Source organism: Theobroma cacao, chromosome 4 (genome assembly GCF_053813885.1).
Source record: "Theobroma cacao isolate CCN51 chromosome 4, ASM5381388v1, whole genome shotgun sequence".
NCBI classification, from domain to species: domain Eukaryota; kingdom Viridiplantae; phylum Streptophyta; class Magnoliopsida; order Malvales; family Malvaceae; genus Theobroma; species Theobroma cacao.
The window spans coordinates 1,446,480-1,555,111 of NC_142642.1; the positions used below are offsets into that span (position 1 = coordinate 1,446,480).

The window sequence follows — 108,632 nt, forward strand, 5'->3', positions numbered from 1 at the left end:
TCAAGGCTTTATCTTCTTTTAACCTGGGATTTCTCCTCTTTTGGCTCTGGAGATTGTATGTCAATCAAATTCTCAAAAACACTGACCTGAAATCAATATTAGGAGTTTCCAAAGATATGGGATTCCATGGTATTCAAGCAAAATGCTCAAGGCATGCTGGAAAAACTTTTCTAAATTAAAGAAATGTAAGGAATATTTGTGATGAACCCCAAAGAAGCTAAACGATAGAAAGAGTTTTTCTTGGTTTTCCAAACTTATCTAGCTGGTTCTTAGTCATTGAGGTTTAAATTACTTGTTTGGAAGTTACCTAATTCCTCCTCATTTGCCACCCTAAACCGAATGTCATAATTGGTGTAAGAGTCCTATCATTTGGGACAAGAAAGCATATCATTTTTCTTTGTACTGTGGAAAAGAGAATGCTTTCAATGAAATGATCAAGATATACACATATGTAAAAGACTTCTATTAAATTTAATCGAACTTTAAATTTATTAATTAATCTTGACTTTGGGCAAATTCAACTATACGTTTAACTAATAAGTATGATTAATAGTAAGGCGTAAATCTTTATAACCATTTTAACTAGTAGTAGCACAAGGTTTTGGCTATAATCAAAGTTCTAATGGTTCAATGAATCAACTTTATCCACATGGGAGTTCATGGGGTTGTTAGGTATTAGTAGTACCCTTCCCCTTTGCCATTTTGCCATCAAATTTTCCTGTCCATTTCCCTTGAGCCCATGACCCTACAAACAAATTATACAAAAAAAAAAAAAAAAGTTTCAATTTTAAGGACCCAACAGAGGAAAAGCATCCCTCTATTCTGTCTCTCTCTCTTGAGTACTTAATAGCCACTACAAAGAACAAAATCCTCTCTTTTTCTTTCTCTCTGAAAAAGTTTTATCTTCTGGAGAAAAGAATAACTGAAAGCAAAAAAAAAAAAAAGGGAATGTCTATATGCATCAATTCCAACTCCTCCTGACCAAACCAACAAAAAGAAAAAAAACTGAAAGCAGAGCAAAAACAGAGCAAAGCAGAGGGAACAACAGAGAGAGAAAAGAAAAGGCAGAGATGGGAGGAGTGACGTCTTCAATGGCGGCAAAGTTTGCTTTTTTCCCACCAAACCCACCGTCATACAAGCTTGTAACTGATGAATTAACTGGCCTTTTGCTTCTAAGTCCTTTTCCTCATAGAGAAAACGTTGAGGTTCTTAGGCTTCCAACTCGGCGTGGCACGGAGATTGTAGCTATTTACATCAGGCATCCTATGGCTACTTCCACTTTGCTTTACTCTCATGGAAACGCTGCCGATCTGGGTCAGATGTATGAGCTTTTCATTGAATTGAGCATCCACTTGAGGGTCAATCTTATGGGGTACACTCTGTTTTCAGCTGCTTTTTTTTCTTATTCTTTTGTGTAAAAAAGTTTGGAACTTTTCTTTATTATTTGGTGGGTGTTTGGTGATTTTGGCATCTGGGTTTTCGGAATTCTGTGGCTTTTTGCTGTTCTCTTAATGATTTTGTTGGTTCTTGGCATCTGGGTTTTTGGTTTTTGTGTTTGTGTAGCAACATTTAGTTTTTTAGTTAATTGCATTTACAAGAGTTGGAGATTTCTATGCAAACCTCTTGAGTGGGTGGAATTACTGGAAATAGATACATGGCTGGTGTTATGCAAGTTTTATTGGCCCCTTTTAGCAGTGTGATTTAATTGGAAAGGAATTAAAAGATGTGTTTCCGGGAAGATGTTGCTAGATAGTGATCATGGAAATCAATTTATGGTGTTAAGCGTGGGCAAATTGATTTTTCCTTTGCCAGGTTTAGGTGAGAATTGTATGAATAATTGGCTTATTTAGCAGTTAGTCTCATCTTGTTGATACCTGATAGTTACTACCATTACATTGTTGGTTTAACCTGATAAACTGTTCTGTGACTGAAGCACTAGCTAGCTATTAACATTTTCATGTTTTTATTTAGCAGTAGCAAATTTTATTGTCTAGTACCAGTACTTATCACCATGCCAAAGAGAAAATGATGGAGTTGTTTGTGCATTTCTCTTGGAATTATGATTGCCGTCTTGGAAAGACTTTCTTTTTTTCCATTCAAGAAAATTTAGTTTAGCAACTCATTAGGGAAAAATTGAAGTTGACTGTTTTCTTATAGATTTTCTGTGATTTTGTGCAGCTATGACTATTCTGGGTATGGGCAATCATCTGGAAAGGTATATAACAAACTTAAATTGTTTTAAAAAGAGGGGAAAAAAGTTGTCTTTCTGTAAAAGATATGATTATAATTGTGGAGCTGATATGATCATCTAAAGCCCATATCTTTCTTGTATTACAGCCAAGTGAGCAGAATACATATGCAGATATTGAAGCCGCATATAAATGTCTTGAAGAAAGCTATGGTACAAAACAGGAAGATATCATCCTCTATGGCCAATCTGTTGGTAGTGGCCCCACTTTGGATCTAGCAGCTCGGCTGCCTCAGTTAAGGGCTGTTGTTCTGCACAGTCCCATACTTTCTGGCTTAAGAGTCATGTATCCTGTAAAGCGTACATATTGGTTTGACATTTATAAGGTAACATAATATTTTATTAGTTTGCTTGTCCAATTTTATCTGCTATTAGGATTTATTTATATTAATGTTTGAAATATAATGTGATTTTTTTTTGTGGGTTGTTTGTATGCAGAATATTGATAAAATTCCACTTGTCAATTGTCCTGTTCTTATCATTCATGTAAGTATCTATAACCCTCATCCTCCACTTTAAGATTTCATGGGTTATGGATTTCATGAATCTGCCACATGCACATTTATCCCTTTAGGTTGTAGATATTTGAACCATTATATTGTTTATATGATTTTTATCTTTTGCCATTGAATTCTTCACAACAATGATGGCATTTAATGAACTCTTTTTTTTTTTTTCCTTTTCTTTTTTGAAGTCTAGAGTTTAACTCTTAACTCTGATTCGGTTGAAAGTGAAAACCCCAATATTGAGTGATGAGATAGTTATGCACTACTTGACCTTTTCTTCATCATATGATATACTCTGAAGTTTGAATTTTGTGCTTCTTACTTCTCCTACATTTTCATTTGATCTCTTGTGATAACTTGTTTGTTCCAAATAAAAATTTCTCGAATCTAATAAACTGTTGTCCACCATGAAAACACTCCCCTCCCACCCCCCCCCCCCCCCCCCCCCCCCTTCCCAAAAAGAACACTTATTGATTGGACAATGATCAGAGCTTTAGCCAGCAATTCTAAACATAAATTTTGGGGTATCAATTGAATTACACCAAGCTGTCCTTCAATGTTACTTCACATATCTTCGTACCTTATGACCGATTTTACCATTGATGTTTCTTGCTTAGGAGTTTCTTTTAAGGTCCAATTCTTTCATCAAGTCTGACGAACCTAGATCTGCATTGGACTTTGGCCCATGCAAATGTCTGAAGTAGAAACAAAAAGATAGCTGTCATGGCAGTGGGTAAATAATTACTAGTTTTGGAGGATTGCCAGTCCTGGCAAAGTAAATTAAATGCAGTCCTTGCTATTTAGATTTCTTGCATCTATAACACCCTTTTATCTTCTCAAATGTATTTTTGCTAGAGGAGCGTGATTGAACCATTGTTTATATATGATTTGCTTAGTATTTCAATATTAGTTTATTCTTGAGATAGTTGATGAACACCTTTGGGTAACAACAAAGGTCCTACTGCTTCTGTTTTGATACCTAGAAAGAAAAGATAATATCTCTGCGAATTTACTTAGCTTTTATGAGGACTAAAATCAACTTAGCAACTGCCAGAGCTGATTTTGGAAGGTGCTGAGAGGGATTTGAGGGTGAAGGATGTATGTGGGGAAGATTGTTGAGAAGAAATTTGAAGGGTGGCTTGAAGTGAAAAGAAGTGACCGATATGGACCCCATTGATGGCTAAACCAGATTAGTATGCGTGATTTTTAGTTTTGAAAATCATGCCATATGTTGACATTGCTGAACTTTTCTGTATGTCTCTGCCATATATGGTTTGGCTTGTTTGGTTTCTTCTTTTTAAATTATAGTATCATGGATAATTCCATTGGGTAGTGCAACATCTGCAGTTTTTGAAATTTAGTTTTCTTAGCTTCTATTGCTTAGTCAGAAGTAATCTTCTGTAGACTGTATAGCTTTTGTTTAATGAAGGTAAGTTTGGTTTTCCTCATCCTTGTATTTAATCTAATGCATAAGTTGGGATTATGACCAAATTGTTCAAGTTGCTAATTTCCTCAAATATAGTTTCTGCTTTCATAGTGCAAAAAAATTGACAATGCCCTTTTAACAAAAGTTTTGAGGGATGGGCAGATGGAAGGAACTCAAATAGTAATAGTTGAAGAGAAATAACTGATATAGAAGAATTTTCAAAAAAAAAAAAAAACTGATACAGAAAAGTATCTAGTTTTTCCTTAAAGGGCTTTGATGTGTAAATATTTTAAGGTTCATTGTTTCTGTCTTAATTTACTGATCAGTAAATGATAACTGTCTAGAAGATTGTTTGCAATTTACCCCAAAAAAGGTAGGTGAAAATGATTTCCTATAACCGCCAATTATAGCTTTTAAGACTTCATCTTTTATATCATTGTGTAGGGAACTTCAGATGAAGTTGTCGATTGCTCTCATGGTAAGCAACTCTGGGAACTGTGCAAAGAGAAGTATGAACCACTGTGGCTTAAAGGAGGGAACCACTGTGATCTAGAGCACTACCCTGAGTATATCAGACATCTCAAGAAATTCATATCAACCGTTGAGAAATCTCCTTCACAAAGGTACAGTTCTAGGAGAAGCACAGACCAGTTTGAACAGTCCCGGAAAAGTACTGATGTATTTGAGGTTTCAAGGAAGAGTACTGATCGAAGAGAGAAACCAAGGAAGAGCACTGACAGGCCTGAGAAGTTGAAAAACCAGTCTAATAATATGGATAAGCTAGAAAAACTAAGAATCTCTTTTGATCAATTGGAAAGGTCTAGGAGGAGCGTGGATTGCCATGAGAAGTCCCGGAAAAGCATCGACCACCAGTTGGAAAGAGCAAGGAAAAGTGTTGATCGGTTGGATAGAATACGAACTGGTTAATACTTTCATGTAGAAAAAGAAAAAAATTGCATCCAAGTGTTTGGTGTTGTGAGGAATTAATTCTGGTTTTCTTCTTTTATATTTATTATTATGGTGCTTGGGCTGTGTAGTTGGCTTGTCTTATATCTTTTCCATCATACTGTGGCATGAAAAATGGGTTTGGTGTTATACTCCGACTCTGAATTTGGCTATGACCCTGACCCTTTTTACGAGTGTTGTTTCATCCATCTTGTAAACACAAGCTAGTTTTCCACCGTCCTGGCATTTTTATATGCCCAAACGATACCACTGGAAAGCAGTTTGCTGCAAAGCTGAAAAGGTTAGGCTGAAACTGAAATGTCTTAATAACTTCCTGGCATGTTTGGCGGACAGTAATTTCTTCGGGGGATGGAAACATGGAATGAAGCAGAAAACTCTGAAACAGGCTAGCTAAATGGTAAACTACGATTTGTCCACTCCCAGGTAGACAATTTTACAGAGAGCAGATTACCAAGCAGGGCAGCACCTGTCAAGTTCACATGCCTGGCAACTAGCAAGCACTCTAATAGACGAAGAACGAGGAAGGCTTTGCTGAATGTAGCTGCAGCCTGCAGACGTGCTCGTTTTGCTTAACAAACTGGTTAAACCGATAAATTTGTGACGTGTAAAGTTCATTGTAATCTTTAACCATGACCCTATTTTATGCAGTTCCTTGGGCAAAATCTGCGTAAAAGTTTCACCAAGTGAATGAAGAAAAAGACTAGTCAAAAGTTCAATTCCTGCCAAGATGAGAAAGGATAAATGAAAGCTGCAATGAGGATCCAGTTTTTAGGTTCACTAGCATGCATGTTGTGCACTTGTTTATGTTGAGACACTTAAACGAGTGGCTTCCCATTTGGATGCAATTTAATGCTGGGATGCATGGGAGAAGGCTGTAAGAAAAACCAAATCAAATTTGACCAAGAAGGTTGATGACATTTTTCACGAGCAAAATGTTATTCAACTTTTTTCATAGTATACTATATTTCATTGAGGTATTTCAACACCCTCTGATTATTTGCAGGCTACATGGCCGTGATCATATTTATCAATCTTAAGAGAACAACCAGTGGAAAAAAAAAAAGACTTTTGAACCTTCATTTAAAAAAGTGCCAAAAGGCCTTCTGGTAACTTGGAAGCTTCTTACTCATGCTGCATTTCAGGCCTGCAACCCATTTTGTTGCCATTGCCCGACAATTCGCTTGAATTACCTGTCCAAAGTACTTGCTCAAGTCTTCTCTTTTATGCCTGCTGACTGAAAAGCAACTGAAGAAAGCTACTTCTGTGAACTGAAATGTAAGTTAGTCTTATCCATGGATAAGTCAATGGTAACGAGCAGAGTCCTCTAATAGGGACAACCTTGGTTTCTTCTCACTGTATTCAACTATGGCTGATGGTGGAAGATGACCAATGCAGATCTCGTGCACTGTTGCAAATAAAGGAAACAACTCTAGCCATCCACGGTGGCTTAAAACTTCATAGACCTCTCTTGCCGTGGATACACCCTAAATATAACAGAAGAATATCATATAACAGATTAATTCAGAAGCAACAAACTAGGTGTATTCAAAAGCATCTTTTAGTACTGCTAAAGAATGGCAACTGTTTCTATCTGTTGGATTCCCAGGATAGAAATGACTATTATTCTTCATCATAAGGGTAATAACTCTTATTCTAGTGAAAGGTCAGCCAACCTTTCCGTTTTTCTTTTACCAAGAATTAATTTAAAAATTTAAACCGATCTGAAATTCCTCATGGAAAATCGCTTTTCCATCTAGGAAGCAGGAAGTCTATTAGTGTCTTTCCAATTTGGTACATGCTTTAAGATCTTGTTAAGCTGTTGTTTTTATGTATTCCAGCTAATAGTAAATATGTTAGTGCTTTAGATTTTAGCTATGCAGTTTGTATACTCATCAGAATCTTTTTTTCCCATTATTTTCAAGACCATACTTTCCTTGTTTAAGATCTACCTGTAATTTCTGGCCCTGCAACATCTCAGCTTCAAGCTCATCAAAAGATCTGTAGATGAGAAACAGTATGGTCACAATTTTCTTTATATCCTGGTAAAGCTTGTGGACCAAATAGTTAAGGCTAACCTTTTTCCTCCATTTTTAGCAAATGCCTCGGCAACTTTTCTGTTTCTTCCCCCCACTGCCACAAATGACAAAGTTTTAGTATCGAAAGAGATAAATTTTCTCAAGTAGGTTTGAAGAGATCTGCTTTCTTACAGCATGTTGTGATGACATCAGCAACTCCACAGCTTTCAAAGAAGGTACTATCCCTAACAGATGAAAATAACAGCTTGGAGAAAGCTCTCATCTCTCTCAGACCAATTCTCATTATTGCAGCCTAATAGTTTGCATAACAGTGAGAAACCAGACAGCCAAAAATAGGTAAAACCTATGTTAAAAGACCATGCGCACTCACCTTTGTGTTATTTCCCATGTCAAGTCCATCCACAAAACCTGTAACACTAGGAAGTGGGATTGCTGTTAGCTCAATAGCTATATAGAAAAATGAAAACAAGATATTACCGCACTACATACCAGCTGCTATGGCCACAACATTCTTCAAAGTCCCACATAGCTCAACACCTTCCACGTCCTGAACCTGTTTGTTCATGAACACAAAAGCCACAAGCATGGGTTACATTCTTTTATGCTCTCAGCCTATTCAATGATTCGTCGTATCGATTTATCTGACTGTTAAGATTTGCAGTTATCTAGAGTTGCAACAGTAAACAAATCCATAAATTTGATGCTAATTGAAAGAAAAAGCACAATAATGGTACTCACAGGAGTGACCATGAAATAAGGTGTGCTGAATAATTGAACCCATTGTTCTGCAATCTCTCTGTTGTCTCTGTACCCAACTGTTGCTTCACTGAACTTCTCGACAGCAATCTGCAGACTCAACCAATTACTTTTGGGAAAAAAAATCGCAAAATGACATTGCATGTGAATTTCTCAAGTAAAATCAGCTGATTACCTCATTTGCGATATTTGCCCCCATCAAAACAGAACAGTTGATGCCAAGCTGCTCAGAAATAAGAGTGGAGATCATGCAAGGGCCTTCCATCTTGACCTCCATCCCTTTAATGAGGGAAATAGCCTCCACATCTCCACTCACTTTACCAACAAGCCTCTTGCATATACCCTCCATAAATTGATGGGGGGTCACAAAAACCAACATATTTGCATCTTTAACTGCACAATTTCCATTATGACCGTGAACAAATTGAACATCTATCCCTTAATACAAGCACAAAAAAATCTAATTTAACTGAAAAATTATAAGAAACCTGAAGAAAACAGGAAAAAAAAACTACCTGCATTGTCGAGGTCTGGATCTGCAATGACATTTTTACCTAGCTTAATACCAGGGAGATATTTAGCATTCTCCTGTGAAAGAAAACAAGTCACGGTTAGAAAATGAGAAATTTACAAGCTCACAAACAAATTGCAAATGAACGTCTGCAAGTGCTCACATTAGTTCGGTTAATGACATCTGTGAGCTTCTCACCACTTGGCAATGTCTCCTCAAATACCCACATCCTCACTTCATCTGAATTTTGATTAGAAGAAATTGAATTTCAATTCCACAATGAGTTTGTACAGCTCCAACAAATCTAAAGTCTTAAAACTTCCAATTAGTATTATCAATCTCAATACTCTTAAACATAATTTAGTAAAATTTTGATCATTCAACCATATGAATTTCACATATTTAACATCTTTGGTGATCCTGTCCTTGGTTTTAAATCAACCACAAGTTACCATGCAAGCAAAAAATGACACAGAAATATGATTGCATGCAACAAAAAACCGAAGAAAAAAAAAGTGATGGGCACATACCATGAAAAGAGTTGAGCTTGAGAGTGTTAGAAGCAATGAGCTTAGCAGCAACACTACCCCAATTGCCACTTCCGACCACTGTGATCCTTGATTTAAAACCAGCTTGACCATCATTACCAACATTGTTCCCAGTGTTGGTGTCATGGGGTGTTGCAGTTTCACCCTCCTGTGGGACTGGGACTTGTTCAAAGGCAGGAGCCATGGAAACAGGTAAAGAAATGGAACGAAATGGAGAGAAATGAGAGGAGGCAAAGATGAGTGGCAACGAGGAAAAGAAGGAATAAGGAGAGGAAGAGAAGTTAGAGAAGAGAGAAGAAGGAGAATAATATAAGGGGAAAGGAAAGCGCATGGGGGCGGAGATGACAGACACGTTTTCGTGAGAAACTATGAGGGAGTGTTATCTTTTATGTTTTCATTCGTTGAGTCTGGCGATCTACTCTATGTTTCTTTTCTTACTTATTAGCTCTGTTCGGTTTCTCTAAAAAAACCCAAGCCTGTTCTTTTCCTATTTCTGTCATTCTATGACACATTTAGTTGTCTAAACCTATTAACTAAGGTTAGACATAGAGAGCCAGAGAACCAGGATCATAGTTCATGTGTCAGAAGTGATCTAATTGTGCAATGTTCTCGTACGTATTCAATTTTCATCATATCAATGAAAAACATTTATCTATCATGTAGGAAAAATCACTTACTTACAAATCTAAACTCGTCTTATGACAGATAATCTACTAAATTATCAAGAAACTTACTTGGGTCAATACAGAAATGTTGATCTCGGATGCCAGGCCCACTTTCAGTGGCTCAAAATATTTGAGCCAAACTGGGTTGGCTGGTCCTAGGCCTAGGCCACTTTTGCACATGGTTCGTACTTTCGGCATACCTTACTTGCTGCAACTTTGCATACGGGGACATTTCACAACCAACTTGATTTTGGGACAAAAAAGGGTGGGGAGAATGGTCAAATTAGTCACATTATTATCCAAGAAGATCCAAGGGAAATGCTGTGATTATTATGCCTGGCATTTAACAATGAAAAGTAAGGTTAGACAAAATCTGTGGATATTGCCTTTTGTAACATGGCTCCAGGGCTTTTCTTTTTTTTTTCCATGCATGCCACCTTTTCCTAGTGTTGTTAGGATCGGGATTAGGGACATTTGATTTCAATTTTAAGCACTTTATTTGCATAATCTATAGTGGAAACATAAAGAAATAGATATCCACTTTCGGCAGCTGACGGCCAGGCTGAATCAAAGGTCTTGAGATGAAAAAAAAAAGTTTATGAAGATTCTTTTTATGTAGAATCTGAATTGTTTTATGAATTGTAAATTGTTTATTAACTTAAATTGTGTAAAAAAAATTAATAATATTTCTTATTGCAATGAGATACGAGTACTTTTGAAAAAAACCCGATTTTGTTGTAAATAGTAAATCATATTAAAGGTAATAATCAATTTTTTAATTAAATATTTTTAAATTAAATACTGCAATGTATTTTTATGGTAATTATCTTCTATGAGAATGTTGTGATAATAAAATATTTCCAGCTTTGTTCACAGAAAGAAAATGTAAAGATTCCCACAATATTAAACTATATGCCTGGGGCTCAAGTATTTGATATTAACAAAACTGTAGATAAAGAGAGGAATTCAAGATGTAACCTAGAAATTCTGGCTAGTTTTGTGCGACAATGTTCCTTCTTCTACCAAAAGGAGAAAAAAAAAAAAAAAAAGCAAAGACTGGTATGCTCCAATCTTTATATAAAAGCTATCAAACAACTAGCTGATCATACACTTGAAGTAAATTCCCTGTCCGCACAAAATGGAGGGCGATGCCTCATTTAGGGATCAAACTTGTTGTGTACAGGCCGTCTCCTGCGAGGAAGAGAATAATCCTCGGTCCACAACTGAGACTGAGGCACTGGCTCTTGCCCATTCACCTGCTTCCCATTCATTTCCTGATGCTGGTCCTTTAATCCCATCATTCCTGCAACTGCAACCAAAAACCAGTGAGCACTAAGTAAGCCGCAATGGCTCATGTGATTCTCAATTCCCATACAGAAAACAACCTGAAATACCTGGCCTGGCAGCTGATATTTGGTATTGACCAAGCAAGAAGAGGCAAATTAACAGCTTGAGCACCACGCCTGCCTTCATATCAATGCTTCTCCATGCTCCTTCCCACTATCCCCAGCTAATTTGAACACTTTTGTTGTTTTCAAACTGACATGAACTCCCAGGCCTCTATTTATATTACCCATATGTCATCTGGATAAAGTTCTAAAGACTAGAAAAGGGTCCACAGAAAGAAGAAAAGTTCTATAGGAAAGTGAAGAGACATGCGGCATGGGTGAATCTGGCTACCATGGAAAGTTTGAAGAAGGATATTATTGGTTTCCGTGCAGGACATGTTGGGGGCCTGGGGCGGGTTTCTTTTTGTTCTTTCTAAGACCCATTTTTCCAAAAAGAAATAAAGCAGTGCCGCTGCCACCACGTGGTCCATACTCTGGAAATAAACCCTGCCGTATTTACACCTATCTACATTGTGAGACTGGAGAGGCAAAGCTAATCAGGCGATTCTGTTAGCAGCTACCCAATGAACCTGAAGCTTCGTCCGTTCATGATTTCATGGTTGGATTGATAACTATCAACGTGGAAGAAAGCACACATGTGAACGGATGAATGGATTGCTTGACTGGCAACTACGGGGAATATCATACTGAATTCTTTTGGCCGCAATGGAACGGCAAAGTATTTCCCTGATATGAACAGATTTTGCCCGTGGCTCGAAGTCTGTATTGACTAGACGAATAGAAATTTTAATCTCATAATTCATTTTTTTTTCAATTATTTAAACATGTAGATTGGCCATTCCTGAACCTTGTTTTCCTTTTTTTTTTTTTTTCCTTTTTGACAATGAACCTTGATTCCTACAACAAATGCAGAATTATCACCTTAAGCGCTACTACGATACAGGAAATCAAAGGCAGAAAACTCCATCAGATATAACAGTTATAACAAGTCAAATTTCAAATGCAGGGTTCACCAAAAAGCAGAACCTCTTTTGACTTGTGAGGTCATTTCTGAAGAACATATGCTTATTTTATTCATGCTAGAAAACGAATGATTGGAGAACCAACAGCATCTTATCAACCCAAACTTGAAGCAATAAAAAGCAAAAGGGATATTTGGGGAGGGTGAAAAGTTAGTGAATCCAACAAAATTGGTATAATGAGGATTCTTATTCTCTTAATCTGATCTCAATAACCATTGGTATAGAATTTGTGTAACATTCAGAAATGGTACAATCCTTTCCTTTCAGTCATCTCCAAGAGGGTTAAAAGACTTCTTAGAGAAATGAATACTCTCTTTAGATTGAAATGTATGCAATTAAAGAACCAGGGCATGTTCCTATCCTACAAAACAAATATAGGATTCTTTCCAGAATCATTAGAAATGATATGCCTAGCAGAAACTGGTTGGGATTGCTATGACCAAATTTCAAGGAGCTCTGTCAAAGGGCTTTGTGTCATTGTAACAGATATCCCACACGGCCTCCATGGCATCCTTTGCAGCTGCTTCGGAGCAGTAAGGGTTAGCAGTCACTGATTTCATAACTCTTCTTCTCACGCAGTCCTTTAAAACCAAAACTTAAATTACTTAGAGATAGAGAATATAGACGAGAAACTATATCAGAAAAACCATAGCTATGCTGCTGTTTGATAAAGTAAAAAAATTTAATGCTGAATTTACTGTAAAAATCGTTCGGTGTTGTACTGAAAATTAAACACTAAATAGATGTCTTGTTGATTTTTTCTTCTCAAGTATTTTACATTAATAAACGTTAAAATGGAAAATAAATAATTCCAAAGGAAAGAATATATGGTCAATGCAATTAAATGACAAATTTTCAGTTAAATAAGAATGAAAAGTGGTTTTTAAATTGAGTTATCCAACACATTGGAGAAAATTAAACCATTGAAATTTTTCATTTTCAATAGTTTATCAAACACAACCTAAGTTTAAGTAAATGATAAACAGCATATCTTTAAGACAATGTTAAAAAGAACACGTAAGGTAAAATACACAAATAAATGAGTTTTGTATAAAAAAGGAAAATCCTTGGTAAGATAAGCTCTGTTTTCCTCACAAACTTCTTTATTAGCTCTACAAATGCAGCATTGTAACAAGCTGGAACCAAGGGTGGTAAATGGGAAGAACTAGTTATTAAGGGCTGGTCCAACAACAAACAATGAATTGAGAAGTAGAGGATTAGCTCTTTTTAGGGGACTCAACTACTTAATGTTTTCTTTGACTTCAACTTCATAGCACAACTCCTACTTGAGAATTTGGTTTATAGGATGCTAACCCTCTACAAGATAACCAGACTTTGGCGATAAAACCAACTGATATAAACAACCTAGAGATAACCCTAAAATAATTTTAAGGAATTACATAAGTAAAATAGAAAAAAAATAACTAATAACTAACTTCAAGAGAAACAGGTCACTTGACTACCATCTTGCTGCCAACCGTACACTTAATTCAAATTTAAAATACCACTTAAGACAGACTTTAAATCTAAAATATCTAATGAAATGAAATAAGGGGGAAAATAACTCACTTGTTCATGGCCCCTTATCTTCATATAACCTCGCAGCAATTCCCGTTTGTAGTGGCAATCACCGCTTAGATGGCCAGCACGAATCTGTAATTATAGAAGAAAACATTACAACCTCTACTTACCAAATGTACCAAGAGAGACCACGTCTAAGGAGAGCCAAATGCAAAACATTAAACTATGTTAATTGCCCAGTTTGACACATACCTCACTACAGGCATGATGAGCACAGTTAGCCCAGTCCAAATTTGCAGCACGGCAATCATCATACGCATGAATAAGCTCGTGTATAACTACTTGATTGACCTCATCTTGCATGTTGATATGGTTGCTACACACCATTATCTAGAAACACGTACACATAAAAAATAGTGAATAGAAAAGGATTAACTATAATGAGCTGTTGCATCAACTTCAGAATCCTAGGAAATGATTTAACAAGAAAAACAAAGCTTCATAACAGCTTGTCAGCATATAAAAAGGCATTATAACTTAAACTCGTTATGTACAGTAATTCACTCTCAAACAGTCAAATTAGCATATTCAATAACCTACACTAGTCGGCCTAATTTTTCAAAGCACTATTTGTAAAGTTAAGACAAAAGGCAAAAAGATTTTTTACTCCTTCACCACGAACATAGCCTCCACTAATCTGGTTGTTGCAATGAACGGCCTTGATGAAATTATCCCCAAACGTGCACCCAGCTTTCTCCAAATGCTCCTTCAAAAATTTCACCATTGGAGCTATTCAAAATATATAAATAAAAAAATTAATAAATGGCCTATTCAATCATAGATAACCCTGTTTGGTGCTAAGTAATGCAGGGAAAAAAAGGAAGGAGAAAAATTACAAGAAAGAAAATTGGAAACTGAATCCAGAAAATCATTTATAAAAAAATCTTCAATTCTTGGTCATAAATCTCAGAAATGGAATTGATTAAAAACAGAACCCAAAACCCAGAAAACCTTAAACCCTGAACCCTGAATACTTGAATCTAAAAGCAACAAAATTTGACAATTCTAACATGCCTTTCCATAGAATTACCATTAATTCTGAACTGCTCATTAGCCAAAACCCCAAAAGAACTAAGAAAATGTCCTAAAACCCTAAACCCTGAACACTCCAATCCAGCAAGTAAAGCAACAAAATTGAACATCTCCCATATGCTTTTCCTATGAATTACCACCAATAATTCGAAATGGGTATTAGCCAAAACCTTTGAAAAAAACAAAAGCACTAAAACCTTATTAAATCCATGAAAATTATACATTTAACAAAAAAAAGAAAAGAAATTTGAAACTTTACTCCGGAAACTTCTTTGGATCATGTCTCGGCATTCATCAACGGTGCGTCCTTCTAATCCAGGTTTCGGGGCGGGTTCCTCTGCCATTTTTCTCTATTGGGTTTTTGGGCAGAGGATTGAGCAGCTCTCTAGCTGGCGGGTTTGGGTTTTCTCTTTTCAAGGGTTATTTACCATATTTTGTTTATCTTTTTAAGAAAAAAAAATTCTTTTTTTTTTCTATAAAAGCCAAGATCTTTTTTTTTTTTAATTTTTAGGGTTTTATGATGTAAATATAAAATATTAATAATTATATAGAATAACAAGAATAAGACACCATTAATTAATTCATCAAAAATCTAATATGTATATGTTTATATTTATTAAAATTATAATATTACACAGCATGCTTAACACATTTATTAAACAGAATTAAATTTTATATACATAATATGATTTAAAATTTGTTTAACTAATTAATACGATTAAATTAAAATATAATTTCATTATATAAATTTAAAATTAATAATTATAAAAACAACTAAAACAAAACAATAATATTTATCGAGTATGTGAAAGAACTTCAAATAAATCATTAAAGAATTTATTTTGATGTTAAACGAGTAACAAGTAGACACATTAATATCATTAATTAAATGCATAATAAATAGATAATGGATTATACAAATACACAATAACATGATTAACTAAATAAATTAAGTGAGTTTGATCCGTTTAAAATGAAATTGTAAAGTCTGATAATAAATTAGTAGGTTAATTATTGTTAGTTTTATTAGGAAAAAAAATTGATGATATTGACGAATTTGTTAAACATAAGCAATATGATTGCTTAATTTATTTAATTTAATTGTTGCAATTTAATGTCTTAAATAAGTATAAAGTATCATGAAGATGCCACCAATTTACCATTAATTGAGTTTTTTATTTTCTTAATAATCTGATTAATGTCATATGTTTCACATGTTTATTGGGATTTGGGGCAAAAAAAATATGAAGTCCATATGTCAATTATTCCATTTTAATATTCTTAATTGGAGCAATCATTTATAATTTTAAAAAATTATTGATTATATAGTATCTGATTATATTATTTTTGTTTATTTGTGAAAAATTATTAAAAGGTTTATATTTAATGCACTATCTGTGTATTAATAAATCAAATATTTTCATCTCATTAATAAATAAATTTAAAAGTTAAAACTCTTCAAAAATAGATATCGATAATTTTAAAAATATTTTGTTTTTGAACAATTTTGAACTTTTTTCTTTATATATTCATAAAATGACATTTCATAATTAAGTAATAATATATAAATATTATATACCGGCAATATATCAAGTATAAATTCATGATACTCTCGAGACAAAAACATGTAAGGTTGTCAACGGGTAGTATGCCCATTAATTTTGAAGTACTAGAATCCTACAACTATGCAAATATTTTTGAAAATTATTACTCTAATCTAAACCTTAATTCATACCCACTGATAATTACCTAACTTGTTTAAAAACTTAAGTAATATAAAAAAATTATTAAAATGCTCAGTCTTGTTCCTCCCTGTCTTGTATTGCTGGTTAATGTCCCTCATTATAGTCATAGCTTGATCTATTGCAGCTCTTAATTTCTTTGATGAAATTTGAAGCACACTGTCAGTTGAAGTATCCAGTTTCATTCTATCCTTTGCTGCTTTTGAATTGGTAGGGACAAGGCCCTTTACGGTAGACTAACAAGATGAAACTTTTGAACACCTAGGTCAAGTCAAGGAACTGAGCCAGGGATTTAAGCACTCATGACCAGAAAAAGAAGGAGTTGGTAGGAAGCGAGTTCAGCACCGACAAGAACTAACAACGACTTAGAAAAGGAAGACAAGAAGAAAGAGCAGCTAGGGGAAGAAAAGAAAAAAAGAAGTAGGACCGAAGGAGCGGTTGCGATTAAGGGAAAGGGAAAGGGGAGAAGAGAAAAACAAAAGAAGGAAAGGCTAGGGTCTACATATTAATATATTAATATTATTAAATAAATAAATAAAATCAAGATAATTAAGTTCGGGTGGCATGTATTCAAAGGATGGTGCCCAAATTTGATATGAGTAGTGAAATCACTACCCGTACTCATTTCAAACCCGCTTATAAAATACCTTGATCCTATATAACCGAATCAGGTATTTTATAACAAAATACTCATTGTCATCTATAAAAATATGTATGTTTGTATATATAAGATTAATATTTGAAGTATGGATATCGTATAGTTTTTATACCGTTAAGTAGGCCACCAAATCTTGATACTTTATTAATGAGGTAAAATGTGAATATTATTTTGAAGGAAGTAGAAGGTTGATATTAAAACTTGATGTTGTTATTATTATTATTTCCTTCAAAATAATATCCATTTTTTACCTCATTAATCAAGTATCAAGATTTGGTGACCTATGTAATGCATCAAATATTAATCCATATATATATATAGAGAGAGAGAAAAGATAGTTACATCCCTATTTTTTTCCAATTACCTTTTTATTTGTCAACTTTCTAACAAAAAGAAGCGGAAGGGTTGCCTGAGAAAGACAAACTCATGTTAAGGCCAGGTGTTTAAACGTGTATATGATTACATTTATTAAAAGTGTAATATTCGCTTAACACATTTATTAAACAAAATTAAATTTTATAGATTTAAAACTCATCTAATCGATTAATACCATTAAATTAAAACATAACTCTATTATGTAAATTTTAAAACCAATAATCATAAAATCAACTAAAACAAAGCAATAATATTTATTGAGTGTGTGAAAAATCTCCAGATAAATCATTTACCAGTTAGAAATTTGTTAATTATATAATTTCTGATTGCACTATTCTCTTTTGTTTACGAGAAATTATCAATTTGATACATTATCCGTATATCAATAAATCAAATATTACTATCTCATTAATAAATAAATTTAAAAATTAAAAATTTTTAAAAATAAATATGATTAATTTTAAAAATATTTTGTTTTAGAAAAATTTTGAACTTTTATCTTTATATTCATAAAATGGCATTTCGTAATTAAGTAATAATACATAAATACTATACTATAAATCCGAGATGACAACCTGTGTGTGTATATATATAGAGAAGAAAACTACATCCCCTTTGTATGAGTCTAATTTTTGCAAATTACCTCTTTATTTGTCAACTTTCTAACAAAAGAGCGCAAAAGAAGGGGAAGGGTTGCCCTAAAAAGGCAAAGCCATGTTGTGGCGAGGTGTTGAAGATTGATTTTCTCCCACAAATAAACCATCAAACTCGGTCAACCAAATTGTGTGCAAGGGTTCTCTGAAACTGTGTATATATACCTTCTGCCTCTGGCTTTTCTCAAATCATTCATCAGCATTGCAGTGTTTTTCTCTATACATCTTTAGAGAAACTACTGCATTCCTTTTGAATCACCTTCTAACGAAACAAAGAGAAGACATGGCACGTCAACTGATTGTTCTCGCCCTTGTGTTCGTGGCTGTTGCTGGGGCATTCGCCGCCGATCAGTCACCTGCGTCATCCCCATCATCTGCTCCCAAGGCTTCACCTTCAAAGTCGTCATCTTCTACACCTGCTGCTTCTCCCAAGTCGTCATCCTCCTCCCCATCTCCTTCCCCCAAGAAGTCTAGCAGCCCCGCCGCATCACCAAAATCCGCTCACGCCCCCGCCCAAGCCCCCAACACTCCTGCTGCTTCCCCCAAGAGCTCCACCCCAAGCCAGAGCCCCAGCGAGGACCCTTCCGCTGAGGCCCCCGAGCTCGCATCCCCTCCTGCCCCAACCGACGAGGCCCCTGCTTCTGGCCCTTCTGCTGACGGCCCTACAGCTGATGGCACTCCCGCACCAGCACCAGGCAACTCTGGTGCCGCTGCTCTCAAAGCCACTGGCATCCTTGGTGTTGCAGCTCTTGCCGGGTTCTTCTTCTGAGCTTGACATGGCACATGCACGGAGGGTTTTGAGGATGCTTTTCTAATTTTGTATGTTATCAAGTAAAACAGTTTTATTTGTTTGTGAAATCAGTTCTTAGAGTCCTCAGATGAAGGCTCTGATTCTTAATATATTTTGTTTGTGAACTATATAGTATTTGGAAAAAAAATTTTATTTTAATTTTATATTAAATTATAAGATTATATACCTTCTTCGCACCCATCTAATTTATAAACCAACCTAAATAATTATAATAAACAACTTAATGTCCATTAAAATTACACGTGAATCTATCTCTTTAATTATTTAGGTAAAATTATTTCATTAAAGTTCCGTTCGTTAATCGGAAAATAGCTTCTTAATCAAATATATATTTTGTGGAAAGCATTTTCTTGAAAACATAATTTTTGTGTTATTTAGATTAAATTTTGAAGAAAAAAATCATTGTTTGGCAATTAATAAAAAAACTATAAACCTTTCGTAAGATTTATTATTTAAAAACTATCAACATTTTCATTAACTTCAACATTTTTTGTACAAGATTTTCTAATATATATATATTAGGATTGATAGTGTAATTAGTAGGAAATTTGTACTTTAATTAGAGTAAAGTGTAACTAGTTAGTTCAAGTTAGTTTGTTAGGAATTATTTTTACCAAGTATGTTTACTGTTTTTAACAGATTGTGTTCAACTTGGACAAATTTCCCCTCATTCTGTTAGTTTGGTAATTGTTCATCGGCACCTTTAAATGCTAATGGGTTTCAGTCACAAATGATGGAAAATAACAGTTCATAAGTTCTCCCAAATTGAATCTTTGCATTTAATTATTCCACAATTTTCAGAGCAAGAGGTAAGTCTCAATGGTTGAAATCTCATTCTTGATTAATCGAATCTTTTTATTTTTAAAACCGATTATGACTGATTTTTTATTTTTCAAATTTCTCGACTATTCGTTAAATTCAAAACTTATCGAAAATCCACAATCGTTGCTCTTTTTTCATCACTCCAATTATCATGGATCAATGATTATTAATGTGGACAAAATGCGATAACTTGATTGTGGCTTGACTTCTTGAATCCATCTCATCACCAAAATTGTATCAACGGCATTTTTCATAAGCGCAAAAGGAATTTCCAGAAGTAAAAGCTTTTAGAACAAGCATGGTTGCTCCAAAGAACTCTAAAACAATGGGCAAACAATCAACAGCGTTAATAGGGGGAAATAATTGAGGAACATAGATAATAAAGTGGAACAAAAGCTGATGGGAAGAAGCTTCCAACATAAGAGCCATGGAAAGCCAAATGGACATCCCATTTTGAATGTAGAAACACAAGATTCTGGCTTGTGGAGTAGTTGTGTTTGTTGAAGGGGCTGCCCTAGCCCTTCCATTACCGTTTGTTGGATATGTTCCTTCTTACCTATTATTTAAACAGGGAAAACGAACAGCAGCAGGGCAAGGGGCAGCAAGCTTTTGCGTTTGTCGAGTGAATTCTTTCCTTGGTTCCTACGCCTAAATAATGTTGGAATGCAGGCCATTCAGCAACTACAGTGAAGAAGAGTACCGCATGCAGATTCAACAGAAAACACTGTTCTAATGACTGTGTTCTTAGGATATTTTCCAGAGTCTAATGGGGGAACTTGATACGGAGGCAGGGGCGGAGGGTAATGTGGCCCCCCCAAATTTTAAATTTTTTTATTATATATATATATATATATTAACGATCCATCTAAAATTTTTAAAAGTTTTTATTTATTATATATTTTTTAATGATCCGTTTCAAAATTTATGGAATTATTTATTTATTATATATTTTTAATGATTTCCTCAAAATAAATTTTTATTTTAATATTAGTAAAAATAATAAAATCAACTCATAAACCGTACTTAATTTTATCATAATTTAAGTTTTTTTACACCTTTATCTCCCTCTTTCTTTTTCTCTTTTGTTTTTTTATTTTTACTTTAATCTTTTTCCTATAACTCATCATTAAAATACATTTTATTTTTCAAAAAATATTTATGAGCTTTTGAACTTTGATAAGGAATAATGGGGACCACTCACCATCATTATGTGAAATTAAGAGAAAGTAAAGTTTTTTTTTTATTTATATTATTTAACTATTTATATATTTAACTATTGTATAAAATCTTGTATATCATGTTTAACTATTTATATTTTATACACTATAGTTTTATATTTAATATTTTAAATTTAAATAAAATAAAAAATATTAAATATTAGTTACACATTGATTGAGGTATGATCTTAGGTTTCTTTATATTAGTGGTCTGATGTGCTTGTCTTTCTTTTTGTTGGACATTTTTGTTCTCTTTGAACAGCTATTATAAGTTTTCAAATGGTTTAGGAGTCTTTAGTCAATTAAAGGTTTAATAAAAACACTTTTCAAAGAAAAAATTTTTTAATTTGATTAAAGCATGACTAAATTCTAAATAATTCTTTTACACTTAAACAATCAAATTCAATAGTTCAAATAATAAAAAAGAATAATATGAATCAAAACATCCTCGACTCAATTTTGAAAAAATATATGTTTTTCAAGTAAAATCCGATATTTATAAAACTATTATAAGTCTTTTTTTTTATTTTTTTTAATTTATATGTTATATAAAAATATTATATATTATGAATCTCTTAATTATTTCTTAAGTTCAACATATTAATTTTAAAAATTTTTAATTCTTATACTTTTTTCGTCTTTAGGCCCCCAATAAAAATTAACTAGTTCCGGAAGGGCGTTACCCTTTTTCTTAATGCAATTGCTCACCCAATTGCACTATCCAAACCACCATGTTTTATTGTTCTTTATCCTTGTATCCTGTAACAAAACCACTTTAAACTTACTACAAATTACTGCAATCCTAGTGTAATTGAGAATTTGATTATCCATGTATAGAAATGTGAATTAACACCTTATTGACTCTAAACCAAATTAAGTTTTCTTGAAAAATTATATATATGATAACTCTCTTTAAATTCCCTCATTTTCTCCCTGAGTTTTCCTGAGAAAAAAAATGGAAGAATCAAACTGACCAACATTAATACAGAAAATTATGAGCTTTCACCGTTTCAACAAAAATAAAATAAAATAAACTAAAAGAAAGCTTCAACCAGTTTCAGCAACTCTCACGTGCTTTAAGCAGAAAACATGCAGAAAATTATCAAAATAAACAATGAAATTCAAAATTGTAAACATCATTAACAAAAAATATGAAAAAACTAAAATATTCTTTTTTTTTTCTCATATAATGCGATCAGTGCACTCCCATTCGCCGGTTGACCACCCCATGGCAAGTGCTCCCTATGAGAGGGAAGCACCAAATCGGTGCTCCTTTCCTTGTGCAGCACTAGATCGGTGCTCCTTCCCTTGGGGACCATTGACTGGTGCTCCCTTCTCTTAAAGAGCCACCAGATCAGTGCTCCCTCCTTGGCTTAAATTTTTTTTTTGGTAAAAATATAAAAAATATAATTTATATAATAATAATTTTTAAAATTAATATAAAATAAAATTATCTTTTCAATATTATCACATCATCAAACTGAACGTATATGTTTAGTGAAAGATTTTAAGACAGATTGTCCATTTTCAAAATTGATGAACTTGTATAAAATTTCTTTTAAAACTTAAAGAAGTCTAGGTAGTTTACCCTATACCCTATATACTATGATCAGGATGAAACATAATTCACATAAAACACGAAATGTGCCTAAAATTCTCAAATGACAAGACAGAAGAAGGAAACCACAAAATTAAAATTATGCAAGTGCAATCAGATATATGAAATAAAGGAAAAAACCTGACAGAGATCATACATTTAACACACACCTTCCAAATAAAGCAGCACGTTGTGGTTGTTCCTACAATTAAACTCAGTAAGCGGACCACTCCATCTTCTATTAACTTTAACACAAACCTTCTATATGATTCTTCAGCTGTGGCTGTTTTTATAACAGAAGCTCAGGAAAGAGACCCCTCCATATCAAGTCAATGCTGCCATCCATTGAATGGATGCACAAGCAACAATACCAGAAGACAGGATGATAACTATTACCTAAAAGCTCTCTTTTGTAGGTACAAACTACCATTTTATCAAATCCAAAAAGACATAAAAAGCAACTTGTATTAAGCTTTCATTCTTCTATAGCGATAAAAGATTGTTCTCATGCAATAAAAAATTGGAAACAAGGTTGAACATGTAGCTACTTTCCAATGCAACAAAAATTCATCTACACAGCAAAAGAGGAAAGGCCTTGGTGTAAAAAATGAAAAAAAAAAAAAAAAAAGAGAAAAAATTTAGAAAGATCATACTCACACCCTTTTGATAATATTGGGTGTAAAGTAGACAAGTAAAAACCAAACCACAATATTTCCAACCATTTTTATCTTAAATGAAAATGGGCAACCCCATCACCCTGACCACAAGCTTATTGCTATTTTTCTCTTTTCTCTCTCTCATTCATAAGCCTTTTCCCAATCATCCACTACTTCCAAAGGCTCTGGTTCATTAAAATCCCCACCAGGTAGCCCAGCTGAATTTGACTTGGCAGTATTTGAATCTATACCTGAATTGGATAGAACTCCAGCAGGTTTTGAAAGATCTTCAGTTTGAACTGTTCTAGAAGATGAGCTTACACCTGTTTCAGAATCAAGAACACTCCAGCGGTTAATTGAAGCAGCAATTGGAGTTTCTTTCCCTTTCCAGACAGAGCCCAAATCAGAAGTGCCACCAAAAGATTCTTCATCACCCCAAGAATCTTCCCTCCAACCAAGCTCCTCCACTACAGCCTTCTTCCACGGATTCCCTTTTAAAGCTGAATTTTGCCCTGCTCCTCCCCATGCATTATTAGCAGTTGATGCTACTGATGCTCCAGCATTTTGAACAAAGATAACAACCCCATAATAAACTGAGCCATGATCCAACCTCCTCATTGCAGTTGCAGCTCGAGCAGGATCACTAAATACAGCCAATGCATTCTTGTCATTCAACCAAACAAGTTCACACTCCCCACCAAACCTCAATACCAATGCACTTATATCTGCTTCTCGGGGCAAATCTAGGAAAGAAACAACAAGCCTCGGATCCATGTCTACCAGAGGATCAAAAACTGGTGGATGTAGTGCCCCAATACTGGTTGCCCCCTTAACCCCAAGGATACGAGGTGGTGGTTTGGATTTGGGAGTAACATGAACCACAACAAAACGCTTGGGCTCCCAACCAGCAGCACTAACAGAAAGCTTCCATCTTTCTGCTATTATCCTGACCGCGTCTCTCTTATCCTTCAGCATTGGACAGAAAACATGAACCTTCAGACCTGTTGCTGTTCCTCTGTTCTTGCCAAGTACCAAGAATTTGCATCTCTCTTCTATAGCTAGAACCCACTTTGCATCACGCCTATATAGGTCAGAAAGTAACTCAGATGTAACTGAATTCTCACCAAAATGAAGGGCATCCAAATTGGGGGGAGTAATGTTGAATGCATCTTCAAGAACCCGTTTACGCTCCAACTTAGCACATTCATCATCACACATAAGCTTCCTTTGTCCTAGAGGAATCTTCTTGCCAGTTGAATCCACTGGTTGAAGGGCTACTGGCAATTTTTGGATAATAGAAGCTTCATAAACTGTATCAGCATTGAAACTGCTAGTAAAGCCCCCAGCATCGCAAGGAACAGTGGCAGTTATCCGACTACAAGAACACGCGATAGTGACTCGAAAATCACACCTAACATCAGGACATGGAGCAGAGGGATGACAAGGTGCAGTACATGTGTGCCTGCAGTCTCTCCGAGGGGCACCACATGTCTGCCCACAAGAAATCCTGATACCTGGTTCAGATCCAGAAGAGATATCACATGGCGCTGGGTGACAAGTTCTCCCACAGGCATGCAATCCACACTGCCGGGTCTTGCCGCAGAGCTTGTTGCATCTAATATCTTTTGATCCACAAGGAATGTTCCGAAGAACAACATGTCCTCCAATGCACTTCTTTGCCACAGGCACGGAACAAGGTGGACAATCACCAAAGTGGCAGCTGTGAGAAGATGAATGACCACAAGCTTGTGGAACTGAGCATGGGAGTTGACATGAAGGAGGAGGTGTACCACAAGGCAATGGAGGAGGAATTGAAGTTCTTCCACAAGCACATGTCAAATCAGTGAAAATTGTTTCAAAGCATGGAGGGCAGTGGCCACTATGACAAAGAGATTCACAAGAATGCTGCCCACACCTTAGCTTTTTCCCACATGCCATTTGGCAAAAGTGTGGATCCCAATCACCAGAGGGAAGATTATTCGAGTTTGAAAGAAGACAGCATCGCTCACTACATCGGTGTCTACCACAATTCTTCTTACGCCCGCAAGGCTTGTCACATGTAAATCTCTCATTCTCAAGTGTTGTTTTGTAGCATTCCACCCTCCGAGAAGTTGCTCCACATTGGCATTTTTGAGTGACAACAACTGAACAAGATGGACAATCCCCAGAATGACATACTTGGTCACATTGGTGCACTTCACAGGGAAGGAACTTTTCACATACCTCTGAACAAGTTGGAATTGGGTCCAAACAACTTTGCCTTTGCTCTTGCAAGCTTGTTTTCCCACAGTAACAAGACTTAATCTTGTTTGGCATTAACTCACAATCCCCACAATGACCAGGATGACAAATCTCAGCACAGTTATGATTGCCACATCTAAGCTTATTTCCACAAGTTGAACTACACGAAAAAATACCATCTTCTGTTTTCACTTCTCCCTTCACAGCCATGTCTCCACATATGACAGCTTCAACTTTTTTCCTGCAGAAGCAGGGGGCATTAATCGGAACCTGGCATGGATCACAAGGTCCCACATGGCATATCAGCTCACACCGATGACGCCCACACTCAAGAAGCTTATCACAGCACTGTCCACAAGTAAGAACCGACTGTCTATCAAAGCATCTGGTTGTAATAACTTTCTTCCCACAAGGACACAACCGTGGTGGAGAAAACGCCTTACAAGGAGGGCATGGACCAGGGTGACACTGCAAAACACAAACATGAGGACAAAGCTCATCCTTCATCACCCCAGCACCAAGTCCCAGCACCTTCTCAAGTGGCTTCCCACAAGGCTCCCCACAAGAATGAGGTGTCAAGTACAAATCAGAAGGCGGGTCTGTCCTCTTCCCACAGAAGCAAATATATCGAATCTCCTTAGACGATATCAACTGCACAAATTGGCAACCCGGACAACGCCAATTAATTCCCTGATTCTTCTCCGCCACTAAATCAACAGAAGTGGGTGCCCTAGCCCACTTCTTAATACAATTAAGGTGAAAAATGGAGTAGCAACTCGAGCACGACCATATGGGGGCAGACCTCCGTACTGTATCATAACAAATCATACACTCAACCGTACTCCTGATAAGCTTGTCTTGAATTTCTTGCACAAGCTGTGGCAAATTTGGATCAATCTCCTTTACCACCACATGATTCTCACTCCTTTCCTTTTCCTTATCTCTCCTATGATTTGTGGACCGACCAATTTGTCTATTCCTATTATCATTTCGAGTTGAGGTGTGGTTAACAATTGGAGTTGAATTAGAGGCGCCTGGTGAACTGCTTACTACAGTGGTGGTTGTAGATGAAGATCCTCTAGGAACCCATTCTTGACGAGTGCTTTGGGAAGGGTTTCTTGGTCTATTTCGACCTTGAAAGCTCATGGTTTCAGAGTTTGACATCAACAAACTTTGTCAATCCGATTGAATTGTTTTTGATAAATGAGAAGATCCAAACACTAGCTTTAGCTTTGATTCCTCCTCCTAAAACTGCAATACCACCAATCAAATAACATTTATCAGAAATCATAGCAATACGTTTGTTCCCAATAACAGAGACAAACAAGAATGAAGACTACAAATTGATTTTCAATTAACAGAGATACATTGGTGACTTAATTAAAAAATCTAAAAAACAGAGAGCCCAAATCCATGAATTATGAAAAGAAAGCGGTAGAGAAGAGTAGGGGTGTGCAAATGATTGATTCTATGCTAAAATTCCAAAAGCAAAAAAAACCGAAAAGAAAGCAGTAAGGATACGTACAAGATAGTTTAAAGCAGTATAAAACTGCCTTTCAGCCAATGCCTGTATGCAAAATTTACTGCATAAAAGTAAAAAACAGAATTAGCTGAAGTTTTATTGACTTCTTCACAAGAAAAATAAATAAATAAAAACCAGAGTTTTTGAGTGAAAAAACAACACAATCATCCACTTAAGACAAATGTAATTCTATTTGATCAAAAAAGAAGTAGGACAACAAGACACAAATCACATAAGAAGCACTGGCAGTCCTATTTAAGAAATTATCTCGCAGAAAAGAGATGAAATAAGTATACAACCAACATTCAAATTATCATCTTTTCCTTATGTTTTCTCACCTATCTTGTTTTATTTCTTTCTTCTCTTTTGCCTACTTTCTTTTCAACTATTAGTCATTGTCAGTCCCTAAGGAGCAGAATATTCCAAATAACAACCAGAGTTCTACAGAACAAACTCAGTCTTTTCAATCCACGTCACTAAGTACAATAATACTACTATAAGTCATGGGCACCCAGCTCAAAAAGTGGAATTCACTCTTAGGTACAGTTTGAAGACAATCAGTCTGTCTATGCCTTCTAAGAAGTAAAAATTCTTTTCACAAACGAAGAACAAGTTCATAATCTCAGCAGATAAATAGTAAATCTAGTAACTTGCGTAAACCTATTACTTCTTTTCTAACATATAAATTCTTTCAATTTGCATTGTCACTGTCTACCTTTAAAAAGCTAGAGGATTATAACAGCAATTTGCATAAGTGACTCTTCTGGAACAAATTCAACAGCTTTAGTAGCACACTACATACCAAATTTGATAAATTCTAGAACTTTAGTCATAAATCTACAATGAATGGTGGCACATGCATGTATATGAACTTTTGATATCTTGACGTTGATTACATGTCCAGGCAGAAAAAACCCCGGCTTATGGTTGTGAATTAGCCCATCCTTGTTATACATGTAGCACAGTTCCTTCCAATTATCACCTAGTTTACCAAACTACCTAGGAGGTTAAGTAAAACCGAAGGGTGAAAAGTACGTGCATTCACGGGAATAACAGAGTGAGGATATAGAAAGTTTAACTTTCAATATCCAACATTTCAACAAAAACTAGACTTGGAAGCGATAGCTAAAATTAACTCAACATGCAGGCAGCAGAAGGGTCAAAATCATAAAATCAATCACAAGGATCTTCTTTCAATACGCAGAATGTCAGCTTGCAAATCCAAAAACAAAACAGTAGATTTATACTTGGCAATAAAACAGATTAACAGAAAGAAAGTAAAGAAGAAAACATGAAGCAGTAGATTTATACTTGTTTTTGATCCATTTGCTTATGTTCTTAACAATGAATTTATACTCTTTTTTTGTTGTAAATTCAAGTTGAGGTTTGACAAAGGTTAGACATTAAATTGGTTTAGATTAGATCCATGGCAGCACAATTTTGAAAGCTTTGAAATTATGCACATAAGTAAATATGAAAAGTTTGGCTTAGAACCACCATTAATTCCATATTGAAACAAATAGAGTAAGAGCAATGATCGTGAAATTACATCATTGCTAACAAATTTCGGGAAAATGTTTCCATCCCAATACCAGAAGAAATTAAAAGGAACTGATAATTAAGATAATAGTCTTCAGATAACAATTAATGAAAGGGAAAAATTGTGCAGTGGTTCCTTTTTTGTTTGTTCTCCTAATCCATCACCTCTAGATTGATAAACTCCTAGAAATTTAGTGACGCTTGATTCCTTGAAAGGCTTAATTTGACATTATAATCGGTTGAAGAACTATGATTCGAACATTTGTGAGAGAGAAACTCAAAAAACCAAATCCAAAGAGAGAGTGAATGACAACAAAACACAGAGAGAAAGAGATAGAGAGAGAATCTGGGTCTTTCTTACCTCAATTCGTGGCTGTCGGATGAATAAAATGAAGGATGGGCGGCTGGGCGGGGAGCGGCGATTGTGCTTGAGCCGGTGGGCCGCCGGAAAGGGGGAAAGCAAAGGGGAATAGGGATTTAGGGTAAACTTGTTCGTTCTGGTCGGGAGTCGGGACAGTTTGTCTCCAGGGTGATATCTTTGGACGCGTTGAATCCTTTTATAACATAAAAGACACCTCACAATTTCTGAAAATGACGTAAATACTTAAATAGTCCCAATCTCTCTTGTAAATTTCACTTCTCATTTTTCCAAATTCGACATTAATCCTTCCAAATTGAATTTTACATTTTAACCCCTAAGGTGCCTCTTTATAGAAAACTATAAATATTATGTAAATCTAAAAATCATTTAATTTAATATAAAATAATTTTATTTTTTTATATTAATAAAATTTAAAGGTTAACTAATATAAATGTATTGTAGCATCATCTCCAGCACAGAAACCAGTTAGCAACTGAAAATTTTTAAAATTTATTTGTAATTATTGTAGTTTTAAAAGCAATCACAATTTGAGATTTTCACTATCCAAAATTTTAAAAATTTATTTGTAATTATTATAGTCTTAAAAACAATCACAATTTGAGATTTTCACTATCCAAATATGTAAAAATATGTTCATTAAATTCTAATCCAATACATCTCATTACTCCATAAAAAATTACACAATGTGATAAATCTAATTTTTATATAATAATTTATAAAAATTGTATCTATGTACTTTACAAAATATATCGATATTACAAATTTTCTATTATTTATGTTGATATATGAACATTATTCATACCGATATGATACTTAACTGAACTGACTTTGACAAATTCTTGCCATTGTGATATTGAATTTGATGTCATGGCATTATCCCCCCACCACCCCATCATCCCAACCTTTTTCTTGTTTTTCATCTCTGTTCTTTTTCCCTGCCCATCCCAACAAACCCCACCCATGACTCCGACCTAACCAATCACCTCACTCATGCCAGCCCGCACGACTTAACCGTCAAGGATCTTATAACTCAAATCTCATCTCTCTCAACTTGGGAGAAGAGCAACCATGGTGCACCTCCCAAAGTTGACTGCTGGCATGACAGCTATAACAGCCCTCTCCACCCCAACCCTAAACTCAAATTTTGGAAATTTTGAAGAAAAAATTGGTAATGTGTGAAGTCAATACCTGTTACTTACCTTGAATGAATTCCTCCTTTGGCTGACTGGGGCATAAATTAGTTCAATTGTTGTAAATTTAGGTTTCCCTCTGTTCTGGGAAAGTTTTGTTCTGTGATTTAATACAGATTTAACCAGAAAAAAAAAAAAAAAAACAACTGCCGCTGAAACAGTTGTGACTGTGATGCCCCATTAAGCCTGATATTTTCCACATCCATGCAATTTTGTGGCCACAACACGCTGCTAAGCACATGAATGCCATTCACACAGAAATTGTGGTGGGATTGTTGAAACCAGGAATCGTGACTGCTACCCCACGTCATGGAAAGGGAGACTGGAGCCAATAATACAGTAACAAGAAAACCACAATAAAAAATGGCTAGAAAACGAGTATCTACAACACATCATTATAGCAGCTCCTCGCTCACTACAGATCATAACAAACCAAAAAGAAAAAACAAACAACAATAAAACAAAGTAACCACAAACTGCAATATGGCGCTCTAATTCTTTTGATTCAAAAAGAAAGATATAAATCCAATCCACATACCCTTTTGTACAAGCCTTTCAGTGAACGCAACGCAACCAAGAATAAAGTAATTTGCTATTTCAACTTTTGTTCTCAGCCTATAAATAGCAAAGCAACCATAACTATCGAAAAGGAACCAAATACAACATCCGAAAGTGAGAGAAAGATGAATTAGCACCACAACAGAATGAAGCTCATGTATGTCCAACACAACAAACAATGCTAGGCACCTATGAAATAACTTACAACCTATAATTACTCCAACCCTTCTTCTTACAAACAACTGTACCACCTATCTTGTCTGAATGACTACAATGGTCAAGCAATTTTCAGTGCAACCTATAATAAATATCAGTAATAGGAAAATGAAACTGGGTCACTTGTGTCATAGCGGCGTGACCTAAGGCGACCAATGCTATCCAATGTTGCCCCAAAAACCCTTCGACCGTATTCATAATTCGTACCACTAAAATGTGATCCATACTCATTAGAGTGGTGAGATACACCAGGGAGAGGCGGCACTGGATGAAAATCAAGCTTTTTAGCAATCATAAAACTTAATGGGCCAATCAAGTGACACTTTCTGACAAAAAGCAAGAAGATAATAGTGGAAACAAAGAAGAGAAGACATCTCACCTTGGGAGTAATGTGAAGGATTATCTGGAATCCTACAAGGGGTTGATAACCTCATTGGCTGCTGAGAGATTTCCATGTGGTTAAGTGCTCCAGAGTAATGCCTCGACTTGTGGGATGAATTGGATGCAGCCATGGCTGCATTCGGAGGATTCTGCGAAGCCTTGTCTTGCCCAGAAATCTGTTAAGGAATTCAGTCAATATTACATGCCTATACAAGCCCAGAACTAAAAGATTATGACTCTATGGTAAAGGTATATCATTCCATTTATCCAGCTGCCAATTTGTATAACCAAATTTGACATGTAATTATACAAAACAAGGCTAGCAGAGCCAAAATTCTATTTAGAAATTCTATTCAGAATTCAGTCAATAATAGATGATAAACAGCCATTCTTATAGACTCACAGCAAATTTCAAGGTTCGATTGTAGAGAGTAACAAGGCCAGAAAAAAGCCTCACAGCATACTCAGCAACCTCCTCGGTTTCGTATTCAGCAAAGGCAAAACCTTTAGGCTTATCAGTTTCCTTGTCTCGAGGAATGTACAAATCCACTACTCTCCCTGCTTGAATAAGAATATCGTACAGAACTCTGTCGCTAACCCTCTCATCCAAATTACCTTCGCTCCCAAAAATAAAATAACAATAATAAGAAAATTTTCATATTTTAAATAAATCCCAATTCGAACTTTGAAAAGATCCAATTCTTTTGATAAATAAATAGCATATAAAATTGATCTTAAAAAGCCAAAGAACTGACCTATGTAGACGCTGCAGCCAGAATTCCCCGCCATTGTTGTTGGAAAACCCTAATCGGAAAAGCAACGACCTGCGATGAGATATCCTTTCTTTCTCTCTGAAAAGTATAAATAGAGAAATACCAGAGCCACTTTGAGTGAAAAAGGAAAGCAATGTTGAATTGTATTAGGACTCACAGTTCCTATATTATAATGGATTTGACCAATACCCATTATGCTGACATGTTTGGTTTGGCTAGAATTCTTTATTTCAATGAAAAACCAAAACCAAAGAGAGAGTGAATGACAACAAAACACAGAGAGAAAGAGAGAGAGAATCTGAGTCTTTCTTACCTCAATTAGTGGCTGTCGGATGAATAAAATGAAGGATAGGCGGCTGGCCGGGGAGCGGCAATTGTGGGCGAGCCGGTGAGCTGCCGGAAAGGGGGAGAGCAAAGGGTATTAGGGATTTAGGGTAAAGTTGTTCGTTCTGGTCGGGAGTCGGGACCGTTTTTGTCTCCAGGATGATCACAAAGATCCAAACCTGAGAGCTTAAGGTTAATGAAATAATGTAAAAAATATGATATAATAATAATAATAATAACAATAATAATAATAATAATTTAGACTTTTTTATAATAATATGAGCCAATAGCTGTGGCACTCTAGATTTTATATAATAATTAATCATTTTCATTTTTTCTTTTAGACTTTTCTTTAAAAAAAAAATTGCTTCTTTATTTTTCTCACTACTTTTTATGAATTGCACATGGGAATAATTTAACATGTAAATATAATTTTTTATAATAAATTTTAAATTTTTAGTAAATTAATCAATCAATAAATAATAATATAAATTTAGTCAACAATTAAATTTTCATACAATTTCTTTGTAATAGTGGACTAGAACATGAAGAGATAGTTTTGCTGCACATGTGTTGCACATAGATAATTTAGTACGTGCCAATTATAATAATGAAAATAATAAATTATAAATTTTGATTTGATTAATCTCCTATTAGTTTACATTTAAAAGTATAGGAACATGAAAAATATATCCAAGTAAAAAAAAAATGTATTTCATGAAAAACAATACAATTAAGGTTCCGTTTGTTTTTCTGAAAAATACTGATTTTTATTTGAAAAGTTAATTTTTTTGTTGTATGAATGATTTTGTGAAAAATATTTTTTTATTATTCAGTTATTTTTGGAAAATTTACATTCTTATCGAAATCGTAAATTGGCATAACTTTAAAAATATTTTCATTGAAATATTCTATTAGTTTATTATTAATAGCAATATTTGTTATTAAAGTATTATTTTAATAGTAATATTTATTATAAAAATATTGAAAAATAATTATTATAAATAATAAATAGTAATACTTATTATTAAAACTTAAAAATATTTATATTATTAAAATCATAAAAATTATCTATTATAGATAGTAAAAATAGTAATATAATAATATTATTTATTATAAAAATATTTTTCTAATTTGTTAATATAAAACTTTTCAAATTAAAATTAATTTAAATAATTATTTTATTAATATAATAATATTTCAAGTAGACTCGTGTCGTGTACCACCAAAAAATATGCCCAATGCCTGCAAAATTTATCACGCGCTGACTAATTCTGCCATGGATTTCACCAAAAAAAGACCTTTTCTAATACCCCAAAGTTCTGCCATTAAGCTGTCTGTTGCATCGATGTTAGCCACAAATCCACTAATCCATTCCCCTTCACTATTGCGTGTGAGTCCACCTGTAGAGGCACGTTTTGAGCTCGACTTAACAGCCCCATCCTTGAGAATGAAACAACCCATCTCAGGTGGTTGCCATTTAACCCATCGCACCCCTCAAGTACTGAGCCTTTTGTTGTGGAAAGCATTACTGGCTTCCTTGGCCAGCTTTTTTGCTCCACTCGAAACTCGACTTGGAGAGTCTATTACTGGCTGGAAGATGTTCTTATTTCGATTCTTCCAAGTGAACCATAAGGTGAAGGAAAATTGAATACACAACAGCATATTATCAACCCAAGCATTCTTACTAGCACAATTGAGTATTAACCATTCGTACCTAACACAGGCCAACAGCTCCAAACTTGTAGTGCAAAGTGGCAATCCCTGAAAAGATGAAGAGTTGACTCATTACCACCCATACAGCGCGAATAGGAGGCTCGGTTAATCATTCGTTGCTTCATTCTATTTTCATTAGTATTAAGTTTGTCTTTGAGTAGCAGCCACGTAAAGAAACAGACCCTTTCGGTACATGCTAATTTTCAAATTCAGCTATGTTTAGACTTAGTCAAAATAAGCCTAACACATTAAGTCGGTTTATTTTTTTATTGAAAATGAAGTGAGTTGGATTTAAAAATTCAGGTTTATTAATAGGTTAGTCTATTTGATCAATAGGTTGTCTTGGGTTCGGACAGACCAGGCCTACGAGCCAAAAAATATATAAATAAATAATTTTAGTTAATTTAATAATATTATATATTTAGTTATATATAATTAATAATTTAATTATCAATGATATTGTTTATTTTATATATTCAATGTCTTTAATGTTTACTTGTTAAATTAATAATTTTAGTTAAAATTGAAACTCATTATTTCTTTTTTTTTTATAACAATGAATATTAGATGATAAATTGATAATAATTCAAACTTTTAGACATTATTACTATTCAAATAAGATTCAAATGTTCTATTTGAGAATGAGAATTGAAGAGTACATAAATAAATCTTGAAGTTTCTATTTATTTAGTTATATATTTATATTTATGGTATTATAGTTTTTGTTAAAGATTGAAATTTTATTTATATTTGATGTAATTTATTTGTTTGTAACATGTTTTTATTATTCAATTTATGGATTAAATCATGAAACAATTTTATTGATATGAATTTATTTTTTAATTGGAGGAACGACATTCGAATTTTACTTTTTAGATAAAAGATCATATATCAACTAATAAGTCAAATGCTCAAGTACTTATTGATAAAGAGTTTGTTAGTTAAAATTATAAAAATGAATTTTATTTTAAAAAGAAGTGAACTAACCCAACCTGATTCGTGAACATTCTTTTTAGATAATGAATTACATGCTCAAATTATCAATTACTTGAAACAAGATAATTAATGGACAAATAATAACTTCCCACTAACAAGAATGATGCTATCCCACTACGAGCCATCCGTGGCCAAATGCCATGATATAAGACATTTCTGTCTGCCGGGTGAATCCCTGTAATTCTCTCAAATCTTTTCCCTGGTATTTTCCACTTGAGAAGCTTTCTCTCCATTGAAATGAACTGCAAGGCATAATTGGCTACATGAAGGCAATCTGCATATGAGCGAGACAACTCAAAATGTCTTGACCATGCATTGATTGTGAACCTAGTGGCCTACTTCATACTTAATATTCTTTTCATCAAGGAACATAAAAGCTTAACAACCACAATATATTGAGTTTCTAGCAGAAAGAAAAACAAATACGAACATTTACAAACCAAAACATGCCAAAAGGGAACAGGGCTCATACATAGAAAAAAAAAAGGGAACAACATTGTAAATTATAACATAAATGGATGAAGATTGAAAACAGAACTATTTTGTCATACTGACTTATTAGCTGGCAATCTCATGGCAAAGGTAACTTGGATGAACAAATCCATATGCTACAAGTAAACATCACAGATAAAGCAGCTCTTAATAAAAAATATACCTTGGGCAACACTATACATTGTGATCGACTTTTGGCAGTGTCAAAACTGTGAGATGCAGCAGCAGCAACTGAACCTGAAAACCCAGCTGCAAGACTAACAGCTAAAGGGGAGAGTGGACCAATTTCTTCGTCACACCTGAGGAAGAATTCCAAATTTTAGCCATAGAAGCTAACATCTAGAAGTTAAAATCTTATCAATAGTTTGGGCAATATCTGAAATTCATTGCAGATAATTTCACATAATGCCATATAATGATATATAACAATATTCTATCTCAATTCTTTGTTTCATGTTAATTTATACAGCCATGGAAAAGTGGTTCGGTCAAACAGTAAATTTTCTGAGCCAATATATGACAAGGAAAACCATGTCACAAAAACTTTTGACAGCATAACTGATCATGGAAACCTGAGATTAGAGGCTTCAAACTTAACCATATATTACTTGGGAAAACTAGGACTAGCTCTAAACTAAATTACAAAAGGCCAAATACCTAGATGATCTTAAATATTAAGTTTGAATGCCCTCCATTTCAAAAAATGGAATATGGTATTTCATTCCCTGGAAAGTAATGAAATTATTAACTTTCAAAAAAAAAAAAAAAAAGATTGACAGTCCAATTCAAAAATCATGATTTTACAACCTAGACCTATCTTTTTATCATGTGGCTCTCTTCCAGTATACAGACCACACTTGGGTGGAAAACTAACCGGGATATCCATATATTACTGATTAAAGTGCCTCAAGCAGTATAAGAATAAAGAAACAAATTTTTTTATCTTTATTAACTATACAGACACTTTTGAGGCAAAATCGTAGATGCATTAACAACTAAAGCATATCCTAAATGACACAGCCAATGGTTAGAACTTGGTTCTTTCACTTGGAAGTTTCAGTTCAAAACTTGGTGAAAGGGGTGGTGCTGATGTAAAAGAAGAGGACTACTGCCAATGACTAACCCAAAGATTCAATGGGCTTCTACAAGTACCAAAGATGTATCAACTAAACCACAATCCAAAGAATACTAAACAAGGCAAAGAAAGCTAAGACGTTTTAGTCTTTTCCGTCTTGAACTTTGTTGACAGAACAGACATAAATAAGAGAGAAACGCAGATTTATCCTTCATAACCAATAAGATAACAAATATTAACAAAGCCAAGTTTGTGAAAGAAATGCTAGCATATGTGAATGTACACATCGTGCTAAAACTTGATCATTACTATTAACCCGGTTTAAAATTGAGATAATAGTTTACAACATATCAACATTGTATCCAAAGAGAAAAAGGAATAGATGTCCACCAGCTAACCTAACTACTAACAAGCCAATTAGTCTTGTGCTTCAAGAAAATTTAACTGAACCAGAAAAAGGTGGATCTCTTTATATTTGTCAATTGTGAACCCAAGACCTATTCTTTTCCAAAATATTCCCACTATAAATAACTTCATTTGCAAGCAAAATGGTACACAAATAGTTCTCAGATACTTGAAAGATTTGAATTTTAAGAAACGGAAAGCACAAATAAAACTGGCATCTACACTAATTTGCACACACATGCAAATTAGTATCATATCAGTGATAAACCAACACTTTTGTATCAGAAGGTGCCCAGAAAGAAAATCTATACCATGACATAGAAAAAAATGCAACATTATGTTTTCTTAATTGTTTAATAATTTCCCTTAGAGAACACCTGTGGCCATTTGGAAACATTTTTTTTGTTTTTCCTTCCTAATTTCTTTTCTTTTTTTTTTTTTTTGGATAAGTTTCCTCTTCTAATTTCTTTCCCTTACAAGCACCAGATGTTCAGATTATTACCATTAACACAGTAAAAGTATATTAAATCTTGGTTTGAAGTCCCTAAGGATACAATAACAAACTTGAACTAAAAAATTAGATGATTGCTTTGCCATGTTTGGTTCAGCATCCTTCTCTCTATTCTCCTTCACATGAAGAATGAAATATAATGAGAACAACCCTAGCTCACCATAAAATCAACTAAAACATTCAACAGGAAAACATTATGCATCATATGACATGGTGGGAATTAAAAAAAAATTAAAAGAACACCTGGGTAGGGGATCCATCCCAACTGCCTTCCAGTCTAGCATTGCTCGATGTAAAAATTGCCAAGTGGAGAAGAATATGCCACCAAATATAGAGTCTCGAGCAACTCCAGAACGAAGGCCTCTCCATAATGCACCCCATCCTTCCAAAGAAATGATTTGGGATGGCCTCCGAACATCATAAACTGGTGGTGGCTTCCCAGACCCAGTCATCATCCAGGGGTAATCTTGTATGGCACCAACCATATTAGGATGTTTGCTGTTTAAGATGGACAACATTCCTACCGAATGGTTCAATGTTCTCATCTCTGGTGTATATCCACATAGTAATCGGGCAATTGCTGGCACAACAGATTTATTTTCTGTTACTGGAGTCGATCTTGAAAAGCGAGAAGCAGAGGTCACTTGCGCGCGAAGTTTAATAAGTTCAAAAGGCGAGCTTGTTAGCGACTCCACAGCACCAGCTGCCATTCCTGCCATAAGGGCCTCAGAGACATACACATAATTGTCTTCTCGACCATCTGCGAAACAGCCATATCACCACATGATGCACTAAATGTTGTGGATGCTATGGAAGGAAAACTTATTTCAATTATTCTATTACATTATGCCATTTACATGAACATTTCAAATTATGAGGAGAAGTTGGGAAAGGAGAGTTTGTTGATTATGAGCAGCTACTACTAACATCAGGAAATGAGATCACTGAGACATAATTATAACTCTTAGGTTTTTGCATAGAATCCGAAGATTTTTTAATATAATTAACAAGAAAAGGTAGAACATCCACAGATTTTAGTTTTAATTAGAATGCAGCTACTCAATTGAATCTCTTTCTTAAATAAAACAAAGAGCTGCTATTGACAGATTAGTTTTGTGAAATTTTACTATACAACTATACCTCTAAAACATCTATACCCATTTGACTATACATGCTTACATACAATAAACAAATTAGACAATAAAACAGAAAAATTAGCACTATCCATGCCAGAGGCACAGTTAGACTGATAGAACATGGAGAAGGGTGGGTTTGTATTTGATGGCAATAAAGTGACTCAAACAAATAGTCACTTTGAAGAAAAGTTAAAAGCAAAACACTTTGTGATGCCTTGGTTTCTGAATATTACATTGTATATCATGAATCAAATTAACATGGAGTAACTTTGAGATCTACTCAGCAATTTAATAAAATACATAACCGACTGATGTTCTTTAATGATCAATGCTATGAAAGCTCCTAAGTTGTCTCTTTTCTAACTGGGCACAAAATATTAAAATATGGTTTGCATGTTTTTTAATCACCCAAATTGTGGAAGAGAATGTGCACACTTGTTATATTAAGCATACTACATTCAGGGTAAAATGACTTGTAAATACTACTTAGTGAATGACAAAGAATACCTTTACAGAAGGCTGTCAAAACTTCATATATTCCAAAGCGAGCTCCCAAACCAAAAATTCTCCCCCAGGCCAACCACTCAAAGCCACTATACAAACCTGTGTTTTTTAAAAGAAAGCAAAAATCAAACAGCAAATAAAAGTTAGGATACTGAACATAACAAAATTTGTTTCTAGAAAACAAAGCTAGAAAGGGAAAGCAAGCATAATAGGAAGTAAGCAGGATACCAAAAAGAAAGGGGGTGAGGGGAGAGGAACTGCAAATTTTAGTTTCCATAGTAGTATATTCAAATTTCTGAAGGTATCAATCAAAACAAATTGGATGTCCATCTTTCCTATCTGGACTGTCCCAAAAATAATCCACTTTCCTTTTCTAATACTTGTTACTTTTTTTTTTTCTCTATTCCATATATTTTAAAAAAAATTTACAGTAAAAACTATAGAATAAAACTATTATAAAAGTTATAAAATAATAATATCAAAAACACTAAACCCATAATATTTCTCTTAATCTCCATGCCAAGTCAAAAGTGAAGATTCAATTTGAGATGGAGGAAATATGTATTTATATGGTAGAATTAACACATAAATGACAACATAAAAGAAACTAAGAGGAAATAGATAGGCCACATTTAAGGTTTAAACAAATGCTACGAATTGCCCCACTGATTTGTAGCTTAAATTAATTTAGAGGTCTATTTTTGGATTTTTTTTTTTCAAATTTAGAAGGCATCAAAGCATACAATTGAACATGCAACCAATCTTTTAACCATAACAAGCTAGAGGCTTCGTGCACCATGCTTGCCCAAATTACAGCTTCAAGTTTCATCCAAGTCAACTCTGTCTTCATTGTACACTTATTTTAAAGATCGAAGAGAAAAAGGTAGTGGCTGCAACAAAATCCATTTTGCTTCTTTCATATATTAGACATTCTCCTCTACAGTTTAGCTTTCATAAGAAAGCACAGAGCATTACCTATGTACAAAGCTTTTCTCTCCATCTACCTTCCTCTTTTAATCTTATGGGACTGAAAACTTAGTCCAAACACAAAATTATTTCAAAATTTTATAAAATTGAGGGCAAATGGTTCTTGATGTTATTATGAATCAGCTATGAGCATTTCTTCTTTCCCCTTATTCTTCATTTGTAATTGCTAAAGTAATTGAAAGCTACCAGGTGGAGAAGGCCAAAAGTATCAAACAAATTTGAAAATTCAATAACCACCACCCATATAGGAAAAGTAAGCATATCAAGGTTCCCAAAATCACAGTACACAATTCTATTTTGCCAAATATGCAACCGTTATATACCATTCCATCCATTTTGTCAATTCATATTAAACAAACAAAACGAGTAACCAGCACCTAACATTTTGACTTAAAGTGGAAGTCCAATACATAAGTAGAATAAATAAAAGAGAGGCCTAAGGCTTACCTGAATTTCCTGACAAAGCTCGAACTCGATTTATAACCTGAGAGGCGGTTAATTGCTTACTGGAACCTGAACCAACCTGTTCACCTTGAAAGATCAGAATATATAACATATATTAGAAATAAATAGGTTACTGATTTTTCTAGAACAAGAAAAGGGTAGTGATGTAGCCGAAAGGTTTAGGGCAATTAGAACTCAACAATTAGGGCTAGAATAGGGTTGATTGTGTTGGAACAATAAAAAGATAATTGGGTTTTCAAAGAAACCTCTTGAATAAATATTCAAAATAACAAAAGATGATAATGATAATCTTCTACCTAAGATACTTATTTATAATAGTTAAGATAAATCCTAATCAAATAGTAATTCTAATCCTAAATAAAGACTTAAAGTACTAAAATTCTAATAAAGATAGGAAAAAGAATTTCAAACTAAATAAATAAAATAAAATCCTAAACTAACTAAAATACTAAATAAATTTTCATATGCGCCTGCATCAGTCCCCTCGGGTCAGAAAAGACTCGACTCCGACGAGTAGGCCTTGACATACTCCTCATAGATGTCGGGATCCACTCTTTTCAATTCTTCTTCTGCAATCCAAGTGCCTTCATTAGCAGGTTTACCAAGCCATTTCACTAAAAATCGCCTATACGGGTTCCCTCGTCTAGATCGAACCTCTTTTACATCTAGCACATCCTCAATAACTTCAACCTTAGCAATTGGAAGGTGCTGAATTTGAGCGTCTATGGTAGATGCAGTTCCATCACATCCATCAAATGGATACAAGTCCAAAATATTGAAAATAGGACTGATTTGTAACTCAGGTGGTAACTCAATTAAATAGGCATTTGAACTGATTTTCTTTAGCACCTTACAAGGTCCAAACTTTCTAGACTTGAGTTTGTGATAAGTACCCTTAGGAAATCTTTCTTGCCTCAAGTGCACAAGTACTTGATCACCTTCCTCAAATTCCTGCTTGCGACGATGTTGATTTGCTGTAAAAGAATATTCTGCATTGCTGGCCTTTAAAGCAGCCTTTACCTCTTCATGAATTTTCCGAATATGGTCAGCAAATAACTCTCCTTCATTACTCACTCTAGCTTCTTGTGGTAGGGGTACTAAATCTAGCACATGTTGAGGTTTTAACCCATATGCAGCCTCAAATGGTGTCTTCTTTATGCTTCGATTGACAGAATTGTTGTAAGCAAATTCAGCTTGGGGTATGACTAAATCCCAAGTCTTTGGGTTATTTTGAATAAGACATCTTAACATATTACCCAAACTTCGATTCACAACTTCTGTTTGACCATCTGTTTGCGGATGGCAAGTACTAGAATACTTCAACTCTGTCCCAAATTTCCTCCACAAAGTTCTCCAAAAATGTCCCATAAACTTCACATCTCTATCAGAAACAATGGAAGTTGGAATTCCATGTAATCTTACAATCTCACGAAAGAATAATTCAGCAATATGAGGTGCATCAGAAGTCCTAAAACACGGAATAAAATGTGTCATTTTTGAAAACCGATCCACCACCACAAAGATAGAATCAAATCCTTTTGCTGTCTTTGGAAGTCCCAAAACAAAATCCATACTCAAATGAATCCAAGGTGCATCTGGCTCAGGTAAAGGAACATATAAACCAGTGTTTTGAGCACTGCCTTTACCAAATAAACAAGCTGGACATCTTTTCACCAACCTCTCCACATCTCGGCGCATTTTTGGCCAATAATAACGATCAGCCACCATTGCCAAAGTCTTGTCTCTCCCAAAATGTCCTCCTAAACCATTCCCATGAAGTTCTCTAATGATTTGCTCCCTTAAAGATCCTTCTGGAATGCACAATTGGTTACCTTTGAATAAATAATCTTCGTGCAACCTATAAGGTAAATTTTCAGCTTGTAATGAACCTTGCAAATCAGTTATTATCTTGCTGAAATATGAATCAGAACTATACTGATTTTTAAGTTCTTCAAATCCTGTGACTTGAGTGCTCATAACTGATAACATTTTACATCGCCTACTCAAAGCATCAGCCACAGTATTAGACTGCCCAGATTTATATTTTAAAGAGAAATTAAATTCATTGAGAAAAGAACTCCACTTAGCATGTTGATTACTAAGCTTTTTCTGCGAATGCAAATACCTTAAAGCTTGATGGTCAGAATAAACAGCAAACTCACGATAAGCCAAGTAGTGCTGCCAATGACGAATGGCCCTTACCAAAGCATAAAACTCTAAGTCATAAGTTGAATAACGTCGTCTAGAGTCTGTCAACTTTTCACTAAAAAACTCTATAGGCCTTCCATCTTGACTAAGAACTGCTCCAATTCCTACATATGAAGCATCACACTCAACAACAAATAACTTCTCAAAATCTGGTAGTGCGAGAACTGGGGCTTCAGTCATCAAAGCTTTAACTCTTTCAAAGGCTTTTTGTGCAGAATGTGACCATTCAAATCCATCTTTCTTCAAAGATTCAGTTATAGGACTCATAATAGAACTAAAATTTCGAATGAATCTCCTATAAAAAGATGCCAAACCATGAAAACTCCTTACTTCTTTGATAGATGTAGGTGCTGGCCACTCTGAAATTGCACGAATCTTCTCTGGATCTGGTTTCAAACCCTCTGCAGACACAATGAAACCAAGAAATACCACTTCTGGTTGCATAAAACTGCACTTTTTCAAGTTTATATAAAGCTGCTCCTTTTGAAGAACTTCTAAAACTTGTCGTAAATGTTTTAAGTGCTTTTCCTTATTGTGGCTATAGATCAAAATATCATCAAAGTAAACCACCACAAATGAATTCAAGAAGGGCTTGAGTACCTCTGCCATGACTCTCATGAATGTGCTTGGTGCATTTGAAAGGCCAAATGGCATCACCAACCATTCAAATAATCCATCCGGGGTTTTGAAAGCTGTTTTCCATTCATCTCCATCCCTCATTCTAATTTGATGGTATCCGCTCTTCAAATCGATATTTGAAAACACTCTTGAACCAACTAATTGATCAAGCATCTCATCTAATCGAGGAATGGGAAAACGATACTTGATTGTAATTTTATTTATGGCACGGCTGTCCACACATCCTCCATGAACCATCTTTCTTAGGAGCTAACAAAGCTGGGCAAGCACAAGGACTTTTACTTTCACGCACTAGACCTTTCTCCAACAACTCCTCAACCTGTCTTTGTACCTCAGCTCGCTGCATAGGTGGCATTCTATATGCTGGCAGATTTGGTAATGCTGCTCCTGGTACCAAATCAATTGCATGTTGGATGCTTCGTAAAGGTGGTAGACTTTTCGGCAAATCCTCATTGAACAATTCTCCAAACTCCTTCAATAACTGCTGAATTTCTGTTGGATATTGAGGAGATTTACTCATCTGATCACTTTTTAAATGCTTAGTTACAAAAGCATACATAATACCCATCTCACTACCTTCAGCTTCAAAATTTTCAGCAGATAAATACCCAGTGATCTTGCTGATCTTGTTGTTTACTGATTTCTTAGTCTCTTCTCTAAGAGGATATAAAGTATACCTCTTGTTATTCTTGTAGAAAGAATAGGTATTTGGCTTCGTCTTATGAACCATATCATGATCATACAACCAAGGTCTACCCACAAGAATATGACCAACATCCATTGGCACAACATCACATAGGGCCTCATCATCCAAGTTATCTCCCATAGTAAATTTCACCAAACATTGAGTAGTTACTGGTACTTCGTGTCCCTTCTTTAGCCACCCAATCTTGTAAGGATAAGGATGTTTGTTTGTAGGAAGCTTTAATTTGTTCACTGCCTCTTTTGAAATAATATTTTCCATGCTTCCTACATCAATGACAAGATCACACACTTTACCTTCACAAACAACTCGTGTGCGAAAAATACTTCGCCTCTTCCAATCTTCTGCTTCCTCATTTACTGTTGTTGTCATTACTCTTCGTACCACTAATGACTCACCTTGTGCAGGATAAACATCGATTTCCTCTACCTCCTCCTCATACTCATCATAAACAGGCTCTAACTCTTCCCCTAATTCTGCTAAGTTCACCCTTCGTTGTGGGCAAGCAAAAGAAGTGTGCCCCTTTTCCCCACAAGTAAAACATCGAATATGGGAATTGCTGCCTCCTTTATTTGTAGAAGAACCAGAACTGTTTTGTCCTCCATAAGGCATTATACTCTTGCCTTTATCATTCTTTTCAACATTGGTTGCACCTCTATTAGTTTTATTGATTGTGGCAGCCCCTTGATAATTTTGTTGGGATGTTGGATAACCTCGTCTTGCTTCAGAATTATTTTACCAATGGGTGCCATATAAAGGCTTTCTAGCACCATAGCGTAAAACCCGTTTTTCTGCTGATAGAGCATATTGACGAGCATCTTCAATGTTGTATAAACGAACTACTCCCATCTCGTCTCTAATAGAATGATTTAAACCAGCAAGATAACGAGAAGTAATTTGTTCGTTACTCTCAGCTAACCCAACCCGAATTGATAAGTTATTGAATTCCGATGTATACTCTTCAACGGTCATGTTATTTTGCTTCAAACAATGAAACTTTTCATACAATTCCATAGTATAATCAGCAGGTAAAAATTGCTTTCGTAATTTGCTTTTCATGTGCTCCCAAGTGCTGATTTTAAGCTTACCTTGTCGTGCACGTTGCTCTTCAACTCTCTTCCACCATTGAAGTGCAGTACCCTTTAATTTCAACTTTACAAATAACACTTTTCGATTTTCTGCCATGGGTTTCCATTCAAAGTAATTTTCCAAACTAGCTTCCCAATCCAAATATTCTTCCGCATGAAATTTTTCATGAAAATCAGTTACTTCGATCCTGATTCTTCCACTGTTTAAATCAAGAGCATGTAATAACCGGCCTTCCAATCCAACTCTTGCCGCTTGATTTGCGGGTCCATCTTCATGAAAGGGGTTCTCGTTCTCAAATTCGTCATCATCCTCGAGATCATGAATCTCAAGGGGGTTGTGGTCACCTTCCGGATTCTCCATTCGGGCTTCCACTGGTTCCTGACGCTGCAAGGCTTGCACAGGCCGGGTCAAGTCATCAATCATTCTCCGCATCTCTGCCAACTCAGCTTGTTGGGGCTGATTGCCTCTACCTCGACCTCTAGCTCGACCAACCATAATCTCCTAACTCAAATCCTTATAGGATAGTAAGATCGTTTGCTCTGATACCACTTGATGTAGCCGAAAGGTTTAGGGCAATTAGAACTCAACAATTAGGGCTAGAATAGGGTTGATTGTGTTGGAACAATAAAAAGATAATTGGGTTTTCAAAGAAACCTCTTGAATAAATATTCAAAATAACAAAAGATGATAATGATAATCTTCTACCTAAGATACTTATTTATAATAGTTAAGATAAATCCTAATCAAATAGTAATTCTAATCCTAAATAAAGACTTTAAGTACTAAAATTCTAATAAGGATAGGAAAAAGAATTTCAAACTAAATAAATAAAATAAAATCCTAAACTAACTAAAATACTAAATAAATTTTCATATGCGCCTGCATCAGGTAGTAAAAGAAAAACAGATTAATTTGAAACAAAAAGGAAAAAGAAAGGGAACCTGAATAAGTGATTTGATAGCGTCAAAAGGGTAAGTAAGAGCAGTGGCGAATACCACAGAACCTGAAGCGACAATTGCATGAGTTGCAAACAAATGGTTCTGCAACAACTCATCCATTCAAACCTGAAAAAATTACAATTATATATTTCTTATTTAATTCAGAGCAAAAGAATACGGTTCATTGCAAATGCACGTAAAGAGGGCATATAATGTAACTTGTATTCAACTGAATCAAAACGAAAAAACTTTTAAGCGATTTTAGGATCAAATGAAAGGAAAATACTTAGAGTCTCTCGGAAGCTTGTTTCCACTTTCTTTATTAAAGAAAGAAATTTAGATAGGCAACAACTAGAGTAGAGGAATGACAGTTTGACTCAATGAGTTAAGAAACAAAATAGATTTGATCAGAGTTAAGGGATTATATGGTTTTTGGGTTCATACCTTTAGGTGGCGTTTGGTATTTTGCAGAGAATGTAAATGCTGAGTATGTGATTGTTGGGAAGATAACTTTTCGGTGTTTAGTATAACATGAGAAAGGGATGATTGTAGGGAATGTGATTGCTAGGAATATTACATTGTAGTGTTTAGTTTGGAAACACTTTATTGAGAATGTAATATAAATTCATAAAATTACGTATAAAAATAAGTTGAATAAATGTACATTCGTTTTAATGTAAAATTTTAATTTTTCAACTTTATCTCTTAATATAATAAATAATAACTTGACAAAATAACATAATAATTTAATATTAATTATTTAAATATGAAAATATATAAAATTACTAAATATTTATTTTTATTCTAAACCTATAAATATTAAAATGAATAATGCCTAGAATTAACATATGAATAATAAAATACATTATCCAAAGAATTTTCTAATTTTTTGTCTTTGAACTTCTTCAGCTAAAGATTTCCCTTTTTATTTTTCTTTTAAAAATAAAAAGCAAATGCTTTTAATAATAAATTTTTATGAACAAATAGAAAAGCTCCAATGTTTCACTCAAATCTTGTTGAAAAGCAAGCAAAATTTTAGGTAAAATGTGCTAATGGAACATATTTCCTTATTTTTCTCTATGAAAATTTGTCAGCTGAACCATCAACTTTCCAAGCTTAGGACCAAATATTTGTTTCTACCATTGGATTTTGTATGCTCAATGAAAAAGAACAAAAAGAAAAAAAAGACTGGCCGAAAAGAACAGCCCCTGATGTTGGGTTCTCATATCATGCTAATTACTATCAACTGAATTCGGGTATTGAAGATGATTATGTCCCAATGCTAAATCATAGTTCAAAAAGATTAACAAGTCAACTGATTGAAAAACAAAGAAAGAAAACCATAGAGAAAACAAACCACTGAAAGAGGCCATCCTTTTTTTTTTTTTTGAAAATTATCAACCTGCTTTCATTAAATCAAAGGGAATGAATTTGTTCCCTTGTCCAAAAGAAACATTGGGACAAAATCTACACGGAATAAATACTGGGCAATATGCTCTCACAAGACTACCGAGTATATCTTTCCAATATTCTTTCCTGATAACTCCACATATAATCCCCATCATAGACATTGAACAATAAAATGCCATCCTACCATTCTCACTTTTCCCACCCCTTTACATCAGACCTCATGGCTGTAAACGAAAGGACCTGTACAAGACTATACAAAATTAACCTAGTCACAAAATCAAAGTTCCTATCATCCATTTCTCTATCCATTTTCCAGCAAAACAATTTTATGCAAGCAGCATTTAAAACACATGCAGAAAACTCGTCCAGTTTAAACATCACTAAACACTTTGTCCTAACAATAATCATATTCCCAAGCCCAACATACGGTGATATCAATCAACACCATCAGCATCCAAACAGAAACATGTGTAATTCTGAATTAATACAATAGAGAATAAAACAAGAAGTACATGAATGAAACAAGGTTTAATTAACAAAAACTAGCTAGGAATTAATACAATCGAGAAGTAAATGCTTCTTTTGTACCATATGCAAAAAGTGTACGAAAACAAATTTGTTGATGCAAAACAAACAGAAAGCAGATGATTACCCAATGTCGAAACCATGACTGATTTGAACCCAGACAGTGCAGACACTCCAAGTTTATCGAAAGAAAAATAAACAAACTCAGATAGGATTAAAAGAATTAGTTAAATGAGCAAAGGTTTTAGCTACAGCCACGTAAGTTTCTAGTTGATCATGACATTTAAAAAATCTACCTTTTTGAAAAGGTTTATTAACTTTGAGTGTTTTGCATGAAAATATAATTATCATGCGTCGTTTTGAATAAAGCTTGATTATCATGATCTACAAATTTAATTATAATGTTGCTTATTAATATAAGTATAATATTAAAATTAATATAAATCATTTGTTTGATTACATATTTATATTGATAAAAAGTTTTTACTTACGTATCACTAGAAATCAAGCTAAAGGAAAACATATACAATGAATGCATATGTCTAAAAGAAAAAAAAAACTTCTCAAACTTTAATTACTCCTTTTGCTAAAACATATTGTATATAGCACTAAATGTTTTATAAATTTCTTAAAGGAAAACAAAAGTTTTCACATTTTCATTTTCTTAAAAATTTCTCAAATACATTAAATGAATTATAAATAAGTTTTCAAGAATATAATTGTGGGATTTTGAGTTTAAAACGTTTGATTTAAATTCATCAAGTATAAATAACGAAATTGCCCTTTTTGTCAAAACTACTTATGTTTCTTATATTTATTTATCCTTTATAAGATATAAAAGAATTCATAAAAATGATAAAAATATAAATTTTACTTATAAAATGTTTGATTAAGCTTACTTAGAAAAAAATGAAATTGCCCTTAGTGAAAAGTTTTCATTTTTCTTACATGTATCTAGCTTTTTAAGTCTCCAATTTGATTTGACAAAAAAAAAAAATATATATGTATGTTATGAATATTTTTGTGAATATCCATTTATTCTATCTATATCTAGATTTGATGTAAATTAGATTGGATTAGAATTTAATCCATCTAATCTCTAAGTGTTATCTTCATCTTGTAAATTCTATCAAGATAAGGGAGTTATTTGCCTATAAATAGGCCCCCTCAGTTCATTTGTAAATATACACTTCAATAAGAGCTCTTTTCTCTCCCCTAAATACTTTCTTTCTTCTCTTTAATTGTTCTTTCAGTTATCTTTATTTATTCTTTTAAGTTATTTTTCATAACAATATATATATATATATATATATATATATATATATATATTTTTATAAAAATAATTTATTGAATCTTGAGTATAAAATATTTGCTAAAACTCACCAAAAAAAGAATAAAATTACCCTTGGTCCACATCACCACTATTATGTTACTTTACACATATATAAAAATTTAGGGTATCATATTATCAAAAAATGTGACCACAATATTTCAAGCAATTCACTGCTCTTTTACCATTGATCCCACAAATTCAAAATAATCAAAATCACCCACTCCACAAGAAATTCACTATATCCACTATTCGCTACTCCAAAACCTCTAATTCTCCCATTTTTCCACCTAGCCCACTAACAAAGCAAGCACTAATCTTCACAAAATCAATTGTGTACAAGTACCTTTTAACAGCCTCTCTATTAATCAATTTTTCAATGTACCAGAGATTGAAGAGGATGAGTATGCCAACTATGTAAAGGGCAAATGTATATCTTGATGAAGTGGTCACATTACTTTGTGGACCCAGTACGCAAAGGAAGTTATCAAAAGGAGTCCCGGCCTCGTTTAAAGCCAATGCCTTAAATAAGTTCTTCAAGGTCTAGTATCACTTCGTTTGTTGCTTGATCACCAACAAGTTGAGTATGGGGTTTTAGATGATGTTTGACAAGGATAGTCTAACTAGACCTAAATTTGAGTATTATATGTTCATTCCATGTTAAGAAATTAAGCGGGTGATTAATTAATAGGATAGACATATACCTATTAATCATACATAGTCAAAAATAAAACCTAAACTTAATCAACTTTAGCTTTAATTAATTTTTTACAGACATATAGATAGTTAATGAAGCTAGGTAATTGTGTGATGACTTGACGGAGTATTATGCATGCTTAAGGAACCTAGACTAACATTGATTCTCATAAAAAGTAGGTAGTTAATTGATCTTGTATCCCAACAAAGCAATAGCTGAAATCATAATCCTAGGCTTTAATTACATTGTTTCCTCACTATAATCTTAGTTTGCAATTCTTGGATTAATTTAGATTTTTAAATTTCATTTCATTTCATTTCAGCAACTTGTTTTTTTCTTGTTTATTGCTTGGATAAAACTTAGCTTATTATAATTTTAGTAATTAGCAACAAGTAGTAAACCAACTCCTTGAGAGATCGACAAACTCAACTTATCAATATATTACTTGTTGACGATCATGTGCACTTGCATGATTTCCTTCATGAATTGAGAACATCTTTAAAACAAATATATTGGTAATTTAGCAAGCAACAACTACCTAGGAGGTTAAGTAAAACTGATGGGTGAAAAAGTAAGTGCATTCACAGGAATAACAGAGTAAGGATCTAGAAAGATTAACTTTCAATATCCAACATTTCAACCAAAACTACACTTGGAAGCAGTAGCTAAAATTGAATCAACATGCAGGCAGCAGAAGGGTCAAAAAACATAAAATCAATCACAAGGATTTTCTTTCAATACAATGAATGTCGGCTTGCAAATCCAAAAAGAAAACAGTAGATTTATACTTGGCAATAAAACAGAGAAACATAAAGAGAGTAAAGAAGAAAACATGAAGCAGTAGATTTATACTTGTTTTTGATCCATTTGCTTATGTTCTTTACTATTAATTTATACATTTTTTTTGGAAATTCAAGTTGAGGTTTGACAAAGGTTGGAAATTAAATTGGTTTCGATTAGATCCATGGCAGCACAATTTTGAAAGCTTTGAAATTATGCACATAAGTAAATAAGAAAAGTTTGGCTTAAAACCACCATTAATTCCATATTGAAACGAATACAGTAAGAGCAATGATTGTGAAATTACGTCATTGCTAACAAATTTCAGGAAAATGTTTCCATCCCAATACCAGAAGAAATTAAAAGGAACTGATAATTAAGATCATAGTCTTCAGATAACAGTTAATGAAAGGGAAATATTGTGCAGCGGTTCCTTTTTTGTATGTGCTCTTAATCTATCAGCTCTAGATTGACAAACTCCTACAAATTCAGTGACGCTTGATTCTTTGCAAGGCTTAATTTGACGTTATAATTGGTTGAAGAACAATGATTCGAACATTTGTGAGAGAGAAACACAAAAAACCAAAACCAAAGAGAGAGTGAATGACATCAAAACACAGAGAGAAAGAGAGAGAGAGAATCTAGGTCTTTCTTACCTCAATTCGTGGCTGTCGGATGAATAAAATGAAGGATGGGCGGCTGGCGGGGAAGCGGCGATTGTGGGTGAGCCCGTGAGCTGCCGGCAAGGGGGAAGGCAAAGGGGCAAAGGGATTTAGGTTAAGTTGTTCGTTCTGGTCGGGAGTCTGGACAGTTTTCGTCTCCAGGATGATCACATAAGACAGCTTTAAGGTTAATGAAACTAGACCCAAACCTAAGAGCTTTAAGCGCCAAAAAAAATGGAATGAAGTTTGGATAAGAAAAAAAATTGTATGGAAATTGTTTTTTATTATTTTGATAAAAGAATTGAGGACTATATGATAATTGTTTATAAGCATACCCAATTTGTTTTCAAATGCATAAAAAATTATAATATATACATAATAATAATTTAAATTTTTATTAATTCAATTTTAATTTTTCAATTCGGTTAATAGCATGAAAAAATCGAACTGTGCTGATAAAAAGATTGAACTTTTAAAATCAAACACCCTAAAAACCAATATAACTAAATAAAAAAATCAAACTCGGCTTAATTCAATTGATTGTTTTAACTTGAAATGATTTTTTTCCGTCTTAATTATCAATGAAATTTTTCATTTTCAATGAAGAATATATCAACTGAAAAATATCAAACAATATTATCTACAAAATTTAATTCTTCATGCACAAAAAAAATTTGGTATAAAAAGGACCTCACTTTTTTTATTTAACTTTTTTTTATTGCAATTAGATGTAAATGTATCTCTTTAATTTAGTTCACCAAATACTGTTACTTCTTTAATTAATGAGGTAAAATTAAAATTTTTTAAAAATATAAATTTAAATATTAAAAATTTATTAATAATTAATTAAATAAAAACAAAAAATATCCCTTTTTTCTCTCTCACTCCCCACAACGTTCTTTATTGTTCTTCTCCCCTTCTTCTTCTTCTTCTTCTTCTTCTTCCATTAAAAATAAAAACTAAAATATCTCACTTTTCCTAAAATCATCTTCAGCCTTTCTTTTTTTTCTTCCATAGACATCCAAATTAAAATCTTATTGAATTCTTAAGAGAGTGTCGCTGAAACCCTAAAAAGGAAAAAAAGTAAAAATTTTGATATGCAGATATTCTTTTTATTAAGAGAAAAAAGACTGTTGAACCAAAACACCTTGTAGCTCAACAAGGAAGTAATAAATATTAATTCAATTTTGATTTTTGAATTCGTTTGGTTAGTAAATTTAGTATTTGAAAAAATCTGATAGAAAGATTGAACTTTTAAAATAGAACACCTTGAAAATCATTACAACTTAATTGAAAAAATCAAACTCAGTTCGATTCAATTGATTTTTTCTATTTGAAATGATTTTGTTCACCCTTAATTAGAAATGAAATTTTTCATTCTCAATGAAAAATATTATCAACTTAAAAATATCTAATATACAAAATTTAATTCTTCATGGACAAAAAAATTGGTATAGAAAGGACCTCACCTTTTTTATTTAATGTTTTTCTATCGAAATATATCTGTTTAATTTAACTCACCAAATGTTGTCAAAATTAAAATTTTTTAAAGACTTAAACTTAAATATTAAACAATTTTTAATAATTAATTAAATAAAAAAATCTCTTATTTTCTCTCTTTAACTCCCAAAAAGATTTTCATTGTTCTTCTCCCCTTCTTCTTCTTCTTCTTCTTCTTCCATTAAAACTAAAACTAAAATATTTCACTTTTCCTCAAAACCTCTCTAGCCTTCTTTTCTTGTTCTTTTATAGGCATCCAAATTAAAATCGTATTAAATTCTTAAGAAAATGTTATTGAAACCGTAAAAGAGAGAAAAAGTGAAGAATTTGATATAGAGACTTTTTTTTTTTTGTTGAGAGAAAAAGGTTGTTGAGCCAATCCGCCTTGTAGTTTAACAAGTAATTCTTTTGTTGGTTAGCATTGGAACCAGATGGGATCCATAGTTGGCTGATTTGACCACCAATTGTGACTATAAATAGTATTAGTGTTGAAACAATTGTCACAACTTTTGTTAGAATTTTAATTTAATATTAAGTTGATGTTATTTAATTACTTTAACCATTTTTATCCTTCACCTTTAATGGTTATCACATTATAAATTTAAATCAAACTAATAATTAAACCCTAATTTATTTATTTGAAAAAAAAAACAATTGATTATCATATTATAACCCTAAATCAATTGTAAAAATCCCTTAAAAAAATATATCACAAAGTCAACATGTAAAAGTTATCTTGAAAACTCTTGAACTTGAACAATTTAAAATTTAAAGTAAAAAATCTAGCTAGCAATATTTAGTCTATTTTTGTAAAAGATTTTAAAGTAATTTGTATCCTTTTAAACTAGCTAGCAAGAATTTTTATATAAAAAATTTAAAATTTATATGTTCAAAAGTAACAATTTTTTGAATTTAGTATAAATATATGAGAATAAGGATATATATATATTTTTTTGAAAGTTGAGAACAAGGATATAAATATGTATGTATATCTAGAATGAGCTTTCCTAAAAAATTGATATAAATGTATAAAAATAAAAATAAAAAGTCATAATCATGATTTCTTAAAGATCAAACTAAGATTAAAAAAATCAATATTTAGTTTTTATATTTTAAACTAATAACTTCTCAAAGTAGCTACCCAGAATTATTACAAAAAAATAAAAATATTAATGTTCAAAAAGTAACATTTTTGAAAATTTCAAAGTAAACGTATTAAATTAATGATAAAAAATATGAAAATTTCAAATTGTTGTTCTTAGAATTTTGATGTTAACGTATAAGACCAAGGATAAAAAGTAATAAAAAAAATCAATATTCACTTTTTCTAAAAAGTTTTAAAGTAATTTCTATCATCTGAAAATAGATAGTGAAATTCATACATAAAATTAAAAATTTTGTTGCGAAAAAAGTAACATTTTTTACTTTAAATATAAATAAATCAGAATAAGGATTAGAATATGTAAAGTTGAAATTAGCCTTCTGAAAATCTTGATGTACATATAAAAGAATAAGGGTAAAAAGTACTATCGCACAAATTAAAATAAAAAAAACCAATATTATTTTTCTAAATATAATTACTAAGAGTTTAAATGAAATTTCTATTTTTTTATAGACTTGTCTAAATATAAATGATAATTATAATTAAAAAAATTTCAAAAATGATGTAACAATTACATTAAATAATATAAATCAAAGGCAAACCAAATGAAAAACCTAACAAATCAAAACATAATATGGAATGGAAATTATAAATTAACATTTCAATATTTTAAGATAATTAGTTTAACCTAATTAAAGCAATTAAATAATGTTAATATCAAATATATATATATTTTAATTTTAACAAAAAAAATGAGATTAAAAATAACAAATATGTAACATCTAATGTAAAATGGGTAATAATAACGAATAACTTACATTGTTTACATATTAATTGGGTTTTTTTTTATTCTATTATCTTAGTTTAAAGTGGGATCCTTTTTTCAATTTGGGAACTAGAAATCCAACAATTTAGAAAACTGTTTCTTGTTTTATTTGTTTTTTTTTTAAAAATGAAAACAAAAACATTAAAAAGGATACAAAATGAAAACAATATCAGACATAACATAGCAGCATGTTCTTTTGGGTAAACTACTCCTATCCTGAGGTCTTTTTATCATAATTCAATCTGGGTCTAATAGCAATGCTGCTACGACTTATTCCTGGTTCTACCAACACACAGCCACTGTCTTGGATTCAAAAGATCATCATCTGCAATAGTAGGAACATGCCAACTACCACTTTCTGACTCCTGCATTTTCATAATCCCATATTCTTCGAAATAAGCACAATTTAATATGAAAATAAGGCATAGACTCCTGCATATTCGTAATCTGATATTCGGTGAAATAAGCAGAATTTAATATGAAAAGAAGGCATAATAATTAAGATTAAATATACTAAACTTCAGAGTAAGGTGCTATTTTATACAACTTAAATCAAGACTGAAAATTTAAAGTTCCCTTCACTCAGCCCCTTTCTCTCATCTCTCTTCTAGTTTTTTCTTTTTATTGTTTGGTACATACTCTTTCCCACCTGTCTCCCTCTCCTCTATTATCCCAAAAATTTTGAAATTTCCAAGCCATCAAAAACAGTGTCGTTTTTTTATCCTAGCCAAGCATAAAAAAAGGGGAAAGAACAGAAAAAGCCAGGCCCTTAGATCCCCCAGCTACAGTACACTCATGTAGCTCACGTTCTATATATGATATATTACTTTTTCATAACTACATATATTGAATTCTGCAAATTAATTAATAATATTTTAACCATTATAGTTATTACATCTTATACCATTTGACATGCAACCTTTTTTTTATATGAAATAAATGGTTTAACGAGAAGTTTATAAAGAAGTTGTGACATATATGATGTCTTTTCTTGCTTTGGTAGGAAAACAAAACAATGGAAATTAAAAGGCAAAGAACAAAGATAAAATTTAAATAGGAAAGACAAATAATAATAAAAAAAAAGATAAAATACAATAACCTCTTCAACTTTTGACCATAATTACACGCAAGTCCAATAATTTTCAAAGTGAATATTCCGTCCTAAACGTGTAAACTATCTTAATGTCTAAATGTGAAATGTTTAAAATACCTTTCTTCTTCCACGATGGGTGCTCCTAGAGAGGATCTAGTGTTCTCTAGCCAGATCCGACCGCAAGGTGGTCGGCTGGCAGAAGGTAAGGTAGAGTTTTTTTTTTTTGAAAACTTATAGTTCGGTAATTTTTAATATTAATAAAAGGTAAAATAATCTTTTCAATATTACCATGTCATCAAATTAACAAAACATTAATGGTTAGACTTATATGTCTAGCAGAAGATATTCTTTTAGGACGAACTGTACATTTAGAAAACTAATGAACCATTGTAGAATTATAGCTAAAACTTAAAAGTGTTAGTGTATTTTACCCTAAAAAAGTGGAAAAATTCTTCATTTCTTCATTTAACTAAGTATAACCAAAAATAGTGAAAGATTTAATGTTCAAGCTCTATGCAGTTGTCAAACAGAACCTAAGCATTTAACCAATCTCTCACCTGAATAACAATAGAATATGGAGGCGGCATGTGAAGCGAAAGACCAAGCCTCGTCATAGATAACCGAACCTACAAATTATCAACAAAAAGACAAACTTATTATTTTGTTTTTTTTTTTTTCAAGTTAAATGCTCATTAATCTATGGGATTATTCCTTAAAATGTACAATATTCTTACTGTTTAATCTCATAATAGCCAACAGAGATCAGTATGCTATATGTAGTACTTTTACCATATGTCCACAATAAGTATACTAGATAACTCATAATCAGAAAATAACTTGTATTGCCACTATTCTAACCAAAACAATCATTTATACGCATGCAAAGCTAGTGCCCTTGTACATTGAAATATAGAACAAAATAGCAATATGATTAAGGCATTGCATCAAGTCAGAAAGAATACCTGATGCTTTTCCTTCCACCTTGGAAAAAAGGATGTCCCTAATAACTGGAACAAGTGGTCCCTCATTTCATCATTTGTAACCAGCAAACACTTGCAACTAACAGCAGCATATAACCAATACCTACAAATAAACATGAAAAGGAATTATTGACAAGATTAATCTCAAAATTACAAAAATACAAATGTCCATGCCCCTAGATAAATTTTAGTACATCAATGGTCACCTCTTCTTAATGTACAAGTGTCTTTACTTGAGTTTTAGTATAATATATATAACAGGGAAACTAAGAAAAATTGTTTCTTAGCAGAATCCATAAAGTAAATTTACTAAATGAGCCAGAAAGAAGAAAGTAAACGGAAAACCTATTTGATTTCACATCATGAAACAAATCAAATGCAGAACAAAACTAAATACTTAATTTAGGATGTATAGATAGGTGTAGTAGTAAAGGTTCAAAACCAAATAACAATTTATCTTCAACAAAAAAATATAACAAATTATGCAATCTTTGATAATTTACAACCAATAAAGGGCTAATAACTAAATTTTCAAATTACTTTTATTATTTTGATGTAGTGTATTTTATTTATGAAAAAAGAAATTGCATACTACATTTAAGTAAGACACCATTTTATGATTAAGTTGTTCTCTAAATCTACCACCATTGTTATGGCAGGAATATTCAATAGCAGCAGGAGAAAACTCCTGCAATTGCCACCCATCACCAAAACTTTAAAAGGAGAACATATCAAGTAGAATGTAAAATCAATAATGAGTTGAGGCACAACCTCAATCTTATGAGGTGTAAAGCTTTTCTAATTCACATTTTAATCTATAAAAATCTATAGCAAAGTTTTTAATGTACTAGCAATAGAGTATACATCTAATAAAAAAAAAAAAAACATAGAGATAAATCCATAAATATGTTATGAACAATAGAAAAGCACTCTAAACCTATTGAACTAATTCATTGTATCAAAATCAAATGGAATTGATACTGCACAAAGTACAGGTTTAAATGATAAATAGGTCCAAAATGTGTATGTAAGTAAACAAGCCTACAATTTTACTTTGGCTTCAATTCAATCAGTAGACCTCAGCAAGTCTTCAACTGGTGCTAACTGAAGACCCTCATATTTTCTTTTTGTACAATGGACCTTTTTTTTTCCTTTCCCTTTCCATCTACAAAGAAATAGTTCCACATTCAAGCCCATAAATGTTACCAAATGAAATGGTCAACTTCAAAATTAACAAATTACTTTGATAAGCTGGCTCAATTCTTTCCAAGCTTATTCCATGAGGCTTAAGCCTCACCATAAAATGCAAGAAGGGCATAAACATCCTTAGAAAGCCTATTCCTCACATTAGGAGGGTTATGCATATTTTGGGAGTAACACACACATTTATATGCCATATAGCTGCCTCTGAGATGCCACCCAAAAGATAACATGGCAGATCAATCAATCAACTCAGACCTAGCAGAGTTGTCACATAAATTGATAGTTTAAGGCTTCACTTCCACTCAAGTCTTAGAAAGATAATTTTTTTTGAAAAGCTTTAATATATAGATCCATTGAATATGTGATGAAGTGCAAAGGGACAGTAAATACCTTCAACTAACCTGAGTTCTACTATCAGTCCATGGCAAGTCTTAGAAAGATAATTAAAAGTCAGCACAACTGCATCACATCATTTGAAATCCTAATTTGTACGTGTAATTAGCCAAACTAAGTCCAATTAAAGCCCTCAATAAGCAAAACCCAACTTTAGAACACCAATAGCATCAGGTGGTGCAACTTCAGCATGGAATTGAGAAAGCAGGGAGCGATTTGCTTAAACTGCATAAAATAATACACATACATATTTGCTCAGATGGAACCATTTTGAGAAGGCTGTGTGCATGTGTGTGTGTTTGATCACAAACATGAATATCTCTCAGACTGCAATTGGAAGCAAAGCAGGGCCACAATTATCAGCAATTTCATTAGGCTAAGGGTCATGACTTTGGATGGTAAGGGACGGAGAAGGAAGGAGATAGAAAAAGAAACGGAAATGGACAGGTGCAAATACAGAGACATGGTAAGAGAGAGACAATCTAATTGCAGGCTGAAGGAATTGAACATTCAAACACTTTGATAATGTACTTTCTTCTCAAGGTCAATTTTTTTAAATGACAATACATGCACATGCATTGATAAAAAAACAAAAAAGAGCATTCAAGGATTGAAAGAAGAAAAAAAAGAGGATGACCTTTGAAGGAAGAATATGTTAGAAAAAGCCACAAACATACATATTTTTTAGAGAATATTCAATTCAATACTTTCATAATTTTGAAATGAGAGCTTACCAGTCATCATTTGAACCAGCAGGAGTAGCATAAAGTGCCCCAGCCCTTTTCCAACTGTCTAACCAATTCCTGTTATTGGGATTCCTAGCGGGACCATTAGTTACCCGACCTTGATGCAAAATAACTAGCGGGGACCTTTTTGATGGACTCATTTGTCGTAATTGGTTTACAACATTATTAAGCTACAACCATAAAGAATGGTTAAAGACTGCATACAGATGTCTTGGATCAGGATCATCTGTCCTGAATCTTTCTCTCAACCTCTATCATTCCAGTAAAGTAATGCCACGCATCAATCTTTATGCTTGTCTATAATCAGACTCATAACTGGGTTAGCCTTAATTTAAAAATTATCACATTGATTGCTTAAAACAACATAATTCATGTTGAAGGTAAATTGATATTACAATTTCTTCTCATCTACAGCAACATAACCGGTCACTTTTACTAGTAAATAATTTGGGGAATACAAAAAAGATTCAGGTATCAAGATCTTGTTTTAATAAATGGTAAACCTATCAAAAAAGAAATTGTAAAAATGATAAACTTTTAGTACAAGTGTAAAGCCAGATTTTACTTTAACGATTATCTTTCTATAAGAAAACCATTCATGTGTAGGACCATAAAAATAATACTGATAAAAATTCATGGCTCATGGTAGCATTAAAAACATGTGACACGGTTATTTTTTTACTGTAGAGGAGCAAGATCATCTAGCAGGATATATAAGAGTCTTTTAAAGTTAATATTGGTCTTTGTTATAAAGTCAGAATTTTTAGGGAGAAAAAGAAAACAATTTGAATGTGCCTTGATTATTTATTATTTAGTTTAGTTTAGAACAATTGATGTGATTTATTGTTGACTCAGGTTAATTAAGATGCAAATATGCTTCAATTGAGAAATGTGGATGATGGCATGGCAATATTTTGTTACTGGGACAGAGGCTCAACCAAATATTTGGGACAGATGATCTCGATCCATATATGTCTTGCTTTCACAAACATCACATTAAGCTTCTTCTCATAACCCCTTACCTGGTTAAAATTAAAAGTATCTGCTTTGATGAGACCCACATTTGCACCATCTACAACTGCATCAAATGGTCCATGCTGCTGCAACCACTCCTGGATAAGGTCACCTTCTAAATCAGTCATGATTTAACTGCGATCCGCTTTATGTAAATATGAATCACTAGCCTAAAGCAAACAGAAGCTAAACTATGCCTTGGTATATTTATTGAAAAAATATTATCAAAGATAACATAAAAAGAATTTCACTAACAACTAAGCAAGTCACTCTAAATTGTGAAAGCAGAAAAATAATCAAAGGATACAAAACCATTACCATACAAGCCTATCTTACAGCAATATCATTTACATGAAAGTACAGTGTTCTCACTCACAACATCCACAAATCCAAATATTAATTTAAAACAACATAAAAAATTAAGTGGTGCTAGGTAACTAGAGGAAATTATTAACAAGCCATGCTCTATGTAACAAGCTGAGATCACAAAGCCAAAGTGATTAACTCTACAAGTTATTTAATTCAATCACAACATAATAAAAACTGCCAACCCAAAATCCAGAACAATTATAATTTTTGCTACAGAACAAAAATTAATGCAGCTTTATATTAATGTAAATGTGTGACATATAAAGCATTCAATCAGATGCCACACCAAACGGCTATGTAGCATGGGAGAAGGCTAGGAAAGAGAAATAAGAGGATATGAGACAAACAAGAAAACAGAGAAACAAATAAAGAAAACGGTATGGAAGAGAGAAATAGATTGGGAGTTGGAGGAGAACAGGGGAAGAAAAGGGGGAGAACAAAGGAGAAAATACCAATACTAAAGTCTTTTAACTTGATTAACATAGGTATCTATAGCCTGCATCTTACCTGTAGTACTTGTTAAAGAAACCAACTAACTAGTATAATAAAACCTAAACCTTCTTAAATATATAGAAATTACAATTAAATCCATTAAATATGCAAAAATCAATCAAACACATCTGGAGGTTAATATAATCATTAAATTAGTATGAACTTCTTCTGCTGTCCAACAACGTTTAAGAGAAACAAATATGCACATGATTTCAAATAGCTTTTAAGTGCCACAACTTACAAGTTTAGACAGCATTTCAGGATAACACAATAATGAATTTACAGTATTTGAAAACTCTGGAATAACTAGCAATGGAAATTCCCAACTTCTTAAGGCAAGAGTTGTTATATCAGAAATAAGGGACAATAAGGTTTAAAGAATTACCTGGAACCGAATGAAATCAGCTTTAACCTCTCTATTGCATGCCAATTCAGTTAATTTCGTAGCAAAATTTTCTGTCTCTTTTGGATCAATATCAATACTAACAAGCTTCTCCCCACAACAACGACACACACCATTCTCGGTCATCTTAGTCCTCATCACCCTCCATCTCCCACTTCCCAACCACCCTTGCCCATGCCACCCTCCTCCTCCATCTACAACTCCTTTCTTTATTTTATTCACATCCCAACTCTCAACACCTACTTTTGCAGCATCCTCCGATTTAAACCAATCCTCAATAATTTGAAACGTTGATTCTGAGACCTGCCTCACTGTGGCTCGCAACCTTTGCAACATGTCATACACTTTGTCTGCATTCTTTGTATCAGCACTAACTTTCAAAAGAGCAGAAAGCTCAGGCTCTTCAGGCGTCACCCCAGATTCAGCCATGTGAGCATCTAGTTCATATCCTTTCTCTGCATTCCCCTTCTCACAGAATCCAAACAAAGCCGGCCCATATGACCTGAGTTTCGGTGGAATTCCAAGACTCTTCATCTGCTTCACCAATTCAAAAGCCAAATCCAGGTCTTCCCTTGCTACTGCCAACCTCGCCATGCTTGTAAAAGCAGTCTCATTAGGAGAAACTTTATCTCCAACCATTTTCTGGAAAATCTCAAAACCCCTCTTCAGCCCTAACTCCTTCAACTCGACCCCATCTCCACTCGCTTCACGAGCACACAAGTAAAGCAGCACATTGTAATGGTGCTGCTTTAGAGTAACCCCGTTACTCCTGCCTTCCTCATACAAACGAAGTGCTTCCACAAGTTTACCATGCTTAGAGCACATATCAAGCTTATATTTAAGCACACTTTCAGGTGATTCTCTATGTGCTTTCTTCCTTGCTTTATTGGACATTGCATTGGTACTATTAGATGTATTAACAGTTGATTTGGCAGCAGTAGCAACTGCAGATAAATTTCTTGTTTTATCCACGGCAAAGTAATTTACATGAACATTCGAGATACTAACAGGTTTGAGAAATAAATGATAATAGCACATACCAAAGGGAAGCAAACTGCGATGGAAACAATTACGGTAGATAAAAGAAAATGGGATTTTCTTGAACATTGACATTGAAGGGACATAAGGGTTTACCCCTAGCATCACTCTTTCCTCTGTTACTAATCAATACCAGTATTTGCTTCTTTTTTTCCTTTTCTTTTTCTTGTTAATACTTTGAAAAGGAGAAATTTGTAGAAGACAATGGAAGTGGAGAACCTGTTATGGCCACAAACAGCATTGTGTTTTGACGGTTGCGAATGAATTGTTTTCGATAAATGAGAAGATCCAAACACTAGCTTTAGCTTTGATTCCTCCTCCTAAAACTGCAATACCACCAATCAAATAACATTTATCAGAAATCATAGCAATACCTTTGTTCCCAATAACAGAGAGACAAACAAGAATGAAGACTACAAATTGATTTTCAATTAACAGAGATACATGTGTGACTTAATTAGAAAATCCAAAAACAGAGAGCCCAAATCCATGAATTAGGAAAAGAAAGCTGTCACATCCTGTCCCTTGGGATGTTAATTAAACTACAACGTTATTTGAAATTTAAGATGAATTATGGCTATTATTGAAGGGAAATGTCAAGTGGAAATGGAGAAGTTGACATAAGATTAAAATAATACATTTATAATAAAATAATAGGATAAGAATAAAATAATAATATTTTATTAATGGTGACTAAATAAAATATTAAAATATTATTGGCAGGTTTTGTAGAAGGAAGTTCGGCCAAAGTGGGGGAGTATGAACTTACGGATTGAAGAATTTTATGAAAGGAAAGAATTTTGTGAAAGTAATTAAAGGTATATTTAAATGTATTTATGCTTGAATTTGAAATTCAAAGAATTCAACAAAGAAAGTATACATGCAAGTGAGTTTAAGGAACCAAGAGAAAACAAATATTGGATGTGGTATCAAATATTTAAATACAAGTCGAAAATAATATGATAAAGGCTTATAAAACAATGGACGGTGTGTAAAGAGGAAAGAAAAGTGGCCATCATGCAAGTGTGCCATCCACCACGTGAAGGAATATAAATATACAAACGAGAATTTATGTGGATCAAGGCATGTGAAATATGGAAGCTGCCAAAGTATAAGGAAAAAGAATTGAAATAGAAAAAAAAAGGGCTTTGTAGAATCCGCCCGTTAATAACCAAAGTGATCTGCCCACTTTTCATCCAAAACCCAAGAACCCTTGCCATGTTTTAAGGTATTCTAAGCTTCCAAACAAATCAAGAGAGTTAGAGAACTTTTGCAAGGAGTCAAGCTTAAAACAGAAGGGAGAAAATTATATAAAAAGGTGCTTGGGAACTTGGGAAGTTCCACCCACTCATTGCAAATGGGAGGCATTCGGCTACCACCCTTCAAGCTACCTGAAACCAAATATAAAACCCTCCCCAAGAATCTTTACTTCCTTCATCATTCAAGTTAGAGTTCAAAAGCCATTGGTGCCTAAATAAATTTGTTAATTCCCTCCAAAACACAAGCTACCTGAGGGCCTCCAAAAGTCCACTTCAAAGATTGATTCAAAAGTACCCCACGGGTGGTGAGGAAAACAAGTAAGAGACCTTTGATTTCCATGACAACCAAGGATAATAATTTATTTTGAGAGAATTTGGGCTGTTCACAATGAAGGCTTAGTGGTGGAAATCAAAGCAAGGTTAAGGAAATTCTCATTTTGACATAATATTTTATAGTGCCAAGGATTAATTATATTTGAATTTCATATGGCAGATTTGTTGTCTTGGATTAATGAAGAGTTGAAAGTTATATTTTTGAATGAGTTAACCATCAAGTAAGGTAAGATGATTGTGGATATTTCTTAGTTATCTTTGCAAGTTAGCCACAGGTTGAGTAGAAAAACTTTAATAGCTTGAATTTGCAAATGTGATGTGTGAATATTGTTGCAAGGTTTGAAGAAGTAAAAAGAAATTCTGTAAAAGCTGTCCAACCCAAGGCCTAACACAAGCCCTCAATGAGTCGGTAAATTGGTTATAGTGAAGGTGAAATTATTAAGTTAAAAGATGAGTTTCAATTATTAAATACTTGCTGGCTGAATGTACCCAATAATACAGCATTGGAAATGTACTAAAGAGTGTGTGATGTTGATGATTAGGAGCTGTTGAACTAGCACCTTAGTGCTAAGCAAAAGCTATCTGAAATTCTATCTAACCGTGGCCTAGTACCAAGGGTAGATTGGTGAAGCTCAGAAGGTGAGAAAATGAATGTAATTTGAAATTTAATTGCTATAGTCATTGCTGGCTGAATGTGCAGATAGGTATAGCATCAAACATTATGCTAAGAAATGCTATTGTGTGTGTTGATAGTGATTGTTTGAGCTACTGCCTCAGCTGTCAAACAAAGTTAGTAAGCTACAGGTCATTCACACTTTGACCCAAGGCATTGAACTTTAAGAGCTCGGGTGGTGGTGGTCTGAACGTTGCTAGAGTCCTTGACCAAATCAAGCTTAAACTAAGGAAGTGGTTTAGTAATTGGTGAGAATTCCCACCAAAAGAGGTGAGTGGGCAATTCTTGTTTTAAAGCATTATCGAATGGTGAATAATATATATTAAATATGCTAGATATACCCACTGTTTAGATATTATTCAATTACATTGAGTTCCGATGTATATATTTGGATTGCAATTGAGTTGCATGAGCTGTTACTGACTAGGAATGATTATTAAGCTCGTTTTATATGTGTTGTTTTTGTGGCCATATCAAAACTATTAAGCTGTTTACAAAATGGGAAACAAGCCCTTGACATATGATGAGATTTTTTACTCTGTTTGGAAGCATTCAAAATGGTATGTATTACACTCCTGTATAAAGGCCCCAGAGTGGTCGTTAATGAGTTTTGTAATTTGCCTTGGTAGCAATTTTCATGATGCTTGAGTGAAATATTTTAACTATGCCATGCTCAGTGATACGTGAAATTGCTATTTTATTGTTCACTGATTTTATAATGAACTTGGTTATATATTTATCATGGCTTTCATTATTTAAACATACATACATGCCTATTGAACTTCTGATTGAAATTGATTCTACTTATTTGAAATTCCATTGGTTTATTTCTTGGGTAAACCTTACGGGTATAGGTCTTGTTACCACACCAGATTTGTGTGGTCTTTGTGCACAAAGTAGTGATTATTAATGATTGATAATTTATAACAAAGGGGGACCTGAAGCCCCGACTCATTTGGTTGCTTGAGAAGTTCCCACAAGTAGGTGTTGATGTTATTGATACGAGAGAGAGCCTACGGGGCTATATTAGACCTACCTAAGGATACCCTAATCGATATGTTTTTATTAATTGAGCATGGCATTACTATTATATTTGTTTGAGAAAACCATGGCTTTGATTTATAAGCTTACATGACATTCGGGAAAATTATATTGTTTGAGATTGCCATGGTTGTTTGATTTTTATCAAGCACGAGATTTTTACTCTGCAAAAGTGACAAAAAATTTTGAGATTTAAACTCAAACATCTTATATTGATTTGCACATGATTTATTAACTTTATGCATAGTTTATCTCATCGTTCGTAGTTTTTATTATTATGTTTTTATCAAAGGCTCTACCTTAATGCTTGTTTCCTTTCCTGTCCACTCACTGAGTATGAAAGGCTCACCCCAACTAGTTGACAATGGCAAATAAGTGAATTAATTAGGTGCAACGGAAGTGTGGTGAGTAGACTTCAGGTTGCTGCATAGGTAATTGGCATCCTATAGCACTTTTGTTGTGTCACTCCACTGTCTAGATATCAGGTTGCTGACCATTTTTAAATAAAGTGATGTATGCATAAAACTATTTTGGGCCGAGGGCCTTGGATACTGTTTGATTAACTTTAAATGGTGTAATGTTTGAATGTTTACATTTTAAACATGTTGTACATATATTTTAAATCTCTTGTTAAGAACTTTTATGAGTGTTTAAGAATTAAATTTGCAATTCTAGTTATATAGCATTGTTAGTATATGATACTGGAAAGAATTTATTTGGTGAGATTAATATATTTAGAAGGCTTGCCAGGTTCTACCAGGTTGCGTAGGCTTGTGCGCCGGTAACGGCCATAAGAGTGGGTTGTTACAAAAGCAGTAGAGAAGACTAGAGGTGTGCAAACAATCGATTCAGGCTAAAATTCCAAAAACCAAAAAAACCGAAAAGAAAGCAGTAAGGATAGATACCAGATAGTTTAAAGCAGTATAAAACTGCCTTTCAGCCAATGCCCATACGCAAAATTTACTGCATAAAAGTAAAGAACAGAATTAGCTAAAGTTTTATTGACTTCTTCGCAAGAAAAATAAATAAATAAAAACCAGAGTTTTTTCAGTGAAAAAAAACACAATCATCCACTTAAGACAAATGTAATTCTATTTGATCAAAAAAGAAGTAGGACAAAAATACACAAATTACATAAGAAGCACTGCCAGTCCTATCTAAGAAATTATCACGCAGAAAAGAGACGAAATAAGTATACAACCAACATTCAAATTATCATCTTTTCCTTATCTCATGTTTTCTCACCGATCTTGTTTTGTTTCTTTCTTCTCTCTTGCCTACTTTCTTTTCAAATATTAGTCATTGTCAGTCCCTAAGGAGCAGAATATTCCAAATTACAACCAGAGTTCTACAGAACAAACTCAGTCTTTTCAATCCACGTTACTAAGTATAATAAAACTACCATAAGTCCTGGGCACCCAGCTCAAAAAGTGGAATTCACTCTTAGGTACATTTTGAAGACAATCAGTCTGTCTCTGCCTTCTAAGAAGTAAAAATTTTTTTCACAAACAAAGAACAAGGTCATAATCACTGCAGATAAATAGTAAACCTAGTAACTTGTGTAAACCTATTACTTCTTTTCTAACATATAAGTTCTTTCAATTTGCATTGTCACGGTCTACCTTTAAAAAGCTAGAGGATTATAACAGCAATTTGCATAAGTGACTTCTGGAACAAATTCAACACTTATAGTGGCACAGTACATACCAAAGTTGATAAAATTCCAGAACTTTAGTCATAAATCTACAATGAATAGTGGCACATGCATGTATATGAACTTTTGATATCTTGACGATGATTACTTGTCCAGGCAGAAACAACCCCAGCTTATGGTTGTGAATTAGCCCATCCTTGTTATACATGTAGCACGGTTCCTTCCAATTATCACCTAGTTTACCAAACTACCTAGGAGGTTAAATAAAACCAAAGGGTGAAAAGTAAGTGCATTCACGGGAATAACAGCATGAGGATATAGAGAGTTTAACTTTCAATATCCAACATTTCAACAAAAACTAGACTTGGAAGCAGTAGCTAAAATTGAATCAACATGCAGGCAGCAGAAGGGTCAAAAAACATAAAATCAATCACAAGAATTTTCTTTCAATACAATGAATGTCAGCTTGCAAATCCAAAAACAAAACAGTAGATTTATACTTGGCAATAAAACAGAGGAACAGAAAGAGAGTAAAGAAGAAAACATGAAGCAGTAGATTTATACTTGTTTTTGACCCATTTGCTTATGTTCTTAACTATTAATTTATACTTTTTTTTTTTATGTAAATTCAAGTTGAGGTTTGACAAAGGTTACAAAATAAATTGGTTTAGATTAGATCCATGGTAGCACAATTTTGAAAGCTTTGAAATTATGCACATAAGTAAATAAGAGAAGTTTGGCTTAAAACCACCATTAATTCCACATTGAAACGAATACGGTAAGAGCAATGATTGTGAAAGTACATCATTGCTAACAAATTTCAGGAAAATGTTTCCATCCCAATACCGGAAGAAATTAGAATTAACTCATAATTAAGATCATAGTCTTCAGATAACAATTAATGAAAGGGAAATATTGTGCAGCGGCTCATTTTTTGTATATGCTCTTAATCCATCAGCTCTGGATTGACAAACTCCTACAAATTCAGTGACGCTTGATTCTTTGCAAGGCTTAATTAGACATTATAATTGGTTGAAGAACTATGATTCGAACATTTGTGAGAGAGAAACTCAAAAAACCAAAACCAAAGAGAGAGTGAATGACAACAAAACACAGAGAGAAAGAGAGAGAATCTGGGTCTTTCTTACCTCAATTCGTGGATGTCGGATGAAGAAAATGAAGGATGGCCGGCCGGCCGGGGAGCGGCGATTGTGGGTCAGCCGGTGAGCTGCCGGAAAGGGGAAAGCAACGGGGCTTAGGGATTCAGGGTAAAGTTGTTCATTCTGGTCGGGAGTCGGGACAGTTTTTGTCTTCAGGATGATCACGTAAGACCCAAACCTGAGAGCTTAAGGTTAATGAAACTAGAGTGTGACCCAAGATCCAAAAAAAATTGAATGAAGTTTGGATAAGAAAAATTGTATGGAAATAGTTTTTTATTATTTTGATAAAAGAACTGAGGAGTATATGATAATTGTTTATAAGCATACCCAATTTGTTTTCAAATGCATAAAAAACAGTTATTAAGATAAGCAGGTGAAGTAAGGGTTGAAATATTATAGGTTGCTTTGGTGTTTCTGCAAATTGTTGTATACGTACAAAAGTTATCATTGTAATTGTGTCTGTAAACAAAAAATGAAGGTAGTGTTCATAATCTAATCCATCCTCTTCTAGCAAGTGAACAAAAATGAATGCCCTTCATGGAAATTAAGGCCATGATACTATGTTGTGCTTCTATACAGACGTGTATATACAAAATAACAAAAATTAACTCTTCCATGTACGATGGTGCTTTTTACAAATACTAGAAGTGATGTAGTTGAAAGGTTTAGACAATTGAAACTCAATAATTAGGGCTAGAATAAGGTTGATTGTGTTGGAGATAATTAGATTTTTTATAGAAACCTCTTGAATAAATATTCAAAATAACAAAAGATGATAATCATAATCTTCTATCTCATATCACCTATTTATAATAGTTATGATAAGTCCTAATCAAATAGTAATCTTAATCCTAAATAAAGACTTAAAGTACTAAAATTCTTATAAAAATAGAAAAAAGAATCTCAAACTAAATAAAGTAAAGAAAATAAAATCCTTAGCTACAAAAATACTAAATAAAATAGAATTCTTGATACGCTTGCATCAATCTCCTCGAGTTAGAAAAAAAACTTGACTCCGATGAGTAGGCCTTAATACACTCCTCATAAATGTCTGGATTTACTTGTTTCAATTCCTTTTCATTACCACTTTCAGCTTCAAAATTTTCAACAGATAGATACCTAGTAATTTTGTTGCTTGTGGGGCTTGAAGTTACTGATTTCTTAGTCTCTTCTTTAAAAGGATATAAAGTATATCTCTTGTTATCTTTGTAGAAGGAATAGGTGTTTGGCTTCGTCTTATGATCCATATCGTGATCATACAACCAAGGTCTACCAACAAGAATATGACCAACATCCATTGGCATAACATCATATAAAATCTCATCATCCAAGTTACCTCCCATAGTGAATTTCACCAAACATTGAATAGTTACCAGTACCCCATGTCCTTTCTTTAGCCACATAATATTGTAAGGATGAGGATGTTTACTTATAGGAAGCTTCAATTTGTCTATTGCCTATTTTGAAATAGTATTTTACACGCTTCCTCCATCAATAATGAGATCACATACTTTACCTTCGCAAACAACATGTGTGCGTAAAATACTTTGCCTCCTTCAATCTTCCTATTCCTCATTGATTGTTGTAGTCATCACTATTATACAGGATACACATCAATTTCCTCTACTTTCTCGTCATATTTATCATAAATGGGTTCTAATTCCTCCCTAAATTCTATTAAGTTCACCCTTCTTTGTGGGCAAGCAAAAGAAGTGTGTCCCTTCTCCCCACAAGTAAAACATCGAATATGGGAATTGTTACCTCCTTTATTTGTAAAAGAACCAGAACTGTTTTGTCCACCATAAGGCATTATACTCTTGCCTTTATCATTCTTTTCAACATTGGTTGCAACCCCATTAGTTTTATTGGTTGTGGTAGCCTCTCGATAATTTTGTAGGGATGTTTGGTAACCTTGTCTTGCTCCAGAATCATTTTGCCGATCGATGCCATATAAGGGCTTTATAGTACCATAGCATGAAACTCGTTTTTCTGCTGATAAAGCATATTGACGAGCATCTTCAATGTTGTATAAACAAACTACTCCCATCTCGTCTCTAATAGAATGATTCAAACCAGCAAGATAACGAAAAGCAATTTCTTCGTTACTCTCAGTTAACCCAACCCAAATTGATAAGTTATTGAATTTTGATGTATACTCCTCAACAGTCATGTTATTTTGCTTTAAACAATGAAACTTTTCATATAATTCCATAGTATAATTAGCAAGTAAAAATTACTTTTGTAATTTTCTTTTCATGTGCTTCTAAGTGCTTACTTTAAGCTTCCCTTGTCGTGCACGTTGCTCTTCAACTCTCTTCCACCATTGAAATGCAGTACCCTTCAACTTCAGCTTTACAAATAACACTTTTCGATTTTCTGCCATGAGTTTCCATTCAAAGTAATTTTCTAAACTAGCTTCCCAATCCAAATATTCCTCTACATGAAATTTCTCATGAAAATCAGTTATTTCGATCTTGATTCCTCCACCATTTAAATCAAGTGCATGTAATAATCGACCCTCAAATCCAACTCTTGTCGCTTGATTTGCGGGTCCATCTTCATCAAAAGGGTTCTCGTTCTTAAAATCATCATCATCCTCAAGATCTTGAATCTCAAGGGGGTTGTGGTCACCTTCTGAATTCTCCATTCGGACTTCCACTGGTTCCTAACGTTGTAAGGCTTACACAGCTCGGGTCAAGTCATCAATCATTCTCCACATTTCTGCCAACTCAGCTTGTTGGGGCTAATTGCCTCTACCTCGACCTCTGCCTCGACCAACCATAGTCTCATAACTCAAATCCCTATAGGATAGTAAGATCGTTAGCTCTGATACCACTTGATATAGCCAAAAGGTTTAGGTAATTGAAACTCAATAATTAGGGCTAGAATAGGGTTGATTGTGTTGGAACAATAGAAAGATAATTGGATTTTTTATAGAAACCTCTTTGAATAAATATTCAAAATAACAAAAGATGATAATCATAATCTTTTATCTAAGATCACTTATTTATAATAGCTACGATAAGTCCTAATCAAATAGTAATTCTAATCCTAAATAAAGACTTAAAGTACTAAAATTCTAATAAAGATAGGAAAAAGAATCTCAAACTAAATAAAATAAAGAAAATAAAATCCTAAGTTAACAAAAATACTAATTAAAATAGAATTCTTAATGCACCTGCATCAAGAAGAGCCCTGCGCTACACAACGAGCTTGTAAAATTTTATAAACACTTATGCTAAAAAGTAAATATTGTTATTGATATAATCTTACTGATTAATATTTGACATATGTACAAATAATATTTATCAATAAATACAAAAAATTATCATAATATGTAAAAATTATTCTACATTCATCAATGAGTAGGATGATATTAAAAAAAAGCACCAATCCTGTTAATTAATATTCAACATATCTACAAATAACGTTCATTACAATATTCGTGACAAAATGTACAAACATTGTTACAAAATGTAAAATAATAGTTCTATACATCAAAGAGTAGTCAAATGTTTTACTATCCACGAAAATTGTTTTCATAAAGAAAGGAGACTTAGTCTAAAATATTCAGTGTTTTTACAATTTTTAAGACCATTCCTATTTGTACATCAGTTTCATCTACTTCAATTTGCATTTTCAGCACAAAAGATTTAGCATTATCACACTACATAACTTGTTTTGGAGATTATAAGCAATTTTAACTTATGAAATATATGCAAATTAAGAAAAATATCAAATTTGTAAAATCAACAAAGATCTTCCTATTTCACAAACCATGAAAAGTTTCAAGATCCAAAACCACGAGTTGAGGTAAACAATCTAACGTTTATCTTTTTAACTCTACCAATGAACTATAAGAAGCAAGAAAAAATTGAAAGACTCTTATCTACGAGCAAGCTATGTCATAAAAGAGTAAACAATAAAAAAATTACAAACAACTAAAGAAAATAAAATAAATTCCGTATCCCACTTACAAAAACACATGAAATAACCTTGTCTTCATAATCTTTCCTCCCGATCTAAAATTTTCAGTAAACTTCAAAACAAATTAAGAAAAATAGTTTAGTAAATGATGAAGAAGACATAATATAATTATTAGTTATTCAATTAAAATTAAAAAAAAACATAATCTAAGGCAATACTAACTAAAAATCAGGATATATGCAACATAAATAATTTATCCAGCACTAAAAGAAAGGAAACTTGACAAATTTTTTAACTTTCCAACAACGCGCTTTGTTGTAGAACATAATAAAAGCATAAAAGACAACATACACACATCCACTGGATTCTACTTTCAGTAACTATCATAATTGTTCTAGGTAAGGCGAAACAAGATGTAATAGATGCCCTAGCTATTGCCTTAACAATGTCTTTTGGGCTTAAATATCATTTGTAGCTCATTTTCTCTACATGGTCAAGGTACCATTTTAACCTTATCAGTAGCATCCTTCATATCTAGGGTCAATGGATTGCAGTGCTCTAATGTTATAACATTAAGTAGGTAAGCATAGGCTTTTGCATCCTACAAGTATAAGAAAATGAGTAAAACATATCAAATTATCAATGCAAGCAAAATAAAGCAATGCATTTAATTAGTGTATAAGCATCCACCTCAGTTCACTTTATCAGTTTATCAAACCCTTACACCACATGTAATATTATTGTAGTCATACACTTTCACATTTGAAGAAAAATTTGGAACAGTTTTCTCATAACTTGCTTTATTTAAATGGAAATTCAACTATTTCAGTAAAATCTTATCAAGAGTTAACCATAAGTTCCTCAATATCCTACAAGTAATAATAATTCAAAGGAAAACAATCAATCCATCTATTTAAAACATGCTTATTTCATGTATTTATTCTTAGTTAAACATCAATCACATAATAAAGAGATATATTATTGAATTGCTATCCTCCATCAAATCCACAAGCTGAAGTGTCTTCTGAAGGTTGAGATCTGCTAACAGTTAGATGTGCACTTGTCACAGATAGTAAAGATGAGAAAAAGAGCACCTAAAAACAATTTGACTTAGGTTACCATCCTACTTTTCTTAATCTATCAAGACAGTTTAAAGCCTATACAAGTAATTGCACATAAGTAGTAAGGATGAAATTTAAATGCCTACCTTTATAATTTGAGAGATCAACCCAAGTAAGAAATGAGGCTACAATAAAAATAATCAAGATGAAAACCATCAGATTATCAGAATATTTCATCCTAACTCACATAAGTAACTATTTAGCTATACTAACCCTTCCTTCAACCAAGTCCTATGTGTCAATGTTTACTAAAATCTTAACCTAAGTAAAAGAAGAGGCTGCAAAAAAAATAATCAAGATGAAAACCATCAAATTATCAGAATATTTCATCCTAACCCAAATAGGTAACTGTTTAGCTATACTAACCCTTCCTTCAACTAAGTTTTGTGTGCCAATGTTTACCAAACACTTTTGAAGTAGAATAAAATGCAACAGATGCCTTGCCTATATGGTTATGACGATTTGCAATTAAGTTTTGGGAATTATTGAATCATTTATTTAAATTATCTTCAAAAGTAGGTTTTTAAGCACCCATGAAATAGTGCCGTCTCGTATTCTTTGAAAGATATATAATTAGTGTATCCTATATTGATTAACTTAATTAACTTACCTTAACGAAGATTAAAATGAATAATTAACTTATTTCATTGATGATTGCTTCACTACTCGAACCTTTCTCTAACTTTCACCACAACTTTTCATTATCACTCCCATGCACATCAAATTGCTTGGCTTAGAGCTAAGCCAATTTTAAGGGCTTTGTGTTCTTGATAAGCCATCTCATGAGGATGAATATAAGATACTACTTACATGTCTTAAAAAAAATCGAGTGGCATGATTTTAATGGGTACTTAAAAATCCAATTTATATGATCCTAACATATTTTAAACTATTTAGTAAATAATAAAAACTTTATTTAACTTTAAAGTAAAGAAATTTTGAAATAGTAAAGTAAATAAAATCCTCTTTTTAAAAAGTTTTATATACTTGTTTTTAAGTTTTTAATGTGTGTTTAGACCTAATAATAAGGATAGAGAATGGACTTACTTCATCATGAAATCAAGCCAAGCTTGAGGACTTTTCTTGAGAGCATTGATGACAGGTGCACATTCATGGGGCTCTATTCCATATTCCGCTAGTATTTTAGTTGCTTTCACTGCCTCTGCATTTTCAAAACAAACCCGTTAATTCGCAAGTGCAAGTCATCTTTAACTTAATTAAACAAACCAAAAAAGAAATCAGAAGTCTCAAATTTACTTAATTGGTTATGTATCAGGCATAGCAATAATGAAAGAAAACCCTAGGTAAGAAAAGTGAGGGAGAAAAGAAAAAGAAAGATAAGGAAAAAATTAAGAAAATAGATTAACAAAAAAGAGAAAAAGAGAGTACTCCGGAAGCTTTCATGTGCAAAACCCAAAATATCCCATTGAAAATATTAAAAGACTAAGACAGATGTCAAACTGTAAATCCTCTATGTACGTGAGATTCATTGTACAGTAGATAGAAGGCACTTTTAGGCACAAGTATCTTTGTAGTTCCAACAATATCAATGGGTTGGTAAAGATTGTTCATTAACATTCATTGCAGGAGTTATAGAACAATCCATAAGTACAATCAATGTCAACAATTCACTCTGATTTTGAATCTACTTTCCTTTTATATGTTTAAGTTATTAGTGTATTTTCATGCGACAGTAATATGTATAATTGTGTGAAGTATGGTTTGTTTACCTGCACTTTGGTTGGATCTGTAATATTGATCTTTGTTATGGTAATGTCTTTGATTTCATTTGATTTTCTTGGTAGTTGGTGGGTATGTAGCTACATTTCTATAATTTGGACACTGAATGGATCTTTTTTGTATCTATAGATTTATTTTCCATCATGAATTATATAAAATTAGACAAATCAATATTTGAGTAACTTAAAAATTTTCAGCAACAAATATTACTTATTTTTTGTGAAGCAGAGTTTGTGGTGTGTCAAGATCTACAAATATTATTGTAACTGAGTAAGACGGAAGGTAAAAGATACTTACACAAAGAGGTCATTTTGAGTAGCATGTCTGTTGAAATGAATAAATTAGTTTTTGTTTTGTGTTATATACTTATGCATTTTTTCACTGTTGTTGCTGCAACAATTATGATTGGACTGATTACCTCATCAAAGAGGTAATCATTCTTTGTAACATTGTTAAAATGCGTAGAAAACAATTTTTAACATGTTTCCGCTATGAATAGAATCATTCTTTGTAAGACATAATGTAGTTATGAGTTGTTGTACAACAAAATGAGTGGTATGTTTTTTATACCTAAGGTTTTGAAGAAACAGATCTTGTTTCTTGATGTCATTTGCTTGATTCTGGATATGGACTTTCTCTATAGTTGTCATAGATTTAAGTGCTCCAATAAAATCTTTTAACAATATAAGTGTTTAATAAAGTAATATTAGTACCTATGCTAAGTGTAAAATTGAAAGTAAGAATGACTAATATAGAAGTACATGTTACCTATCAGAACTATGTCATTATGGATTTGATTGTTGAGTTGATCGGTGGAGGCAAAATTAAATAACTATGTTGGGTAAGGATCCAAATCTTCCTTGATTGGGTAGATGACAGTATTTTTTGTAAACATGCCTATGATATTCATGGGAATATGGTTGAGAGAGCTTTTCTTGTTATTTATCTGAAACTTTTTGATTTGATAAAGATATCCTTTTCTTAATTGATGTTGAAACTGTGGTGCATTTGAGTTACAAATCATGAAATGCATTACATTTTTTTTATTTTTTTGATAATATGAACATTCAAAAGGCAAATAATGAGTAAATAATAGAAATTCTATTGAAATGAAATATAAGAGGTATAAGATGAATAGTTTCAATATATATTTGTTGTATAAGATAACCTAAATAGCATAGATAGTTTTGTTATTTGTAGGACAAACAAAAATATGAAGGCTCGAAGTAAAAATCATCCAAAAATCATTTAAAAGTAAATGGTATAATGTGTTATGCATTTTGCAAATGCTGAGTGATAAATTGGTAGAAATATAAAGTGGCCTATTTTGACCATATAGTTGATTTCTGTTATATTTAAAATGTATATACCTTAGCATCAGTTGCAAGAAAGTTGAGGTTCTGCAACATGTTTAGTCGAGATTGGCCAATGGACTCCCATATACAGACTATCCTGACCTTAAGTAATGATCCTTGCTAAAAAGGGCGCAAGTATTGAAGAAATTGGTCTGCCATTGTTATGTTGGATTCAAAATAAGAGAATCACGAGTTGTGATTACTATAAAAATTGTAAGACTTCAAGAGTATTTGGTATGGAAGGTTAGCATGCGATAATTGCTCAACAAAAGAGTATAGGAACCATACTGTACTTGTTTATAATCTTTCGAAGCAAAATGTTAATAAATTTAAAAATCAATATTAACGTAAAGTTGCACACAAATTTCTAAACAAACTTGAAAGCAAATTATCAATTATTTCTCGGAAGATAATATTTTTGGTTTTAGTGATAGATAAGCCATTCTCATCAGTTGTTAAAATATGCAAGCCTTTTCGAGATGTTACTCTCAAAAGAGCTACATATAATTGACCATCCGTGAAAACAGGCTTAGCTAGGTGTATGCGAATTTTGTCTAGTGCTTGTCGTTGGCTTTTGTTGATTGCCATTCTATAAGATAACTTAATTGGAAATTGTTTCTTACTAAAGACAAAGGGCCATTTGTTATGTTTTGCTATTAGAAGTATCTTTATCATGAAATGTTTCGAGTTTGTTCCACTTGAAAAAATAACTTGTCTTGAAAAAATTTTGGTTGATATTCCTAAGTAACATAACAACAACACCAATTTTCAAATATAGAGCATGATCTAATTTACCAAGAAACTTTAAAGAGTTTAGAAACACAATTGGGTATAATAATTAATGATCTAATACTTGATCAATTCATTGGGTTATTGAGTCATTGCTAAAGTATTTTTTGGTAGTTCCTAGAATAAAATCTAATCCACATGTGTTTATTCCATCAACTATCTCATTATAGAATGTTACTACAGCCATTGGTCTAAAGTAATTAGAATTTGCATAATTTTTTTCAAAATCATTGTAAACAGCACAAATAATGTTGTTAATAGGGTCATTCATGATATTTACAAATAAATCATTTGGAAATATTATGTAGTCACATTCATCACGATGTTTTATTGTTGATGAGTGAAGGTTTCCATCACTTACATTTAATAACCACTATGCAAAAGTTTCAATTTCTTTTTTTGCTTCCTTAGTTAAGTCAGACCTTAACAATCTTATATTAATTTTCAATCTAAAAACTTTACACTTTGACCACAGTGTTGATTGATTTATGGCTGCACTGATAATATCTGTTTTGTTACCAAATTCTACAAATAAAATTTGCCTAAAATCTCTTCCTAACATAGTTTTTCCTCTAAAAGGTTTGTCTACTGCTTCATTGTTATCTCAATTGAGAATATCTCTTAAAGTCTTGTCAAAAGCTTCAAAGCAATATCTATAGACGATACGTGCTTCATCCCATATTATCAAACTACAAGCTTCAATTAGTCTAGTTAACTATATTCCTCTTCTTAATTTGACAAGTTGAGTATTCACTAATGTCAAAAAGAATCTTAAATCTAGAGTGGGTAGTTCGACCTCCAAATAATAATAGAGAAGCTATACCAGAAGAGGCTATAGCAAATATTATTTTTTTGACTGATCTTATTATTAATATGATCGCATGCCATAAGTAAGTTTTGCTTGTACCTCCATGTTCATATACAAATATCATTTGTCCTTCATTATTTTCAATTGATTGCTTAACAAACTAGTAGATTTGTTGTTATTTAGCATTTAAGTTTGATAGTAATTCCAAATGTAATTGTTGCAAATGAATAAGTTGTAATTCATTTCTTCATGTATCAGTCTATCTTGATTGTAAATGACAGTTTCTTGGTTTGGCATGGGTAATTGAAATTCAGATAAATAACTACAATTTTTATTAAAGAGATCTTCTGAAGCAATTAAGACATAATTTTTATGATTATTTTCAAGTAATGTTATACTGTGAGTTTCCAAAGGCATGTTTCATTCTATACTCAATATCTTCAGAAAATAATTTCCAGCTAGTTTCCCAAAGGGCAATAGGATTAGCTATTTGTCAAAACATAATAATGGTTACAAACAAATGTCTTAATTGTTCGCTGGAGGCCCATTGAGATGCTTAAAGTGGTGTATCATTCCATTTTTAATTATTTTCTAATAATCCTAATCCTTGATAGGTTTTCTGATAAGTTTGATACGCAGTACCATTTACAGTCCTAATATGTTTAAAGCTAATTGCATCTCTAACTACATTTAGTTGATTCTACCTATAGATCTGCCTTGTTTTCTCTTCTTCCATTTAGACTCTTTTTGGTGCCAAACATACTCTATGGGAAAATCAACATATAGTAAATGTCTACCAATTTGATCAAGTTAGTTGCAAGTCATCCATTCAATGAATGTAGTTTTGTTAATATCTGCCCATGTGTAACTCTTGATATACTATTGTTATCATGAAAATAAATGTTTTATTCTTCAGATAAATGGATTACTAACCTTTGTATAACTGGTTTTCAATGGTGTATTGAAAAAGAAAAAAGTCTCCAACTTGCATCATCTACTGATAAATATCTACAATCCAAATATATTTTGATTTCATCTATCTCAATAAGCCTTTGTTGTTGATTTCCAGAGTTGTTTAAGTCAATGGTTTAGAAGTTTTGTTAAGCATTTGAGTTTGTATTTGCTAAAATGACTTAGGCTCCATCAGGTCTTTTGTTGACATACCTGAATAGGTACTTTATAGCTCTAAATTGGCCACAAATTGCAACATTGATGTGTGCCTGATATTTTACAACCAAATCTATGTTATGAGGCACCACATATCTATTATCTAATTGAATATTATTCTTTATTGTAATATTGTGTGGCATGTCTCTCCTTCTACAAATTGGAAATTCATCTTCATTAACTATAGTTCTTATTTGGAAGTTTTTCAGATTGTATTTAGAACAATAACCTTTAACCATATAGGGAAAGTTTAGGTGTGCAAAACCACATGGTCCATAGACCGTGAATTCTGCAACAACTTGGTATGCGATAGGATCTAAAAATTTATCTAGTAGTTTGACTGAAATTATTTTGTTTATGTCTTCAGGTGATTAGCATTTATAATTAGGATGAAGCCAAAGAAGGATATGCACATGTAGCAACCCTCTTTTTTGAAATTCAATGGTGTAAGTGACTTGAAAATAAGCAATTCATCAATATTAGAATCTCTAGAAATTGAAAAAAAAACTTGTGATATCTAAATTTTATAAAAAAAATGCTAAATAGTTTTAGCTTACTAGTTACAGCAAGACCAAAGTGTTGATTCTTCATCAAATCTTCCATCAAATAACAAAGTTTGAGTTTAAAAACTCTTGTTGTTATATCAAGCCTATATTCTAGTTTTGGTTTGGTATTAAACTTAACCCTGCTTATATTTCTTTCCATCTAACATTACATGTAAATGTGATAAAAAGGTTTGGACAATCGTAATATCTACAAATGGCCATGGAATCTCGATAGTTTTGTAACAAATACGTAAGACTACCGGTGAACTTGAAGCTAAAATTATACATTTTCCTACACTATTTGCATTATTGTCACCTTGTGCAAAAACATCTTTTAATACTATATACAATTCTGATCTTAATTTTTTTTTCTTATAAATAGTAATCTTTCCTCTTCAATCATTGCATATGTATCAACTAAAAATTGTTGGAACAACCTACCAGCTCTTAACAATGTATTTTTAAAAGTCATCTACTATTGAATTATGTATGCATAATATTCTCACATGTGACATATTTTTGTTTTGGTTTTTTTCTTACTGGTGAATCAACATAGTTTATATTAGTTCTATACTGGTCTTCACCATAACGGAAAAAAAACGAGTATTGCATGGCCAAAAAAGAATGGTGTAGTTCATTTATTCATTTAAGATTTTCACTAACATGATCAACAATAATATCTCAATTACCATCGTATAATTTTAAGTGACCTACTATCAAAATAGCTATCTCTAAAGTAATCGGTAGCCTATAGTTTGGCTGTGAGTCTTCTCAGGATCCTATTAGTCTAAGTTGAAGGGGAGCAAAATTTAACTCTATTAATCTATCCCTAACCATTCTAAAGATTTTTACTATTGGATTATTATCATTAACCATATTCATTAAACATTGAATAATGAATCTATCACCAGAAGTTATGTTATCATCATTTCAGAAAATTCCTAACCTATTAGAGATATCATTTTCTATATTATAAATGTATAGTGGAGCAAATTTTAGTTTTTGACCAACCGTTGGTAGTAGAGAACCTATCCTATAATACATTTGACCATTAACTTTGAAGATATAAGGTCTTGGTCTATTGTTAATTGACTTATCGATTTGAGCTCATAATGAAGTAAAGTGAAACATAGTGTTATACATTCTTATGTTTTCTTTAAACTTGACGCTTCTATGGTTTGTATTGTCATTAAGTAAATCATCTAGAAAAGATGGAGTTTCCCTAAAGTTATTTATATGAACTATACCATTTTGACAACAAAAGCTAAAAGTTGGATTCCTAGTTTCTCTTGATATATTAGACCTTTCTTCATACCACATGTAAGCCAAGCAAAAAGAACATGTATAATTAGGGCCTCTAAAGCAAAAAATCGTGGAGTGATTTCCTATGATATACATCATCAACAAAGATAAATATTTGTTAACGATGATACTTAACAATAAAATCAAAATGATTGAATATCATTTTTTTAATATAATCTAACTTACATAATTTGTTTCTCGAAGTTTTCTCAAGCAACAATTAAGTTGTAGCTACCTAGTTAGGATATCGATAAGGAAGATTTCCAATGTGACCTTCAGAATTTTTTTGTTAAGGACTTCATACTTTAGTAGTCATGAATAAATTTTTATTGTAAAAAAAAGATTTACTACTAAATCAAATCTCAAACTTTTTAAGTAAATATAGTAAAAGTTTTATCGATAATATTACCATCAAAAGAATTGGTCGGTGCATGTTGGGGAAATTGGGAATCACTAAACTAATGATCCAAATGGATATTTTCAATAACGAACCCAACATTCATTGCAAGAAAATTACTGGAATTGGTTGTAGGGCAAGTTATAAAATTAAAGTCTATTGTTTGATAAATAAGGCTGGATGAATCAACACTGCATGGAGTAATGGTATGTTCAACCATTGTAGTGACGAACTCACCTTGAGAATTAACTGTTGAATGAATCCTTACATGCCTTCCAATAGACACACCAATTTCTAGGAACGGCATGACTAGAGCATCAACGCAATGAAATAAAAAAATTAAAATAAAAAAATAAAAACCATGCCTCCTACCTTTAGATCACCTTGATTGTTTAATACAAAGTTATGTACCACATAAAATCAGAAAAAGAATGTACCTTTCCCAGTGATATCGTAATCAAATGGATTCCTTTTGGTGACAAAACACGAACACCTTTAGTGTAAAAGAATCCCAGCCACTCAATCGCTTGGCCTCCAACAATGCACACACGATTGCAACGGATCCTTTTCAAAGAGAGAGCTTTATGCCACGGGCTTATGCTAGCAAGTGGACAACAATTTGTCCTCTTTTCTTCTTTGATTTCCAGCAAAGAATTAAAGAAGTTTTCAAAAGAAATAAACATCTCAAGAGTAGCAGCACTCAAGAGAAAAATCCTTCTCCTTAAAAAAAAAAAAAAGAGTAGCTATAATGTGATATTTATATTTAGGTTTAACTTATTAAAATTTACAAAATAAGTCGTTAATATTATAACAATTATAATATTTAACCAATACCTAATTAAACTCTTTTAATTAGATCTTTAATAGTTAAAACCTAGAATTTGATTTAAGTCTAACTTAAATCATCATACTCTCAATTTAATCCAAATTGCAACCTTTGTGTGTGACCCATTAGGTTCCTAATATGTTGGCAATGGAATTGAATTATAATATTATTAATTAATTAATTTAAATGAATCATATTCAATTTTAAATTAACTAATTCAATTCCATAGACCATGATTGGCATTTAGCAATGCATAATGGTCATCCAATTGTTAGGAGAGTCAAAGGATTCTTTGACAATCTTTCAGTGTACAGTTTTTCAATGTAATTCATTCCCTCATCATATATCCTGAAGATGATAAGAGCTTGGTGCAGTGCCTACTCTTATTGATCTTCATATTTGTTCTCGCAGTTAGATCATTAGTTTTATGGAGACTTATGAAACTCATTTCATAATCTCCTAATCACTTTGGTCAAGGATTTGATTAAGCTAATATCAATCAAGAACTAATGAGATATTTCCCCTTGAATCACTTGGGGTGATGATTCCTATCTTGACCACTCATTTGCCTTCACATGCTTCATACTATACCCAAAAGTATCCTGTTTTGGCATCCTTGGTTAGGCACCATAGGGATGAAATCGAAGCATAGCACTCCACACATAAGACAACTTGGTGTCTCAAGTCTAGAGAGTATTTACACAACTGATACATGAGAAGTATTGCATAGACACTTGAGTGAAATACCAAATGCACTTCTCATGGCTGGTCATGTTCAGTGAACTCGCTCTCCCATGGCAAGCACCCACATGCTACTTTCAAGTATCTCTATACTTCAACCTATGAGAACGATTGCTTACTTCACAAGTAAGGAACATAACATGCCCCAATCTTTGAGCATTATTGATGCCCTGTCTCAATAATATAATGATCAGGAACTTTTAGAAACAATGCTTTAATGCATAAGGATCTTATAATTGTATCCCAATACAATTCCTTTGCAAGGCATATATAGTTCCATAAGCTTTATCTACATAAGTACAAAAAAAAATTAGATCACAAACTTATGGATAAAGAACTACCTCAATATTATTATGAACAATAAAATGTCATACATGAATATCTCAAAATTGCAATTACCATACGACCATAGATTGGCTTGTAGGGACTTATACTAACAATTTCCTATTAGCACTAAAGCCAATTGCCTATGTATCTAATACCAATGTTCTGAACATGACGATTATGCTTCTGCTAGGATAGTGCTTTAGTGAGAGGATCAACAATATTATCCTCAGTGGGTATACGCTCTATGAAAATGTCTCCTCTTCCAATGATCTCCCTGATCACATTGTAACGCCGCAATACATGTTTGGATTTTTTATGAGACCTTGGTTCCTTTGCTTGTACAATGGCTCCATTGTTATCACAATACAAACGTATTGGATCAATAATGCTAGGAACCACATCTAATTCAGTAATGAACTTCTTAATCCAAACTGCCTCTTTCATTGCCTCAGACGCAAATATGTATTTAGCCTCGGTTGTAGAATCTGCAGTCGTCTCTTGTTTGGAACTTTTCCAACTCACTACACCTCCATTGAGTGTGAACACATATCCACTTTGCGACTTGCTATCATCTTTGTCAGTTTGCATCCGTATAACCCCTAACTTGGAGTTCACCTCCTCTATAAACCAGAAAAACATCCTTAGTGCTTCGTAAGTATGTTTTTCACAACTATCCAATGACTTTCACTAGGATTAGCTTGGTATCTACTCGTGACACTTAGAGCGTAAGATACATCTGGTCTAGTGTAAAGCATCGCATACATGATAGATCCTATTGCTAAAGCATATGGGATCTTATCCATGCAATCTCTCTCTTCTTGATTCTTTGGACACATGTCCTTGGAGAGATAGATGCCTTGCGACATAAGCAAGTGTCCCTTCTTGGACTCCATCATGCTAAACCTCTTTAGCACCTTGTCTATGTATGTAGATTGGGAAAAACCTAGCAATCTTTTAAATTTATCTCTATAGATCTTTATTCCTAGAATGTAAGTTGCTTCTACCAAATCCTTCATGGAGAATTGTTTGGACAGCCAAATCTTTGTAAATTGCAGCAATGGTATATCATTTCCTATGAGCAATATGTCATCAATATATAACACTAGAAAAATTATGGCACTCCCACTAACCTTTTTATAGGCACATGGTTCATCTTTATTTTTGATGAAGTCAAACCCTTTTACAACTTCATCAAAACGGATGTTCCAACTCTGAGAAGCTTGCTTAAGTCCATAAATGGACTTTTGAAGGTTGCACACCTTATTAACATTAGCATTGGATATAAAACCTTCAGGTTGTGTCATGTACACTTCCTCTTTCAAGTTTCCATTAAGGAATGCAATTTTTACATCCATTTGCCATATTTCATAATCATGGTATGCAACAATTGCAAGCAAAATCCTAATGGATTTAAGCATAGCAATTGGTGAAAAGGTTTCTTCAAAGTCAATACCTTGTCTTTGTTTGTAAGCTTTTGCTACCAGTCTATCTTTAAAGGTTTGCACCTTGCCATCTGCATCGGTCTTTCTCTTAAAGACCCACTTGCACCTAATGGGTTTTATCCTTTCAAGTGGATCCACTAAAGTCCATACTTGGTTGGTATCCATGGCATTCATTTCAGATTTTATGGCTTCTAGCCATATCTCAGAATTGATGTCCAACATCGCCTCATCATAGGTTGTAGGTTCATCATTTATGGGCGATGCGTCCCTTTCCAAGAGAAATCCATATCTCTTTGGAGCTTGACGTATTCTACTAGACCTTTTGAGTGGTTGTGCCTCTTGAGATTGTGGTTGTATATCAAATGTCACAATCTCAGGTTCAAGTTCCAATGGAATGTGAATTTATGGGTCTCGAACTTCTTCGAGTACAACTTTACTCCCACTAACCCTTTCATTTAAAAACTCTTTTTTAAGGAAAGTGGCATGCCTTGAGACAAACACCTTTTGCTCAATGGGATTATAAAAATAATATCCTTGTATTTTTTTAGAATATCCCACAAATTTACATTTGTCTGATCTTGCTTCTAGCTTATTAGACATTGTACGCTTCACATAAGCAGTATATCCCCAAATCCTAGCATAAGACAAGTTGGGCTTTGTCCTGCTCCATATCTCACATGGTGTCTTATCAACTGATTTGGTAAGAATTTGGTTCAGTATGCGAGCAGTAGTTTCTAGGGCATATCTCCAGAAAGATATAAGAAGATCTACACGACTCATCATGGATCGAATCATGTCTAATAATGTTCGATTCTTTCTCTCAGATACCCATTGTGCTGTGGAGTCTTTGGAGGAGTCCATTGTGTGAGAATCCCATTCTCTTTCAGATAATCCTGAAACTCTTGGCTAAGATATTCTCCTCCTCGATCAGATCTAAGAGTGAGAATACTCTTCCCATTTTGTTTCTCAACCTCCGCTCTGTATTCTTTGAACTTGTTAAAGGATTCAGATTTATATTTCATTAAATATACATAAACATAGCGAGAATGGTCATCTGTGAAGTTGATAAAGTAAGAGTATCCTCCTCTAGCACTAGTATTCATAGGACCACATACATCCGAATGTACAAGTCCTAGTAACACCCCAACTCGTTCACCCTTTTTAGTGAAAGGCGACTTGGTCATCTTACCAAGGAGACAACACTCACTTGTTCCATAAGATTCATAATTAAATGGATCGATGTAACCTTGTTTGTGTAACTTGGTTAAGCGAGTCTCATTGATGTGTCCAAGCCTACAGTGCCAGATGTAGGATAGTTTTGGATCATCTTTCTTTGCTTTCTTTACCTTTATATTAAGTATAGGTCTCTTAGGATCAAGAATATAGAGACCGTTCGAATGTGTCCCTGCACCATAATGCAACTCTCCCTTTGAGAAAGAACAACAATTGCCCTTAATGCAAAATTCCATATCATCATATAATGCTAAGTATGACACAGATATGATATTTCGAGATATGGAAGGAACATAGTAACAGTCTCTTAATTGCAAGATCAACCCAGAAGGTAAAGGTATGGTAACTGTCCCCACAGTGGATGCAGCAACCTTTGCTCCATTTCCTACTCTTAGGACTATCTCTCCCTTCGTTAATCTTCTACTCGTTTTCAGCACCTTCATGTCATTACATAAGTGTGACCTACATCCAGTATCTAATACCCATGATGACGGATCAATAGTAGACAGATTTACTTCAATCATATACATGGTCAAAGATGAAACTTCTACAAGTTTCTCATTCTTTGACCTTGTCAAGAAGGCAATGATATCTTCCTTAATGACATCTATTCTAAATAGATATTTGAGAACATTTCTCAACTTGATATACCAGTCCAAACATTTTGGCTCAAATTTCATGATGACATCAAGTATGCCGCGCAAAGTAATATGTATTTGCATTCTAACAACCTAGACATTTAAAGAACGTTTATGAGTAATCATGTATTATAATCAATTAAGATGAGATAGTAAATCTTAATTGATTGCTCTCACTATTTTCTTCAAGATGATAACCCTCCATATCACCTCGAGAGATCTCTACTAAGATTCTCTTAGTGGGCTAGGATCCCATCCATCTAGTTATGGCCTTGAGTGTGCTTAGCAAGCTATGATAGCTGGATTAGGTAGGTAATTGAGCTTACCAATTGTATCTCTATACAACTCCTAGATCAGCTAGGTGACAACACATTGCCTAAACATATCATATATGTTTCGCCTAGCCATTGCCTCTAGTTTTCATAATAATCAAGTTTCCAAGCATCCGAATTTTATGAAACTAGTTGAGTAAGACCCACTAATAGCTCAAACATACTCGTGTAAAAGTGTGACCTTGAGTGTGCTCAACAGGTCTTCGATTAAATAAGCAGTCAGGTTATCTTGCTATATGGTGGAAGGCAACTTAATCATGTGTGGTATGTGACTCAATATTTACCGAGGGATTTTTTTATTTTTGACTTAGTTAAGGTCTCATCTTTGCATGCATAGCATTTATTAATTGCATAAATAAATCTATCTCATGCATACTACTTTGGATGATTATGGACTTTATCTATACTAATTTCCTTGAGCCATCGAAGGAAATTAACTTGGTCAAACCTAGGAGATAACATACAACATGTTGTAATCTTCCTCCTCGTATCTTCATGGCGCCTTTAGGTCTTCATCTTCGAATTGTAAAATAACTCCTAAACTAATCCTAATTCTGCACTTATATGTAACTAATTACATTTTAGTAAAGAAACCTTGTGGTACATCCGAGGGGAGTTAGGTGAGGAAAGAATTTTACAATTCCAGAAAATCGAGAGAAAGGCAGGGTGCGTAAACCCTATTTAATAAATAAATACCATCATAAAATTTAACCACACATCCACAATCATATTGGGCCTAATCCATAATCATCCATATTCATCAATCCACATGAACATAAAACTAAATCTATGTCTTGTTCAAATTGTTAATCACATAATTTATTTGAAATTAGTTAAATTCAACTTTTGAATTAACTTAATTTCAAAATTTTGGGCATCAATTTATTTCCATATATAAAGAAACAATTTCCGTATATAGAAATCCTTACTAATGAATATAAATAACCTTTATCCATATTCTAATCTTATTAGGATAAGATTTATTACAAATTAAAACAATTTTAATTTACTTTTTTCAAATATTTAAGGTTATCCTTTACCAATAAGATGTTAAAGATTTTATGTCTTAAATCACCTAATCTCATTTGGTAATTTTAAGACAATAAAATCTTCATTTATCCAATTGTCAAATTCGAATTCCATAGCTAATATTATGGAGATATTCCTCTGATTTTAAATTGCCTATTTATTCTTAGACTCCCATAATATATAGGAATCTAATTCCTTAATTTATGGAAGATTTTAAAATAATTTTGACTTCAATAAAATTAGGAGACCAATTCCTAAATTTAATATGTCAAATTATTTTAATTTATCAATTGATTAAAATAATTTTCATATTTTGTAGGTATCAAATTCCCTATTTTGTGGAAACTTTCAAAATCCATTTTGATATGCTAATTTTATGGAACTACTTCCACAAAATATCTTATAATCAATTGATTTTTAAATTGCATTAAATTAAGATGCAAGATAAGGCAATTCAAAATGCCAAAACCGTGGCATTCAAAAAACTGCTTGCAGCAATTTTATTGACCACGTTTCTTGGTCATTAAAGTGGCATAAAATTTTGGGATTTTATCTTTATCATAATCCTCCAATCAGCTAAGGTATGAAACCTCTTTCATCATCATTAGCAATAATTTTGGATGCCTTCTGCCTACTGAAAATAAGCAAAACTGTGACTCAAAGTCTACTGTTGGCAGCAGTGACTAGTCATATTTTCAAGGCTTCATGCTCACTTTGTGGTATTGGTTTTCAGCCACATTTGAAGCATTTTCAAAGGACATCAACTTAACGTCATTTCTGCAAATTTTGAGAATTTTTAGGACTCATTTGCTTGCTGAAATGACGCAAAAACCAAACCTGGACAGAATCAAATCTGCCTTTAATAGCCATATCTCCATTCCTCCACGAACCTGAATTCCTTTGCTGATTTTTATGCATCTTATGCAAACTGTAATCTGCAAATTCTTGACATTAAAACATGTTTAATGTTCATTAATAAGAATATAATATTTACAAAATAAAACTGTTCAGAAATATCAAACAATTACAAAACAGAATTATATAAACTTGAACTCACCATTTGATACCCGAATTTTCACATTTATGTTGAACATAGTATTAACAACAAGACATACCTTTGCATTAAAACGAGCCAAGGGAGGCTCTGATACCACTGCTAGGAACGACATGATTAGAGCATCAACACAGCGGAATAAAAAAAATTGAAATAAAAAAATAAAAACCATGCCTCCTACCTTTGGATCACCTTGGTTGTTTAATGCAAAGTTATGTACCACATAAAATCAGAAAAAAAATATACATTTCCAAGTGATATCGTAATCAAATGGATTCCTTTTGGTGACAAAACACGAACAACTTTGGTCTAAGAGAATCCCAACCACTCAATCGCTTGGCCTCCAATAATGCACACACGATTGCAACGGATCCTTCTCAAGAAGAGAGCTTTATGCCACGGGCTAGTGCCAGCAAATGGACAACGATTTGTCCCCTTTTCTTCTTTGATTTCCAGCAAAGAATCAAAGGAGAAGTTTTCAAAAGAAATAATCGTCTCAAGAGTGGCAGCACTCAAGAAAAAAATCCTTCTCCTCAAAAAAAAAAGAATGGCTATAATGTGATATTTATATCTAGGTTTAACTTATTAAAATTTGCAAAATAAGTCCTTAATATTATAACAATTATAATATTTAACCAATACCTAATTAAACTCTTTTAATTAGGTCATTAATAGTTAAAACTTAGAATTTGATTTAAGTTTAACTTAAATCATCACACTCTCAATTTAATCCAAATTGCAATCTTTGTGTGTGACCCATTAGGTTCCTAACATGTTGACAATAGAATTGAATTATAATATTATTAATTAATTAATTTAAATGAATCATATTCAATTTTAAATCAACTAATTCAATTCCATAGACCATGATTGGCATCTAGCAATGCATCATGGCCACTCAATTGTTAAGAGAGTCAAAGGATTCTTTGACAACCTTTCAGTGTATAGTTTTTCAATATAATTCATTCCCCCATCATATATCCCGAAGATGATAAGAGCTTGGTGCAGTGCCTACTCTTATTGATCTCCATATTTATTCTTACAATTAGATCATTAGCTTTATGGAGACTTATGAAACTCATTTCATAACCTCCTAATCACTTTGGCCAAGGATTTGATTAAGCTAATATCAATCAAAAACTAATGAGATATTTCCCCTTGAATCACTTGGGGTGATGATTCCTATATTGACCACTCATTTACCTTCACATGCTTCATGCTATACCCAAAAGCATCCTATTTTGGCATCCTTGGTTAGGCACCCATAGGGATAAAATCAAAGCATAGCACTCCACACATAAGATAACCTAGTGTCTCAAGTCTAGAGAGTATTTACACCACTGACACATGAGAAGTATTGCATAGACACTTGAGTGAAATACCAAATGCACTTCTCATGGCGGGTCATATTCAATGAACTCGCTCTCCCATGGCAAGCACCCACATGCTACTTTTAAGTATCTCTATACTTCAATCTATGAGAACGATTGCTTACTTCACAAGTAAGGAACATAACATGCGCCAATCTTTGAGCATTATTGATGCCCTGTCTCAATAATACAATGATCAGGGACTTTTAGGAACAATGCTTTAATGCATAAGGATCTCATAATTGTATCCCAATACAATTCCTTTGCAGGAAATATATAGTTCCATGGGCTTTATCTACATAAGTACAAAAAGTAATTAAATCACAAACTTATGGATAAAGAACTACCTCAATGTTATTATGAATAACAAAATGTTATACATGAATATCTCAAAATTGCAATTCCTATACAACCACAGATTGGCTTATAGGGCTTATACTAACATCAATAACATTGAATGCTTGATTAGATTATGAGATATGAGCAGGTACTGGTGAGTGTATATTCGATAAAATATTTACATGATTTAGTTGAGATGAACTTTGATCATCTCACATGGGATATTGAGTGTTATTATTGGATGATTGTGGATGGGTATTAAAACTTTTATTAAGTTTAGAAACTCTTTTAACTCTTGATATTTTTAACATGTTATCTCTATTCTATTTTGATCGACTGGCCCTATCCACAATAACAAATTAAGCTTAAGTTGGGCAGATAGTACTAAAAAAATAATAAAGACAACAGATATGGATAACACACAAAGCAAGTATCAATTTATATTAAAGACATATTTGTCATGAAACTCATGGTATATATTGTTTAAATAGTAACTATCAACATTTTTATTTTATAGAACAAATCAAGCAAACAACAAATCTCAAAGGCAGAGATATGTAAGAATTAAATAGCAAATTAACAAAAATGTCAAGATCACATTACAGTATAGGTTGTTGATCGTCCCTAATTCTGATTTTGCAACCAAGAAACACATTGCAACAAAATAAACATAAATAAAACAAAACTAACATAGGGACAAAAATATGAATGTTAAATAAAAATTCTAAACAAAAAAAAATTACAGTATTCAAGAAAGTGATAATAAAAAAAATATGTATTGTCACTGAAAATCATATATAATAGATCATGAACAGAAAGAACAAACATGACAAAGCCAGCACGTCAATTTTGGAAATCATGAACATCATGTAATTAGGAAGCATGTTAAATTATAAGTAATTAACAACAAAAGAACACACATACAATTAACAAGCATAGTTAAGGACAACAGAACACTGAAAAACAAGAGTCAAAACAAGAAAGTATATATATAAAAAAAAGACACCACAATTCAATCGAAAAATAGCATGGCAAAACTATCATCAAGCAAATCTAAAACAAAGGTAATGGATTCAGTAGAAAATAAATGACAAATAATAATAAGAAGATGAGACAATCAACAAATACTAAAATTGTCAATCCAAGCTCCCTGCAAAATAAAAATAAAGATCAAATCAATTAGAGTTACCCATGAAAACATTGACGGGACCCACATTAAAAATAACCAACTGAACAAAACAAACTGTCAAACTCAAATATGCAAGGAAACATAAATAAAAGCACAAACAAATAAAAAAAATAGAATGCCATCAATGATCAAGAACAAAATCAAGAAAAACATTATAAATATCGTTTGGCTTTGTTCATGTATAATGGAAACAACCATGAATGAGTATATATAAAAGGAATGAATAGTGACTAAAATAAGTAAAACAACAAGATCTTCACAAATTGAAAAAAAAAAACACTTGCTAATCTTTACATATACATGTAAATAGATATGTAAAAACCAAACAAAAGTTTTATCATGAATGCAAAAAATGACATGAATCAAACAAAAAACAAACGTCTTGTTGAACTTAATGCTTACTTTAATATTAAGTTTTTATTTGATAAACAAGTGATCAAAATTGTTTTTCAGATGTTTAAACAAGTCCAAATGGTCTTTCGAAAAGGTTTAATAAAATAGCTAAGCACTTTAAATAGAAAACAAGTAAAAAGTCTCTTCAAATTTGAAAAATGCTATCAATCTATTAATAGGTTTTCTTCATCTATCGATAGATGATTGTTTTAGCACTTAGACTTCAAAGACTATGAACATCTATTGATAGATGTGCAGTATCTATCGATAAATAGCCAAAAGAGAATAATATAAAATGACCTTGACTTGAATCTATCGATAGATAAGCATCTGAGAACATTTCAAATGGATCTTAACTTGTATCTATCGATAGATAGCCACCCGAGGATACTTCAAAATGATCTTGAGTTGAATTTATCGATATATATTTACATCTATTGATAGATGGGTACGAATTTGAAGATTCTTAAAGGCAATCTATCAATAGATCGAGAAATCTATCAATAAATAATAACCGTTGGAGCTTGAAACAATGTGCTAAACAACTATTTTCACATTTAATCACCCTCAACTACCTCTGAAGCTTTAGCAACTATAAATTCAAGCTCCAACAACATTTATGAAGGTTGGAAGACTCTAAAATATAACTCCAAAGAGAAAAATTTAGCAAAAATCATTCAATACTCTTTGTACTTTTCTAGCTTTTAAGTTTTCTATTTTAGCATTTATTGAGCCTTCATTGCATGTTTTTTTTCTCACCAAACATTGTACTTAACTTGTTATTCAGCCTCTAAGATGCATTCTAGCTACACTTACATTCCTTTCATTATATTTACTTAAGTGATTATACCTTAACCCAGACAAAAGGTAAAGTGGTTATACTTTTACCATAAAAAACATTATATTGAAAAGTTGTGCTTGATCCACAAAAAGCATTGTATTGAATTTTATTTCAATAGTGAATTTTAAACTCCTTAATAAATCTAAGAGAGAGGACATAGGTAAGGAGGCCGAGCCTCTATAAAAATGTCACGACCCAAATTTTGGGCCATGACCGACGCATGGGTCCAATGGACGTAATCCACTAAACCCAAGCAAGCCTATTATTTATCTTACTTATAATTTCATCTATTATCACTAAGTCATATTTCATAACTTTGAATCAAAATAGTGATATACATTGCAAACTCGTACTGGCATTACTCATTTAAAATTTACATTAAGTTCATCTATACATAACAAAATAATACTCGACTTCCAGCGGAAGGACTCGGATGAATATACAGCTACCGAATGCCGAGACACCTACCAAAAGATGGACATAGGTCTACAAGGACACCTCGTCCTAATTATCGGCTGCCTCGTGATCTGAAAACATGAATTTGAAAATGGTGAGTATAAACCTAGTGAGTGAACAAGGAAGGGAACAAACAACAATTAGGGAGAATTTAAAATCATGATGCATTTGTTTCAAAACAATACAATTTAGTTCATTCCTATTTAAAACCCCTTCAAACCTGAGAGTTTCTCACTGCAGCGAGCATGAATTTCGTTGTAGTGAAAACGGAGCAACAAGAGAAACATTTTTCCTTACTCAACAAAAAGCCATCCTGCTAAAGTAATAAAATCAACATAAAATTCATGAAAATTCTCAAGTACAATGTGTCAAATTTCACATACATTACAACCATAAATCATTGTCCATCAATTTGCTATAACACACACATTTACATATGTATATATACACGTATATACCCATCATCATCATCTCACCAACCCATCATCATCATCACCAGCTCATCATCATCATCACCAGCTCATGCGCACTCCCTACTCGCACATGGCTGGGTCATCACCGGGTTATGCGCATTCCATACTCGCACATAACCGGGTCATCATCGGGTTATGCGCACTCCCTACTCGCACATAGCCGAGTCAACATAATTACACAACATTATATTCAAGCATATATGTATATCAACATAATGCAGCTACATAGAAATCCATAATTTTTGTTCCCAAGGCATTCATTTTCATGAAAAATTACATAAAATCATTCAAACACTTTGTTCAAAACAGTCATATTCCCAAAACAATTTTGATAGGCAGTCCACTCGCAGGTGTCGAAAAATCTGAATTTTTGGTGCACTCGGACTAATAGTCCTCAGGCGCAATTCCTTTGCCTTTTTCGGACATCTCACTACCTTGACAAATAACAAAGTCGAGAAATTTACTATATTGTCCCTAAATTGATATAAACTAATTTAAATTACTAATGCTTGATATGTAAATGCAAAAATACGTTCGATTACCGCTTAATCGCGGTATCAATTAAATTTGATCGATCACCCGATTAATTGACGATTGTGTCCAAATCACCTCTAAATTAATTCATTTTTCCTCTAATACCTTAATTTACCACATACCATTTAAATAAAGCCAAATTCAGCATTAGAACCCTCACAGTTCCTTATAGAAAATTCGATCATTTGGTGCACTAGCACTGAAATTTTTTTTTCTACATAATCGTTTCACCTTAATTCATCATTTTCCAAGCCATTTTCCTTAAAATAAAAACAATCCTCCATTGATATTCAGCCCTCATGGTTCGACCAACAAGGAACCCTAGAGAAATTGAATATTTCTTTTGTGTTTTTGTTCATAACCATGCTTAACTATCCCTAAACACTAACATAGTCTAAAATCAAATTATTCCAACAACAATTCCTCTTCCATACCCATTTTTCAGAATTGAATTCATCATGATAACTCAATATTCAACCATGAAAATCAAGAACAAAAGCATGGGTAAGCTAGGTATCAAGGAGAATTAAAGAAATTTAAACTTACCCAGCTTGTTTCCTTGATTTCTTCACTTTTTCTTTGAATTTTCACCTAGGTTTTCTTGTTTTTTCCTTTGTTCTTCATTTTTTCTTGTTGCTGGTTGTCTATGCCGAATATGGTGAGAGAATTGGGGATTTAATGGGTTGATTTCTATAGAAAATAATAAAATAATCAAGCATGCCACGTGTCACATGCTTATTAGCCCAAAATTTAACTTTTTGACTTTTTCTTCTTAATTTTCCACCACAATTATTCTGGTATTTATCCAATCCTACCACATTTAAAATCCCTTGGTCTTGACAAGTGCTGGGGCGAAAAATTTACCGATATGCCCCCGAGACAAAAAAATTACGATTTTACCCTTATACTCCGAAATGTACCGGAATCACATTATTTCTACTTTTCAACCTCAAATAACACTAATATTGATCAATATTAACCAAATGGAGCAAAAATCATTTTTTTAAAAATTCTCGTTTAGTCCTTTAGTGGTAAAATTATCATTTTACCCTTGTACTCCAAAAATATCGAGAATCACAATTTTTCACTGCTAAACATCATTTTATACTCCAATAATCATAATTATATTTCATATAATTATTCTTAGTCAAATGTGATCAAATCTTGGCTAGAAATCTCCATTTAATCATCAAATGGTAAAATAACCATTTTATCCCTAATCGGTTAATTTTCCTGATGGACTCCAAACTAGACCTTGAACTCCGAATCACTATTTTAAGTCATTCTGTGAGTTTCAAAATTTTTAATTTCCTCTTAGAATTTCTATTTGAACTAGTTCAAGGCTCGATTTAACTTAATTGTACCACTCGGTACAATACCGTCTTTTAATCGAGCTTGACAGGGTCTCACAAAAAATTACTGTGTTGATTTTTCTTTCTTTTTCCTCCTTTAATGTCACTTGTGTTTCTAACCTCTCTTACTTTACAAGAAATCAATTGTCTTACTTATTTTCAAATTGGGAATTGGATTGAGAGAATTATATATTTTCACAATTGAAAAGGAATTTTCAAAATTTTAAAAACATCCTAATTCACCCTTTCTTGAAATGATTCACATTGAGCTTATTGCACTAATAAGTCCATGTATGCATAGTAATGAAATCAATAGTTATTAACATTTATGAAGGTTGGAAGACTCTAAAATACAACTCCAAAGAGAAAAATTCAGCAAAAATCATTCAATACTCTTTGTACTTTTCTAGCTTTTAAGTCTTCTATTTTAGCATTTATTGAGCCTTCATTGCGTGTTTTTTTTCTCACCAAACATTGTACTTAACTTGTTATTCAGCCTTTAAGATGCATTCTAGCTACACTTACATTCCTTTCATTATATTTACTTAAGTGGTTATGCCTTAACCCAAACAAAAGGTAGAGTGGTTGTACTTTTACCATAAAAAACATTATATTGAAAGGTTGTGCTTGATCCACAAAAAGCATTGTATTGAATTTTATTTCAATAGTGAATTTGAAACTCCTTAATAAATCTAAGAGAGAAGACATAAGTAAGGAGGCCGAACATCTATAAAAATTACTGTGTTGATTTTTCTTTCTTTTTCCTCCTTTAATGTCACTTGTGTTTCTAACCTCTCTTACTTTACAAGAAATCAATTGTCTTACTTATTTTTCAAATTGGGAATTGGCTTGAAAGAATTCTATATTCTCACAATTGAGAAGGAATTTTCAAAATTTCAAAAACATTTCAATTCATTCCTTCTTGAAATTATTCACATTGAGCTTATTGCACAAATAGGTCCATATATGCATAGTAATGAAATCAATAGTTATTAACTAAAAGCAATGACAAACTCAGTTTAAAACATCAGCAGCAGCCAAAACATCAAGAAAAAAAATTCAAAGAAATAAGAACATTAGGAAAAAAAAGTAAAAAGAAATAAAAACATCAAGAAAAAAAAACATTTAAAGAAAATTGTGTACTCAAGCTAATAATAAATTAAAAACGTAAAAAATATTAACTAAAAGCAATTACAAACCCAGCTTAAAACATCATCAGCATAAAAAAAACATCATGAAAAAACCATTAAAAGAAATAAGAACATTAGGAAAAAAATTCAAAGAAAATTGTGTACTCAGGCTAATAATAAACTAAAAATGTAAAAAAAAAACCATAAAAATAGGCAACAATGAAAAGAAACAACGATAAATGTTGGTAATTTTACAAGCAAGAAAAGCCAAACCAATAAAAGAGAGTAAAAAAATTAACGAATGCAAACACAAACAAAGTACAAAACCCAAATTTGAGTTACACAAAGGACTCAAGAGAAAAAAAAAGAAGTACATAAAAACCATTAAAAACAAAAAAAATAATCCGAAGTGCCGAGATCCATCTATCTGAGAAAAAGGAAACGAATGAAATAAAGAGAATAAAGGAAAGCAAACGAAAGAAAAATATGGAACCCAGATCTTAGAAAGAAGGAATGCAAACTTCTGAAAAGGCAAAAAACTCATATCAATCGATTAAAAATCATTGATAGACATAGAAATGACATCGCCGAACAGTCATAATACGAAACCAAGACATAATGATGACATGTTGACCAGTCATACGATATCAATCAGTTGGCTACAAATTCCAATACCAGCCAAGGAATTGAAAGACCCATGCATGACTAGAGAGGAAAGAAAAAAAAACTCATAAAGCATAGACCTTACCAAGCCAAGACGATAAGAAATGAGTAGAACACCTTTTAGATTCTCAAACAAGGTGGCTTGTTATAGCCAGTCACAAATCTGCATAGAAGGTTGAGAGGCTGAGGCAAGCAAAAGCCAATCCAACTAAATCTATTAGATAGATGGGTAAGAGAGAGAGAGAGAGAGAAACATACGAATAATTAAAAAGACCATTCTCGCGGCAAGGCAGGATAGAAAGAGTGAAAAGGAAACATACAGGCAATCTTACCCAAAGCCTTGCCCAAATGAATGAGCCGAAACCTAAATAAAAGCCCACCCTAATCAAATTCCGTAACCCTTCCATATTGAGCCACATGACAATCAAAGGAGCCGCCACATGTCACCACCAAAATGATCCGTAAGAGCTTTCTTTAATACATAGGTATAGATAATGTAAAAAATATAATATATATTAATACATAATAATAATTTAAATTTGTATTAATTCAATCTTTAATTTTCAATTTAGCTGGAAAATTTAGTATATGAAAAAATCGAATTGCACTGATACAAAGATTGAACTTTTAAAATCAAACACTCTAAAAACCATTTTAACTGAATTGAAAAAAATCGAATTCAAGTTAATTCAATTGATTTTTTTATTCGAATGATTTTATTCACTCTTAATTATCAATGAAAATTTTCATTTTCAATAAAAAAATATTATCAACTTAAAAAGATCTATTAATTATTTATGAAATTTAATTCTTCATGAACAAAAAAATTGCCAAAAAAAATTAGTATAGAAAGGACCTCACCTTTTGTGTTTAATGTTTTTCTATTTAAATTACATGTAAATGTACCTCTTTAATTTAGTTTACCAAATGCTATCACCTCATTAATGAAGTAAAACTAAAAATTTTTAAAGACTTAAACTTAAATATTAAAATATTATTAATAATTAATTAAATAAAAAACAAAAAATCTCCTCTTTTCTCTTTCCAAGTCCCCGCAATGTTTTTTATTTTCTTCTCTCCTTCTTCTTCTTCCATTAAAACTAAAAACTAAAATATTTCACTTTTCCTTAAAAACCTCTTTAGCCTTCTTTTCATGTTCTTTTATAGGCATCCAAACTAAAATCATACTAAATTTTTAAGAGACTGTTGCTAAAACACTAAGAGAGAGAAAGAATGAAGAATTTGGTACGGAGATTTTCTTTTGTTGAGAGAAAAAGAGAGAAAGAGGACTACTGAATCAAAATGCCTTGTAGCTCAACAAGGAAGTAATTTTTTTAGTGGTTAGCATTGGAACTAGATGGGTGGGTTATTGGCATATTTGACCACTAGTTGTGATCAAGAATCCTTCCTTTAAGTTGTGACTATTGGTAGTATCGGTGTTGGAAAAATTTTATCATAACTTCTGTTAGAATTTTAATTTAATATTAAGTTGATGTTAGTTAATTACTTTAACCATTTTTGTCATTTACCTTTAATGGTTACCACATTATAACCTTGAATCAAATAAATAGTAAAACCCTATTTTGTTTATTTGAAAAAAAAATTGATTCTCACACTTTAATCCTACATCAATTGTAAAAATCACTTAAAAATTTATAGCACAAAATCAACAAGCAAAAGTTATCTTGAAATCTCTTGAAGTTGAACAATTTTACCAAATTTAATTTTAATGAAAAAAGAAGAAGGGAAAAGAAGATAATGATGTTAGAGAGGAATAAAAAATAGGAGAATAATCAAAGAGCGTTGTGAGGGAGTTAGAGAGAGAAAAGGATTTTTTTTTGTTTAATTAATTATAAAAAAAATTAGTATTTAAGTTTAAGTCGCTAAGATTTTTTGTTTTATCTCATTAATAAGATGGTAGCATTTGGTGAGTTGACCATGTATAGAAACTATATACTGTCAAAGTATCAAATATTAATCCTTAATTTTAGGTAAAATTACTTCATTAAAGCTCCATTCCTTAATTGGGAAATAATGTTCTAATCAAATATATTTTTTGCAGAAAGCATTTTTTAAAAAATAATATTTTTTTGTTATTTGGATGAATTTTTGAAAAAAAAATTCAAACTAAACAAAAAATTACCACAAATTCATATTTTTCATCATTTTTATTAATTAAAACAAACAAAATCCCTCTAAATGATTTGAAAACCATACTAGTTTATGAACACCAATATAGATAAACTTTATAAAAGGTTAACCAAAGTAGCATTACTTGATAAAAAAGGAATACATACATACATACATACCTACATATATATATATGTAGTATGTTGTGAGACACAAGGAGATCGTTGAAGAGAAGAAAGAGACTGTGGCTATGGTTGGTGAGAGTGTCCGATGATAGCCATCAGTTGCTGAAAATATTTTTTAGAAATCATTTTTATGTTTTCTTAAAGACTTTTTTATAAAAAAAATTTTGCTTCTTTTCTCACTATTTTTTATGAATTGCACTAACATGTAAATATAATTTTTTTAATAATAAATTTTAAATTTTTAGTAAATTAATCAAACAATAGACATAATATTAATCTAACTGATAAAATTCTCGTACAATTTCTTTGTGATGGTGGACCGAAACATTAAGAGATAGTTTTATATAAAGAGGTTGTTTTTGCTACACATGTTGCACATAGATAATTTAGTACGTGGCAATTATAATAATGATAATAATAAATTTAAAAATTTTGGTTTGATTAATTTCCTATTAGTTTACGTTTAAAAGTATAGAAACATGAAAAATATGTAAGTGAAAAAAAAGATGAATTAATTTCATGAAAAACAATAAAATTAAGGTTTCATTTGTTGCATAGAAATGGGGTATCAAAAATAATTTTCTGAAAAATGCTGATATTTTCATGAAGAGTTAATATTTTTTGTTGTATGAGTGATTTTGTGAAAAATATTTTTTGTTATTCAGTTGTTTTCCAAAAAAATTACATTCTAATTATCGAAATAGTAATATTGCTTAGCTTTAAAAATATTTTTATTAAATATTCTATTAGTTTATTATTAAGAGCAATATTTGTTATTGAAGTATTATTTTAATAGTAATATTTATTATGAAAATATTGAGAAATAATTATTATGAATAATAAATATTAATATTTATTATTAAAAATTAAAAATAATTATATATTTAAAGTGATAAAAAATTTTATTATTAAATAGTAAAAATAGCAATATAATAATATTTAGTATAAACACATTTTACTAATTTTTAATATTCGTTAATATAAAAATTTTTCAAGTTAAAATTAAATTAAATAATTATTTTATTAATATATGCACAATGTCTGAACCAATTTATCACGCACCAATTGTTCCGATTTAAGAAAAAGAATACCCAAATCTCAAAAACCCAATAAATCATTAAAAAAGTTTAGATTACAATTCATTATATTAATAATTAACTTCATGTTTCATTGGATTATAGTTGTTAAATTGAAATACGTATCATGTATCAAAATTTTATTTTTTAGTATTAAATATCATATCGTATTGTAAGATACAGTAAAAAATTTTAAAATTAATTATAAGTAATATTTATACATGTAAAATAAAAAAAATTAAAAATATTATATTTTTAACAGAATTGAAGATTATAAGATGTAAATTAAAACGATGATTATTTTTTTAATTTAAACTCTCAACATATTTATCAATAATAAAGATTTTTAAATAAATAATATATTTTTTCGTATTAATTTATTAATTAAAAATTAAAAAACATTTATCATGTTAAAATTAAAAGGGAATTCAATTCTTTTAATATTTTTTTGTTTCAAATCTAAAGATTGAAACTCATAAAATATAGTTTTTCATGTTTCAACTTAGAAAAATAATAAAGAGTAAAATTTTTAATAATTAATTAGAATTAAGTTAAGATATGTATCATGTATTATACAATACATATTCAATATTTGATCAAATTAGATACAATTATATATACATAGCATTTTTTACTAGTATCATATCATATTGTATGATACATATCACGTATCATGCGTTAATGAAAATTATGTATTGGATATTATTGTAAATGAATGCAAGCAATTGAATTGGAACAACCAGTTACACTTTTTCAAGCGTGTAATCTTATGTATAAACGTTTAGCATGTCGTGATGATTTTGTACATAAAAATTCTAAATCTGTTATTGTAAATAAGCTTTGAACAGTTTATACTTTAAATCTCTCGACAATGGTGATTTTAAATATATTTTTTTCTTATTCAATTACATGGGTGATAATATTTTTAATTTATCATAAGGATTCTACACTTTTGTATTATTGCGGAAATATGATAAGGACTCATCGTCTCAAGCAATCGAAATGTTGGAAACTATTCGTACTCACATGCATGGATTTGGGACTAAGGTGGTTGCTACAGCTTTACTTGATGCAGCAAGTTCCGATGCACCAACACCAATGTCAGTGTGCATAGCCCTTTCATCCTAAATCCTTCCCTTAAAAACCCTATATATGTATGAGAAACTAGTAAATCTAGAACATAACTTACTAGAGATTGAATAGCAAATAAAGGAAGTTTAATGAAAATTAATGTAAAATATATAAACAATGTCATGGAAGGAATGTTGTAAAGTATAAAAAGCAAAGCCTATAAGAGTTAGAAAAGAAGAAGCGAAGGGAGGTGGATTCTGGCATTTGCAGCACAATTACACTTACATATATTTTGGAGAAAGAGAAAGCATAAACTTTTGTATTGTGATTGACTTACAAAAGTTAATCAAAGATCATTGTTGAAAAAGTGGGACTTGTTAGAATCAAGAGTCGATAATTCACTCAGAAATGTTTAGGCAAAAGATAACAACAATTAATGTCAGACGGTGAGACCAATTTGAAGTGAGCAAAGATAACAAAGACTTTAGCCAAAAGATTGAAATGAGTGCATGCATGTCTCTTTGCCCGCAGAAATATAGACCCACATTCCCACTTGACCTCCCCCCACGACCCAGGAGCTAGAGTTCGGTTATCTGGAAGCCAGCCTCCTCCACCCCTTTTAGCCTCTTACTCTATAAAGCAATAGGCCCACAGGGGCTGAGATGTTCCTCCATGATTGACGGGAAATTTTGGGTTTATTTCCCTTTAATGTGAAAATTTTTCCTCCCATAATCATTAGTTTCACACAACAGGAAAAGAACTAGTTAGAATCCTGATAAGCGTATGGTGTCATCAATGTAGAAAACAATATAAAAAGTATATATATACTCTTTATTCATTGGCCTGTAGTCTCCTAAGTCTTAATTTATTACATGCAAAAGCAAACCATTTTCTTTTCCATCCCCTTGGATGGTTTATATACTTATCAAAGAATTAAAGTATTAATGCCATTAATAAATTTCAAATTTAATGTGTTTGTTTGCTTGACTTTTGTTGGGGACCAGTCCAATCAGTTCACATTAGTACATAAAATCAAAGTTATTAAAATTTTTTTCTTTTCATTTTGTCTCATTATAGGATCTTAGTTTGACTTTTATTGATCAAATGGGATGACTCTGATTTGTTCTAAAGTGATTGTACTGCTTAGTTTCATCCCAGATAAAACCGTTATAGGTTGTTATCAGTTTTTATATGCAAATATGCGTAGGAGGGGTCTCTCTCTTCTCATGTGCTGCTCTGCCCTACTATTATTTTAAAATAATTTTTTTAATGAAAATTAAGTAATTAAATTGCTACTTATGTGTTTTTAAAAAAATTAAATAAAAAAATCTTTTGAAAATTTGGGTTTTAGTTACACTTCTTTATACAACATATATGTTTATATTATCAAATCTTAAATGCAGTTATTTAAATTTTTAATCGTAATTTTTTCATATGTAGTTGTAATATGAAAAATGCAATCTCTATATTATTTTATTCATAATACTATTTTGTATAGTGTAATCACATCTACAAAATTTTAACACAAAGTAATTCAAAAAATGTTATTAAAAATATTTTTAATAGCACAAATTAAAGATATGCAATCCTAAATCAAATTTATTGTAGTGAAATAAAATAGTTTTAAAACTAAAATATTTAAAATAGATCGGATCAAAATTAGAAAAATTACAAAAAAAAAAAGTCAAACTAAGATTGTACTTATGAGAAGGGAGAAGTAAATAAATTTTAGCAAATGTTTATTGCCCAAGTCAAAATATGATTAAGAAATAAATAAAACTCATATATATACTATATATGATAAAAGAGAGTCACCATCATGAAAAAGTGAGACGTAATATATAAGATTAAACAAACAAGTCTTTGGCCATTCATATGAGATAAAATTAAATCAACACTGCTGCAGATGCATGCTTTTGCTCCATCCATACAACAAGAAATTTGATGTTGGTTTCTAAGGCAACATGCAGAGGTTGTCGCTTCATGACATTCTTAATATAAGCAAACAGGGAAAACTAGAAATACATGCTATACTTCAACTGCCGGCCAGGAAAAGGCACCTAATACACTCCTCATTTTGATGTTATTTTTTGCTAATATAAATATATTTATATTGGGTTACTGCTAAGTCAAGAACTAGCAGCGGGAGCCCCTCCTACAGTTAAGTGCACCAGCAGTCACAGTCATTGCACCCACGAGAGAAGATGGTCTGGCACTCAGACTAGAAGCCCTGGCATAGGTTGAAGATGCACCAGCACCTGATTGCCTGAAGAAGGCTCCATTCAACATCAAGTCCCCTTCTGACCTCCAGTTCCAGCTTCTCCATTCACTCTCTGGTGCATCCTCATGCTTGGTCACCTGCATCAATTGTTACAAACTTCATTAGGTCATATGTATCTGCAAGGAAAAATGCATGTTTTACCCTGTATGTAGAAGTTCTTGTTCTTGCTGAGAGCTCAATTATTACCTCCTTCTTAGATCCATCATCAGGTGCAAGAAATCTATTCCCTTGGCTGTTGATAGTAGGGTCAGCACTACCACCAATGGCATACATTTCCCAGTGTGTGTAATCATTGTTCACCACATGGAAATATCCATGTCTACATCTGTAATTTAGAATAAACATGAGATTAATCAGTGAACATGTTTGATTAGCTTGGGTTAATCTTATATATATGGAACTAGTATAAGTAGAGTTTCAAGCTTGAAATTTACCTTGGCATTCGTTGCACTAGCCCTTCTCCAAAATGGTTAAAGGCAACGGTGACTTGCATGTCCTTGTCTTGCGTATAGGAATCGCTGTGGCCCAGGAGCATGACTTTGTCATGATGGGTCATGTAGTTGTTGGAGATAGTCACGGCGGTGGATCCATGGATGACATCGATGAGTCCATCATGACAATTAGACAGTGAACAGTGGTCAACCCAGATGTTCTTGCTCGCAAAGATGGACACGCCATCACCGTCCGATGGAGTCCAATGCCCGGCATGTTGAGGAGAGTCTCTTATAATGGTACTACCACCTGGCGTGCAGTCATGTATGTTGATACCATGGATGATGATGTTTGACACATAGTGGATGGTGAGGCATGGTCCTCCCGAAATATGAACGCTTGCACCCCTACCATCAATGGTCTTGAAAGAGTTCATGACTAGCTCTTCCTTCAACGTGATCACCATGTCTGTCTTGAAAATGATCCACAATGGCTCGTCTTGGATCACAGCATGCCTCAGAGTGCCTGGCCTAGGATTCACAGCGTCGTCGTCACCAGCATCTGTAACAACATAGATTCGACCATTTTTGCCTCCCATGGCATTCTTCCCGAACCCAATGGCACAATCAGCTAACCTTTGACGGTTACTCTCCCAACTGGGGTCACACCTCCAGCAGTCATCAATGGGGTTCCCACTTCCACAGGACAAGTAAGCCAAGTTCCTCCTCGAAGCATTGATACTCCTGCAAATAAAAACAAAAACAAATGTAACACCGACAATGAAATATACAAACAATATTGTATCAAGACTATATGTCACGATTGATTACTTGTGAACTTCATCTACAACCAATTCAGGGTCTTGAACAGCTGAGGAAGAAACAAGATTAGGAACCAGGAGAGAGATGAAGAAAATGAGAAAGATCAAAAATGTTGACATTGCCATTTCCTTTCTTAAATTGGAAAGTAGCTAGTGAAGTGGGAGCCAAAGGGAGGTGGTGGTAGCCAGGCCTTGTTGAACGGGAGTTTATATAGAAGGTAAAAGCCGAGAGGTGTGGCGTGATTAATCTAAGCAAGTGGGTCCAAGTCACTCGTAATTTCAGGTTTTGTCAGTCTTGGGGAGTCATCCGGGCAGTTTAAACCGTTAATCAAGCGTAAAAAAATTCAAAATCCTCTTAATCATAGTCAATCTTATTGAATTTATTGAGTACTTGCATTTCATCTTAGCCAATAAAGTGTCAGTTTATCCTTTGCCTACCTTTACTTGATACATATATATATATGGTTAATTTATATCTAGATCCGTTTATTAAAGATCTTTACACAAACTTCAACTTCATTTTACCACATGAGTCAAAAAATCAAGTACCGAACAACATTTGTTTATGTCTCGAAATCATTAACCATAACAAAAAAGCAATTCCAATATTTAAACATAACTAGTAGATCTTCAGGGGAAAAATATGTTAAAAAAATCATCAAACTCTCTTTTTAGATCCCATAATTTACTCAACAATGTAAAGGTAACATGTTTTTGCCAACCATTTCTTGAAAAATGAGGTGCTGGTTGACTACTTTTCCCATTCCATTAAGAGAGTGAAATTTGGAAATTTAGATGTCTTTTGTTGACTTGCTATACGATGTGATACAAAACTAACATGAGAAATCCGTAGAATGTTGTACCCTTTTTCTCATTGTTCCTTATCATCAACATAGATTCTATCATCAACATCCTCATCATACAATGCATGTGTGCATGTCTGTAAGCACAAACCAAGACCCTGCAGGATGAAAATTTTGACTTCGAGAGTCAATATTCTACAGTCTTTGACAACATGAATTCCCAAAATTAAGGTAGCTATAGTACTCGATATTGAACTTTATGTATAATTAATTTATACTAATTCAAGACCTATCATAATAGTAATTTAGAATACAAAAATGACTCAATTCTTGATATATGATTTAACAACAAGACCAATATTGATCACATTAAATGCAGGGATTTAGTAGATTAAGATTTTCCTCATCTTTTTTCATGTAATTCTTTAATAAGTGAGATCTTTATGTTTGTGTATAAATAGGAAAATAAACCTAATTTTTCTTTTAGAATGATTGGTGTATATTAAGAAATTAGTAATCTTTCCTTCTTTTAATCCATGAAAACCTTGGAATAAACTAGTTCTTTATATATAAAATCAAATTCAAACCTTTTTATCTTACCCATAAAAGAATGGTATTAAAGTGGGCAAGTGGCATTGGGAGATGCAATGTACTATTGTATATAGAGACTGAATTAATCATAGTAATTTTTTTTCCACTTGACCTTTTTTACTTTTTAGCACATTCAATTTTGGTCCTAGGATCAAAGAATAGGAAGCTTGAGTCAACAATTTTAATGGTGGAATAATAATAAATACAAGTAACTACCAAACATGCTTTGATTGCGCTGTTTGTTTTGGTCTATGGGCGTCCTTGCATGCCTAATTCATTACCCTTTTAAGTCAACAAGTTTTAATCTTATCTTTGGGTCACCATTGTAATCATTGTCCTACAATGAATCTGCCAGAGGACCTCAAAGTACAATTAATAATTATTACGAATTTAATAGTCCAATAACAAAGTATAATCTGTAATAAGTACAGTGAAAGGTTACAAAACATATTAAATTAATCATCAAATTTTAATCAATGCAATATTAAAACTTGGCATGAAATCATCAAGAGATGAAGGGTATGGATAAAGTAAGAAAAATAAATCAAAAGTTGGAATAAAGTAAAGAACATGAATGAAAAATTAGACGAGAACTAATGAATAGAATTTTATTAAATATTGATTAATAAAAAAATAACAAGTGGTATTTTAATTAATGATAATTTATCGATTATTTTAAATTTTGTTAAATAATTTAATAATTTTTTAAAACATTATGCCTTTTGATTAATAGTAAGGCACATGAGATCGTTTCAAAAATGGCTTTTTGCTAGTACTATCTTTTAATGTTCTCATTTTTACTCACTTTAGTTCAATTTACCCTAAAAGCTCAACCAATTGCTTTTGCCATTCTTACATATTCAGTTAAAACATGTTAATG

The 108,632-nt window shown here is 32.6% G+C and overlaps 8 protein-coding genes and 1 pseudogene across 20 annotated transcripts; 2 read left to right on the forward strand and 7 right to left on the reverse strand.

Annotated features, from left to right (window-relative positions):
• The first annotated feature begins 799 nt into the window (after positions 1–799).
• LOC18600883 (alpha/beta-Hydrolases superfamily protein) lies at positions 800–5,275 on the forward strand. Its single transcript, XM_007031605.3, has 5 exons — positions 800–1,372; positions 2,179–2,215; positions 2,338–2,574; positions 2,687–2,734; positions 4,625–5,275. Exons 1-5 carry the CDS (start codon positions 957–959, stop codon positions 5,105–5,107), a joined length of 1,221 nt encoding a protein of 406 aa, XP_007031667.2. The 5' UTR covers positions 800–956; the 3' UTR covers positions 5,108–5,275.
• A 781-nt stretch (positions 5,276–6,056) lies between these two features.
• GPDHP (NAD-dependent glycerol-3-phosphate dehydrogenase family protein) lies at positions 6,057–9,393 on the reverse strand. The gene is made up of 11 exons (XM_018119868.2): positions 8,980–9,393; positions 8,613–8,689; positions 8,454–8,526; positions 8,114–8,331; positions 7,921–8,028; positions 7,672–7,735; positions 7,553–7,590; positions 7,354–7,474; positions 7,222–7,276; positions 7,096–7,144; positions 6,057–6,630 (listed from the first exon to the last, which is right to left on the reverse strand). Exons 1-11 carry the CDS (start codon positions 9,326–9,328, stop codon positions 6,448–6,450), a joined length of 1,335 nt encoding a protein of 444 aa, XP_017975357.1. The 5' UTR covers positions 9,329–9,393; the 3' UTR covers positions 6,057–6,447.
• A 2,808-nt stretch (positions 9,394–12,201) lies between these two features.
• Positions 12,202–15,092, reverse strand: LOC18600886 (Ku70-binding family protein). The gene is made up of 5 exons (XM_018118807.2): positions 14,906–15,092; positions 14,222–14,343; positions 13,807–13,944; positions 13,603–13,686; positions 12,202–12,614 (listed from the first exon to the last, which is right to left on the reverse strand). The coding sequence occupies exons 1-5, from the start codon at positions 14,988–14,990 to the stop codon at positions 12,480–12,482; spliced, it is 564 nt and encodes a 187-aa protein (XP_017974296.1). The 5' UTR covers positions 14,991–15,092; the 3' UTR covers positions 12,202–12,479.
• Positions 15,093–18,220: 3,128 nt separating this feature from the next.
• Positions 18,221–18,937, forward strand: AGP11 (arabinogalactan protein 11). The gene has a single exon (XM_007031609.3). It carries the CDS (start codon positions 18,358–18,360, stop codon positions 18,841–18,843), a length of 486 nt encoding a protein of 161 aa, XP_007031671.2. The 5' UTR covers positions 18,221–18,357; the 3' UTR covers positions 18,844–18,937.
• A 4,031-nt stretch (positions 18,938–22,968) lies between these two features.
• LOC18600889 (NF-X1-type zinc finger protein NFXL1 pseudogene) lies at positions 22,969–29,042 on the reverse strand (annotated as a pseudogene). Of its 2 annotated transcripts, XR_016025820.1 has the most exons (3): positions 28,841–29,042; positions 26,944–27,001; positions 22,969–26,669 (listed from the first exon to the last, which is right to left on the reverse strand). The product of XR_016025820.1 is annotated as an NF-X1-type zinc finger protein NFXL1 pseudogene, transcript variant X1 (transcript). The 2 variants fall into 2 exon arrangements; XR_016025821.1 differs by lacking the exon at positions 26,944–27,001.
• A 744-nt stretch (positions 29,043–29,786) lies between these two features.
• Positions 29,787–32,520, reverse strand: LOC18600890 (uncharacterized). 3 transcript variants are annotated; one of them, XM_018118670.2, is made up of 5 exons: positions 32,293–32,520; positions 31,962–32,010; positions 31,610–31,821; positions 31,205–31,382; positions 29,787–30,373 (listed from the first exon to the last, which is right to left on the reverse strand). In XM_018118670.2, the coding sequence occupies exons 2-5, from the start codon at positions 31,993–31,995 to the stop codon at positions 30,159–30,161; spliced, it is 639 nt and encodes a 212-aa protein (XP_017974159.2). In that variant the 5' UTR covers positions 31,996–32,010; positions 32,293–32,520; the 3' UTR covers positions 29,787–30,158. The 3 variants fall into 3 exon arrangements, with proteins under 3 accessions (XP_017974159.2, XP_017974158.2, XP_007031677.1); XM_018118669.2 differs by having other exon boundaries at positions 31,962–32,057; positions 32,293–32,519; XM_007031615.3 differs by lacking the exon at positions 29,787–30,373 and adding an exon at positions 30,518–31,089 and having other exon boundaries at positions 31,962–32,057; positions 32,293–32,514.
• Positions 32,521–34,952: 2,432 nt separating this feature from the next.
• On the reverse strand, positions 34,953–51,746 carry LOC18600892 (mitochondrial arginine transporter BAC2-like). 2 transcript variants are annotated; one of them, XM_007031620.3, is made up of 7 exons: positions 51,566–51,742; positions 46,171–46,293; positions 40,573–40,648; positions 39,142–39,237; positions 37,742–38,258; positions 35,671–35,806; positions 34,953–35,257 (listed from the first exon to the last, which is right to left on the reverse strand). In XM_007031620.3, the coding sequence occupies exons 2-7, from the start codon at positions 46,285–46,287 to the stop codon at positions 35,060–35,062; spliced, it is 1,140 nt and encodes a 379-aa protein (XP_007031682.2). In that variant the 5' UTR covers positions 46,288–46,293; positions 51,566–51,742; the 3' UTR covers positions 34,953–35,059. The 2 variants fall into 2 exon arrangements, with proteins under 2 accessions (XP_007031682.2, XP_088661254.1); XM_088805128.1 differs by having other exon boundaries at positions 35,153–35,289; positions 51,566–51,746.
• A 3,337-nt stretch (positions 51,747–55,083) lies between these two features.
• Positions 55,084–69,297, reverse strand: PRORP1 (proteinaceous RNase P 1). 8 transcript variants are annotated; one of them, XM_088805699.1, is made up of 9 exons: positions 68,839–69,269; positions 66,942–66,999; positions 62,733–63,056; positions 61,675–62,636; positions 60,437–60,526; positions 59,403–59,584; positions 57,055–57,175; positions 56,650–56,718; positions 55,084–55,364 (listed from the first exon to the last, which is right to left on the reverse strand). In XM_088805699.1, the coding sequence occupies exons 3-9, from the start codon at positions 62,833–62,835 to the stop codon at positions 55,263–55,265; spliced, it is 1,629 nt and encodes a 542-aa protein (XP_088661825.1). In that variant the 5' UTR covers positions 62,836–63,056; positions 66,942–66,999; positions 68,839–69,269; the 3' UTR covers positions 55,084–55,262. The 8 variants fall into 8 exon arrangements, 4 of the variants coding, with proteins under 4 accessions (XP_088661825.1, XP_088661826.1, XP_007031683.2 ...); XM_088805700.1 differs by having other exon boundaries at positions 62,950–63,056; positions 68,839–69,265; XM_007031621.3 differs by having other exon boundaries at positions 61,675–63,056.
• Positions 69,298–104,667: 35,370 nt separating this feature from the next.
• LOC18600894 (pectate lyase) lies at positions 104,668–106,527 on the reverse strand. The gene is made up of 4 exons (XM_007031623.3): positions 106,369–106,527; positions 105,541–106,281; positions 105,293–105,431; positions 104,668–105,183 (listed from the first exon to the last, which is right to left on the reverse strand). Exons 1-4 carry the CDS (start codon positions 106,482–106,484, stop codon positions 104,962–104,964), a joined length of 1,218 nt encoding a protein of 405 aa, XP_007031685.1. The 5' UTR covers positions 106,485–106,527; the 3' UTR covers positions 104,668–104,961.
• Between the last annotated feature and the right edge of the window lie 2,105 nt (positions 106,528–108,632).

What these genes read in the sequence shown, in the direction of transcription:
- LOC18600883 (XM_007031605.3), top strand. Translation starts at nt 957, where the DNA reads ATGCATCAATTCCAACTCCTCCTGACCAAACCAACAAAAAGAAAAAAA. An exon ending in ATGGGCAATCATCTGGAAAG is followed by an intron (nt 2,216 to 2,337) that starts GTATATAACAAA and finishes CTTGTATTACAG; the next exon opens with CCAAGTGAGCAGAATACATA. An exon ending in ATTGGTTTGACATTTATAAG is followed by an intron (nt 2,575 to 2,686) that starts GTAACATAATAT and finishes GTTTGTATGCAG; the next exon opens with AATATTGATAAAATTCCACT.
- GPDHP (XM_018119868.2), bottom strand. Translation starts at nt 9,328, where the DNA reads ATGCGCTTTCCTTTCCCCTTATATTATTCTCCTTCTTCTCTCTTCTCT. An exon ending in GGGCAAATATCGCAAATGAG is followed by an intron (nt 8,029 to 8,113) that starts GTAATCAGCTGA and finishes TTGAGTCTGCAG; the next exon opens with ATTGCTGTCGAGAAGTTCAG. An exon ending in TGATGTCATCACAACATGCT is followed by an intron (nt 7,277 to 7,353) that starts GTAAGAAAGCAG and finishes CATTTGTGGCAG; the next exon opens with TGGGGGGAAGAAACAGAAAA.
- LOC18600886 (XM_018118807.2), bottom strand. Translation starts at nt 14,990, where the DNA reads ATGGCAGAGGAACCCGCCCCGAAACCTGGATTAGAAGGACGCACCGTT. An exon ending in GCTATGTTCGTGGTGAAGGA is followed by an intron (nt 13,945 to 14,221) that starts GTAAAAAATCTT and finishes ACGTGTTTCTAG; the next exon opens with ATAATGGTGTGTAGCAACCA. An exon ending in AGATAAGGGGCCATGAACAA is followed by an intron (nt 12,615 to 13,602) that starts GTGAGTTATTTT and finishes TTGGTTTTAAAG; the next exon opens with GACTGCGTGAGAAGAAGAGT.
- AGP11 (XM_007031609.3), top strand. Translation starts at nt 18,358, where the DNA reads ATGGCACGTCAACTGATTGTTCTCGCCCTTGTGTTCGTGGCTGTTGCT.
- LOC18600890 (XM_018118670.2), bottom strand. Translation starts at nt 31,995, where the DNA reads ATGGCGGGGAATTCTGGCTGCAGCGTCTACATAG. An exon ending in ATCGAACCTTGAAATTTGCT is followed by an intron (nt 31,383 to 31,609) that starts GTGAGTCTATAA and finishes ATTCCTTAACAG; the next exon opens with ATTTCTGGGCAAGACAAGGC. An exon ending in TCCTTCACATTACTCCCAAG is followed by an intron (nt 30,374 to 31,204) that starts GTGAGATGTCTT and finishes TATTGGCTCCAG; the next exon opens with TCTCCCTTTCCATGACGTGG.
- LOC18600892 (XM_007031620.3), bottom strand. Translation starts at nt 46,287, where the DNA reads ATGGATGAGTTGTTGCAGAACCATTTGTTTGCAACTCATGCAATTGTC. An exon ending in CTATCAAATCACTTATTCAG is followed by an intron (nt 40,649 to 46,170) that starts GTTCCCTTTCTT and finishes CAAGGTGAACAG; the next exon opens with GTTGGTTCAGGTTCCAGTAA. An exon ending in AATGTATAGTGTTGCCCAAG is followed by an intron (nt 35,258 to 35,670) that starts GTATATTTTTTA and finishes TATGCCTTGCAG; the next exon opens with TTCATTTCAATGGAGAGAAA.
- PRORP1 (XM_007031621.3), bottom strand. Translation starts at nt 62,835, where the DNA reads ATGCTAGGGGTAAACCCTTATGTCCCTTCAATGTCAATGTTCAAGAAA. An exon ending in ATACTTTTAATTTTAACCAG is followed by an intron (nt 59,585 to 60,436) that starts GTAAGGGGTTAT and finishes TTATGGTTGTAG; the next exon opens with CTTAATAATGTTGTAAACCA. An exon ending in GGTGGAAGGAAAAGCATCAG is followed by an intron (nt 56,719 to 57,054) that starts GTATTCTTTCTG and finishes GATAATTTGTAG; the next exon opens with GTTCGGTTATCTATGACGAG.
- LOC18600894 (XM_007031623.3), bottom strand. Translation starts at nt 106,484, where the DNA reads ATGGCAATGTCAACATTTTTGATCTTTCTCATTTTCTTCATCTCTCTC. An exon ending in CTAGTGCAACGAATGCCAAG is followed by an intron (nt 105,432 to 105,540) that starts GTAAATTTCAAG and finishes TCTAAATTACAG; the next exon opens with ATGTAGACATGGATATTTCC. An exon ending in ATGATGGATCTAAGAAGGAG is followed by an intron (nt 105,184 to 105,292) that starts GTAATAATTGAG and finishes CAATTGATGCAG; the next exon opens with GTGACCAAGCATGAGGATGC.